We start from the raw sequence: 122,466 nt of genomic DNA, 5'->3' as shown, positions 1-122,466 counted from the left end.
CTACAGTAGTAAATGATCCAAAGTTGGCTGGATCTGTGGATGTAGAACCACACATATGGAGGAGCCAAGTATATGAAGGGCCAACTATAAGTTATAAACAGATTTTTTTTTCTTCAGATCTTTGTTGGAGTATAATTGCTTTAAATGTTGTGCCAGTTTCCGCTGTACAACAAAGTGAATCAGTTGTATTTATACATATATCCCCATATCCCCTCCCTCTTGAGCCTCCCTCCCACCCTCCCTATTCCACCCCTCTAGGTCATTATACACAGATTTTTGACTGCAAAAAGGGTTGGCTCCCCAACCCCTTCATTGTTCAATGGCCAACTGAAAACATCTTTGAGTTGTGAGTAAATTTTTGTAAAAAAATTAACTGTTGTAAAACTCTTCCTGATTCTAATAGGAGGAATAGTGTAGAGATACTTATGAGTTTACAAAAATTTTCCTCTGACTCTAATGTTCAAATAATTTCATCTCTTGTTTGATAACATCAAGGAAATTTTAGAAAAATATGGGTTTTTTTCCCCCCCAGGGGCTAGTGTTTCTATTGGTAGTGAATTGTAGTGTACTTAAAAATATGTATAACTTCATCTTCTTTATTTTCATGATGTTTAGATGGAAATGCCAATGTAGGATCACCAGGATCAATTTCATGGACATATTTCACTTGCTCAAAATTTCTCTGAAGGAAGAATTTTTCTTATAATAGAAGTTTTGTTTACCCAATCACCATTTCCTTATTTCCTTTGAAGATTACAGTGATACGGAGGAATGCTTTGTAAAAAGGACAAACTTTGTTCAATTATAAATTCTAGTGCAGCATATAATTCTGTGCCCATCACAAGACATAATGACTTGGATTTCAGAATATGTATAATACTTAAATAATTGTATTATGTTAACAAAAACCATTTTTGGCTGAATAAAAATTTATGTGATGTTAAGCACTGTAAAGCCAGCCAAGACGTCTCAGTGAGTTATTGAAGTAACACATGGAGAGGAGGATAATACCATATTTGTGAATTCTGGTTATTAGAAATGTGTTTGTCAAGTGTTCCCAGGGCCTTTGAAAGAAAAAACATGTAGAGGAACAATGAATGGGTTTCTACAAGAAAAATGCCACTGGGGATAACTGCCAAAGTGTAGCTAGAGAGATCACTACAGGCCAACAGATGGAGCAGGCAGGGATGAAATGAAGACTTTTGGCATTGTCAAGCCATCTCATCCAACATTTATACTTTGTCTCTCCTCCCCACTCCACCCAGCCACTCAGAGTGCTAGCAACACATCTTCTTCCAAGCATTGTTGAACAACCAGTTCAATAGGTCCTTACAATTTGACAAGCAGTCCACATCTGGAACACACTCTTCTCCCTCATTCTGCCAGTGCCAGGCGATTATTAAATCCCTACTTGCAATGGTTCCCAAATTTTGCATGCATCAGTACCACCTGGCTTGTTAAAACAAAGACTGTTGGACTGCACCCCAAGAGCTTCTGATTCCATCGGTGGGGCCCAAGAATTGGAATTTCTGACAAGTTACCAGGTGACGTACTGCTAGTGGTGTAGGGACCACACTTTGAGAACCAATGAAATATGTCATTCCTCTGACATCATTCCACTTCTCTTCCAGTAAGTGTAAGTTAGTCTTTCAAGAAGATTAGCAGTGAGAAAAATGAAGCTGAGGAAATAATAAACTGTTTTATATCGAGGAACAAATTTGAGTATAAGCAAATCAGTGTAGTGGGAAACAGGCCTTAAATGAGGGGCTTATTGGAATTGAGCCATTTGTAGGAAGAGGGGATAGAAAGAATGATAGCAAGCAATTACAAGCACTCCTAAAAATTAGCAGATAAGTAGAAGGGCCCAGAAATGATGTGTAAAGAAGAATCAGATGGAAATACTAGGACAGAAAAATATTTATAATAACTGAAATATAAAACTCATTGAATGAGCTCAAAAGCATAATAGAGAATAACAGGTAAAATTGAAAATATAGCAATAAAAATTATCTAAGCTGGAAAATAAAGAAAAAAGTATTTAAAACAAATTAACAGAGCCTTAGCAACCTGTGGGAAAATAACAGGGAGACTATAACAGAGACAGAAGAGAGGGGAAAGAGGAATTTATTTATATTTGCCTACTTTGTGTGTCAACTGGCTCAGATCCATTAGCAAAACTAGTTAGTGGTAGCTGTGACAGAACACTTTCAGGGAATTCTCCAGGGCTACATAGGACACTTGTTATCTTTGAACACCACGAGTAAGGAGCCACCAAAGAGAAATTCTGTTTACTTGAGCTTAAGATAGAAAGTAATAAATTTATTTCCTAGCTTGCCAGTATCTCCAGTGGGGATAAATTAGCAGATAGTTAATTTGTTAGGGAGTACATTTTCCATTGTTTAGTTCAACTTGGAAATGTTTTCTGTGAAACTTACATGCCTGTGGGAAATCATAAAATATTGCTTTCATTATCTTGCTGGTGTTCTAATTAATTAATATAGGAAAGTAGTTATCAGGCAGTGCCCCCACCCCCACCAAAACTCAGCGAGTCTGCCCTTTGAACTCAGAGCGAAACTAGACACAGCAATTACAACGTAAAAGGCATTAATGTCATTTAATGACATAGTGACTGAGTATTGGGCACTGATTGGGGAAGAAGGAAAATGAGTCACGATCAGAAGTATTCAGAAATTGGCAAGTCAGGATTGGATGTAGGTGATATGCAGAAATAAAAAGTCAACAAATAATTGTAGGAATCAGTTCCAGGTAAGTTGGAGGAAACATGTTTTACCCTGTCTCTACCACCGAACGCAGCTCTGAAACAGAATGGATGGGAACAGCTATTAGAGGACTCCTCAGCGTGAACAGTAGCAAGGAGGATTGGAAAGAAGACCAGAATTTAAAGTACTGCCAAATCATTGGTGAGTTTACCCTGTTTTTTATGCTCTGGTCCTCTTGCCTCTTAGTCTAGGACACAGGTGAAGTCACAAAAGTGAGCAGCAGAGAAGAGTAACTAAGGCCCCATGTTTCTGGATATGGAACCTAAAAGAAGCACTTCAGGGAAATGAAATGTGCTGAGGCGATTATGATGGGGGGGAGCCTCAGGAAAGAAATCCCATTAAACTGTTAAATAATTCCAAGATTTACCCCCAAACTGTGCGTGACTAATATGATCCTAATCAGTATAATAAAGATTTTGAAAACTGAATCTCTAGAAAGATTTACGGCTAGAACCCAGACTGCCATTGGATATGCACATGTGAGACAGATTTGAATAGCTCTGCAAAGGTTTTGAAACTGAACTGACATTGAAACCACAGCCTATAGAAGATGGGATGGAACTTATGGCTTGAATTTAGTCAGGTCCGTTTCTTGGCAAAATGAAATATATCAACATTTTTCAAAGGATTAAAAAAAAACCCTCAAGAGTCTGAAAACATGATATTCCAGTCCAAAATTACTCAGCATATGAAGAAACTAGAAAATTTCATTTATTATGGGAAACAACAATCAACAGACATCAATACGGACATGACACAGATATTAGAATTATCTGACAAATATTTTAAATTGGTTATTTAGAATATTTTATCAAGCAAATGCAAGCACTCCTAAAATTAATAGATAAGTAGAAATGACGTGTAAAGAAGAATCAAATGGAGATATTGGTACTGAAAAATATTTATAATAACTGAAATATAAAACTCATTGAATGAACTCAAAAGGATAATAGAGATAACAGGTGAAATTGAAAATATATCAGTAGAAATTATCTAACATGGAAAATAAAGAGAAAAAATATTTAAAACAAATTAACAGAGCCTCAGAAACCTGTGGGAAAACAACAAAAGGTATAACATTCTTGTCATCAGAGTCCCAGGACATCAGAAAGAGTTCAGTGCTGAAAAATGTATTTCAAGATATAATGCCTGAAAACTTCCTAAGTTTGGCAAACCACATAAAACCTATAGATTCAAGAAGCTGAACAAACCCTAAACAGGATAAGCCCAAAGAAATTCCACACTCAGATCAATCATAATAAACTGTTGAAACTAAAGACAAAGAAAAATCTTGAAATCACAGAAGAAGAAAAAATGGCACATTACCTGTAGGGGAAGAACAATTTGAATGACTGAATTTCTAACCAGAAACTATAGAAGGGAGTGGCATGATACTTTTCAACTGCTGAAAGAAAACTGTCAGCTTGAAAATTTATATTTAATAAGAAGGACCTTAGGAATGAAAGTGAAATGAAGGTGTTCTCAGATGAAGGAAAGCTAACAGAACTTGTTGCCAGCAGATCTGCTGTAAAGGAATTGTTAAATGAATTCTTCACATAGAAGGATAATGATACCATAAAAAAAATAGTACATCAGGGATAATAAACAAGAGAAATGGTAAATATCATGGTACATATAATAGGCTATTCTATTCTTGAGTTCTTTAAAATATACTTGATTGAAAGCAAAAAACCAAAAAACAAAAAAACCATCTGCAGGTTCTAAAAAAATATTTAGATATATAAGAAAACTATAACATAAAGGGGGGTAAAGGGATCCATACGATTGTAAGACAAAATTCCATTTAAGTGGTAAAGTATTAATTCTAATTAGACTGTGAAAAGTTAAATACGTAAAATGTAATTTTCAAAGTAATCACCAAAACCAATCTATACAAAGAAATATACTGAAAAACACACTTGGTCAATTAAAGTAGGTTAATAAAAATATTCAAATAATTCAAATAAAGGCGGGATTTGGGGAAACAAAGAAAGGAAAAACAGAGGAAAACCACATAAATCACATAATAAAATGGTAGACCCAAATCCGCACATATCAATAATTACATTAAATTGAAGTGACCTATACTCACCAGTTAAAAGATAGATTGTCACAACAAATACTGTAAGATTCTACTTATATGAGGAATCTAGAGCAGTCACTCTCTTAGGAAAAGAAAGTAGAAGGTGGTTGCCAGGAGCTGGAAGGAAGGGAGTTTTTTTAATGGAGTTTGAGTTTCATAAGATGAAAAAATTCTAGAGATCTGTTACACAACAGTGTACACATAGTTAACACTTTTGTACTGCACACTTAAAATGGTTAAGATGGTAAATTTTAGGTGCTTTTTACCACAATAAAAAGACTGAAAGTGTCAGATTAATTAAAAAAACATACAAATAAACAAATAAAACATGACCAAACTATGTGTAGTTTACAAGAAACTAATTTCAAATATGATATTGGTGGTTATAAGCAAAAGAACAGAAAATAGTATAGCATATGAACACTCATCAAAATAATACTGGAGTGGACATATTAATATCACAAAAAAGATACTACAAGGCCAAGAAAATTACCAAGAATAAAGAGGAATGTTGCATAATGATAAACATTAATTCACCAAGAAGATGCAAAATTCCTAAATGTGTGTGTACCTAACAAAGAACTTCAAAATGCATAGCACAGAAAGGGCAGAATTAAGGAGAAATAAACAAATCCACAAATATAATTGGAGACTTCAACACACCTGTATTAGTAATGGATTCAACTAGGACAAAGTCAGCAAGTACACGGAAGAACTGAACACCACCATTAACTGGATAGAAACAATTGACAATTATAGAATGCTTTACTAAACAGCATATACATTATATATATTGTAACCAAAATACACAGAATATACATTATATTGGGTATATATAATATCCAAAATACAGCAGAATATACATTATATATATATTGTATCCAAAATACACAAAGAACTGTTAAAACTCAACAATAATAATCAGATTAAAAATGGACAACAGATCTGAACAGGTATCTCACCGAAGATTTTCAGAGCAAATAAGCATGTGAAAAGATGTTCAACACCATTTGTCATTAGGGGACTGAAAATTAACACAACAGTGAGTTAAAATGTTAAATGACTAAACCATAAACTAATAATACCAATTGCTGGTGGGGATGCAGAGTAACAGGAACTCTCTCATTCAATGCTGCTGGAAATGGAAAATGGTAGAGCCACTTTGGAACATAATTTGGGAGTGTCTTACAAAGTTTGTAGTACTACCATAAAATTCAGCAATTGTACTTCTGGGTATTTAATGCTTTGAAGGCTATATCCACACAAAATCCAGCATGTAAATGTTTATAGCAACTTTATTCAATATTGCCAAAAACTAAAAGCAACCAAGATGTCCTTGAGTACATGAATGCATAAACAAACTGTGGTACATCCATACAATGGAATACTACCCAACAATAAAAAAGAATGAGGCATCAAGCCACGAAAATACATGGATAAATCTTAAATGCATATTACTAAGTTAAAAAAAACCCATCTGAAAAGGCTACATATTGTGTGATTCCTGTTATATGGCCTTCTGAATAAGGCAAAACTATAAATATTGTAAACAGACCAGTGGTTGCAAAGAGTTCAGGGGACAAGTGGGAGGGATCAGTTTACTAGGTGAAGCTCAGAGGATTTCTTAGCATGGTAAAACTATTCTGTTTGATACCGTACAGGCAGGTACATAACATGCATATGTCAAAACCCATACAATTTTACAGCATAAAGAACAAATCTTGATGTATGCAAGTTAAAAATCATAAGGAGGTCATGGTATCCCAGAATGGAATGTAGAATGGGACTAAAGAATCTAACTGTACACAAATGTATGTAAAAACCTCACTGAAGGGAAAAAGTTGCTGACCTAAGAAACTTTGATTATGAGTGGAATCTGTGAGAATAAAGGCTAAAGAAACTACATAGCACTATGCTCTAGTTGACAAAGCTGTTTCCCGCAGGGGTACGGGTTAACAATTCTGAGAGCACTGCATATGCATAGTAGGCTTGAACAGCTGAGTAAACGACTGGTAGATGGCAGGAGCCAGGTTTTCTGTTGCTGGAGTTGGAGATGACTGATAATCAAGGGAAGGAGGCTAGAATGATCCGTGTGGTCGTGGATGAGTTGGAGACGTCAGTATGAAATGAATTTTAGTTTAATACAGATACATATGGTTACATATAGAAATGTTTATTTATTTATTGCATATCAAACACACATATATTTCCTTGATCTGTCTGCTGAGAAGGCTTAGAAGCAATGACACCCCAGGGTCGCCCCCAGACCTAGCACCCCCAGATCACTGTGACCTAGTGAACAGACCTAGCATCCCCAGATCATTGTTCCTACTATTGTTCTCCAATAGAAGTCACCAGGGCTTCTTGGAGAAATGGCTGATTATAAGACTGGTACAGGGAACATACAAGATGAGCACAGAGCATCTTGTAGTGTAAGAAAAAAAGTGCTAAAAAAAAAAAATCCCCAAATGACAGGGATATGGCAAAGTGAAAAAGGAGCCAACTGCCAACTGAAAGAGCTCTCAAAGGCGAACACTGGAGCAATTTCAGCAATGAAATAAGTGAAATAGTGTTGGATAATAACCTTTGCTTGAGGTGGAAAGCATGTATGAGAAATGTCCACTACAGCTGAGCATAAACTCAGAACTGGGATGAGAATCTCCAACAGTAAAGAGCTAAAGGCAAAATGGTAAGGCATGCAGCTAAAGAGGTAAGCCTATCATTGCTCACCAGTATTTCCTTCTGTGACTGCAGTAGTTCTCATGGCCAGAGCCATAGAGTATATGAACTACCGAGGATGGCTATATATAAAATAAGTTGTGAGAACCTTTTGGATGTTCTTGCATTTGGGAGGTGAGGAGAGATTGCTGAGATTACTCATTTATTTTGTTTTCCTAGGATTGGTGGTGTGTAAGTCCTTATGAACTCCCCCTTGCTTTGATTATTTAGTCTTTGAAGATTACAAATAAATAGAAAGTTTGTGATAGAAACTCTCCTCCTTGGAAAAATACTGCCCTTTCAAACTGTCTTTTTCTTTCACTATTATTAACCAAGTTCTGAGGTTATCTCTTCTTTTCCTTATCTGTTTTGTTTGACCCTAAATCGAATGTTAAAAGGGAAGATTCTTAATGACACGGGAGTGATATAGATGTTCTTAGTCACACTTTAACTGACTTTGGGAATTAAGAGGTATGGAGCTGCTGTTAGGTCAGCTTTGCTTGCTGGAACAATAAACTCTTCCCCTAAAAAACACTCATTGAGAAGATTCTCTCATGTCTGTTTAAAAGAGAAACCACTTTAACATAGGAGGCCTTCATTGTTAATTTTCCTACTCCAGAGCTAATAATTTCCAGGCTATTAGTCTTACAGTTTTATAATCAAAAGCTTGAAACACCATTTCACAAGCACCACTAGATGCTGGCTATCAAGATTTGCTCTTTTTGTGTGTCACAGGGGGTCTCTGTGCCATGCCAAGCCTTCTCCAAGCAGAACTCATGTGTATTTTCACTATAGTCATAATTCTTATGCTTATATTCTAAAATAGCACAATTTCAATAAACATAATTTAGAATTGCTAAGTCCATTATGGGGAACTTTTGAAATAGCAAGGATCTTGAAGTAGTTTCTGGAAAGAAGGAAACACACTAAATATTCAGAAGGCAGCCATTTTGACTGGTATGCTGAAGGATCAAAACAAAATTTTGACTTTATTATAGCTTCCCTCAAAGATTTTCTGGCAAAGGCTAAAGTTAAAACACACTTTATTCAAATCATCATAAACTTGTCCTCACTGCATCTTCATTATGTTATACCTGCTGTGACTTCACAACATTCTTTGTCTACTCTCCTCAGTATCTTCCCCCAGAGACTGCCGATTTAATGGGTCACTACTCACCCCAAATTGCTATGCCAGACAGTAAATCGAGTGAAAGTGAATATAAGCTGAGTCATATTAGAGCCACAATAAAAGACTTCCAAAGTACAGCAAAAACAAAACATTGCTTATGGAGTTTTGAATTCTATTAGGTCAGGGATTCTGGATCTAAACAAATTAATCTTTCTCAGACAAAGAAAAAATTCATTGAAACCTATCATGGGGGAAACTGCAAAAGATTTTTAAAATTCCATCACAGAAAATAACGGACTAGAAACTGTAAGAATAGTAGGTCATTTCTGAAGCTTTTCCTTAAAGAGTAATATCTAAAATTATTTTAAGAAAACCAAATCAGTATAATATTCTAGGATTCTGGGGTTTTTTTTTTAAGCTCTTTATTGGAGTATAATTGCTTTACACTGTTGTGCCAATTTCTGCTGTACAACAAAGTTAATCAGCTGTATTTATACATATAGCCCCATATTCCCTCCCTCCCGTGACTCCTGAAGAGATTTTAAAATAATGTTCTGGGTAGACTCCAAAACTAATGTAAAAGGATCCCTATTTTCTCTCTGTGTAAATGGGCTAAAACCTGAAATAGGGAACCTGGTCAGAAAATCCTATGGAAAATTGTAGATCTGGGGTCTCTTCAATATTTGGCTGAAAACTTTCAGGTAGACTTAGAAAAATTGATAAGCTGAGGGCCAATAACAAAGTTATGGCTCTTCAGATAAAACAACTGGTTCCTGAAACAGAAACTGAATTAAAAAGCACTCCATAACCTAAGAATTACAGAATTATTAATGAGGAAAAGTTTCCTTAATCATGACTTGTCAGCTGAAGGTAGGTGTTGATTGGAAAAATACTATTGACTATTAAAAATTATCCAAAAGTGTTTTCTAAAAGACAGTTGAGAGAATTTCTTGAATTTACTGTTTATTACAGATGATAGGACCTAGCTTTTCTGAAATAGCAAGGCCTTTACACGAGCTTCTCTTCTGTGGGACTCAGAAGTTAACATCAAAATGCTTTTTCAACAACCACATTTGTTGAGTTTTCCAGATTATCACAAACCTTTCTTGTGTATGTCCAGGAAAGTTTAGGTTATGGTCTAAAGGCATAAATGTAAAATCACCCATCAATGACCCACTGCATATAGCCTGTCCCTTGATCTAGTAGACAAGGCTTATACTTCTTCCCTCTGAGCAATTGCAGCTCTAGTTTTATATATATATATATACACACACACACATATATCACATAGTCACATTATATATATATGTAAAGTACAAAATGATAGATTGGAGGAAAATGTTTATATCATACGTAACAGATAAAGGTTAGTATCCTTAATATACAAATCACTCCTAAGAGAAAGACAAATAATCCAACAGAAAAATCAACAAACAATATAAAGGGACAGCTCTTAGAAGAGGAAGTGTTCAGGTGGAATACACTGGTAATCAAAAAAATGCAAAGTAAAATAATAAATAATAGTGAAATAACATTTTATCTATTATACTGGCCAACACTACAAAGAATTACAACAGTAAGTGAAAGCAAAGGATACTGGAGAAAGGCCCCATTCCTCTGCTGTGGGTGTGTGAATTGCTACAACCTTCATGGATTTCAGGAAATAGAACTTGGCAGTACTCAGTGACATTCAGAACATGATCCAGCAATCACACCTGGGAGATCCATCTTACAGAACTCAAAGCCCAGTACTTAAGAAACTATGTGCAAAGGTCTGTATCCCAAACACAGCCTCCACACTAGTAACTTGTTGATCATGATGTGTACTTGAGGCCATTGCAGGGATGAAAGCTAATATATAGTAAATGCAGCAAATTAGTTATCAATATTAAAATACATGGCAATATGGAAACACTGTGAGATTTCCAAAAGAGGACCTCAGCTTTCCTACTCTGATTCCTCACATACCATCCTCTGTACTTGGTGTTTCCCACAGCACAGCACTTAGCAGAGGCAGCAAGGGAAAAAGCAGACATAAATGTGACAGTCTAGGAGAGAAGCCTGTGCTTTCTCAGCCCAGAATAGAGACACTCTGGAGGCCTACAACCTAGAACTCTGGCTTAGTAGTTTATTGATGTTTCTCTTGAGTATTAATTACTCCCAGAAAGTGTGAAGTAAGGGCAAAAAGAAGCCTCTGGATCTTGGAGGCAGAGACTGAGCCCTGGCCATGTCTTCAGGGATCCTGGGGCTGGCCATTATCTGCCCGTCTCTATGGGCTTTGTTATGTCACAGAAGCAGGTCTCCCAGTGGGTGCTTCCAAGGAGCTCAGAGGCTCTGTGACAACTTTTCAGGGACCATTTCTGGCCATAGATGACTCTAGGAGCCTTTGTTAAACTTCCCCTAGTAGATCAGAGACAGATGGGTTCCATGGGAATTATGATAACTAAGAGAAACGTTTACAGGCTGGAGTGAGTGCATGCCAGGAGAAATGCAGGCCCCAAAGGACTCTTTGCATGGGGAGTTATATGTCTTTGTGCTAATGATGCCCCAAGTAAGTAAGCAGGCTTTTGCAAAAGCCTGATCTGTAGGGTTAGAAAACTTGCTGTTGGTTAACTGGAGATGTTTAGTACTTATAATGGCCTCCTCATCGACCCTCACCTAACATTTATTCCTCTTAGCTCATCTCCCACCTCTCTCCACCACCTCTCTGACTATTAGGATGGCATGGCTCTTTAAAAAGAATAAAAGGCAGAGAAAATGCTATGAAATTAGCGTGATGAGGTGAGGTAAACAGAACTAGGCTGGAGTTAATCTTATAAGACCCTGTGTCTGTACAGAGAGGCAGAAAGATGCAGTCAATGTGGAGTAGGACAACTGAGGACACCTCTCTACCACTTGTCACATGTGTGTCACAAGTGGCTTTGCCTCTGAAATCTCTCTCTTGTGTGAAGTGGCTTGAAACCATAGAGGAACCCAGCACATATTTTTTCCCCTTACCTTTGAAATAAAGGCTGTGCTTTTGAAAGCTGATGTGATGGGCTTTATCATCTGGCTATGGTTTCCAAATAAAATTATTATAATTTAATAGAACAGAAAAATAGGCTCTAAACAAACTCTAAATATTTAATAAATTAATATATAGTAAATATGGCTTCACAAATAAGTGTTGGTGTTTGAAATATTTACAAAAATAGCTACTCAGTTCACAATATAACAAAATTCTAGTTGAATTAAAGAGTTAAACATGGACAATGAAAACATGGGAAAGTATGATGACTATTTAACTCACCTCTTAATGGCAAACTTAAGCACAAAAGTAAAGAAGGAGAAGGAAAAGGAGGAGGAGCAGGAAGAGGAGAAGGAGAACTAGTGAGATAACAGATTTAACTATATAAAATTTTAAACCTCTGTATATTAAAAACTATTTGGACTATATGAGAGAAAGAATATTATTGATATATAAAAAAGATCAAGTCGATAACTAAAATATAAACACTCTAAAAGAAATATGGTCAAAGGATAGGAGTAGATAATAACAGAAGAACAATTTCAAGTGATAATACACAAGTGAAAAATCCAACTCATTCTAAATCATTTAAAAGGGCAAGATCCAGATGTTGCCCAAACAATGGCAAAGCTATTAGCTAGAAAAAATTCTAGCTAATACAATAAGAAAAGAAATTAAAGGTATACAGATTGGGAATAAAGAAACACAAAACATTCTTTGTTCACAGATGACATGATGATCTATGTAGAAAATCCAAAAAAAAAAAAAAAAAAAAAAAGAACCAAAAAGCTCCTGGAACTAATAAGCAATTATAGCAAGGTTGCAGGATACAAGCTTAATATACAAAAGTCAACTGCTTTCCTATGTACCAGCAATGAATAAATGGAATTTGAAATTAAAAACACAGCACCATTAACATTAGCAACCCCCCAAAGACCTAGGTATAAATCTAACAAAATATATACAAAATCTATATAAGGAAAACTACAAAACTCCAATCAAAGACAAATTAAATAGAGAGATATTCCATGTTCATGGATGGAAGACTCAATGTAAATATGTCAGTTATTCCCCAATTTGATTTATAGAGTAAATGCAATCCCAATCAAAATCCCAGCAAGTTATTTTGTAGACACTGACAAACTGATTCTAAAGTTTGTATGGAGAGATTAACGACCCAGAAGAACCAACATAATATTGAAGGAGAAAAATAAACTTGGAGGACTGACATTACCCAATTTCAAGATTTACTATAAAGTTATAGTAATCAAGACAGATGCTTTCATGAAAAATAGACAAATAGATCAGAATAAAAAGCTCAGAAATAGACCCACATAAATATAGTCAACTAATCTTTGAGAAAGAACAAAGGCAAAACAATGGAGCAAAGATTTTCTTTTCAACAAATGGTGCTGGAACAAGTAGACATCCATGTGCAAAAAAAAAAAAAATTAATCTAGACACAGACCTTATATCCTTCACAAAAATTAACCCAAAATGAATCACATAACTAAATGTAAAATGCAAAACTATACAGCTCCTAAAAGGTAACATAGGAGCAAACCTAGTAATATGCATTTTGGGTATGATGGTGACATTAGATACATCACTAAAGGCACAATATGTGAAAGAAGTGATTGATAAGCCAAACTTCATTAAAGTTAAAAATTTCTGTTTTGCAACAGACAAGGTCAAGATAATGAGAAGACAAACCACAGAGTGGGAGAAAATATTTGTAAAAGACACATCTGATAAAGGACTGTTATCCAAAATATACAAAGAACTCTTAAAATTCAACAATACAAAAACAACCCAATTTTAAAAATGGGCCCAACACCTGAATGCAAATTCAAACATCAGTGAGATACATTATATACCTATTATAGAATGGCCAAAATCTGGAACACTTACAGTATCAAGTGCTGACAAGGATGTGGAGTAAAAGGAACTCTCATTCATCGCTGGTAGGAGTGTAAAATGGTACAACCACTTTGGAAGACAGTCTGACAGTTTCTTACAAAACTAAACACTCTTATCATATAATCCAGCAATCATGCTCCTGAGTGTTTACCCAAAGAAACTGAAACTTATGTCTACACAAAAGCTTACACAAAGATATTCATAGCAGCTTTATTTGTAATTGCCAAAACCTGGCAGCAACAAAGATGTCCTTTGGTAGGTGAATAGATAATAAATTGGGATATATCCAGTAGAACATCATTCAGTACTAAAAGAAATGAGCCACCAAGCTATGGAGGAACTTTAAACGAATATTACTAAGTGAAAGAAGCCAATGTGAAAAGGCTACGTACCCCATGATTCCAACTATGTGACATTTTGGAAAAGGCAAAACTATGGAAACAGTAAAAAGATTAGTGGTTTCCAGGGGTTGGCGGTGGGGAAGGATGAACAGGTGAAGCCCAGAGGATTTTTAGGGCAGTGAAAATATGATCCATTTCATTATACACTTCTGCAAAGTCATAGAGTATACAACACCAAGAGTAAAGTGTAATGTGAACTATGAACTTTAGGTGATTTTAATGTGTCAATGTAGGTTCATCAATGGTAACAAATACATCACCTTGGTGTGGGATGTTGATAATAGAATTGGCTATGCATGTGTTGGGGTATATGTGTAATCTCTGTACCTTCCCCTCAGTTTTGCTGTGTGAACCTAAATCTGCTCTAAAGACATAGTCTTAATTTTTAAAATGCAAATAGAAAAATTTAACAAAGCCAAAGTTAACTTTTTAGAGAAATTAATAAAACTGATACATTTCTAGCAACATTGATAGACTGCTAGAAAGAAAGACAGATGCAAAAATAGATTGCAAAGAAAGACTGATATCACAGACTGCAGCCCACTGTCAAGCACATAGGCACCATCACAATCTGAAAGTGGTGGTGGGGAGATTTAATTCTCTGGATGCAGCCCTATCAGAGCCAAAGGATAAAGACCTCTCCTGGTGGCTCTGACAGACAACTGGAAGAGACACTCTATAAGCTCCCTTGAAGGTTCCCATGGGATCAAGTTCTAGCTGCCCTCAATTCTTCCTCCTTCCATCACTCTTGTCTTTAAGTCTGATTAAGCTGCTATAACAAACCACCATAGACTGGGTGGCTTAAATGACGAACATTTATTTCTCATAGTTCTGGAGGCTGAGAAGTCCAAAATCAAGGCGCTGGAAGATTTGGTGTTTGGTGAGGACTCACTTCCTGGTTCATAGATGGTCATCTTTTCTTTGTACCCTCACATGGTGGAAAGGACCAAGAACTATCTTGGGTCTCTTTCATGAGGGGACTAATCCCATTCATGAGGGCTCCACCCTATGACATAATCACCTCCCAAAGGCCCTACCTCCAAATAGATATGATTTATTTACTAGAAGCCCTTAGAAGACCTGACTCAATAAATGTGAAAATTTAGTAGTATTTTTAAGAATGGACACAAATGTAATGCAAAAACGTATACACAAAGATGAATTGTTTCTTTTAAAGTGGTCACATTAGAAAGTTATGTGTTCATTGCAATGTTTGCATTATTTAAACTACTGTTAGTTTGTTAATTTGGAAACTATCTTCAGATATAATTTATGCATTAAGAATATAAGTCCTATTGCTTTATTGTTTTTTCATTTCTTGTCTTTTATTCCTCTCCTTCCTTCTTTCCTACTTCCTATTCTTCCTCCAACCTTCCTTCCCTTTCTTCCTTCTACCTTCCTTCCCTTTCTTCCTTCTTTCTTTCATTGTTGGAAATGGTATTACTCCTTCCCCTTGCAACACACACACATTAAAGACAGGAAGGAACCCTGACATCACAGCTACCAGGCAGATGGTGGCTGGAGCTGAGAATTCCAATAGCAGATCCACCTATGAATCTGAGATCCCTGGGGCTGCCCTGGCTAACCATCCTTCCTAAGGCCTAGTAGTTCAACTCTTTCTTTAACCATCTTTCTTTACTTCTCTTTATTTTTCTTTAGTTGGCCAGTTAGTTTCAGCTGCTTGCAGCCATAGAATCGTAATTAAAACAACTGGTGTAACTGCCAAATTTGACTTCATTTGATAGATGAGCAGATTTAGGACCAAAGAGGAAAAATGAATTGCCTAAGGGCACATGGATATTCCACAGCAGAACTGGGCCTAGAACTCAGGACTAATCACTCCAATTCAGAGATATTTCTCTTTGTTATACTGCCTCCTACATTCAATAACCCCTTCTCCCCTCCTCACCCCACCCAAGATGTACCCAACCACTGAACACAAAGATGTTCCCATATGTAGGCTCTGTGATAGAATTCAGCCTTTCAGAAGTGGAGGAAAATAAAAGCACCAGGAAAAGGATTAGAGGAATAAGTTCCAGATGAGATGGTAAGTTTTTGAGGTGCAATGCTACTTAGGAATTCTCACCCACCAGGCAAAGGTGACAAAGCACCTGGGCCTTGCTCTAGGACCACACTGCCTGTTTCTCAGACTGTTCCCAATCTCTCTCTTGCTATTGGAATGTAATTGGCTTTACATTTTTATTTTAATTGTAAATACAATGCATGCACAGGATAAAAAGTTCAAATAGTTGTACCTGATCAAAAGTTCAAACTATGGAGAGGAAACTGTTCTCCCAATCTAATGCTCTGGCATTAGGTCTCTTCAACTGCATTCCAGCCCCCAAGGGTTCTAGCCTTACCTCTGAACCTTCCTCTTAACAGCCTCTGCCACTGTTCTGAATGAATTTTCATGGAAAATCCTTGGAAACAGTGTTTCTGAGCAGAGGGGTGATGAAAGCCTGATGGACTTTACCATGGAATGGACCGAGGAAAGAATGCCAGGTAAGGAAATGGGGAACTATAGACAAATCAAGGAGGTGCTGTAGAGGAGAGCAAAGAAAGAGCTGAGCACAGAAAATAGCTATGATTTATTTAACAAATACTTTAGATGATTTATCTTCCTACCAGGATAAGAAAGGGACTTGCTTATACCCCTGTGTTTTATAAGTTATTTAATATCTAAGTTGCAGTGGAAATGGAAATGACATCCAGGTAATTTGATTAAAATGTATTCAACTTAAAAAATTATATTTGCATCCTCAAAGACATCTTACTAAATCCCAGCTGACCGTAAAGGGTGGCCTCAAATTTTTCAACATTTTGAGTATGGTATTTTCATAGGAAAATACAAGTTGAATATAGATAAACTACAGTCTGGTTTCCATTTTATTTCCTTTGCTGCCTTCTAGTGACAGTTTTAGGTAATGTGATTAAATGAAGGAGTCCAGAATCCCAGAATAATGAAGACTTGTGCAACTGAGTACATTCTATTCCTTTGCCCAAGCAGTGTCCTCATGAGGCTGGAGTGTTTCTGACTGAGCCTCTGGATATGATCTGCTGATTTGCATCAGTGGTGACACTTAACTCTTCAAGAGCACTTACTAAACATGTTTCTGGGTCCTCTACAAAGTGAGGCAAGCAGACCCCTGAAAATGACAAGTGTGGTCCAACTACAGCTCAAGCAAATAGCCACGAGGACATCATGAAAAATAAGCCCATCATTGAACAGATATATGCATGTTTACACTGCGGCTAAAACTTTTACAGTGACAAGCCAGTATTTTCTATAAAAATGTGCTGCCATGTGTGTACCCTATTTCATATTTTTTGGTATTGTATCTTTGGGACCAATTCCTCAAAGCATAATCTCTAGGCCAAACAGTAAACACATATAAATCTGCCAGATATTGCCAAATTCCCCTCTGTAGTGGTTCCAATATTTTGTACCCCACAAACAAAGTGTGAGTTTGGCTGGTTCTCCTGGCTGGTTCTCTACCAATCTGATTGGTAGGAAATGACAGATCCTTGTACTTTTCGTTTGTTTCTCTTGTTACTATTGTTTCTCCAGTGAGGAAAAAAAAAAAAACTATAGACTATTTTAGTAGAGAAAACTGGATACGGGTAAAAGGTTAAACAGAAATTGGTGGACTAAAAAGGCAAAAAGGAAACATGAGGCAACAGAGAGAGAGAGCAATTTAAATCAACTGTATTAAAACTCTTCATATTTGGAATATATAGAGTGGCTCTGATCTTCTACTGAACCTTGACTTCTCTCCATGACTGTCTGCCCCCAGATCATCATATTGACCCTTCTCTGACTCACCTGCTCAAATTTTGACATTTACCCTTTTAATTTCACTCAATAGAAAGGCTTCTTACATGCCAGAAGCTTGCCTTGAACATAAAGATATGATTGGGAGGGTTCTCTGAGATCTGAGGATGCTCATCTGAGAAGCTTTGTTTAAATCAATGTGTCCAACCCCAATTTCTGAATTCTTAAAAATCTGTGCCTGAGAGGTCTCTTGAAAAACTAGGAGGCAGAATGGCACACTACACAAAAGCCACTACAATCTTGGCCCAGTTTCTGAAAAACTCTATGATGTGGAGTAATCAATAGCAATGTATTTTATGACAAAGATAATACATAAGAAAAAAATTTACAACAAAGTTAATTCATGTATACTGATGCAAAAACTCTGAATAAAATACTATCAGATATTATAATGCTAATAATAAAAGAGCACTAATAATAAAATTCTATTACTTGGTATACTTTCCAGAATTTATTCCAATACATTACCAAGTACATGGGTCAAAAGACAAAAATATAAATTACCATCTGATAAAATAATCATGAAAGATTTAATCCTGCCTATATTTAAAGAAATGTAATGATTTTAAGCAACAATGCTATGTGTAATTGGTTTTTCTCCAAGGAATGCAACCCAAAATTGTATTTCTGTAGTTTTCATCTTTTCTCATCTTTCAGTAGCAAAAGCTATGAATTTCAAACTGGAGTGGATTATCTTGCACTTATTTTGAAAAATGAAACAAAACTGTTTTACCAGATAAGTCCCTGTGCTTTATCTAAAAATGACAGAAAAGAATTTCTGGGTTATGAGTTTTATTACAGAACCCTGAATTTAAGAAGCAGCTCGATACACTTTCCCCTAAAAAAAACTGAAGTTGATAGCCCCTTAGTCACTAGGGTGGTGAAAAAGCCAGTCTCAACCCTATTTTGGAGTCCCCTCAGCACCTCTCAAGTTGCATTACAACCTAGGGCCTTATGTGGTACCTGGACATCAGAGGAAGGTCCTCTGGTCTTCAGTTCATCATGACTGTGGTTGGGATGTTCATTGTCCAAGCTGACTGATCTATTTGAAATCAAGGTGAGGACATGGATCCATTCCCTGTGCAATGAAGGATCTCCCTCTTACAGGTAAGTCCTCCTGGTGCCCACACACCATCCTCTCAGTGGTCCTGTCACACACAGACTCTGCATGGTGGAGGGACGCCCATCCCTTTCTCTCATGTCTGAAGAAAGCATGTCGGTCTCAAGACTCACTTTCTAATTCCAGGGGTGATGTCACAGCATATTCTGGTCTGTACAGATAAGTAGACTTTCACCCAGAGCTACAGATTTGCAGGATATGAATAATACACAAACACCTTTTTTTGTTGCCTTTTAAGGCAGAAAGTAAGGGGAAGGTCCCAAGCCAAAAAAGGAAGTTAAGTTTTAGTATTTTTGCCACTCCTAGAAGGATTTCAGGTGGAAATAGGGAGAAAAAGTAGGAGAGGCAGTGTTTCTCAATTACGGATTTTTGCAAAGCTGTCTTTTCAAGCCACTGAAAAGACATCATTTTCACGACTGGGCGACCAGGTCCTGATAGTAACAAAAATAGCAGGATGGGTGTACGCTGTGGTACCAAATTCACTCTGAAATCTCAGTGGTTTAACTCAACAGAGTATATTTCTCACTCACATATATCCAATGCAGGTTGGCAAGGGGCTCAGAAACTATCTGGAATGTGCTCTTCACTATGGTCTGGGAAGAGGGAGCATGGAGAATCACACAACAGCTTTTAAAAACATCACTTTTGCTTACAGTCAAATGGCCAAAACCAGTCTTGTTCTTACCTGACTGCCAGGGCACCAGGAAATGTGGGTTAGGTCTTTGCTCACCAAACATCCCTTTCTTCCCCGCTTCCTCCAGACAGAACATACTCATCCAGGGAAGATGATCCCAAATCCCATACAGTCACTACAGTAATCTGAAAATCCAAGATCTCTGGATCTCCTCTAGATCAGGCCTGGCCTAGCTCCTCCCGGTCCAGAGCCCACTAGCCAAAAAAGACCCACTATCTGCACGCCCCTCCACACACTCCCAAATGTGGTTCAGGGACAGAGCAAGCAACACCACACACTAGAGAGGAGTAAGAGTGAGAAACGCGTGGGAGACCCTGATCTGTGGCAATTCTGGTGGACTACAGGGCAGGCATCCTGAAAGCCTCCTCCTCAAGGGTGGGGATGTTTCTTTGTTCAGGGTTTGACTCTCTAAGTGCCAGGGCTTGTGAGGAGGGCCAGCCAATAAGGCACAGCAAGTGTTTGTCTTATGCTCACCTTGGGGGTGAATACTGCTTCTACCGCTAAGTGTGCGACCGTAGTCAAAACCAGACCCAATCAGACTTTTGGTCCCACAAAATACTTTCCAACAGAAGACTTTACCATGCTCTTCCCACTTGTCAGCAATTAGAAGGCAGTCCTTTGTCTCTCTCCAGAGCACCATTCATTTTTATTGAGTCTTTAGGAGAAACCATAGATCAAGACTTGTAAAATTGTCCTTGGAGTAACAGAGTTGAACAGTTAAAGTCTAAATGTCAAACAGAACCTAGCTTCTGATCCTTTGGCTCTTCAGAAGCAAATAAATCCAGACTTATAGGAGTCAACACAACCAAGGTAGACTCAGCCAGGGAGTCAGAGGAGAGCCGGAGGCTGTGTGTAGAGTCAACACTCATTCTTATTATCCCTATACTCCAAGTCTCCTCTCTCTTTGAAGTCAAAGAGGATGGGGTTGTTACCTTCGTTTTTGATAGCCATAAAGGTGGATTCACCTCGTGTGGTTTAGGATATGGTAACAAGATTTTAAAAAGAGACATTCAAAAGGACATGACATTTTGATCCTGTTTAACCTTGAGTAAATTACTGCACTTCTCTAAGTCTCGTTATAATAGGAAATATCTGTTGTGGGCTGAACTGTTTTTTCCCCAAAGTCATATGGTAAAGCCCTAACCCCCAATGTAACTGTATTGGTAGACAGACCTTTAAGGAGGGAATTCAGGTTAAATGAGGTCATAAGGGTGGGGTCCTAATCTAATAGGACTAGACTAGTTTCTTTATAAGAAGAGACACTAGAGAATGAAATCTCTCTCTCTTTGCTCCTGTGCATGGAGAGAGGAAAGGCCAAGTGAGGACACAGTGAAAAGGCAGATGTCTGGAAGGTAGGAAGATACTCCTCACAGGAAACCATCTCTGCTGGAACCTTGATTTTGGGTTTCTGGTCTCCAGAACTGTGAGGAAATAAACGTCTGCTGTTTAAGCTACCAAGTCTGATATCTTGTTATGGCAGCCCAAGCAGACTAGTACATATCTAACATGTATAAATAATCTGGCACAGAATAGTGCAAATATTAAGTTCCTTCTTCAATATCTCCTATACATCAGACACAGATATTCAACCTCCTGTTACACTTTTTCACCCAGATACTCCAAGCATCTCAAGATCAGCCTTTCCTAAAGCAAATTAATCATCTTCTCTCCCAAACCTCCTAGTCACCTAGGGTGGAAACCTCCATCGTTTCCTCTCTTCCTTGCACCTCAGATCTGATGTGTCTCCAGGCCTGTCCACTGTTACCACAGTATCTCTTACTTCTGCTGCTCCCTGCACTCCCTACTCCATAGCCCTGCTTTAAACATTTCTTTCAACTTGGACTATTACAAGAGTACTCTTGACTTACGGGACACCAAGCGGTCTCCTTCACCCAAATGTCTACCTTTCAAACCATACAGAAAAGAGTCTCTCTAAATTACCGACTTCACATCTCTTCCCCAAAACTTCACTGACTTTTGGAGGATGTGGAATTGTTTGGTCACAAAAGTTATTTATGTGTGTGTGTGTGTGTGTGTGTGTATGTTTTAAAGTCTGTTAAGTCCTAAAAATGCTCCAGATATGGTTTTAAGGGGAAAAACACAGAGTTTTGGGTAATTTAAAAGTTGAAAGTGACATTAGTTTTCTAAAACCATATAGATTCTAGGTGTATTTTATATTTCAAAGAGCAAAAAAGAATATGGTCATTACAAAATAATCATCCAATTTAGAGGAGGATGAGGTAAGTGGTCTTCCCAGGTTCCTTCAGACCATGAGAATGTGATTGCTTAAAGTATGATAGTATTTTATACATTTGTCCTTTCACTACCTATTTAATTCATTCAACAAATATAAATGTGTGCTATGTGCAAGGCTGAAGAATGAATTATGCAATGAGCAAGGACTTCCAAAAGAATAGAGAAGACTGAAGAAGAGGGAAAGGGATGGCAGACAGGGAAAGAGAAGTTCTACATGGGACTCTCTAGCTAGATTGCCATGGAGGCTGACAGCCAGTCTGGAAACTTTCCAGAACTAACTTCTTACCTCTTTCTCTAACCTTCTTTCTGTACTTCCTTCTTGGCCTTTCTTCATTAAAATTTTCTGTTGAATGACTACTATAAGCCAGGAGTTCACTGCCTAGTAGGTGAGAGGGAGAATGAGAAAGAAATTGAAACATGGATCATTACAATTCAGTTAAAGGAAGAATATCTAAGGAAGGTTCAAAGCCTACTTTCTGGAGGCCTAATTTTTAGAATAGATACTGGTCAAAGCAGAATAAGCAAAGGTACATAGCAGTTTGGAGTTGATGTCATTAAGTGTGGGACAGGGAATGAAAGGAGGTGACTTGTGCCCCAAAGCAGGAGGTGAAGCCTTGTAGGTCCAGTTAGACAAGCGGGTCTCTTCTGGGAGATTTTCCTTCTGGCTGGTTATTATTTCTCATTGGATCATCCATCACCTTCTAACCTATACTCCAGAAATCTTCATGCATCCCATCTTATCAAACCATTTCACCCTTAAGGTTGATATTTAAGGCTCTCCTGGAGGCCCATTCCAGCCTTCTCTCTCAAGTCTCTTAGATGAAACTGGACTGTCAATAAAGCAGCCACTTGCTCTTCCCTGAGCAGATTCTTCTGTGCTATGCAGCTTCTGCTCCATCACGTATTTCTGCCTCACCATACCAGGCTCTCTCCCCCTGCCACACCCTCCTCCAACACAGACAAAGTCACACACAGAGCCTTCAAAACATAGTTTAGGTGTGGCAAACTGGTAAGAAATGTTGTGAATTTTAAAATCTGCATTTCTAGTTTCTCTTCAAAAATCAAAAGACCTGGCATATCTGGACTAGAATCCTTGCATGGTATCAACTGGCTAAAACTGAGTCAGGGTTATCCTTTAAAATGGGCATGTGCTTTTCAGTTTACAGCACTCAGCTCTTCTCATTTCATTTACATTACCTACCTGGCAGCTACAGGCTTTTGGGTTTCTATTTCCTAACCTAATGTAAACATCATCCCTTTCAAGATCCCTTCCTTCTTCCCTGTAGCAGATGTAAATTCTCTCATTTTGAATGGCAATCATACTGTATAGTCTGACCTGTTTTTCCAGTATTAATTTAAAAGACTACCTTTTCTACCAGTCTTTTACACATGGCCAGCATTCAACAAATATTTACTTTCTCAACAGAATGACAGCACTTTACTTCCCTAACATGGGGGATAAATACTGTTTGTGGCTATGCATTTCTATTTTGAAGATGTACTCCCACTACCTGTCAAAAAATTCACATAAATACTTAAGTTTCCTTTAGGAACTTATTAGAAGGTTCTTGCCCTTTATAGGTCAATACTCTCAAGAGTATTGACTCAGTCACAATAAAATTGAACTCACCTTTAAATTTGTGGGAGTAATATTTTGCCACTGACAATTGCAGATTTGATCCCAGTTTCCCTGCCTTGGAAGACCTAATAAGCCTATCAGTAAAAACTAAACAATGTCTTTTGTAAAATGTCATTAAATTGTGCGGCATGGAATGAAAGGAGGTGACTTGTGCCCCTAGGCAGGAGGTGAAGCCTTGCAGGTCCAGTGAAGTGTGATTACTTCATAATGCATACCTTGTTTTATTGTGCTTTTGCTTTATTATTTTTTTTTTTAAACAAATTGAAGGTTTGTTGCAACTCTACATCAAGCAAGTCTATCAGTGCCATTTTTCCAACAGTACTTCGTTTTTCTCTCATATTTTGACAATTCTTTAAGTATTTCAAACATTTTCATTATCATTATATATGTTACACGATCTGTGATCCATGATCTTTGATGTTACTGCTACGATGCACTGAAGGTTCAGATGATGGTTAGCATCTTTTAGCAATAAAGTATTTTAAATTAAAGTATTACATTGTTTTTTAGACACAATGCTATTACAGTTAACAGACTACAGTACAGTGTAAACATAACTTCTACATGCACTGGGAAACCAAAAAATTCATGTGACTCACTTCATCATGATGTTTGCTTTATTGCGGTACTCCAAGGCATGCCTGTACTCACAAAACATTTTGTGGATATCCTACTGGATGAAACTGCTGTCAACAAAGCCATTTCTTATGACTCTGCACTCAAATACAAGGCCATGAGAGAGGCAAAGTTCAAGTTTGAGACAATCCAAGTTTGAGACAATCAAAGACAGGCAAAACAAGTGATCTTCCAAAGGCTGTGATTTTAAATGCTGCCTACAATATCAAAACAATTTCCCAGGAGAAAAATAAACAGAAGGTAGTGGTATGCAAGATACTCCATTTTTTTAATTTTTAGGGATAACTGTCATCCGTACAGCAAGAACTGGTATTATGAAAGATACCAAAAAAAAAAAAAAAAAATCAGAAGAATGTTAGTGTTCAATAGAAATTAAAACCTGAGCTGAAGGCTGATCAGTGTTTGGTACTTGCCACTGTTCTGATGAAAGATAAGAAACTTGTTTGGTTTTGTAAATAACTCATACAATTTATAAAAAAGTTAAACTCAAGATTTCAAAGGAGCTACAGTGCACCAACACTCGACCTTAAAAACCTCACTCTGCTACAGGCAAACATTTAAGATAATCAGGGTTATATGAAGCTCTCAAAGGGGATGGCAGGGAGCCAAGTAAACTGTAGATTTTTAATTTGCAAGTTGAGATTGTTTTGGAAAAATAATTTTGGTTTAATTATTTATTCATGTAGATCTAAAAAGCTAGCTCACTTTATCAGAGCACAAGAGAATGCCAAAAGAAGTCAAAGGCATGGGGATAGACAAACATAAATCCATTTCAACTTCTGAAAAACAAGTGACAGTGTAACACCATCACAAAGAATAGTATTAGCAAGAATAGGTCTAATTCAGTCCTCTCTTTGGCTTCTAGAGTATCATTTATTAAGAATTTAGTGAAAAACAGGAAAATTCTACTCCTTTAATCAGTAACTATCTATAAACGGCAGGAAACAAAAGAAAGCTAACAGTGATGCACCTCACTGATTAAAAATTTGTGAACATGAATTCATTTTAATATGTTGAATCTAGTCAAAATTACAAACCAATGGCTAATACACTACAAAAGTTTACAAACATAAAATCTCATCTATTCCAGAACTCCAAAACTAACTGGAATTAATTTCTTCTCCCTTTTAATTATTCCTTCCACAGAAAGTCCTGAAACTGAGTAGTCATTGGAATTTCTCTACTTTTACACGTGGCATCAAAACACAACTGTTTTGTCAAAATGATGCAGGAAGCAATTTCAAATGAGATCAAGGAGCTTATATTCTCTCAAAACACATTTTCAATTCTTTGTACTCCTCCAGGTTACATAAAAAATAAGGAAGGCTGGACTCAATGTAATTTCTCTCAGCCCAATGTCATTAAACTCCCAATGTCTCCATGCTAGGAAAGGATACAGTATTTTAAGTACACTATTAAAAAATATCTCCAGTTCTAAAAGAAATGTTTTTTACTTTTTAAAAGAGGGCTGATGCAGTGCCCTTTACTTAGCGGAGACCAGCCACTGACTTCCTTCCTTTACCAGATTTCCAAGATGATACTAAGTGAGTTTTTGCCCTAATATTTTTGCCCCGGGTTTTACGAGGCTTCTCTTCTTTGTGCACCTTCATGTGCTGCCTAAGATGAGAGCTCTGGCTGAAGCATTTGCCACATTCACTGCACTGGTAGGGTTTCTCCCCTGTGTGGGTTCTCTGATGTTGAATGAGGTGGGAACTCTGGCTGAAACATCGGCCACATTCATCACACTGATAGGGTTTTTCTCCAGTATGAATTCTCTGGTGCTGAATGAGATTTGAGCTCTGTTTAAACCTTTCTCCACACTCATCACATTTATAGGGCTTTTCCCCAGTATGGATCCGTCGATGCTGAATGAGATTAGAACTCTGAAAGAAACTTTTCCCACAATCAGCACATTTATGGGATTTCTTTCCAGTATGGATCTTCTGGTGTTGAAAAAGAGTTGAGCTCTGACTGAAACTCTTTTCACATTCAACACATTTATAAGGCTTCTCATCCAAGCTTCTTCTCAGTCTACTCAAGCTTGAGTCAAATCGAACTGTCACTCCCCATCTCTGCCGCTGCCGGCCTGTCTTGCGCTGGTTCTCATAGACTTTTCCTTGGCTTGAGCTCCGAGATATACCTCCCTTAGGTTTTCCTAACCGCATGGTGAAGAGCCAAATGTATTCTTAAGACAGTCTACGCTCTTCTTCTGAATGAATGTTTCACTTCCTAGAGCTACACAGCTCAGAATTTTCTATGTGTAGAAGAAAAAAATAAAAAACAAATTATAGATGATTTGTTAATTATTCAACTTTAATACCTCTTCATCAGACCATCAAAACTGCATCCATTTTAAAATTAAAAATGTATTCAATGTATATGAAAACAAGGATAATGCTGGGGAAAAATACTTGCAAAATAATTCTAATAATTCCAGAGTCTAAACTTAATAAACATAATCAAATTTTAACCAAATTTACCTTTGGAGTTTTTGTCTGTCAGGATAGGACAAAAAAAAAAGGTGATAATATGACATATAAATTTTTGTTGGGCAGTAACAAATGAGTATACGATTCTGAAGGATTAAAAAGTGAAGACAATGTAATACCTTAATGGGAATAAAAGAACTCCAAAAGACAATCAAAATTTGGGTAATAGATTATTATTGTTTTAATATTTACTCCCGTTAAACTTATACTCAATTACGAGTGCCTAATTAAGGTGTCCAAATGAGAAAGAAATGACAAATCATACTACTTTATTAAATATTTTTGTTTATCCTTATTTGTTTAGCCATTCTACTTTCACAGCTCTACAGAACTTAGTTCTAACTTTGTAGAATAAATTGTTTTGGATGTAAGAACTACTCTATAAGAAAGTATAAGTAATGTTAGAAAGTTTCTGTGAGTCTACTCAGTTAAAAACTGGATGAGGAAAATGTCAATGAAGAGATGTTTCAGAATTATTTCCTCTAGATTCCAATGATCCAAGAAAGAGGACAATTCTCTGAAAACTTGAAACAAGAGGATTTTTTTTTTTTGAGAAAAAAATTTCAAAAGAACTTTTCTTGATAGTGTAATGAAACAATGAAAGGTGATAGGTAAAACACAGGAAGAGAAGTTTACATGTAAAAACTGGATGGAATTTTTAAAATACCTAAATGCCACAAAAATTCTAAATTTCAAATAAATTAATTTAATTTAGTTACTTATAAGGTTATTTAAAATAATGGCCACAAACAAGCACATAGTCCAAGTAGGTGACAGTGTAGGAGAACCTTGGACTGCAAAGGTAATACACTTATTGGAACTAATTTCCACATCTTGTGTCAATAAGTAGACTTTAAAATGGGAATAATTGTGTATAAAAACAGATGATTGAACTTGGTGTACCCCCCCAAAAAAAATAAAAAATAAAAAAATAAAATGGGAATAATTACCCTGGGTCTCTGTATACAAGCATACAATTATTCAAACAAATAATTGAAAACAAAAATCACGCCATCGTTCTTGCCTTTCTGTCATCTTATTGTATAATTGAGACTCCAGGCCTGACAGTACTGAGACTTTGTGTATTTAACAATTATATCTGCTGTAATTATGGTATCAGAAAGAGCAAACTGCATACAACAGAAAATTACAGAGAGAGCACTACTCATTTCTTAACTTTAGTAAATATTTACAGAACATTTATTACAAAGAGACGTCTATTAGATACATGATGCTGGTGTTCAAAGATAGCTATGATGGTAATTACATACTGAAAAAAACACATTTATTTTTCAATACTATAGAAGTCAGTTCTAGCAGGAAACTCAGAGACTATCTAAACCAGCTAGAACAGCACAGATGAGGAAATCATACTAGCAGGTAGCCTGGGTGCCAGTCACTGTGCTCTCTTACTTAATTCTCAGAGCAGGTTTACGGGATTATCTTCATTTTACCTCCATTTCTAAGGAACGGCAGGCATCCTTCGGCCAGGTTCCCACCCCCTAGCAGCCTGACCCGAGCCTGTCCTCTTTGTGGCCGGACTGCAGCCCCAACGTCCAACGCCAAGTCCAGCGCTCCGACCGGTGCTCAGCCTAATTCCACAGCTGATGCGGGTATTAAGGTACACTTGAGTGAATGGTGCCGTTGGCCATGCGAACACGCCTAACTGGAATGTGCTTGCTTTCTGGTCCACAAAAACCGGATGACAATAAAGCCGCTACGTTACCAGGGTGTTAGAAGTGTAAAGGAGTCCATGTCTGTAAGTCGCTCCCAACAGCCCCGTGCTACCCAAGCGTTTGTTCAATCTGTGTAATCCTGACCCGCGCCTGATGGGTGGCGTAAGGAATGCGGCTCACGAGCCCCGGGCCTGTCCTCCTCTGGCCTCAACTCTTCGGGGTTCCCGTTAAGGCCTCCGCCCTCCCCGAGGCCTCCGACTGCCGCTCCTCGCAGGCCGGGCCCACCCCGCTCCCTCCGCCCCCGGCGCGGAGCCCTCGCGGCAGCCCGGGAGCAGAGGCCCGAAGCCGAGCCCGCCAACCCGTTGCCGGTCGACGCCGCCCCGCTGCGGCCAGCACACGCCCCGGCGGCCCAGGCCCACTCACCGCGCCGGCCCGCCACCGCCCTCGCTCGCTTGCCCCGCGCCCTTCGCGCCGCCGGAAGTGTAGGCCGAGCCGTTCGCCAGCTCCGCGCGGTCGCTCTAGGATCCTGGAGGAGTGACCCTCTATGGTCCCGGGCCCACCGGAAAAAAGCAACTCTTCGTTTCTTCCTGTCGTTTTGTTTTCCTCTCCTACCCCTCGGAAGGCGTCCTGTGGCTCCCGGCACCGCGAGACCTGTGGTCGTCTCCCTTTGTGATGGAGGAGCCACCCACAGGGCCGGCGAGCTGCAGCCTTTGTGCCAGGGCTTTTGAAACGCCACACCAGCTTGTCCGACACTGAGACTTCATTCTTTATACAAATATTATTAATTATATGGAGGTACTTTTGGAGAGCCTAAACTGTTCCTGATATATTCCACAGTTTGGGTATAACCTTATTTGATATACCCAAAAGCCCCTACAGAATGGGAACGGTCGTACTCATTTTACAGCTAAGGAAACGAAGGCATAGAATAGAAGTTTGCTCAAGTTCAGGCAGTGTATAAGTGGATGGCCAAGGATTGGAATGGGTTTTTTGGCTCCAAAGTCTCGTGATTTTCAACACAACCGCTTGTTTCTCTTTAGTAATGATCTCTCCTGGTTCTCCTCTCTTACAGCCAACCCCCTCCTCTGCCAGCCTAGCCTGTGCTAGGCCACCTGATCACTTCTCCTCTCTGGGCCACTGTTCCCCTGCAGAACTCCACCAGTCTAATGGCTTCAGATACCATCTGTATGTGCTGAAGACTCCCCAACTGGTAACTCCAGTCAGACCTTGGGATGCAAATATCAATGAACTCTAGACTTGTATATCCATTTAATTACTCAGTGCCATTTGCATGTGTGATGGACCTCCCAAAGCTAACATACCCCCCAATGAACTCATGATATTCACCTAACCTGTTCCTTCAGCAGTCTTCACCCTGACAATTGATGGCAGCTCCAACTTTCCAGTTGCTCAGGTCAAAAATCTTGATGTCGCTATTGTCTTTTTTCACCCCAAACCCAAATCCAAGCCATCTATAATTCTGTTGGCGCAATCTTCAGAATACGTCCAGAATTGAGCCACTTTCAACACCTCCGCTGCTATAAGCTCCACCAAGCTGCTATTGTCTCCTGTCTGGATTATTGCATTGGCTTCCTCACTGGTCTCCCTATGTCTACTCACAACCCCAGAGTGATGGTCTGAAAACCCAAGTCAGATCATGTCATTCATTTTGTTCAGAATCCTCCAAAGGCTTCCCATGTTATTAGAGCAAAAGCTCGTGGCCTCACAGTAGCACACAAAGGTGTCATGATCTGTCTCTTGTTCTTTGTTATATCTGTAGTGCTAAGAACAGTGCTCAGAAGAGAGCAGGCACTCAGCAAGTATTTGTTGAATGAATGAATTTATAAGATGTCTTGATTACAAAGTGCTTTTGCATCTATTCTCTGGTCATTCATCTTTACTATAGTCTTGTGAAGCAGGGATCTTCACATGTCTTAAAAGACCAGTAGAGTAAAGCTGAGAAGGAAACTTGCCTGAAGTACACAGCGAATTAATGGCAGAGGCCAGACAAGTTCAGAGGTTCAGATCTCAAGCTGGAGCTTTCTGCTCTGCAGATGGCAAAGCATGAAATTGACTAGGGCCTGGACAGGGAATGTGAACTCAGTAACCTAAATGATAGCTGGACTGTTGTAAAGATTAAATAAGATAGTGTAAGGCCCTTAGCATAATGCCTAACATATAAGAAATATGAGGTCTTGTTATTTTATTATTAAATTATTATTGCAAGTGGTTGATGCTGGTGGCTGGAGGGGACAGGGGTTGGGGACAATGGCCAAAGATAGTTTAGGAAAAGTTTCAAGAACAAAAATGACTTGCTGGAACTGCTTGGTCCATGTACATTAAAATAATAAAAGTTTATTCAAAAATTTTTATTGTTAAGAGAGTCATTAGCTAAAACTAACTTCACTTCCCACATAAAGGTAGATTATCCCTTTTGCCTGTACCTGAAAACACTTGGGCAAGCTATAGAAGGCCCAAAGATGTGTAGATAAGAGAAGTAGAAAATTGGGTAAAGAAAGATGAATTTTTAAAAGGACAGAGACAAAAGTCAGGAAGTAAAGGGCTGTGGGTGGCCAAGAGTGGACAGAGTAGGAGGTAAGGATGGAGAGGGGCAAGAGATTGAAGAGGATATGGGGTGGGGAGTAGGAGGAAGAATAAAGGGTAAAAGGAAAAAGAGGAGAGCAAACAGGCAGGGTTTTATGCCCTTAATTTATTTGTTAGTATAATTATAGTCAACATTTACTGAGTGCTTATTATGTTCTAGGCATTGTTTGAAGCACTGGCAGTAGCTCATTCAACATTCCTGAGCTATGGTTGTTCCTGAGCATCTGCTCCATCCTTCTTGGGTTTTACGTCCCTGCTTAATCCTGTGTGACTTTCATTGTCTCCTAGTAAATAATAGCCTATCCCACTGATGTTGACTTTACGTGTGAGTAGCATTGGCCAACTGCATGTGTGTGGACACAAAGTATAGCTCATCCCAGAAGAAGCTTTGGGTCACTGTGTTTCTGCCACCACTGTTCTTCCTCTCTGCCTCAAGAATATTTGTCCCAAGTAGGGGCTGCTCCTTCAGGCTTCAGCACAAGATGAGAAGACACGTGGAGCAGAGCCATGCAAGCTCATTTGCCGCCACCTGCAGTCACATGTAACAGGCTAGAGAAATAAACACTCTTGTTGTAGCCACTATTTTTGTTGTTATTTGTTACTACAGCAAAGCTAATATACCTTCCACAATCTTAAGAGATAGGAATTGTTATCCTCATTTTACAGATGAGAAAATGGAGGCAAGTAACTTGCTTAAGGCCACATATTCATAAGTGGCAGACAGTTTGGGTGCAGAGCCTATGCTCTTAACCTCTACCTAGCGGTCTCTCTCAGATAGAATTCCAGGTTCTTTTTAAACAAATTAAATTATTGAAATTGGTCACACTTGATATTTACAAAACAGAAAGTAGAAAGTGGGGAAGGAGAGGGAGGGACATACAGTCAGGGTAGCAAAGATAGGCTATATTCTCCTAATAGCACATCTTTCTGGGAAAACTGGGTCAAGAGAGGCCAGATCCCTTAATGGCTGGGGCTCCTCTGGGAAACTGTTCTCAGCGGGGTCCAGTGTGTCCCTGAGCCCAGTTGTATTTGAAGGGCTCATTCTAGGAAGAAGAGGCTTCTGGGTACCCCAACTCCCTTGCAGACAGACAGAGACACACACCAAAAAGCACTGTCTCAACAGGGAGCACTGCTGCCCTGGGTCTGCCTTTGGCAACAATGCAAAGGAGGCTGGTTACATGTGTGCCCAAGGGCCAAGTGCAATAACAGGCTCTCATGGGTCTATCTCCCATGAAGGGCCCCTGAACAATGGTTCTGTCCACCAAGCCTGAGACTTTGCTCTCTGTTTCCTTTGGGTTCTCTGGGAAAGGAAACTCTGGGAATTCCCATTCCTGAGTTTGCAGAAAACATCGCTGTTAAAAGCACAGCCAGTAGGGAGGAGAGCCCCACCCGACTGCTGGGAATCCAAGGGCGGATGAGCAGCTGACTTTCTCCCAGACAATCACAGCTCCTGGGGCCTAAATACTGCACGTGCACTTGCTGTTTTTACATTTAGAAAGGCTTGAGTCTGACTGCCTTTCCTGGTGGATCACGGCTGAGGGGCAGGGCGGCTGCTGCCCACTAGGGCACCTGACAAAAATATCCCACTGCTGCTTTGCAGCTGCAGGGCACCTGTGTCCCACCCACAGGGCACATTGTGCATTGCCAGCTTCTCCACAAATCACCTGATCTGACAGGATAAGCCTTGTGATTTGTTTCCCTAGGACTAAGGGGCCAGATGTATCCTGGGTGAATAACTGCCTTTATTTTAACTGCGGGAAGCCTTTAATCCATTTTCTGGTAAACATTCTCAGCAGGTAGCATATGGTTATCACTACGGGAAAAACAAGTTGTTTTTTAATTCCTTTTGGTAATTTGCTCTGGGCAAGTCGCCCTGTTTTTCCTGAGTTCAGATCTTCTTTTGCAATCATGTTGATTTTATCCTGCATTTATTATTTTCCCTGGTTCCCGAGGCCTGATCTGGGAAGACCGTCCTGTTTTAAGAGAGGACACTCATCACAGGAATCTTCACTTTATCTTTGGATACATTTACTACCTAAGATACTAGTGAGTAAAGCAACATACGACAAATAACTCTAATCTCTGTGGAGTGAGGCATGTGGAACTCCTTTATAAACCAGCAGGAAACCGCAGAGCCTAACAGAGAAAGGCTGAAGTTGTGGTGAGCTGAATTAGCAGTTTTTCAAATTGCCTCTGAAAAGCAAGTAGTGTCGATAAAAACTTTTTCATCACCCCTCAGATGATTGTAGAAGTGTACAAGCATACTTTGTTCTATTGTGCTCGCTTTATTGTGCCTCACAGATACTGTATTGTTTTTAATTGAAGGTTTGTGGCAACCCTGCATTGAATAAGTCTACTGGTGTCATTTTTCCAATAGCCTTTGCTCACTTTGTGTCTCTGTGTCACATTTTGGTAATTCTCACTGTGGACAAAAAAAAAAGGTTGCCAGCCATTTCAGTAAACAAGAAATATTGCCCAATATAGAGCCATCAGCCACTGCAGCTGCTCCAGGGGTACACCCCTTGGAGAATTCAGGATGGAGAAAACAGGACACTGGACCTAGATAGTTAAGATGCTTTTCTAAGGAATAATTTTAATGAGCCCAGACTTTTGCATCCTTACATTCACAAAAAGGCACTAAAATCATTAACTTGAGATGTCTGTTTTTTGTGATTAGCAGTAATCTTTTTGATGTTCGACTACATTTTTTTTTAAACCCCAAACTCCTGCATATCTTGGTTCCTCCCTCACCTCTTTGGAACAGTTCCTCAGAGCTGTCTGATAGGCTGTCTCATGGGCTATAATACTCAGTAAGGTCCCCAAATAAAACATAACTCACAAATTTTAGGTTGTGTGGTTTTTTTTTTTTTAGTCAACATCACAGTTTTCAAGCCTTTCATTATTATTGTATTGTTATGGTGATCTATGATCAATAATCTTTGATGTTACTATTGCAAAAAGATATGACTCACTGAAGACTCAGATGATAGCATTTTTATCAATATTTCTTAAAATTAAGGTATGTACATTGTTTTTTTAGACATAATGTTATTGTACACTTAAGAGACTACAGTATGGCATAAATGTAACTTTTATAGGCACTGGGAAACCAATTTGTGTATTGCGATATTTGCAGTGGTCTGGAACCAAACCTGCAATATCTCTGAGGTATGTCTATACATTTCCCCCTTTTTGTGCAACTTGTTAGTGATTTCTTAGCTATGTTATTCAGAAGTTAGTTTTGATAATTCTATTTCACAAGTGACACTTATCAGGACAGGCCTTAAATGAAGTAATATTGTAACAACTGAAAAAAAGCTCCCCCCCCCCAAAAAAAAAACCCAAAAAACAAAACTGGGGACTGTTTCCAGAGGGTTTCCTCATCTGATGGCTCCCCACACGCCAGACCCTGTCTGTTCCAGGGCTGGCAGGCGTCTTTAGGATGGAATGTCACACACACTGTCTTAGGCAAGTTGGGCTCAGCCTTGGGCCTCCTTCCAGGGACCTTCACCATCTCTCTGCCCTGCTGGTCCCCTGAGCCTCCAGGGTGTGTGGCCTGCTTCTCCCAATTAGGAGACCCCTGAACACAGGGCACAGCATGGCTCTGTCTTTGTCCCTCCAGGGCTCAGCACAGGTCTGTCACAAAGCAGTCCCTCAGTCATTGCTGAATAATGGACAGCAGTTGTCCTTGACCTGAGCTTATAAATATAGTCTGAAGAGTTACTTCACTATTTTACTGGGTAGCCCTGTTTGAGTAGTTCTCTACCCTCTGTCATGATTTCCCCTGAGCCCTGAAAGATTCCCGAGGTCCTCCTGATGCTGGGACTCTGCAATTTGGGGTGACCCTATCGCTTATTGTCCAGGCTGCCCACAGACCCCCACCAATGACTCCTCCTCTGTACCCTGTAGCTGCCTCTGTCCTCAGGCCCCACACCAATCCCAAGGATATGCATGGAAAGGAAGGAGTCATGTACGTGTCAAGAGCAGCGGGCTGTGGCTCAGCTTTGACTCTTCTGCCAAACTTGGCCACATAAACCGTAGGACAAGAGTTTCAGAGGTTAGAGCAGAGGGTCAGGGTGGACACCCATAAGCAGAATAAAAAAGCTTGGACCTAACTCCTTCAGTTCAATGCAGTACACCTTTATTGAGTACCTAGGCAACTATGCTGCCAAAGGAGAACAGAGACAACAGAAACTATGGTGGACCTCCCCTGGACATCTCTGCACCTGCCTCTGTGAAGACGGCTCTAGGTCAGGGCAATTCTGGTGTGACGTTCACCCTGAACGGGGGGTCAAATGGCATGGCTGCTCCCAAACTCTGTTGTTTATGGGCACCGGTGAAGAGCCGCTGCACAAGGCAGCGATGGAATCTCCCTCACTTTGAATGCCTATATTTGGGAGACTTGATAGTTTTTCCCTTTAAATCCACTATCCATGGGCCCCAGTGGGAGAATTTGGTCTCCAGTTTGCTCTGTTTTGGACAAACACCTCATATGACTGAAGTCAACTGTTGCATAATTTTTGCAAAAGCCTTCTTGTTCATTCCAGAAATTTTTCATCAGCTGACGAACCCAAACTGTTCTGTATCTGGCCCCAGGGAATTCAAAACCCTTTCTCCTCAAGCAGATGTTTTCCCCCATGGCAGCCCGTTGATGGGAAGTATTGAGAGGGGAGGAAAGCACACCCACAGAGGGCAGGAGGCACACAGGTGTCTGAGGAGAGCAGCGATGGGGCAAAGCATGGCCTTCTCAAGCCACTGCTGGCAGTCCCTGGACAGCTCCTGGACTCTCACCCACCCCAGCAGCAACCTTTCAATGCCACATGTGTCAGTGTGATCAAATTGACACGCTTCTTGCAGAGAGCTCCTTATAAGACTCCCTTCAGGTCTTGCTGGGGAAGTTCAGAGCAAGTGCTGCAGAGAGACGATGGGCTGCTGGTGGTCTTATTCCTGGTCTGACCTCTGCCGCCAGGGCGCTGGGCTATGTGATGCTCGTGGAGTGACATCATTGAGGGCCAGGGATGCCATTGTGAAGTGATGGCTGGGAGCATCACATGTCCCATAGCCACTGGCAGCCCTTGCTTTTCCTAGCAGAGATTCTGAATGGCAGCATGAGGTGAGGGCAGATGGGGGTCTAGTGGGTCACATGTTTGATGAGGTTAAGGGCTTGCCGTTCTGCAGTAGCTCTGGGCTGGGCACTGGGGGAGCAGATGGAGCCCACACCCCAGAAGCAAGGTCATGTTCTGCTCTCCTGAGCCGGAGAGGTGTGGAGTGAACAGGACTGGCCATGCCATCCAGCTACATAATGTAGCCAATATCACAGTTTCAGGGCTGCTCTCGGCCCAGGCCAGTCTCACATGCAGACCCCACCCAGAAAGTTCCTGGCTCCTCAGGCTTAGGTCTGGGTCTCGTGAGTGCTCACCTTGGAGCCAAGAGCCAGGGACATGGGGCTCATGCTACCTAGGTAGGTGGACAGGCAGAAGTACGGGTGCTGGATTCTGCAGCTGGTGTGGCCAGTCAGGGCTTGGCCACCAGCACTTAGTGTGTGCTGGCTGCTGGGGGCTTCAGAAGAGGCAGTTGCTTGTGGGCTACTTGGCCTCCACCAGCTGCTCCAGGCGCTGTAGCATTGTCAGACGCAGGGCTTGGAACCTGGAGGGAGACACATCCCAGAGGACTCACTGATACTGGAGGGGACAGGGAGGGGGAGCAGAACAAGGGAGCACACAGATGCTGGGCCCAGAGACCTATGGTTCTGGACAGGCTCATTAGTAGCTACCATCTCTCCTCTGCCAAGGAGAGGGAAGAGCCAGGCCCAAATCCCTGGCTTTGAGGAGCAAACTAACAGGGTTGTAGACCCTGCGAAGCTTCAAAGCAGAATGCTCTTTCTATTCCAAAGATCCTCCAGTACAGCCAGGAGTGTGCTGGAGTGGACAGGGCAGCAGAGTGGGGATCAGGAAGCCCTGGCTCTGCAGTCACGTGGCGCTGCCTCCTTCCTCATCTCGGGCCACTGTTTCCTCTCTGTACACTGAACAGACTGACCAGGTGACCCTCAAGTCCTTTCTAGCTATGGACTTGCATACGGACTGCTGCATATGGACTGTTTCCTCTGACTGAGCTCTCTGCTGACTGCCTGAATGGGGCCTGACTGCACACACAGAAGCCTTGGGGCCTGTGGCTTTCAAGAATCATTCAACCAGAAGCCAGAATCCAAACCAGTCCCCTGACCGCAGACCCTCACAGGGAGTGGCCTCCCTCCTTCCCTTCCTGAGAGGGACTCTGGGACTGAGCTTCCCTTGCAGAGGGAGAGAGAGATCACCGGGATGTGCTGCCTGGCAGACCTCACACAGCTGGGCCCTGACATAGCTTCCCCAGGAGCCAGCAGGTGACACCTGCTCACCTTTCCATGGAACTGGTCCCCCGCACCTGCAGACATCAGCTAGTGCAGGCAGTTCCAATAACTGCTGCTTTGGGGCAGGCCTGGAATTCCGGCTCGTGTGAAAGGCCCAGGCCAGGCTGAGTGTGCACAAGCAGGCCCCCTCCTCCATTGCTCCTCCAGAGCAGTGTCGCCAGAAGAATGCACAACCCTGGTCCAGGGCCCACCTGTGCTCCTGCCTGACTCTCCTGGTCAGTTTTCTGCAGCCTGTGCCCATCCTGTGCTGGTGAGGTTGCCGAGGCCAGATGAGTGGTCTGGGCTGCATCCCCCATTTTGGCAGGCTGTCACCCCAGCTTGGCGTCCGTATCGAGCAAGGGGCCAGAGGGCAGTGCTGGGGAGCCAGGGTGAGCAGCTGTCCCCGAGCTGCGTGAGGGCCCCTGGCACACCTAGAGGAGGGAGCTCTCCCAGCCCCGGGCCTGGCTGCTCTGCCCTACAGACTTGCCCTGACCTTCAGGACCCACGACTGGCTCTTTAAGTGCTGCTTACTTCATGGTCAGTTTGATTATTTCTCTTTCCTCCTCTTCTTTTAATTTTTCAACAAAACTGTCCAGCACCGGCATTTCAAACTTAATGTACTGAGCGACCTAGAAAATCCAAGAACATTTTAATGTGCTTTAAATGAGAAGCCGAAAGGGTGTTTTCTTTTCCTCGTGGCTTCCATGGTGGCCGATTCAGCAAGGTCTCGTATCCAAGGAAGAGTCTGCCCCACTTTCCTCCCACCCACAGCACTGCTCTGTGTATACCAGGATGGGAGGATGAAGCCCATTCTTACCTCAAAGGCAACTATGATCCCTGGGAGGAGAGATTAAGCTGAATTTTAGGAAGAGTGTGGGAAGACATTCGGGAACCTTTCTGAAACCTTGAAAATGTTTAAGTATGTGGGCCGAGCAATGGGATTCAGAATGTCCTGCTTGAGCAGTAGAGGAGCTAAGGGTGCAGGGCATGGAGACTAATATCACCCTGTTTGGCCCTGGAGGATGACTGGTTAGCCAGAGACGGGTAAGATTCCTCAACAACCTAAGACAGGCACAGTCGTAGAGGGGCCAACAGGGGTGGGGCACAGACCCCCAATATCTGAGAGAGGTCTCCTGCCCCCAGGGCTGTTTTGCTCTCCACCCCCAGCTCAAATCCACACCTGCTCAACTCGGACCCAGGAAGCAAACAAAGATAATTGCCTCAGTCATGTGAGGCCTTTGATTGTTTATGGGTGTAACCTGAGAATGTTAGCGGAAGAACTCAATAAAAGCAACCTGGGATGAGTCAGCAGGGCTCTTGATCAGAGAGGTCTTGAGCCCCCCGTCCCACTTTTCTCTTCAGTCTGTGTCTGTGTCTTCTTCAAGCTTGCGGCACCCGTCACTCGCCTCGAGTCGCCGAGCTGGTCTCGGCAGAAGAGACTTCAATAGTGACGGGAGTCACACTGGGTGTTCTCTGGAGGTGGGGGTGGAGATGGTGGGAATGCCATTGCTTCCAACAATGGAATGAAACTACGCTAGTCTGTGAATGGGCCAAGGGACATAGGGTCACTGGGCCTTCTCCTTGGGGTCCACACCCTATAGGCCTTTTCTGTGCAGGGGAGTTTGGGAATGTGTTCATCACCCAGCCAGGACTCAGGCTGTCCTGGCACACAGACCTCCATAGGGTCCCTTCCATAAACCTTAGGTCCTAGTTGAGGAGCTCTTGTTCTGAGTCTTTAACGTAATGACAAAAAAACACACTCCAATGGAGGAAAAGATTCTACCTGTCTGAGAGGAAAAGGCCAGGCCATGGTTTTTCCAAGACCCAACTTCTTTTTTCCCCTGAGCCAGCTGATGGATCTTGTGGTGGCTGACAGGAAGAAGAAGTGCTGAAACCAACACTGTGCTGGCCCTTCAGGATGGCTGTGGGGGCCCCGGAAGCACCGCCCAAGAGGGCTCTGCCCAAGGTCACCTTAGGAGCCCTGGGGAGTCCGCCATGCTGTCCCCCAGTCCCTCCCTCAGAAGCAGGCCTCCCCGAGCCTCAGCCCCACTCACATCGTGGGGGACTTCCTCGCCCAAGTCAGCTTCCATCAGGAATATCCTGGCGATCTTCTCACAGGGCCCGTGCAGGATTCTGGAAATCAGTGGGTACTCACAGTCTTTTAATTTTGTCCGCTCTGAAAAAGAAGGTGGTGGACAAAATTCATGGGGCATTAGGGCTGTGTCTCTTTGTTCCAGGACAAGAACGTGATGGAAGACAGATGTCCAGGAGGACTGGCAACACTGCCAGATGTTGGGTGATGGACATTGTCCTGATGATATGTGATCACATCCTTCCGTGAAGGCCCAGCTCAGAGAGGAACAGTGGCTGGAGGAGAGGGGGATGGGGAAGTGGACTTGGGGAGGCTCAGTTATCACATCTGGGTCATGCAGCGCTGGACAGAGGGCTGTGCAGTGCCAGTTCTGCAACAGGAGTTCTCAGTGGGTGAGGGGCTTCAGTCCACCTTGAAGACCCAGAGGTACACTCCTCCCCACTCCACGCTGAATCTATTGGAGAGAGTGGCTTACTGTGTGCTTTCGGTGGGATTCTGAAAGGGATGACCAGTATGCCTGGATTTGGGTCTGGGAGGGGTGCTCATGGTAGAGGCACAGTGTGTCCCAAGGCCAGGAAGAGCCCTCAGAGAAGAAACACAGTCGGTGAGCTTGCCAAATGGACAGGGACTTTTGTTCTTATAATCGGGAAGCAAAGGCAGACACTTACCCCCAGACTCGTGAACAATGTAGAGTGCAAACTCACTGGGACCATTTTCCACCTGCACAGGTAGTGACAGGAAGTCAGACCATGGCTTTTCCAGACAGGAGAGACAGAAAGGGACCCCTGGCAGTAACCACATCCTCAGTGCCACACACGCAAATCCCCAGGGAGCCCTCCTCTCTCTCTGCTTAAACTCCCAGAGAGGCCAGCTCAGCTGAGGAAACCTTGGTCATCCTTCTAGCCAGGAGCCATGGCTTTCCCCAGGCCCCTCCCCCAGCAAAACAGCAAACCACCAGCACCTGGGGCAGGGCCACTCGTGGCCAGACTTACTCGGAACTTGTTCAGCAGCAGGGTGAGCACCTGCAGGGTGGTCATGGCGCTGTTCACTCTCACGTTGGTCATGGACCCATAGGCGGGAGTGAACACGGAGGTCTGTACAGGAAGAGGGAGGCAGTTCAGGGCAAGGCCAGAGGGGCCACAGGGCCGATATCACGCAGGCTCTGGGTATGCTGTCGTCCAGATAGTGCTGAGCAGGCCGGAGCAGCAGAGGAATCTGGGCTCTGGGAGCACCTGCCTCTGTCCATCCACATAGACCCACACACCAGCTGTGCCCAGATCCAGGCATACACAGGGAAGCTGTAACAGCTCCCATCTTAGAGAGGCCTCTAAGAAAGATGCCTACAAAGCTGTAAGGGCCAGCTCTATGGATTCCAGGAACCAGGGCCTTGGAAGTCATTCACAAGGGGTTGGGGGAGGGGGGGACCAGTCTCTCCTTCACTCTTTCTAGCGATCAAATCACTAAGTGTCTGCTGATTCTAAGGCTGGAAGTTCTCAAATCTGTCACTGCTCTCCATTCTCCTAGTGGTGCCTGAGTAGAGGCCCTCTGTTTATACTGCATCAGCTTCCCAACTCTCCCCTTCCAGTCTCAGCCCTTTCAATCCATTTTCCACACTGTTGCCCAAAGAAACAACCTTTCAAAAATTGTGCAGCTCAAAGTATGTTCTGGACCAGCTGGGTCAGCATGCAGTCTCAGGCTCCCTCGGTCCAGACTCCTGGATAAAATCTGCATTTGAGGAAAATGCCCCGTGATGCTATCTGTAGGATACACTTTGAGAAGTGCTGTCTTATACCATGTCCCACAGCCTAGACTGCTATCCATGGCCCCTCTCATATTATGCACATGGGACACATGGTTCCCTCTCATGTACCCTGTGCCTCAGCCACATGGCTCCTGCACAGGTATGGGGGCCCGTGACGTTCTCACAGGTATCTTGCCTTTGTTTATGGGACACCATACATAAAGGTCAACCAGGGCATCGCCTGAGGCTTATTAAGTCCTCAGTGATCACTAGCCAGGTAGTAAACCTGCTAAGCGCTTTATATATAATCTTTGATGTAATCCTCATAACAGCCCTTAGAAGTACCTGTCTCTCGTCCCCTTATCTTAGGGAAGACACGGAAGCTTGGACAGGTTAAGCAGCTTGTCAGCATCACCCATCTAGAAAGGGCAGAGCTGCCCCAAACCCCTTGCTTCACCACCGTGGCACAGGACCTCCCTGCATCTGACTTCCCTGTGGGCAAGCTCCTCCTTGCTTTCTTTTCTTTTTTTTAAAAATTAATTAATTAATTAATTTAATTGGCTGTGTTGGGTCTTTTTTGGCTGTGCGCAGGCCTTCTTTGGTTGCGCTGAGTGGGGGCTACTCTTCATTGCGGTGCACGGGCTCCTCATTGCCGTGGCTACTCTTGTTGCGGAGCACGGGCTCTAGGCGCGTGGGCTTCAGCAGTTGCAGCACATGGGCTCAATAGTTGTGGCTCTCGGGCTCTGAAGTGCAGGCTCAATAGTTGTGGTGCATGGGCTTAGTTGCTCCATGGCATGTGGGATCTTCCTGGAGCATGTGGGATCTTCCTAGAGCAGGGATTGAACCTGTGTCCCCTGCATTGGCAGGCGGATTCTTAACCACTACGCCACCTAGGAAGCCCCTCCTCCTTGCTTTCTGAAACCAAATTCCAATTCACACATTCCTCCTGAATGGTCCTAGCTCTGCCTTTCCCAGGAGGGGCTTGGGGTGTGTAAGGGATTTGTTCAGTGTCCCTAGCTGGTCCCTGAGTACCAGAGCCAGACTTAAACCCGGATGTGCCTTCTCCACAGTTGAGATGTGGAATGACTCTGGGTGATACAGAAAGCCAGAGTAGGCTTTCAGTTTCTAAGAAATATGGAATAGAGGAGTCAGGCTATTTCTAGGAGAAGAAAGGTCATGTCAACAAGACATCGTTAGCGTTTCTTCTGCCTGAAGTCTTTTCTCAAGAAGATACCAACCGGCTCCAAGTAAGAACAAAGGTCCCCAGGCTGTTTTCCCATCTCTAACCACTCTGGTTTTCCCCTCATAGAACACATTTGAATCTTACAGGCCAGGGCAAAGCAGTGAACACACGTGCTAGGTTTTACCCTGTCTGGAAATCAAGCCAAAATTACTGTGAATAAGAATAGTTTTGGAAAATAATTGAGTGAAGCAATAGTGTACAGTTCTAAGAGATAAAACCTGGAATAACAAACCCAGGAAGTTAATTCTAGGAATTTTTTAAAATTGTTGCCTGTGACTCAAATACTCTATTGCCTGATTTCTAAGGACACTGATTCTGAATGCATGTAGAGCAAGGCGAAAATGGGGGATCCCTTTACTCAACCAGGAGACGTGAATCAACTGTCCAACATGCCTAAGGCCCTAGTTCATGTCCTGGAAGGTCCTCAATTTGCCCAGAAGAATGGGTCCACATTTCACAGTTAAATACATGACTGGTGGAAAATCTGCTCTGACTGGGGCCTGACTGGGTAGTGTATTCAGTGTCAGGCTGGCTAAGAAGCCCTTCTTGGCAGGATGGCTCCAATGCACATGAAAGGCTGTGATGAGCGCCCTCACTGTTCATTTCTGCTCACTTGAAAGGCTACAGAGTGCTCAGACATCTCCATGTCCCTGTGACATTTGCAATGACTGAGTAAGGTGTAATGTGGCAAAGACACCTCTTAGAGATGACTGGCTCCCTTAGAGGAGAGGTGAATGTACTGAAGATAACCCTGCTATTTGGTACCTTGAGTCATGGAGCCAAAAGCTCCTTTTTTAGGAACGTAGAACTAGAAAGAGTCTAAACCTATGCAAATAGCCTTTCTAAATTGTTGAATGATCCCTTAAAATAGCATATCAATATTTATTCAAATACTAGCAAATGGTGCTCAACACTTTGCAGACCAAACCCCTTTGGGACAAGATTTAAAGAACACTCAAGTCAGATAGAGGGTCAGGTTAATTTCATAATCTCTGTTTAACTTCAGCCATGCCTTCCCTCCACCACCCCACCCCCAACTCGCCCCAGGAAACTACTCTCAAATAGTCCTGGGTTGGGACTTCCTAGGTGGTGCAGTGGTTAAGAATGCGCCTGACAGCGCAGGGGACACAGGTTCGATTCCTGCTCCAGGAAGATCCCACATGCCTCAGAGCAACTAAGCTCATGAGCCATAATGACTGAGCCTGTGTGCCTCAACTACTGAAGCCTGTGCACCTAGAGCCTGTGCCCTGCAACAAAAGAAGCCACCGCAATGAGGAGCCTGTGCACCACAATGTAGCCTCACCACCCCCTGCCCCGCTCATTGCAACTAGAGAAAGCTCACGTGCAGCAACGAAGACCCGATGCAGCCAATAAATAAATAAATAAATAAATAAATAAATAAATAAATGTATTGTAAAAAGAAAATAGTCCTGGGTTTTCCTGGGTTTAGCGAAGATAGCCTATTGTCCATCATCAACCTGGCAGGGGGTGGAGGGAGGTCCTGATGGTGAAGCGGGGTCCCTTCAGCCTGCCTTGCTGGATTTTTCATCCTGAAGTGCAGGGCGCCCCAAGAGCGGCTTGAATGGCTCCTGGCAGACCTTGCCTGTGTGACTGTTCTTCAGATCTGACCTTGACCCTTTGCCCAGGCCCCCACTCCTCCTTCCATGAGTCATCACCTATCAAGAAGGGCAGCTGCTTAACCTGGAAACCTCGGCTTCCAAGTTCCCAGTGCTGCAGGATGTGGCTCTGTTACAGGACACTCCATCCAGGGCCTCACCCAAACTGCCACTCGGCCCATTTATAGTAACAATCAACTTCTCCTTTTACAGTTTCATTTGTTTACGGAATGATGTCATCTGGGGAAGGAGATCTTTTTCCTGAGGTCCGTACAGTACATGCTTGGACAAAAGGCTAAGTGCTGGGAATCAGGAGCAGTGCGGGTTCTCTGGGACACAGACACAAGTGCTGCTGGGCACACCTCGACCTAGTTGGCTTAATCTACCAAGTGAAAATGATCACAGGGGACATGACGTTCCCATAAAATTATCAACCAAGCTTGGGTGGAAACCTCATAGAAAATTGCCTTATTAAAGATGAATTTGGCATTACTTTCCAAATATCCATGCAACTTGTGAGAATGAATTGGCAGTGAGTGTGTGATGGAAAAAATATAGGCTTTGGGGCCGTGAAATGGAACGTTATTTTGATGTGACTTTGGGCAAGAGAGCTCCTCCTGAGCCCGTGTCTCCATCAAGACATGGGCACGACCACATCTGCACACAGGGCCGTGGTGAGGGTGAATTCTGGCTTGACCCCCGCGGGGCCTGGCCTATAGAAGGCCCAGTGGTTACACCCATGCGTGGGGCTGTTCCTTTGGGCCTCAGCTTCAGGACCCAGGGGAGAGGCCAGGCTGGGACATCACCTTGTGGTTGTAAAAGTGCCCGTTGATGGAGAACCGATGTCGCCGGATCCTCTGGGCCTCACCAGGTGCGCGGCACCTGGGCCGCCTCTGGATCACGCAGGATGCATCGCTCTTGGTCCGCATCAGCTGCGGGGTCTCCTCGTCCTCCTCCATGGGCTCTGGGGCAAGAAATGGATGAGGGGGTCAGGCTGGGGGGAGGGCAGTGGTGACAGAACTGCTCCCGCGGTGGTGCCACGTGCGGCGCGTGGCTCCCTGTCACCCTGGGCCTTGTGACTGCTGTCCCTGTGATGGAGGCCGGGGTCCAGCCTGCATCATGCCCACTTTGCAGATGGGAAAGGTGACCCCCAGACAGGATAACCTGTGTCACCATGCCACATGGCCATAAGCCTCTGGGCCTCCACCCCTAGGGACGCAGAGCAGGACTTTGAGAGCCTCAGCCCTGTCCTCTGGGACAGGCCCTTCACTGAGTGTGAGGGGAGGGCGCAGACAGGACAGACATGCAGCTATGAATCCTGGCGGGTGGGGAAGAGGTCCCAGAGGCCTGTAAAGCCAGGAGGGAGCCACGCCCTGTGCTGATCTCTCTCCTTTCTATAAGGCAGCACGTTGCAGGGACTCAGGCAAACTACGTCACCTCTGCAAGCCTCTGCTTCCTTCTCCCTAGGTGAGGAGTCGATAAGAATGCCTTGGGTTGAGGAGAGATTTAGCAGGGGCTGCTCCTGAAGGCAAACGAAGCCACTCTTTGCTACTCCACAAGCTGATCTTCAGAGACAGTGGTCATGAGCCAACCCCTCCCTTCCCTCCTACCCCAGATGAGCAGGACAGGGTCCTGGGCAGCTCGAGGCCCCACTGACCTGTGCTATCTCTGGAACTCTCCTCCCTGGGCCCAGCCTGAGCGCTTGGTTCCTGGGCAGTGAGTCTGCCATCCTGAAGAGGCGGCTCCTGCCTGAAAAGAGGTAACGGTGGTGCTCAGAGGGCTGCTGGCAGAGAAAAGTAGCTCAGGTCAAAGAGAAGAGGCCGGCTGCCTCTGTGGACAGGAAACAGGCAAGAATCAGGGCAGGCAGAGAGGAGGCCAGGATTTCACCCTAAGTCAACGTAAAGATTAAAAGAAAAGCAGAGGATCGCCACAGTGTCTGCTGGACCTGAGTGGCCTAGGTTGGGCCCCGTTGCACAGACATAGGGACACACACGGTGCCCAGGTGCTTCTGGTGCTGGGCTGAGGCAGCTGGCATCTGTGGCCACGTGCCAAGTGGGCTCTCTGCGCTGCCCTCAGGCCTGGGGGACTCGGGCAGCAGCAACCTTGAGGGGGGCCAACCTCAAGGCCTCTGAGCAGGGTGGTCTCCAAACCAGGGTAGCCGGTGCTGGGCTGGAGAAGGAATGGGTGTGATGGGAAGTAGCCCCACAGAGATGGAGCCTGAAAGGAGAGGACAGAGCAGCCAAGCCAATGCTGAGAGGCCTCTAAGGGTCCTTGTCTGAGACTGCTCGTGTGACCACTTTTCCCCTCCTTTCTAAAGAGCCCATCTGAACCTTAAGCTCTGAGTCTGTGTGGCTCAAAATTTGCTATGAGTGACCAGGGACACCTGGGATGCACCAGGGACATCAACATGCTAAGGGACCTCAGAGAAGCCATTTTACTTGAATTTTTGAAGGGGAAAATGTCTTGAATTTCTGACTCTTAGAAGGACTTATTACATGCAGACGCAAACTCAGCAGCTAATTGCCCATCTTTGGGTTGGGGTGGGAAGAGGCCATTAAATGATAAGACAGAAGAAAACCATTTCATCCTGATGGAAACATTCTTTTGGTATTTAAATAAATCTGATATTAAACTCCGATACATTTATAAAAATAAATTGTGATATTGAAATAAAAGCAGAACAGTAGGAGGCGACAGTTGTGTGCATTTTTGAGATAGAACAGGAGATGCTAAGTTGGTTAGATTGCAGAGGGTGTCGGGAGGCCCCCACCTAGAGCCCTCTCTCTCTCATAGACAAAGAATGTTTGAAAAGTACAACCAGAGGTGAGGGGAGCCTGGAACATTCACGAGGAGGGAGGTGACTTCGTTGTCATGGGGAAGGACCCCCGGGGTGAGGCTGCAGGTTGGCAGATGAGGTCATGGGCTGAGGCAGCCACTGGGTGGCAGGGGTGAGGCTGGGTCATCCTCCCATGCTCCTGCCCCAAACAGGAATGGGGTGAGGGTTGCGCTCCCCCTGAGGCTGAGGTCAACTCCCCCACCCTGACACCCCAAACGATACTTTCGGGTTGAACAGGCGTCACGGAGCCCAGCCGGCCCCGCCCCACCCCGCCCGGCACTCACGGGTGTCCGGGGGTCCAGGAGGCCGAGGAGAGGGGCACGCGCTCCCTGTCGTCCTGTATCTGGAGCCGGATGGGCCGCCTCAGGCCCCAGGAGATGCTGAGGAGCCCCTCGACGATCAGAGCTCCTTCTTCCTGTGGAGACGCACACGGGTCGGCCCCTCCCCCCAGAGCAGCCGCGCTCACGGGTCACTGCCCACCCTCCCCCACCCCCCTCGGGACTCAGCCCCCGCCCCACGGGACTCCCCGCGCACTCGGGCCCCGAAACACACCCTCTCCTCCCCCGAAACACACCCTCTCCTCCCCCGAAACACACCCTCTCCTCCCCGAGGTCCTGTCCTCCTCTGGCGGAAAGCCCGTGAACTTCTGTGTGCCCTAAGGCATGAGGTCCCGGCCCGAGAGGAAGCCTGAGGCGTGCCCTTCCACCGCTCGGGCGCAGGGTCTGGCACGGGGCGGCTGAGTCAGGTGTCCCACAGGAACGCAGCTGCTGTCGGGCAGGCACGTCCACACAGCGGCAAGGAAACACGTTCCAGGGAAGCACGGCCGTGCAGACACCAGTGCAACGCGGGGCGCTCTCCACCCACCACTGCGCCCGGGCAGGGGGCCCACGGTCACCTGGTCCTACTGGGGATGTGCCAAGGGCGCCGGATCCTATGCCCACTAGAGCAGAGGTGGACTAGAACAGTCCCCACACGGTTCCCAGCAGTGGGCTGAACCCCCCAGCCCCAGGCTTCCAAGCTGGTTTCTTTCCTGAGGGCCAGTCTCATTTTCCTCACCACCTGGGACATGGCCAACTCCACGTCCCACCACTAGCACACACACTTGGAATATCTGCAACAGCTCCCAGCCCATGTGCCCAACCAGCCTTAATTTCCCAAGGTCTGCAGATGGCATGGCCGTTTCCCCGCCACCAAAGGCTGAGGTCCTAATCGACAGAGTCCTCTAGAGGCACCCTCAGCCAGCTCCCACTTGCTCCCCTTGCATCCTTGATTCTGTTTCTCTGACCTGTTTCGGGCTCCTGTCTATGCACAACCCCCTCCAGGCTCGCTGCGCCCAGCCTAATCACTCCCATGTGTGTGCCTGGCCAGGCTGCTTTGTCTGCACCCTCAGAGCACCTGCCAGAAACCTTCTCAGCCTCACCCTTCAGCAGACCCTAGGTCCTCCCAGCTATGTGCTCCTAATCCACTTTGATACTAGTGTTTTGTCAATGAACTTAGAACATCATTCTTCCAATGCTATCTCAGGCACCGTTTTAGATTCACCAGTGCTGTTTCTTTCTCTTTGCTGGCATCGAAAGCTCTGTGAGAACAGGGACCTTGTGGAAACCTGCATATCCCTGGTGACACTTACAGAGGTGTCCTGCAGGGTCGATTTCATGGTTAGTAATAATTTAAAACATCCAGCCAGCCACAGAGAAAATAGTTCTCCTTTGTTCAAGGTTATCAAAAATACACATAGCTTTCTGGAACGGCCTTGTACTATTTGCTAAAAAAGAAAACAAACGACAACAAAAAACCCCGGAGTTGTTTTTGATAACCACTGACGCTACACAGGCACAGATATGTAACTAACCCTCCCTGTAAAGGAAAGATTAGATGGATCCACTGGAGTTAAAGGTCCTATGGAGATAGTAAGAAAACCCAAAGTGGGGTTCAGGACTTTGTGTTCAGACTTGGCTTCAGATGCCTCTGTTAGATGTCGATACATTGCTGGAGAGAGCCTCCACCCCGCCAGGAACAACTTGGCATGTTCATTCAGGGACATGAATATTCGTGGACTCCAGCCCCAAAGTGGACCCTGGCTGGAGGAGATGAAGCAGACACAGCCCAGACCATCTGATGGCACCGTTGGGGCAGGGGCAGCAAGGCTGGACTTGCTGAGGTCAGGCCTTTAAAGATACTGTATGAAGGTTCTGGGGACCTTGCCGTGAAGGAGGCAGGGGAACTTGTTCTGGGGAAGTGAAGGGCTAAAGCAGAGCTGCTGCCTCTGAGGTCAAGGCTATGCTGTTCTGGGGACCGGCTGGCCTGATGTGACTCAGGCCTGGTGTCCCTGCACAGGCAGCATGGGTGCCCCCAATCCGAGCCCCCTACCACTGCTCAGCTGCCCCTTAGCCTGGGCCCTGGCAGCCTGCAGCTTTCTCTGATCCAAATCAGAGACGCCCAAGGTAGAGGAGAGGAACCTCCAAGGCAGCCCTCACTATGCAGGTAGGGAAGTAAGTGACAGCAGAGGCAAGATGAGAACACAGGTCCTGGGGCCTGGACTTTCCACAAGTTGGAAAATCACCCTGGACCCTCTGATTCTGTCCCAGTCAATACTTCCCTCCTCAAGTCAGCCTATTGGCTTATTTGCTAATTGCTAATGAATTCAGAGAGAGCCAGAGAAACAGACAAAGGCTCTCTACAGAAGCATCCAGATGGAGGAGCCACTGAGGTGGAAACGGCCATGTTTAACTGAAATCCTGATCACGGGCTGGCCCCACGCCCTGGTCCATCAGGAATACACTAGCCAGAATGCACGAACTTGGGCTGCCACCCCACCTGCTTGCCTCTGTATCTGGGGTCTGTCCAATAGTCAGACCTCAGGCTTGGGCTGCAGCCTCAGTGACGGCTTTCTGTCCCCTGCCTGCGGGCACAAGACAGGTGTCTTCCAGGTGGGCCCATGGCTGGGCGCATGATGTCAGGCCTGTGTGAGAAGTGCATGGAGCTGGCTGTCTACAAGAGCTTTCTCAGGGTCACCTGCCTTGTCCTCAGCCACCTCCTGTGCTGACACACTCACCCCTGGACACGGGCAGTGGCCTCCCAACACTGCCCAGGTGCAGTCTCCCCGTTAGCTGCCCCTTTAGCCCATGTGCAGCGGCTAAGTCACTCTTTCCAAGCAGCAGCCAGACTCTTGAACCCTTGACGAAAGCCTGCAGTGTCCGTCCATCCACTTTGGAGGGAAACCCAGTGTCCTCGCCAAGACCCACTGGCTTCTCCCCACATGGGCCAGTCATGTGGGCCCTTGGCTGTCCTCTGAGCGTGCCCAGCAGACTTTCATCACAGGGGCTTTGCACATGCTACTCCTCAACTGGGAACCACCACCCTCATTTGTTCAGCTCTCTGCTCAGTGCCCCCTCTAAGAGACGACTCTCCTGGCCTCTCTACTACAGCACAGCCAGCCTTTTCTTTGCAGCTGTAATCAGTACCCAACATCACAGTACCCATCCACGGAGTACTTAATTCTCTCCCCCACTAACAGCTAAGCTCTAGGATGCAATGACTTGTTCACTGCTTACATCCTCTGTACCTAGAACAGTCCCCAGTGCACAGGAGTACTAATGAGATACCTGAGGAGCAAATAAAGCAGTTCTCATTTGAAAGCACCACATCTGGGAAGCAGCAAGACCAGGACCCCGCAGGCTGCCCCTGGTCCCAGAAGAAGGTGGGCACATCCCAAAACCCAGCAGGCCCAGGGAGCCCGGCCTTGGCCGCCTCCAGGCAGAGCCCTGCATCTCTGTGTCTGGCAGGGTTCCTCGCAGGTGCAGGCCTAGGGCTCTGGCAGAGCCAGCACCGAGCCAGAGTGTCCTGGGGCTGCAGGGTGCTGGTGTAATATGTAGCGGGGAACGCTTCCAGGTGGAGGTGGCAGAACCTAGGGCTGCCTGTGGGAGCCCAGTGGAGCCCCCTGCCTCTCCCAGTGGCCTGAGGTGGCCAGGAGTTGTGGCCACCCCACCTCCGCCCTGCAGAGTAAACATTCCCAGAACCTCCCACAGGCGCAAACACTTGCTCCAAGCTGGCAGCTGGGCCAGGCCCCGCCCACCAAGCTGTTTTCCTCTGAGAGCCTTCCTGAGCACTGCTATTTTTGGCGCGCGTGACAGTAATTGATTGCTGGTGGAAAGGTATAAAAGCAGCTGCCGGGCCACGAGGTTCGCCAGACAGTGCAGGGAGGATTCCACTCTGGACAGCGGCACAGCGGACGGAGGCCGTGGCACCTCATCCTCGTCGTCCTCCTCCCGGCAATTGGACGCCGGACACAGGGCTCCAGCTCCTGGACCCCAATCCCTTTGCCCTGAGCTCCCTGGGGGCTTTCTGTGGACTTCCTTGCTCACCCAGCTCCCCTGCTACCCCAGACCTCCTCAGCTACAGGTAAGAGAGATCGCCTGCTGTCTGGTTTGAGGTAAAACAAAAAGGCGTTGGGCCTCTTTGAGGCAGCTCTTAGCCTGGGACATGGACAGCCTCACTGCGGGTTAGAGACCAGGATGCAGCTAACAGCTGTGACAGCATCTGCAGGGGACTTTATGTTCATAATGGAATTTCCCATGAGGTGTCATTCCATCTGTTTTTGCCAACACCCTTGAGAGCTGTATTTATAACCCCATTTTATGGATAAGTGGAAGCTTGGAGAGGTGACTTTGCCAAAGGACCCCGGGTCAGGAAGTGCTAAGTTTGGTTTTAAAGCCAGGTTTCCTCTGACTCCAGTCCGTGAGGTTGGATTCTCTGGTTGGTACAGGGTCTTGACCAACAATAACCATAGCGTCTTAAATAATGTTAGCAGGAAGAGCCCAGGAGTTCGAGCCTGGTCTTGGATCTGCAGGCTTTAAACCGCTCTCAGGCATGTGCTTCACCCAGGCAGCCCAGATGGGGGAGGGGACACAGGAAGGGTGTCAGGATGGCACATCAGTCCCTCATCCCCGGTCCTCTGTCAACCAACAGGTGGCTGGTTCCCTGCCGCCGGCAGCCATGAAGTCCCGGCTTTTGCTTTCTGTGGCCCACCTGCCCACGATTCGGGAGGCCTCGGAGGAGATGCTGCCTGGTGGGTCTGGAGAGGAACCCCCGGCCTCCCCCAGCCTGGATGACTACGTGAAGTCCATCTGTCAGCTGGCACAACCCACCTCAATGCTGGACGAGGCTGCAGCCAGGGTCCAACCCAGCAGACCCCACCGGCCGGCCCGTTCCCGCGAGAAGAGCTGCTCCACGGGGTCCCTACAGGACATCACCACCCGCTTCAGCGGCCAGCAGCCTGCACTGCCTGGCACCGGCACTGTGGACCCCCTGGACTGGCTCTTTGGGAAGTCTCAGGAAAAGCAGCCAAGCAGCAGGGACTTGCCAAGGAGGACTGGACCCTCTGCTGACCCCCGAGCTTCATGCAGACAGATGGACAGTGGCAAGACCCGGGGAGCCCCCAGAGGGAGGTTGAGTGATGCCAGGGCTCCAGGGCACTCTCTACCGAGACCATTGAGGGACTGGCACCAGTGCTCCCAGATTTCCATGAAACCTGGCCAGGATGCAGCCTCCTCTACAAGCCCCCGCCCCAGCAGCATCCTCAGAACTCTCTATTTGCACCTCCCAGTGATCCATGAACTCTGACCCTTCCTCAATAAAGGCTTCTGTAAATAGCACAGAGGTCTGTGTCATGTCCCTACCCTCCCCCTCCTCCCCTGACCCCCAAGGTGGCTACTGCCCCTGGAGGGTCTCTGGGAGGAAGCTGCCTCTCTGCAGGGGCTCCCTGCTTTGGCAACTCATAGTGAGACCCATGCTCTGAATAACAGCCTATCTCACACGACGTGGTGACTGTTACTCCTCCTGTTTGCACAGCACCTTACCAGCTGCGCACCTTGGGCAAGTTCTTTAACATCTCTGTTCCTCGGTTTTCTCACGGGTGAAATAGTGGTAATTGATGAGTAAATGGGCTAAAACCTACACACATCCTGGGGTGCATATTACGAGCGCACACATGGAGCAGCTGTTGTCTATGTGGTTGCCTCACAGGAGGGGGAACAGGGAAGGTTGCGAGGAGAGGAGAAGCGAAGGTCTTGCCCCAGTGGTTTCAGTGCCAGGCCCTGGGCACTCCCAAGTCCCCACAAGGCCCATGAGCAAATAGGAGGTCTCAGCAAATGCACCTGCTATGTTTTGGGGGGACTTTCACAGGGGCACCCGGGGGGACCTCAGTGACTCCACCTCACAAGTCCTGTTGTGTCATCGGGCGCATTTTCCCTACACTGAGGGCCAAGACAGAACCTGCACCAGCTCAACCTGCAGGGCACCAAACGACTGGACCAGGTGGCCCTGTCCCCCACCCCCCACCCCCACCTGCCTCCGCCCAGAGACCGCTCATGGGTGGGGCGAAGTGCAGGGTGTTGTCCAGGTGCCCTGCTCTTGGGCAAGTTCAGGGGCCAGGGTCTCACGCCACATGTCCATGGGTCCCCCACAGCCCTGGGTCCCCACATCCTGGCAAACCCCATTCCCAGAGGCATCTGGCAAGCAAGGAGGTGCGGGTGAGGGATGGGGCGGGGGCAGACTGAGGCAACAGAGAGCTCAAAAGAGACAGGCCTCAGACCTGTTGCCCTCTTCTCTGGGGCCACGCTGGAGCTGGCTGCCCTGGTCGGGGTGGCAGGGACAGGGGAGGGGAGCAGAATGGAGCTGGGGCCACGGGCAAGCTCACAGCCTGCTTCTGTTTCCTCCACCTCCTTGCCCTGTGGACTAGCAAACCACTTTTCCTTCCTCCCCTCCCTCCCTCCATCCATCTCTCTCTCACCCTCGTTTCTTTTCTTTTCTTTTCCCTTTCTTCCTTTCTTCCGTCCTTTCTTTCTTTCCCTTTCTTTCTTTCTTTCTTTCTTTCTTTCTTTCTTTCTTTCTTTCTTTCTTTCTTTCTTTCTTTCTTTCTTTCTTTCTTTCTTTTTCTTTCTTTCTTTCTTTCTTTCTTTCTTTCTTTCTTTCTTTCTTTCTTTCTTCTTTTTCTATTTCTTTCTGATTTTAAAATATTTTAAAAATTGCTTTGGACATTTCCAGTGTGTATCTGTCCTCTTTTATGTGTTTTGTGAGGAGGCAGAATATAAACCATACATTTAAAAGACAAAGTTTCAGACAAGCAATTTACTTAGTTTCCTGATGTGTAAAATGGGGACAGCAATTCCTGTCCTTCATACTCTACAGTGGTTGGGGAAACTGGACAAATGAACTTGGAGATGGAATTATAAGCACTGTATACAAATTTTCCAACTGTTACAACCTGCTGTGCCTCTGGTTGACTCAAATCTCTGGGTCCCTGGTCTTCTCCAGCAAACATGTGTGGGGCAGGCTTTGGCCAGGATGTCCTTAGGAGGTGGTGAGGAAGGCTGACTTACTGAGCAGATGCCTGGCTGGTGACTGCATGGGTCAGGCTTACTGGGCCAGACTCACAGGGAAGCAGCGTGAAACTAGAATGACGCTGGCTAATTCTCCCTGAGTTCAGAAATCACACTGCTGCGTTTGGGGAGATCAAACAGGGTCAAGGAGATCCCTGGGTTCTGGGCTCCTCTGCTAATACTCCTGATGTATAAGAAGCTAATGACACCTTCAGAAGTTGCTAAAAAAAAAATTAAAAAATTAGAAAATTAAAAAATAAAAAAATAAAAAATAAAGGGCTGGGGGAAGGGGCTTTGGGCAGTGTCCCAAGCTCCCGAGGACGGAGCAGTCTAATAGAAAGTCCTATGGAACAGCCTTCTACTCCTCCCACCCACCAATGAGACAGGGAAGGGACACAAATGCCCCGTCCACCTGGAAAGACAGACTGGAAAGCACTCAGGAACTCCCTGGGAACGTGTCCAAGGGCCTAGCACTCATCAAGATCTGGTAGTCTGTCAACCCCGTCATTCCTGCCTTCAGGCCTTAGAAGAAGAGGGATCATTATAAGAGGGAAGGCGACCCCTGGCGGAGGGAAGGTCCTTCCAGAGGTCCCATGCTGGGTGTGGTGTGTGCTCAGGCCACCAGGGGGAGCTTTAAGCCCACTGTGAGCCGAGTGCTGGGTGGGGTGGGAGGCTGGCTTTGGGAGGGGTCACACACCACATACCAGGACACCAGGGCCCTACTGCCTCTAGCTCACACAGTCAGCCGTGACATATTTACCCACGGGCATTTCCAGGTGGTCCATTATTCTCTAGGGGCACCAACCAGCCTAGTTAAAATGCTTTGCTATCTTCCAAAGGCACGGATTGCTCCCAGTTGATCACACTTTTCATTGTAAAACAAGCAAAATTATCCCAAAGGCAGAGTTTACAATGAAGGAAGTTAGTGCTTGGGCCTCCAGAGCAGGGAATCCTTTGTTCCTAGCCCTTTAGAGGCTGGGGGGACGTTCACACGGAAACGCTTGCCCCAGGGTGTGGCCCCTGCCAGTGACACGTTTCATCTCTCCAAGTTCTATGGACCCCGGATGAGACAGTGGATAAGAAGGTCCCCGAACTGTAGCAGCCAGGCTGTGGCTGCTCTGGGGCAGGCCCCGTGACAACCAGTGGAGGGGGGCAGGGCGTGTCTTGCAGGGCCCCTTGTGGCTCTGGGAGGGCGTACCCGACGCTGAGCTCCCCATGCTTAGCTTGGGGATTGAGCTTGGGGATCAGGACTGATGGACAGCTCTCTGAGTCCCTGAGGCCTGGTGAGTCAGACTCAGCTGAGACATTCAAAGACCTCCAGAGCTTAATGCTGGCGAGGGAATCACTGTATTATACACTTCTCTGCTCAGGCCTTAGAGGCATGCCAGCATCGTTGACTTCCTTCAGTGTCATCTTGGGCCAGAGACTCTAAGGGTCTCAGTTTCTTTGTTTGGAAAATGGTCACTCCTGCCTCACAAAGCTCTTGTACTACAATAAATAAAATAGAGGCAAGCTCCTCCTGTCTGCCCTGCCCTCAGGGTCTGCAGTGCCTGGAGAGGCCAATCTCAGGTGGCCCTGCAGCAAGTTCTGGGAACTATGAGTCTCTGAGGCCCAGAAGGTCCCAGGTCAGCAACCTGAGGAACTGCAGAGGCCCGGGCACTGGGTGGTGGGTGGATCACCCAGAGACGTGGTGCCCCAGGAACCAGTCATGCATTTCGGCCTTAGAACTCCCTGCCTCCCAAGCCGGTGGCCTGCCTCTGTGGTGGCAGTCACCTCCCGAAGACACACACTCCCTCAGGCTGGCACGTCTTGGCTGTTAAAACTGCAGAAGTTTCCTGAAAGGTACTTTCCGGCTCCAAGGAGATCAAGTCAGGCCCTCACACCTTCTTTAAGGTTACAAATATGAAAATCCCTGCCTGTGAGATATTAACTTCCTGCTTCTGGAGGCCGTTGGGAGCACCCCTTCCCTGCTGCAGGGTCCTCCACTCCTCCATGGGGACTGTCCCGTCACACAAACAGGTTTGGGGCTTCCCAGTCCCTCTCCCCACTCAGCTGTTCCTACAGAGGGGATTGTTTTGGGGAATCCCAAATGCCAAGGTCAAGCTCTTAGACTATCTGTTCTCAAACTTGGCCTTCATCAGAATCCCCTGGAGGACTTGTCAAAACACAGCTGGGAGAGTGATGAGTTTCTGATTCAGCGGGCAGGCCTGGGGAAGGAGAGTGATAAGAATTTGCAGTTCTAACCAGTTCCCAGATGATGCCAAAGCTGCTGGTGTGGGGACCACATATTGAGACCACCATGGTCTTAGGGCAATCCCTGGATGGCCCAGAGCTGAGGAACAGGGTCCAGCCAAAAGACCTCACCCTATGCCTTCAGCACAAGAACTGAAATGAGCCCAACTCCTCACTTAGTGGCACAGATCAAAACTGCCCAGCACATAGGGGCTCAGGACTCATCCCAACTTGCTCCAGGCCTGCATCTGCTGGTTAGTTATCTAACACCTATGCACAGATACCGCACTATGCCTGGCTGAGGGGATGTGGCACCAGGAAGGGGCATGTGGCACCAGAAAGGGGCATGTGGGACCAGGAAGGCATTTGGCCTGACTCTAGGGGCTTATCGCTCAAGTAAGAAAAGAGAGCGAAACCAGAGATAGCAGGATGCTAGGATCAGAGCTCTGTGGGCAGCAGTAAGGAGCTGGGCCAGGGTTGGCTGCTAAGACAGAGGCTACTCTGTGCGTGAGCAAAGAAGCTTGCAGAAATTCAGGCCGTGGGAGGTGGGGAACAAGTTGCCAGGGCTGGTCCCAAGGCCCCACACGGGGTGGGGTGGGCCAAGGGGAGGCAGAGCGTGAGGTCTGTGTCCTTCCAGGTTGTCACAGGGAGCCCAGCACTGTGTGGCCAGGAGCCAGCAGCCTCCTTTCCGTCCAGCCCCCTGAACTGTGTGCTGCTGGCCTGGCCTGGCTGATGGACGTCACGTCCCTGCCAGTGACTGGCAATCCGCCCTGCTGCCCAGAGCTGCCTGAAGCTCGGGACTTACCCTGTGTCCTGGTAATTACAGAAGGATGTGTGGCTGTTTGAAGAACTAATGGAATGGAGATTAGTGACCAGTGGCCTCCACCTGCATGAGGCCTCTGTGGGCTGCCAGGGCTTGAAATGTCCAAGAGCCAACCTGATCTCAACCATGGAAACCCCCCCAAAATAAAGCCTGATCACAGTCACAGTGACTCCCCATTTGGCTTTTCAAATGCCCCAGTATCCTGACCAGGGTTCCCATGTGAAAGATCTGGAAGTTCTGGATGGTGACAAGACCAGGCCTCCACGTGATCTGCCTGGTGAGCGACTCCTGAGCCTGGGCCCTGCTGGCCACTCCCTGGAGTCCAGCTGGTGCCAATGGGTTTGTATTTGGCTTTTGTTTTGTTTAGCCCACATAGTGTTTCGCGGTTTGGGAATTCCACATGAAATTCCAGCTTCTTTTGAAAAATCAGGCCGGTCTGTGTGTACCAAGTCCACATCCCTGGGTTTGATCTGACAGGCAGTGGTGGCCTGCAGATGGAACTCATGCTCTCTGATGTCCTCCACTCCCCATGCCCACCCTGCCTCTCATGTGTGGACGTGCCTGGCCCTGTCAACATCTTTTGGGGAGCTCTCCTCTATTGCAAGGCTTTCCTCTTGGTTGACAAACACAGAGACTCTGCTTTCGCTCCTGCATTGCCCCGCGAACTTGGGCAAGTCAGGGTCATGTGCTGAATTCCTTATCTGTGCTGTGGGATGAGCAGAGGAAGGTCTGGGCTATGCGGTCTTAAAGATTTCAAACTCCAATGCCCCAGCCTTCACCAAGACAAAAGTCCCAGGTGGAAGAAGAAGGCCCACAGGTGATTTCCATTGGCTCTGCTTTCTCATGGGGATGGTCCGACTCTCAGCACCCCTTGCAGGGACCTCAAAGGAGATAACCTGGCCCCCTACTCAGGGGATGAGTGACCTTGCAATTCATTATCCAAACTGGACTCTTAGGGTGAAGGAAATGGTCTTAAGAATTACCCTTGATTAACAGGTATAAAGCAGGAATATTTTCGGCAAGCCAGCATAAATGGTGACCCTATGAAAAAGAAGAGAAATAGGCCTTACCTCTCTGTGTCTCAGCTGAAAGCTTCTGCCCTCGTGGTAGCAATTGTAGGTTTTCAGCAGGCTTAAGAGCTCTGACCTAAAATGGTAAAGACACATATATGCACTTGGAATGTGGTGGGGCCTTAGATAAGGCATTTGGCTTCACTGGCCTCAGTTTCCTCATTTTTAAAATGGGCATAATGTACATGTTTTGCCAACAATATATAATCCATTGAGAGACTAGACTTTGCCATCAGACACATGCCCTTTAGTCTTCTAGGGAGTTTCACAAATTGACTCTCTTGGAAAGCCCAGGGGTGGGCTGAGAAGGAAGCAAAACTCACAGAGGGGCCCAGGTCATGTTGTTGTACATCTAGGGTGTTTGCACAATTTCAGTACTGTAGATAAGAGTTCCTGATAATCTCCCTGTACTTTACTTCGGAGTCACCTCCTCAAAATAAATCACATGGTCTTGGATAATTGGCATTTTAAAGGCCTGCTTTTTCCCCCCCCATATTACTTCCTACAAGGGTCTAGGGTAGCTGCTGTGGCGGTACCACCAGAGATGCCTGCCTCTTCCCCATCCTGACTTTATGGACATGTGATCAAGGGAAGAAGGTGACAGCCCTCAGAGTAAGATCCTGAAGGTCCTAAGGTAGCTACTTTGTCCAAATGCCTTCTCCCCAGAATAAAGGGAAAGCTACAGCTTGTGCCTTGTCTGAGGTGTGGCAGAGAGAAGATAAGGACAGTTCCCGTGCATCCAGGTTGGGTTCTGCAGGGCAGTGCAGTTCAATAGACATGAAATGCAAGCTACACACATCATTTTAAATCTTCTAGTAGCCATGTTACCAAGGAAAATAAAACGGGAAATTAGTTTTAGTAACACATTTTATTGAACCCAATGTACCTAAAATATTGTCATGTCAACGTGAAGTCTATGTAAAAATTATTGAGATTTTATTCACTATTTTATTTTGTAAAAAATGTTTGCCACCTGGAGCATCTTTTATGTTCACTACATCTCTCCAGCCACAGGAAACATGCTCACAGCCACACGTGTCTGTTGGCTCCCCTACTGGACAGAGATGCTCTAGAACCTCTCAGGCAATGCTATCACCTATACTGGAGCAACCCAGGGACTGGATGAGAAAAACATGCTCTCGTGGTCTGTTTTGCAGCCCTGTGTGATGTGCGGTGTTGGTAACTGACAAGGGAAGCCATTTATAACTTAATGGCATTAACAATGCAGGATTCCATATTGCATGTTCGCTGTGCTTATAAGTGTGTAAACACTGAATATAAAATTGTTAGGAGATATATATGTATAACATATAATTAATCAGTATGGTTATTATTTTTTTTCAAAATGATATTTAATATTGTTCCATTGTTCTTATTATCAAATCTAAATAAGGAAAATGATGGTGTGGGCAACATTGTCTGTTTTCTCAGGATCTCTAGGAGGAGGACTGGGGGCAGGTCCTCAGCAAATCTAGTCCGTTTCAAGGAGGCTTGGTTTGCCTTCGGGTTGGCAGATAGGAGCTGCCCAAATTTAGAAAATATTGGGACTCAAGACTTGAAAAGCAAGATGAAAGGAAAAAATACACTTTTCTTTAGTTCAGCAATGAATTTGGAAAAGTATCCCAACCAGTTTTTTTATGATGAGACAGGGAGTAAATAAAATAAAAATAAGCAGAATTAAAAATCATTATGTCAGGACTTCCCTGGTGGTGCAGTGGTTAAGAATCCGCCTGCCAATGCAGGGGACATGGGTTCAATCCCTGCTCCAGGAAGATCCCACATTCCACAGAGCAACTAAGCCCGTGCCCACAACTATTGAGCCTGCACTCTAGAGCCCCTGAGCCACAACTATTGAGCCCATGTGCCGCAACTACTGAAGCACATGCGCCTAGAGCCCGTGCTCTGCAACAAGAGAAGCCACTGCAACAAGGAACACTTGCACCACAACGAAGAGTAGCCCCCACTCACCACAACTACAGAAAGCCAGTGTGCAGCAACGAAGACCCAACACAGCCAATAAATTAATTAATTAATTTAAAAAATCGTTATGTCAATAAAATACACTTTTTCAATAAAAACTCAAACCAGGTTTTGAGGGTTCTTTTTTTTTCTTGAACTGTTTAGTGCAATAAGAGTGTTAGTATTGCTCTAGTTTTAAAATAAATTAAATGCCATCTCTACAAATTCACAGCACGCACTGTCACACTTTCTTGCTTTTACAGGCCCAAGGAGGTGGGGGTCAAACGCATACCTTGATCCTTGGTCTCCAAAGAGAAAGGCTTCAAAAAGAAGCGCTCCCATCACTATCCCTGGGCCAAGCACCCCATCATATCTACAAAACGTGCCCAGAATCCCTCCACCCAAAGGCTCCCCACGGCAGGGGAGTGGCCACGGGGGATGGCAGGCATGGAGACCCTCTCTACACACAATGGCTTACTTCAGGATGGACTTGCTGTCGCTGATGGGCACGTGAGAACTGGGTGGACAATCTTCCTTCATCTTCTCCTCCTGTCTGCAGACTCGGAAGTTACCTGCTGGTGGATGAGGAAGGGCCCAGAGACAGGTAAGCCGGGAGGAGCGACGGCCGGTGCGGCGCCAGAGCCCTGGTGCAGAGGCTGGAACCTCACCTCCCACCTCCCCACCCTCTCATGCCCGCGCACCCCACCCCCTACCTCACTCTCACCCCACCCCCATCCCCACCCCCAGGTACAGGGTGAGACGAGAGGACTTAAGGGGACCCCACACCCACACGTGTCAGCCCTGGCAGGGTGAGGTCAGAATGGCCCTATCAGCCCCCTTCCCAAACCTCTTCATGATCCCTAGGAATCAGTCTCCTAAATATTTCAGATTATGTGCTTTTTTCTTGATAGGACACCCTGAATGATGGTTTCTACCTTGATTGTTCCCTCAAACCTCTAAGTCACCCCAGGCCTTTCTCCTCCATTTCCGTGGAGCCTGAGGTGGTCCCCCCGTCGCTGCCTTTGGAGTCAGCACACCTGGGCCAGCTCTCCTAGTGCCGGGCTAATCAGTACCATGTTCACTACGTGCTGGAGACTGTTGAGCATATTCTATGAATTATCTTATTTATCCCTTACAACACCATTATGAGCTAAGTACCATCCTATTTCCATTTCACAGATGAGAAAACAGGGACAGAAGTTAAGTACTTCACCCTAGATTCCCAGTGTGTAAATGGCAAAGTCACTGAACACAAGCATCTAGACCCTAGATTCTGGTCTCTTAGCCCCATCTTTATACTGATCTTGGACAGGAACTTAAACCCCCAGGCCCTTTATTTTCTCATCTGTGCAATGGAGCAATCTCTATCCTATAGGGTTGTTCATGGATTCATCCATGAAACTTTCTCTCTTGCTTCTCATTGGAAAGGTTTGTGGAGCTTCCCAAGCTTTCCTGGGTTTCTTTCAAGGAGGGTAAATCCACTAGAGCTTTCTCTATCCTGCTGGCATTCTCCGTACAGATTCCTAATTCTCTGTCTCTGAATTATTCTGGCCAAGCACTTTCCTTATCAAGGCTCCCTGTGCGTCAGGCACTGAGCCACAGCTACACACACACACACACACACACACACACACACACACGCACACTCTAACCTTGACCCTGCCTCCACCTTCCTTCTCCCAAGTTGCAGCTAGGAATCTGAGGGTTTAGTTACCCTGGGAGGTGGTACCGACAGGGTACCGCGGAGCTCACTTAGCTCCTTCACAAAAAACCCCAACATCTGTTCACACAGACCTGGGTCAGTCGTGTCTTCCTGACCTGTGTGTGTACCATTGCTACTAGGTGGTGGAGGTCAGGTCCAACTGCTGTGATATCGGTGACCTCAGAGCGGAGCCTGTAGCTGCAGAGCGCCTCAGGTGCTGACTCCAACTAGCCCAGCACTCTCTTCCTGCTGGCTTGATCCACCCACAAACAAGACGAGCCAGCCTTCTTGTGGCCACATCAGCCCTGAATGATCATTTGATTCCAGAGGCAGGGGACACACAGTTGGCATGGAGAAGGGGAATGATTTGAGGGAGGTGGGCTTCCCAGTGAGATCAGAATCATCCCCTAAATTCCTCCCCTCTGCCTTGGTCTACAGTGAGGCAAACTGGCCTGCAGAGAGGGCAGGCCCCAGCTGTGGCCAGCAGCTGGCCCTACCTCCGCAGGGCACAGGGCATTAGCACCATGGGGGCCTGGAGCCGGGGACCTCCAGCTGCATTCTGCTTGGCCTGTTTTAAAATAGGGTTTCAGTTCCTCTGTACCTCAGCTCTCCTTTGGAAAAAAGTGATCTGCCAGGGTCCTTCTTTGGGTACTTCCTCAAATGCTTCCGATGCAGAAGCTGGCTTCAGCCCAGGGCAAGGCTGGGTCTCTCAGTCAACCCATGACACAACTGTCTTGCTTTAAACAAGCTCATGATGGGAAGGGCTGGATTACCCAGAAATAACAAGAGATGGTTTTTTCTCTTGCCTTCCTCTGTAGCCAGCTTTCCTCTCACTCCTCCCCACTTCCCGCTCTGAGCGTCAGCCTTCCTGAGCTACTTGTTCCCGTAATGGGTTCGATGCCTTTTCCTCCCCCTGGGCTTTTACAGCCATCGTCTGCTCAGAACCCAGCATCGTCCTCTTCCTGTACCCTAACTTTAGCTCCTCCAGGAAGCCCTGCCGAGCAGCCCCCTCCTCCAGTAGCAGTGGCTGCGGCGGCGGCAGCGGCAGCTCCTCTCTGGCCCAGCAGCTGCTGCCTCCTCTCCCCTGCAGGGCCTGCCTTTTGTTTAGGCTCTCCCCAGCAGAGGAGGAGCGTGGTGTGGCAGGGATGTTGCTTTTCTACCTCACCACTTGTTTCCAGCACGGAGAGCAAGCCTGGGACGCTGCAGGAGGTCCATAAATGGCTGTTAAATTATTGGATGAATACAGAAAGCCTCAAAGTCAGCTTTCCCAGAGCTGTGCCTTCACAGCTGGACTAAATCATGTAAACGTCTCCAGGGGCCAGGGAAGTGACTCGGCTGAGTGACACTGGTCAATGGAGTCTATGGGGACTTGGGGACACATTCCTCTTCCAGAAGGGCAGCTCTTCTGGTGTTTCATAAGAAGCCAGAAATCTAGATTTTCATGAGCTGTATTTTGCTGTTTAAAGTTGGGTGACTATGGTGGAAACAATTACTGCCCCTGGAATGACCATGTGATAGGTCCCGTTTCCCAGCTCCCTGAAGCTACAGGGCCATGTGACTAGCTCTGCCAACAGAAGTGTTGTGTGTCACTCCCACACCAGTGCATCTGAGCCAGTGCATGACCCTGTGGCTCTCCTGTTCCCTGCCATGGTGACCCAGAAAGCCACATGTCCCAGTTAGTACAGCTTCTTGATGGTCAGCCTGGGTCCCAGAGTGCCTCTGCAGACCGGAGCCCTCCGCCAATCACAATGAATGTGGACTAGGAAAGAAAAATAAACCTCTGCTGTGTTTCAGGGATTTGTTACTGCAGCATAACCTAAGCTATCCTGACTAATTCAGTAAATAAGTCAATTAAAATGAATATATATGTGTATACATACATAAATGTGTGTGTGTATATATATATATATATATGAAACTGCTGATGCATGACATGACTCAGTTTATAACACTTTCATTCTCCCACAGCAGGTGGGGAATATGCCCATTTTGCTCTATTTAGTAGGGACACATAAGTGGAATTCTCTATAATCAAGCAGTGATTAGTTATTAACAGAAGATGCTTCTTAAAGTGCTTTGGGCTGAGAGCTGCTAAAGACCCGTGTAGCTTCAGTTGCATGGTTTTCTCCTCTCTAGCCTTGATTTTCCCATCTGTACAATGAGAATATTGATCTCCAGTGAGATCCAATACTGATCCCCAATAAAACCCTAGAAATTTTCTCAACTCCCATTCATCTGTTCCAATGGAATATTTATGCAAGTCAGATTACAGGGGGCCGCTCTGGTTGAAGGTGAGGTGGGTGGCGGGGAGTCCCATCCATGGCTTTGCCGAGGGCTCTGGATGATACTGTGCTGGGTAACACGGGAGATGCTCCCCGCACTGGCCTTCTGGAATGCTTTACCCTCAAGAGCCTGCTTATTTAAAGGACGGGACCAACATGCCGAGTGTCTCTAGCCGGAGTTGGGTGACATCAATGGGGGAGGCAGATCAGAGGGAATCAGGAGGAAAGTACAGAAGGGTCCTGGACTGCAGAGAGCAAAGTGAAAGGAGAATGTGGCTTATTGGGTAAACAGCTTATGTGGCAGGGAGAGAGAATGGGATACAGCATCCCAGGTGAGGGAAGGAGGTAAGTGAGCCAGGCTGAGGGAAGGCAAAAAATGAGGGCTCTTTCAAATTGCTGGGTGGGGTCTGAGCCTTACAGGGTGGGAAACTTTGCCCCATAGAAAAACAACTCTTCTTTGAGAGAACCACATACTGCTGTGTCCTCTGATATCCATCATGTGCGTGGCCCAAAGCCAGTCTCGTGGCCTCTGGTTCTCACATGTCCCACCCCAACTCAGCAACAGCTCCATCTCCTTGTATTCCAGACTTGAGCTCTGGGGTCATTCTCATAATTCCACTCCAAGTGCCAACACTGCATTTGCATGTCCTTTACCTTACTGGTGGTTGAGGTGGTTTTCTTTGCTTTTGATACTCCCAGTGCCTTGTCCAGTTCTCAAGTGAGCTGCACATGTACCTAAGAGGCATCCTAGGGATAACTTGAGTGAGAGAGCTTCGAGGGAGAGCGGGCACACAAACCCCAGGAAGAAAGCCAATGGAGATGTCTCTCCATTTGGAGCGTGTTCCTGAAACCGCCCCTTAAACACTCACTGTCCTCATGCATTGGGCAGGACTTAATGAATCTCCAATGGAGTGTTTTTCTACCTTTTGTAAAGGGACATTCTTATCTTCAAAAACAAAAACAAAAACAAAAACAAAAACACCCTAGGGGCAGCTTAATACACAAATGGATTAAAGCGGGGCTGCTTTGGTTGAAGCCTGAGTTGGGGAGACGATGGGCTGGCCAGCCACCCAGGCACAGGCTGCAAAGCACAAAGTGACGGATGCAGCTGGGCAGCCCAAGCCCTGTGGCTCTGGGGAGCCCAGCCTTCTCTGTCCCAGACTGCTCCCTTCCCCCAGGCCCCAGGGCACACCGGTTAGTCCCACCCTCCCTTCCCTTCTCTGTCCCTACCCCGGGGACTCCGGCTGCGCCAGGGCTCCCTGTTCCCAGAGGAGGGGCCCCAGGGTGGCAAGCCAGCCCCCGTTACAGGGGGGTTACAGCCCCAGTGAACAGGCAGTGAACTGTTCTCGCTTTCCACTTGGGCGGCTGCTCTACCAGCCGTGAGGCGGGGCTGCCGAGGACAGTGGGTGCGCTGCCTGCCCGCGCTATTGTCCTCAGCCTTTGGCTGGGGACAAAGGACACTGAAGCCTTTAGAGCTGCCTGGCTTGGCCCGTCTTTCCTCTTTGGGGGTCATGGAGCTGGTTATCATGGGAGAAGGCGGCTCTGTGGCTCTGCAGGCCATCACTACAGCCCACTGCCTACTGGCCTACTTCCTTCTTCCTACTGGCAGAAGCAGAAAAAGAAAGCTAACGCAGTGGTGTTTTCATGAAGCTAAATCCACGGCATTTTGAAAGCCTTTTATTTCAAGACTATGGGCTGCCTATTCTTTAGTCCTACTATTAGGGGAAACACAGATTGTAACTGCCCACCCCGGCCAGGCAGACCACAACAATTTGCATGAGTTATTTTATGACAGGTCACCACCAACTGGAAGAACATGGGAAAGGTTGAAAGGAAATGCCAGTCCACACGTCCTACCCACCTCCCAGAATTCTCCTCACCTGAGTTCATCTTGGTGGAGAGATGCGCACGCCACTGGAAAGGACCCTAAGTCAGAGTGACTGGCCAGAGACGACCCAGAAACCCGCCCCATCACCATAAAACCCGAGACTGTGAGCCACATGGCAGAGCAGCCCTCGTGGGTTCCCTTACCCTCCCGCTCTCCACCCGGGCACCCCTTCCCAATAAAGTCCCTTCCTTTGTCAGCACATGTGTCTCCTCGGACAGTTCATTTCCGAGTGTTAGACAAGACCCCATTCTTGGGCCCTGAAAGGGGTCTTCCTTCCTGCAACACTACAACGCCCTCTCTTTCATAAAATAGTGGCAACGATAGATGGAGGTGGTTGTCCTCACTTGGCAAAATGGAAAATATATCGGTATCCCAATTAAAATGTTCTGGGGATGTCTGTGAAATCTGAGCGCTTGGTAACCTCTGTTCTAACATCTTACAAAATTATGACTCTGATGTTCTTCTTTAGGCAGGATTAAAATCAAATATGTAAAGACCATGACATGTCTAGTCAAAGAAAGAGGAGAGAGCATTTGGGGCACAGCAGGGAGTCTCTCAGTCCAGGCTGCTCAGACCAGAAGGAGGTAGGAGGTTCCTGGGGAGAGGGCAGGTGCTGGTGACACTGCCATGCATTCCTGGGAAGCCTGAGAACCCTGCTCTGAAGCCCATGGCTACAACTTTCAAATGCCAGCCAGGGCCAGCAGGAAAGTGGTGCAGAAAACAATGAACTTTTAAATGCGCCCTCCCTAGCACCTGTCAGCTGGCAAATGGCAGGAGGTTGGCCAGGGAAGAAGCTGCAGTGCCTGATGGTACCAGCTGCCTCTGAGAGAGAGTCTGGCCAGACACAGGCCACCCCTTGGCAACACATTTTTGCCAAGAAAGCCAGCTGTTGGGATGTGGATGACGGGCAGGGGCCCAGCAGCTGCAGCTCCCACCTCCTTCCACACTGCTGTCCTTGACCTTCCTCCTCCACCTCCCTCACTCCTCGGGCTTGGCCACACCCTCGGGTGGCCTGAAGCCCAGGGAGACATTGTGTACAGTCCAGCTGGAGTCAAGGGAGAGCAGGAGAGGCAGCTGCAGAGCCACTCGGCACCTCCACTGCCACCTTCCCCTGGGCCCACCCCCTGACCCCAGCTCACCTTTACTGTATCCTTCCCACCCTCGAGGTCCTGGGCTTCCACCACCACTCTCCCTGAGCCCATCCCAGCACCCAGGCCCCCTGATATCATTGCTTTCCCTCTGAAGAGCCCAGCCCTCTGCATTCATGCAGGCTGGCCCTCTTCACAAGCTTTCTGACAGCCCCCACCTAGAGGCGGTGCTGCACCCAGACCCCTGCAGCCAGATCCCTGATTTCTACCCTTGCTTTCAGGGCATGGTGCCCTGGGGCAAGAAACCACTTCCAATCCTCTTGCTTCCCCTTACCCACACAGGCCCTGGCCCTGGGGGGCTCTCCTTCCCCAAACTGGGCTCAACTCTTGCCTAAGGAAAAAGAGATCTAGGGAAATGGCATCCTTTCAGCCATGCTTTTTGGGCCAAACAGGTACTCAGAATGACCACTGGCCAATATCCCGATGGCCTGGGGCCAGAGGTGCAGGCCCGCTGAGTGCTAAGTGCCAGCTGCTGCAGGGCTGCACTGGGTGCTCCCAATGGCTGTCCCTTCCTCTCCCCCACTTCCTCCCATCCCCCCAGCCAGTGCTACCCACTGCCCTAGACCTGTGTGCCACATGCAACTGCCCGGGAGATGGTTTCCTGTGAGACACGGTTTGGCTTAGAACATTCAGGGTCATGGAGCCCTTTGGAGTCTCTTGAAAGCTTAACACACTGGCCCCAGAAAACATGCACACGCTGAATTTGCACACCACTGCAGGAGGGCCAGTAAGCCCCTGCTCGTGTGCTCTTGGATCTGTAGGTCCCAGGTGAGGAACCTCTGCTGAACTGTGTCATGGCACAGGAGAGCAGGCAAAGGGGCATGCTAGAGAGAAGGCTGGGTGTGAGCTTTGCTGGGGTATCAGCTTGGCACGTGACTTCAACACATTGTGGCATCTCTCGGGCCTCGGTTTAGCCAGGATTGTACTGGTGGCTGGACCAGAGTGTCTTCAGGTCTCTTCCCAGCTCTTTGGCTATGGGGCTGTATGACACCCGCACCTCCACCCACTAAGGTCAGGCAAGGCAAGGGGAGAGTGTTCCAAATCTCTCTCAGCAATGCATCCTGGGGAAGGAGGTCAGCCAGCCAGAAAAGGAGACTGAGCAAGCTGCAAGTTCCCCTTTAACAAGAGTGACAAAACTGCAGACGCTTTGGGAAGTGCAGCCACTTCCTATTTGATTTTGATTTACTTTAAAACAATTTGAAAATATTTTCTTCTCTGTACTCCGTGATAGGATAACCACCAGCCTTTGCAAGGATCTCAGTTTAAAGCTCTGTTCTGGGATTCTTTAGCTCTGTGACCTTAGGCAAGTCCCTTTCCCTCTCTGAACCACAGGTTCCTCATTAGTTGAATCATTGACTGCTGTGAAGGTGAATGAAGAAACAGGTAAGATGGGCCTCATATGGGGTTCACCCATGATAAACAGAAGTTCCCAGTAGAGGTCACGATGGGAGTCAGGGGCTCCAGAGAGACAGCGAGGCTCTGGAGATGGGAACCTGGGACTCAGAGAAGATGACAGTCCTCAGCAGGAGCATCCATGACATCTGGTTAAGTTCACTGTCAAAATCAGGGTCAAGTCCAGAGTGCTTTCTGGTAGCCCCTGTAGTCAGAATCTCCCCTTTGAGCCTTTGCATTTACAGGATCTGAACTGTATATAACACATGTCCCAGTTATGTTCCTGTTCTATCATCATGGGTTATTGTCCAGCTGACACTGACCCAGGGGGACTCTGGACTTGCACTCTGTTCTTGACCTCCAGGCCACTCTCTGGAATCCCACTTCCTGGTTTTCACACTGACACTTTAATCTGCGGCCTCAATCTCACTTTCCCTGTAAAGTCTTGAACCACTGGCACTACACACAGAGGGAGCAATGAAAAAAGCTAATGAAAATGTATGGACAGTGTTGAAACACATCCCCTTACAACTTCTTAGCCAGCAGTTTTCGGACTTGGGTTTAAGGCATTCATCTTCTCTCCCTGCCCCTTCTGCTCCTCTCCTTCCCCAGTACCCCTCTTCCTCCCCCTCTCTCCCTAGCACCTCCCACCCTGCTGGCAGCAGCTCAGGGGAGTTGGAGGCAGGCAGATGGGCATTTTAGCTGTTGTTATTGTTTACTCATGGCTTCTGGCAACAAATCTTGATTGTGCCATAAGCAGTTAAACTAGAGAGAAGTCAGTGAGGGTCCATCTTACAAGTGCAAGTACATGGCTTTGGAGTCCAAACTGCTTGGGCTCAAATTCCAGAATCCCAGCCCTCACCTGTTCTGACCCTCTCTAATTCCTCCGTGAAGTGGGGTTACTCACAGGGCTCTTCTCGGTGTTTTAAGAAAACACTGGCGCTGGCCTGGCACTGGTCCTGGTGTGAGAGAAGCTCCTCACTCCCCCAGGGTGGTGCCAGGTTGATGAAAACAAAGGCATCTGCCCAAAGTGGGAAGTGCAGGGCAGAGTCAGGAGCACGAGGACAAGCAGAGGAACCGACAGGGGGAGCTCCGAAGTCAGTGGGTGGAATAAATGAGACCTGGCACAGCAGACCCCGGGTTGAAATCCTCATTCCTCTGGGTAAAAGTGGACAATTCCATAACTCTTTAAGCCTCAGTTTTCTCATCTGAAAATGGGAATAATGAAAGTACCGAGGCTGTGAGAAGTAGGTGGCATATTGGGCTAAAGTTCTTAGCACAGCTCTAGGAACAAGGCAAATCCTCTAGAAATAGCAATTGTGAGGCCCTGCTTCTGCCATTATCTTGGTGTTCATGGCCTTCCATCCATGAAATCTGAGAATTGTGCCAGAGGCACTTCGAGCCTCTCCTCTCAATTCTAAGATCAATGCTTCTATGATACTGGCCAAGATGAGAGACAAGGTGGGCAAAGATGTAGCCTGTGGCCATGCACACCTGCCGTGCTCAGGTTTTAGCTCCTAAAGTGCCCTCTCCTTGGAGGAGGTGCCTGGCGCAGTGCCCACTATCAGCTTTGGGCCTGAGGCCCGGAATGCGCCAGGCTGGCAGAGGGAGGGGACTTTGCACGCGGCAGCCAAGGGGCACCAGTGCCCAGACTCCAGAGCCCCTGGCTGAGGAAGCTCCTTGGTTAGGGCGGTGGGGGGAGGTTGGTGCTCCGTAGACGCCCCGAACTCTCTCGCCCATGCATCACTCACCGTCCACTCATCGCGGTGTCCAGAAGCCGCTGCCGGTGCCCTGCCCTCGCAGTCACCCGAGATGCATCTGCAGCGCCTACTACCCTGTCCTCCGGGGCTTGGAGCTTCAGGCCCGCCTCTCCCCGCCCCTCGCCCAGCGCCGGCCAATGGCACCGCCCTGTTACTCCCTGCCGCCCCGCCCCTTCCCTCCTCTCGCCCAGCTCTGCCAATGGCGTCACGTCACCTAGTCCGGCCCGCCCAGCCCCTGGCACCCCGGGAAGGGTCCGCCCGGGCGGTGTCAGAGGGGCGCGAGGAAGGTTTGGGGCGTCGGCTTTGCGGGGTGTCCCCGGACCACCCCAGGGCACCTGGAGACTCTCGGAGGAAGTAGCCCCGACTCGTTTGGGAGGGTCCGGTATGCGGGCCGAGACCAGGGACGCTGGGGGAAAGGACACCCTTGGATTTCCAACACAGGTCGCTGTGCGGGCCCTGGAATTACTAGTGTGCCTGTCACGAAGGAGGAGGTTATCAGTAGAACCAGAGCGATGTTAGTTTTTGTTCAAGGGCCACCTGCGTGCAGGCCAGCTGTTTGCTTGGCGTGGCCTCTCAGAGCTCCACTGCATTTAGGAAATCAGATCCTTCGATGATTAAGAGGAGATAAACTTCTCTGCCAGTTACTGCCTGCTGGAGGAGGACTTGACTGTGCGGAGGCAGAGGGGACAGAAGAGCACAGGCCTTTTGGGGAACTCGGAGCAGTTCAGTGCTTCTGGGATGTGGGGGTGGCAGGGAAGGGGAAGGGATTGATGGAAGCAATAGCAATTTCTGTTTTATATCACTATCCCAGCCCTGACCTCGAGACTTCCCCTGCCCAACCCCCAACGTGAATCATTTCACTTTCGTTCAATCTGTGGCTCCTAATCTTTTCAGTCACATGGCCATTTTAGAATCTGATATGGACCTTTTAGAAAAATGCAGGTGAAAATCAGCCTGAGATTTGAGTCTATGAGCCCCTGGACCCCACTGGAGAGAGGCGTGCTAATCATTGTTGTCAGGGCTGCTGAGTCTGGGGTAAAGAGATTGGGCTCTACCACCTACTTCCTGCATGACCTTGCCATGTTGCAATCACTCTGGGCCACAGTTTTCCCACCTGAAAAAATGAAGGAGCTAAAAATGACCAGGCCCGGTAGGGATCTTTCAGCTCTGCCCTTATGTGAATTTGTGAAGAGTGGCCCATCCTCTGCCAGCTCAGGGCATCCCGTGGCTGGGGACCTCCACTCCTGCAGGGCCCAAAGGTCTGATCATCAAAGCTGAGGACAATAACTGGGTGCTTCAAAAAGTTGTTGTTGTTGTTGTTTTTAAATAGTAAGTAAAATTCAACATAACCCTCAACCTCTGAGCATTCATTCATGCCTAGTAGGATAAGTAAACATAGCACCCAGGTAAGATACAATTTCCCTGGGGCTCCTCTAGCACTTGAAAGTGCTGATCAAGCTGATGTTATCATCAGGGCCAGGACTGGCCTGGAGGGATGACTGGCTTTGAGAAAGCAAACTGATGTGTCCTGCACTCCCACTGTGTGTCAGGCACTCTGCTAGGTGCTTTACAGCAGGGATCTCACACAATTCCCTCAACATTCCTGGCAAGTGGGTGTTACTACCCGCATTTTACATGGACCACAAGGGTCCATCGTCAAGTACCTTCAGAAGGAGAATCATCTTTTCCTTCAGTGTTCAATGGAACTGTATCTGGCCCCAGTTGACTTATGTATACTGTTAGTTGCCAATCCAGTGCCCATTCCCTTCTTCGGGAAAAAGAGAAGGAAGGAAAGGAAAGGAAAAGAAAGGAAAGTTGATGCAGCCACTATGGAGAACAGTATGGAGGTTCCTTAAAAAACTAAAAATAGAGTTGCCATATGATCCAGCAATCCCACTCCTGGGTATATATTTGGAGAAAACTATAAATCGAAAAGATACATGAACCCCAATATTCATAGCAGCACTATTTATAATAGCCAAGACATGGAAACAACCTAAATGTCCATTGACGGATGAATGGATAAAGAAGATGTGGTAAATATATACAATGGAATACTAGCCATTAAAAAAGAATGAAATAATGCCATTTGTAGCTACATGGATGGATTTAGAGATTATCATACTAAGTGATATGTCAGAAAGAGAAAGATAAATACCACATGATATCACTTATATGTGAAATCTAAAATTTGACACAAATGAACTTATCAATGAAACAGAAACAGACTCACAGACATAGAGAACAGACTTGTGGTTGCCAAGGAGAAGAAGGCAAAGGGGAGAGATGGATTGGGAGTTTGGGATTAGCAGATGCAAACTATTACATATAGAATGGATAAAAAACAAGGTCCTATAATATAGCACAGGGAACTATATTCAATATCCTGTGATAAACCATAATGGAAAAGAATATGAAAAAGAATACATATATATGTATGTATCTGAATCACTTTGCTGTACACCAGAAATTAACACAACATTGTGAATCAACAATATTTTTTTAAAAATGTTGAGAGGGAGACAGAGAGAGGGAGAGAGCAGGAGTGAGCAACTTGTTTGTAGCAACGACCTGCCACTCCCTAGTGATGGATCATGACAACTTGTATTTTTCATACTGTACTTACAATCCAGCAGTACATCATGAAATTAAGTTAGTAGGTGATTTGATTAGCATTGAAAAAAAATAGAAAATATCAGTGTATAGCACACATAGTAAATGTAAGTTGTGTCTTATGAAATTTTGTTTGCATTATGTTTCATTTCTGTGTATTAGGTTGTCATGTAAAATGTAGAAAAGATTGAAAGCTACTGTCTCAGTCGATCTTGACAATCTTTTTCATGGCTTCTTCAGCTGCCTTTGAAGCTATAAGTGGTCACATGACCCACTTCTGGGCCAAAAGATAGGGAAAAGTGTGCTGGGAGAGGGTGAAGACAACTTTTGCTTTCCTTGATAGAAGGAACAGATAGATACCTTCTCTCCCTGCCTTTCTGTTTCAAATGTGGATAATGTGTAATGTCTGGAGCATTGGCAGCCATTTTAAGGTTATGATACAACATGTCCACATACTAAAGCTGGTGGAGCACAGGATAAAAGGAATCTGGGTCTTTATTAACAATGTGAAGTTGCTGTACAATGCCTTCACTGCCTACTCTGGACTTCCAGCCATGGTGAAAAATAAACCACTATTTGTTTAAGCCAGAGGCTGGTTAAGTCTTTTCTGTAAAGGGCCAGATAGTAAATATTTTCGGCTTTGTGAGCTAAGTGCTCTGTGTTACTACTTAGCTCTGCTGTTGTGGTTCAAAAGCATCCATAGAAAACATGCAAATCAAAGGGCATGGCTGAGGTTCCAATAAAACTATTAACAAAATACGTGGCAGGACACATGTGAGCCGTGGGCTGTAGTTAACTTTCCCTAGATGATCTTGCCCCTTTTATTTTCTCTCTGACCTCAACTCCTGCCACTTCCCCTCCCTCTCTTTGTTCTGACCACACTCCTCTTCTCACATACCAGGCCCACTCCCACCTCAGGGCCTTTGCACATGCTGCTCCCTCAACCTGGAAGACCCTTCCTCCAGATGTCTGCATGGACTCACTCCTTTACCTCCTTCAGGTTTTACACACAAATTGCTTTTCTTTGAAGTCTTCCCTGGCCCACTATCTAAAATGCCCATCCCTGGCCCACACATACTACTCTCTGACACACTTTGTATTTCATTTCTTTATCATGAGCTCCTTGGGGGAGGGAAATTATATCTGTTTCCTTAGATCTTGACTCTGCCTGGAACGTCAAGGTGTTTAATCAATATTTGATATAGGATTGATTTTTTTTTCCCTTTCTTCAAGATTCAGGTATGAAAACAGACGTCGGGAGCCTCATTACCCCATCCAAAGGGACAAAGAGAGTAAAGTCATAGGATTTGGGTTTGCCCCCTGGTGGCCCTGGTGGTCATGATTGTGCCACAAGTGAATGCGAGTAGAACAATATCTACCTTTATTGGAAGATCAGGCCTCAGGGAAGCTGGGGCCACAGAATTTCCTGCAAGACTTCTTCCCCCAGGGCATCACCCCAATGAAGGGGGCCTTTGGGAGTCTGTTAAGAAAACAGAGCATTATCCTGTTATCTTAGGCAGTCTCATTTTTTATAGCATTCCTGTGTCAGAAAGTCTTTAGAAAAGTCATTATTTGTGAATAGTCCAGACTGACTTGTAAGATCCATAAAAAGCTGAATGGAAGCACTCACAATCCAACATTTTTAGCCAAGAAAGAGCCACAGAGAATAAACTTATATTTGATTTGTAAGTGTGGAAACGTAAAGGAGCCTGAGTCTCATCAAACACGTGTGACTTCTTGCATCAGGTAAGGCTGCCCTTGGGGCAGGGTGCACTGCCTGGCTTTTGCTTGTAGCTTCTTGGCAAGAGGGCACGGTTCCAAGAAGACTGAGAAATTGCCTTCTTCCCTCTGGTGCTTTGAGACACAAGTCATGAAAATGCCTGGGTATGATCACATGCTCTTGAGATGCAATTTAGATTTCTCTGAGTCTTGAAGGAAATATAGGCTTACATATTTTAACATAAATAAAGTTAATAATGAAGATTATTTTCAAGGCCATTCCCTTAAAAGAGTAAAGGGGAGTTTGAATTTAAAATTACTGGTTAATTGCCTAAGGCCTTTTATGGATGACTTTGTGTGATTTTTCCCCTTTACTCTCTCCAACATAAGATTCTGAACAAGTGGGCCTTTAAAGCAATATTTCAAAAAGCCTGCAGATTCTGAATGTATATTCTTTAGAAAACAAATGGATGGTTGCACTTGATTGAGTTCTGTAAGATCCAGTTTAAGCCAAGCAGCTTTTCTTTATCTTTAATGGGCTCTGTTTTATTAAACCCATCAGGAGGAAGAGGCCACTTATAGGATGCTTCTTGCACCATTTGCTTTGGTGGAATCCTTGAGTAGTGAGGTCATCCCATTGCATGATCTTAACATGGAGCAGCGTTTGCCATCAGTTTTCAGGTGATTTCTCAAGTTATTTGCATGCCATCTACCTTTCTTTCCTATGTGAAATGGTTTTCATTAACTCCATTTGTTAGCATAAATATAATAACGTCAGGTTAACATAAGGAATTCTGCCACCCATTCCAGAGGCAGGCTGGGAATGAGAATTTATTCTCCAAAAGGACATACATTTCGATGATGTATGCCACATAAGTGGCTTCTCACTAAATGGGCACACGCGCGCGTGCGTGCACACGTACACACACACACACACTTTATTTGTCCTTTATATTATGCTTTGGAAAAGCTTTTGTAACCCATGCTGCAGAACAAATAAGTGCTTAGGCACTGGGTTTCCTAGGAGGAAGAGAGTTTGCTTTAAAAAGTGATAGAGCTAAAGATTGCCTCTGAAACTTCCTTTAGGGGAAAAATAACGGCTTATCTCAAGCCCTTTCTCCATTTGGCCCTGAGAAAAGGATGTTCCTGTCCCCAGATCTGCTCCAAAAAAATATGTGAGGACAAGGCTGGCATGAACAGCTATAGGCAGAGAGCATAAACAGATCTGGTTTGCTGACGAGTCACAGGCCTTTCTCTCCACCCCCTCCTCCCTACCTTCCTGACATTGGAGATACTTTTTTTTTTTTTTTGGTTCATCCAACAGTACAAATCAGAAGACTAGGGAAAGTACATCTCTCCACTTCCTTGGATTTTCCCTGCCTTCCTGCGCCTCCCCCAGACCTGTGTTACCTCCCTACTCATCTACGTTTCATATGTTCTTCCACCTTCCATGTGGCTGTGCCCCTGGAGAATGTTGATACCGTGGGGCTGCTAAAAAGTCGATTATTATGAATGGATGTTGTAATGGCCGTGAGTTAATAACGTCTTAAAAATAAGATGAAAATGACTCTGGCAATGCAAAACTCCTGAACAGCTGCGTTTTTGTTGCAACTATGATTTTAATAATAGAAAATGACTATGTTGTTTAATATTTTGACTCATTTAGCAAAGAGCAAGACTGTTTACTGGACACAGTGGCTGGTCATGAAATACAAGGGCAGTGGGATTTACAGGACAATGCTCTCAAAGGAGAACGTCTTAAGTAAGGCTTTCTCTCCACACGGAGTTTGGTGTTGCTTGGGAACCAGAATTACCATGAATAGCAAGATACTTACTGATACTCAAGGCTGAGCACTAAGAAGCCTTAGGACCGTCCCTCAAGCCAGGATGTTAAACAGCCAAAGGAAGCGGAGACCTTCCCGATGGAAAAGAAAGGAACTTTGAGAGAGCACAGAGCATTTGATAAACAAGGGCCGCTTGTCCAGCTCCTGGGCTTGTGAATTTCAACATAACCTTCCTCAGGCACTTTGGGGAGACACACCAGCTGGAGAATGTAGCTGCTACTGTGGGCCGGAGGGAAGAGCAGCCTCCTCTACCTCTTCTAAGTGTGCAGCTTCCCGAGGAATGTAAACCATCCCCAGTGGGGAAGGGGCAAGCTGGCCAGACTTGACCTGTTAACCCTGGGTTTAAAAAGATGTTTCAGCTGAGCTGACCTTACCTCTGAACCTGCCATCAAAGCCACCTCTGTTTAGCCCCTGGTGTGACAGAGGCTGCCCATTCCCAAGTTTCCTTCCCAAACTTTGTAACTATAAACTAAGGTCCTGGGTGTTTAAGAAAGGATAGCACCACATAATTACTAAACTTCTTACATTTTGTGTCCATTGGGGATTATTTCTGGCTTTTCACTTTGAAAACTCTCTCTTATTATAATAATTAAGATGTCAACCTTACAGCTGGGACATAATTAGAATGACCAGTGTAAATGGGTTCTTAAGAGAAACAGACCAATATATAATATAAAATATGTAATATGAAGTATATATATTATATAAGAAATATATATATTATATAGGAAATTTATATTATATAGGAAATTTATATTATATAGGAAATTTATATTATATAGGAAATTCATATTATATAGGAAATTTATGTTATATTGTATTATATATATCTTATTATGATAGGTAGAGGTGAGAGTTTTATTTATTTATTTATTTAAAGGAATTGGCTCATGTGGTTGTGGGGTGCTGACAGGTCCAAAATCTTTTGGATACGCCAGCTGGCTGGAGATTGAGGTAGGAGCTAATGTAGCAGTCTTGAGTCTGAAATCTGCAGACCAGCAGGCGGGAAACTCAGTCAGGGTTTCTATGTTGCAGTCTAGAAGCAGGATTGTTTCTTCATTGGGAAACCTCAGTCTTTGCTCTTAAGGCCTCCTTAAAGCTTTACGATTGCATGAGACCCACCCACATTAAGGAGGGAAATCTGCTTTACTCAAAGTCTACTGATTTAAATGTTAATCAGATGTAACAAAATACCTTCACAGCAACATCTAGACTGGTGTTTGACCAGACAGTTGGGCACCACGGCTTAGCCAAGTGGATCCAGAAAGTTAACCATCACAACCAGTGAGTTTGTCCAACAGCTTGTACCCCTTCATGTCCCCCTCAAGACAGACTTTGTTGCAAAGTATGGCCTGATGCTTAGCATTTGAAACACTTTAGGATGCGACAGTGCCTCCTTTCCCAGGGATTTCATGTTTTAATGCACCTATATAATCTGGGACAATTTTTGAGGAACTTTTGCTTCTCTGTTGGGCTACTGAGTCTAAATTAGGAGTTGGCCAGGTAGTAAATATTTTCTTATTTGTAGCCCATGCCATCCCTCTTGCTACTACTCAAGCAGAAGCAGCCATAGACAATCTGTAAATGAATGGCATGGCTGTGTCCCAATAAAACTTTGTTTACCGAAATAGGAAGAGGGCCTGATTTGGTCCATGGGTAAAGGAAGAGTTGGGGTTGATACAGGGCATTTTCTTTATGCACAACCTGGCAAAGGGTGTGGGTACGTTACACTGTAACATGGGATGCTTTCATCTGTGAGGAATAAAAAACTGAAACAAAGGGGATTTTATTAGCTCACACAATAAAAAGCCCCAAGAATGGGTAGTTCCATGGTTGGTTAAGTCAGTGTCTGAAAGACATTTTCAAGGACCCTGGTTCTTTCCACCTCTGCACTCATTCTCGGCAGACTGGTTATGTTCCCTCCCATATTTGCAAAGAGTTCCTGTATTTCTCAGCAGTCATGACCACATTCAGTGGAAGGAGAGGAAGGTGTGATCCAGTGAGGCTCATTTTAATAGCAAGGAAACGTTTTCCAGAAGGTCCTGGGCCGTTCCCCTCTCACTTCCCATTGTCCAGAAGCGGGGTATGGGTGTGTTGCGGAGGATAGACCCATGTGGCTGGCAGGGTGAAGCACGTGGCTGGCCGAGAGGAAGAAGGTAGATGAGCTGTGAAAACTCAGGCTCTACCAGCAAGCAAGGCATCAACGGTGCCCCTAGGAGGAAGCCCGGCAATACCTATCCTACCTGCAGAGTCCCAGCAGACAAGGCCAGCCCATTCCAGGGACAAAGTCACTGCCATGTGATGAGTGAGCCCGGTCTGAAGGGGGAGGGGGAGAACAACAGATGGAGAGAAGTTCAGAGCAGCTGTGTCCTCTGTTAAGCACCAAGTAGACGGGGTGGAGGCTCTGGGTAACTGGAAGAGGACCCTGGCTAGAGAAAAGTGGCCTGGCTGTGAGCACAGGGAGCTGCCCAAGCCCGAGAAACGGGAACTGAAAAGGCCCGTGGAGAAATGAAGAGCGGCCGTGGGGTCCTGAGGTCAGAAAGGCTCCCACTAGCTGCTGGGGGGACCTGAGCCAGGGGGCTCTGGGCTCAGGGGAGCAAGAGGCCTTTGGGAGGCTGTGCTGGCTGGTGTCTCTCTGCTAACCCTTTTTTATAAGGCCCAGGGACTGGAGCACAGCAAGCTGGAGCAGCAGGAGACCCGGGCCTCTGGAGAGAAAGCAGAGGGTGGCCTGGGTGTGAAAGAGATGTTTCCTTAGCCACTTCTCACCTGCACGGGGCCGGGGAGACCCTGCTGAGGCTGGGCTTTTTGTCCTGGGCTTGGAGGTGGGCCCTGTGGCAGGGCTTGGGACAGCTCCCAGGCTTTGCTCAGGCCCATCAGCCACCAGGGAGAATCCCAAAGGTGCCAGGCCTCTGGCAGGGTGAGCGGCACAGCACTGATTGTGCCAGGGGCAGGGGGCAGGCACTGCTCAGGCTCTCTGTGTGTTGGGGTGGGAGAGTTTAATGCTCAGAACAGAAACTGCTCATGGGCAGGCAAACACATGGTGGAAAATGAGGTAAACACAGTCACAGCCTCGGTGTGGAGCTGGTTGTCTGCCTTGTCCCACCTAAGCTAGCTCCCCACACTTTCTTTATCCCTCCCTGTTCCTTTCCTCCTCTCCATTCACCCCTGAAAAAAATTAGTCTCAGATGACTTAGATGCAAGGGACCTTACAGTTTTCTGGACAACACCCTTCTCATTCAAAACGCGAAGAGAGGAAGGCCCAGGGGAAGGGGCGTGGTCAAGGCCTTGGGCTGATGAGGTCTGTGGCCAGTCTAAGACTTTGTTCTCCTGCTGGCATTAGGAATTTCAGTTCCGGAACCTGGAATGAATACTGGCTCTATTGCTTTTTAGCTGCAGTGTGGAAGTTACTAAATTCTGGAAGTCAGTGTGGAAGGTACTAAATTCTCTGTGCTATGATTTCCTATTTGCGACATGCAATTGTAAAAGACCCTGCCTCATAGGTGTGAGGATTAGTGGAGATGCACTTGCAAAGCACTGAATGCCCCGCACACACTCAGGTCTCAATTCAGTCCATTGTTATTGTTGATAGAGCTCTCTGCCTTATGCTCTTTCTATGGCACAGAACTCTTCTTTGATCTGTATGGAGAACCTATTTGCTGGCTTCAGATTCTGATGGACTTTTCCATGCTTCCCTTCTCCCAGGATAGACAATTATGTACCTGGTAGTATCCTAGTCCTTCTTTTGAAGCTCAACACAAACCTGCTTTCTTGGGTCTCCCTCTGAATTCACTTCTCATGGCACATTGTCTGCAATCACATTGTAATGCTTCTATCTGCCTTACGGCCACACTTCCATCTAGGGAGTCAGACAGTAAGCCCGACACACCCCTTTAGCCCAGGACGTTGCATGGTGCCTGGAACAGCAGGAGGTGCTTAATGAATATTTGTTGAGTTAAATGAACTCTTGTGCCTAACAATCTGTTCTCTAAGTTTATACCTGTGCTGCTGGTCAGAAAGAAAGAGATGTGTTCCACTTTGGAAAGAGGAAACCGAGACTCAGGACCTGCAAACATCTCACCGAGTTTCTTGGAAACTGAAGCGATAGAGGGCTTGTGGCACCCTCACCCCCACTCTGGACCATGTGCAATCCCTGAAGCAGCTGTTCAGGGGACAAATGAATCATCACAGGCATTGCTTATTTACTTGTCATTTTCTCTTTAAAGGGGAATTTGATTTGAGACTCACAAAGGCTTTCAGTAGCCATTAGGTGGTAAACATTTCATTGGATACGCTCCTGCACTTGCCCCAGTACACATCTGTGTACTTCTGCAGTTCTAATGCTCCCAGCTGCCCCAGATCTCCGTCTTATGAGACTGTACAAATTCCCGGAAGATCATGCTGTAAAAAAAAAACAAAAACAAACAAAAAAAAAACAGCAACAACAACAAAAAACCACATGGCCTGTCTTTAGACTCAGTATTGGATTTTCCTTGGACCTGCTCTGAAGTGTGGGTGGTACTCCCTGTTAATGTGCCCAGCTGGGCATCCCCGAGGCTTGGAGCTGGTAGGACCTTTACAGATGACCTCATTCTCTCACAATGCATATGAGGAATGACTCAAGGCCCCAAATTTCAGCAGAGCCCAGTGGGACCATACTCCTGGCCTCCTGGAAACTTCTTTTTATAAAGCTGTTTCCACACTTATAATGTGAAACTCACAGCATAATGTTCTGCTTAAGTGAGACTTGACTTCTCTGAATTCCACTTCTGTCCTGTGCAAAGGTCTTGACTTATCAGTTCTTCCTTCTTCTCCAGACAATGATAAAATAACCAGCCAGGCAGATCTCATGAGACCGGCCCCAATGCAGCCAATGGGGACAGTCCCTCTTTGTCTCCCAAGAACATTAGTTTTTCCTGCCCTCTCCAGGTGGCCAAATGGCTGGCTTTCTGTTGGCAGGATAGCAGCTCTAATCTCCAGCTGATGCCAGGGCTTTGAGGGGAAGTTGCAGGCTGGATGACTGACCAGTTTGCAGAGAAAGCTTAAAATTTTGTGCAGGCAGGGGATGGTGTAAGAGGTTCTCCCATTTGGATATATTAAATAGTATGTTTCCTTTGAGAGATCAGTGAGGCGTGGAGTAAGGTAGAACACCAGGAAAAGAAGTTCAAGTTTGTTCCCAGGACATGCATGCCATTGGCAAGTTTTGGGCTCCAGGCTGAGCTGAAAGGGGTAGGTGGGACTTCAAGACAGTAACATGCAGCCTATAGAAAGAGAGCTGCATCTCAGCAGAGCTGACCAGGGAGTGGGCAAAAGATTCCAGAATGGCTGTAGGCACCCGCATTCCAGAAAAGGAACATTGAAGGACCAGGAGGGCTGGGGGGCTGATGTTTATTGAGTCCCTGCCAGCAACCAGGTGCTTTACTTCACTTACATCATCATATTTAACTCTCAGTCAATTCCGGGAGGTAGGTACTTTTATCATTTCCTCTTTACAAATGGCGAAGTGAAGGCTCAGAGGGTTACGTGAGTTCTGGACACATAGCTGGTGAAAAGCAGGTCTAGGGCTCCAGCCTACATCTTGTGCACTTGATGGTCAAAGTTCTCATCAGTGCACCCCGTTTCTTCATGGTCATGGCACAAGAAATTTGGAGCAAGACTTCTGGACTGGCAGTGCAAGGAGCTCAGGCAACACTCTCCCTACAAACCAACTATTTAACTGGAGGAAATTAAAACTATCAATTATTAAAAATCTTTGGAAATTGTCCTAAGGACATATAGCAAATGGTGAAACATTCTATTCAAGAAAATCTACTAAATCTTGGTGAGAACAGGGAGGGTAAATGGCATTTGAACCACTACTCATTCCTTTACTCCCTCTCAGCTCTATCTCTTGGAAGTTATTCCAGGCACTCCACTCTGGGCAGGGGTGGCTAGTAACACAGGGCTTCACTCTCCCTCCAGCATTCACTTTATATTACAGTTTTGCCCCGAGCATTTGACAAATCCAATAACCTTTCATGATAAAATCGCTTAACAACTTGGAAATACTGAATAGAAAGAAACTTCCTCAACCTCATTAAGATAGCTACAAAAAACCTAGCTAACATCATACTCAGTGATGAAAGAGTGCTTTCCCCAGGAATTAGGAACACGATAAGAATGTCTGCTCTTTTTCTTTTCAATGTTGTACTGGTGGTGGTAGCTAGGGAAATCAGTGAAGAAAGAGAAATAAAAGGCTTCAAAGGAATCAATCAAGAAAGTAAAAAGGCAACCTACAGAACAGTAGAAAAAATGTGCAAATCATATATCTGCTAAAAGTCTAGTATCCAGAATATATTAAAAACACTTACAATTCGAAATAAAAGGACAAACCAATTTTTAAAAAGGGCAAAGCATTCAAATGGACATTTCTTAAAGAAGATATATAAATGGTCAATAATTATATGAAAAGTTACTCAAAGCAAGTAGTCATTAGGGAAATGCATATCAAAATCATAATTAATGAATGAGTATAACAAAAAAGCCAGACAATAACAAATGTTGGTGAGGATGTAGAGAAATCAGAACCCTCTTACGCTGCTGATGGTAAGGTACAATAGTGTATCCCCTTGGGAGGGCAGTTTGGCAGTTTCTCAAGAAGTTAAACGTTGATTTACCACTTGACCAAGCAATTCCACCCCTAGGTATATACCGGGGAAAAGAAAATATATGTTCACCCGATAATGTGTACATGAAAATATTCCTAGCAGCATTATTCATGACAGGCACAAAACAGAAACAACCCAAACATCCATCTACAGATGAATAGGCAAACACAAGTAGTGTACCCATATAAGTGAGTATTATTCGGCCATGGAAAGGAATAAAGATACATGTTGCAACATGGATGAACCTTGAGAACACCGTGTTAAGTGAATAAAGCAAGTCACAAAAGACCACATATTGTATGATTCAATTTACTTGACATGTCCAGAGTAGGAAAATCTATAAAGACAGAAAGTAGGTTAGTGGTTGCTTAGGGTAGGAGTGGAGTGGGGTGGGGAAAAATTGCTAATGGGTAACAGGCTTTTCCTAGGGTTGATGAAAATGCTGTGATCTTAGAGTGTGGTGAACTCGATTATGAGTATAATAAAGAACATTCAATTATACACTTTGGTGAACTTTATGGTACTTGACCTGTATCTCAATAAAGATATTTTAAAAACTTAAAAAATAAAAAATCCTTTAGGACTGACGGCAGAGAAATTGGAACACTGGGTGACCCCAGAGCATGGCTCCTCACGGTTGGGGGTCTGCTATGGCTTTCTGTCTAAGCTGGAGGGTAGCGTCTACACCATCTCCAGGCCCAAGCTCTGGAGTCTGGAGTTGAAACCTGCATTGGCCCTGCCCTGGAGATAAGCCTTGGTGATGTTTTCTCAGCATTTTCTTATTTTGGGGGTCTTCACTGAGAGGCCCCCTTGGTAATAGGAACATGCACTCACAGAGACTTGGGTGATTTGTAATCTGGAAAGCACTTTCCCCATCCTTCTTGGAAGACTCATCACACCCATTCTGAGAGAAGTGCTGTCATTCCCACTTAATAGGGGAACCTGAAAGCAGAGAGGTGAAGGGACTTGGCTGAGGTCAGTCAACGTCTCAAGGGCAGATGTGACGACCCCAGCCCAGTGCTCCACTTCAGACAGCTCTGTTCCACATCTTCACAACGTCTGCTCTGCCTTCTGCTGAGAAAGGGAGGCGGGCTACAACAAGGTCAGCCCTTCTAGTCTTTGTTTCTCAGCAAGGATGGGCGTCATGACATCTTTGCAGGGATAGCGGTAGAGAAGGATGTGATTGTAGTGTCTCGGGCTGAGAATCATATGGAGACATGTGGTGGTCGCCTGCTTTTGAGGAATGCGACACTTTCTTGCCTGGTCCACTGACAGAGATGAGGGCTCTGGTCTATTGAATGATTTCATCCTAGCCTTTTTTGGGGGTGGGGGGGTGGGGTCAGCATTAAGAGTGTTGAAGAGCTTTACTTTGCTAACCTAGGTAGGTTCATAATCTCCTAAGCCTCTAGTAGTGCATACTCAGTAGACTCCCTTAACTGATGACAGATGCCAGGAAGCCTAGATGTCTCAGAATCCCATGCATATCACCCAGAACTCCCGATGCCCGCCTTACCTCCAAGACACACCCCAAATAATGCTATAGCACTTGGGTTAACAGAGGTGTTTATTAAATGGGGTCTGAAATCTCTGACATAATGCTTCCCAGTTTGCTTCTTTCAACCTTGTCACCCATCCAGCTTTGCTGACTTGGGCTGAGAATCAGGCAGGACCATCGGGTCCCCCAGGGGCCTGTGCCACGAGGGTGTCTTTGCCCATTGTATCCTCCTCCCCACGTGACAGGTGGGGACCCTGGCTCTTCCCCACTTGGGGCTCCTTCTGTTCGCAGCAGGCCAGCCTGGGACACCTGGCCCATTCGGAATCAGGCGCAAACCCCGCCAACCCATATCCATGTTCCTTATTACTCATTCTCCCCCAACTGTGACTCGCAGATCCTGAAGTTCCTCCTCGGTGGCAGCTAAAGAAACAACTCTAGTGCTTCAACCTTTGAAGGCTTATGAGAATGTCTTTTCTCTTGGTTTTACAGAACTGGGTTATCGCAGGGAGGAGTCGGCTTGTTTGGGACACCTGCTGCAGTTAGCCACCAGACTGATACTAGCTTCTGTTTGGCTATTTCCACACATTTGCAAAATAACCTGTGGGAGTATTGAAAAGTGTACAAGAATGAGCACACGTTTCTTACCTAGACCTTAAAGCATGTGCTATAAGTTTTCCTCCACACAACCCTGGTGTTTGCGCACATGCACAAACAAGGAAGCATTATAATTTCTCATTTATTAAGACTGCCTATGAAGAATGAGGTGTCTGCTCTGCCTTGCAACAATCCCATGGACCAAAGACACTTTTTTGTAGTATATATTGCAAATCCTTAATTGAACACCTGATTCAACTTTCTTTGTTCATTCTGGGTTAACTGTCACTTCCGTGGCCCTGTGGCACAGAGCTAGCCTGCTGCCCGCCCACTTTCCTGTCTTCCCTCCTTCTCCCCCCCTTCCTTCCTTCTCTCTCATTTTGAACAAACATACATTTCTCACCTATTCTGCTACCAGTCACCAAGCTGGGCAGGGCCATGTCTCTGTGCTGCGTGAGTCTTCAGGGCACCACCTCTGGTCCCTGCGCACAGCAGGCGCCTTGTTCTGTGTGTTGGCGTTGACGGCTGAAGATCGTCCGCTTTCAGTTCCTTTTAGTTTACATCATCTACTTGGAATCTTGAGAGCCCATGTGGTGGGGATGCAGGGAATCCTCAGCGATGCTTCTGGAATGAGCATCACTCATCTGGCCTGGCTCTCCCTGCGGGGAGCACAGAGCCGCATTGTTTACCCGAGTCTCTCTGTGACTCCTGCTGCCTGGCGCCAGCCCCAGAGCACAGAGTATGCGGCCCACGGCTCAACACTGCTCCCACCCTGAGGGCAGCCTTGACTTTCTCCCTGCTCCCCATCCTGGCACCCATGGCTGTCGTCAACACCTGCCTGTGAGATGCATAAGCTGCCAACCGCATCTCTGGGCTTTCAGAGCTGAAATGTTACATCAGAGATGAGATGTACTGTGAAACGTTGCTGAGTGCTGGGTCCTGTGTCAGGAGCAAGAGAAGCCCCAGGGATTCTGGGCTGACACAGCCTTGTGTGAAGTGGGACTGCTGGCCTCCTGCAGGGAAAACACAAGGATTTCTCCACTCTGTGTCTGGGAGGGAGGAACCTGTGAGGGCTTGAGGCAGTGCGAGCTTCATTTGTGCCGCTCTCGAGGTCTCCGCAGGAACTGTCATGCCGCTCGATGGCCCCAGAGGCCCAGCTACCACGGGTATGTCTGGTCACCCCTTGAAGAATTAACCAGTAAAGACCCCAAGCTGCCAGGAGGGCCTTGGGACATCAGGAAATTCCAGGCAGGACCATCTATCTATGCAGACCCCTTGCTGAGCATCCTGCAGCCTGGAACAAGCAGCTCAGAAGAGGCTGGTGCCCGTGAGGGAGGATAGGAAGAGCGGGGCCTCAGGGGGAGGGATGATGGGGGTGGTGTCAGAGGCGGTCTCCTCTGGCTCGCTGTCCCCATCGTCCAGGCCTTCAGCCAGGGCCGGGATGATTCTCACCACACTGTCCTCAAAGTGCACCTGCTTCTTCTTGGCCAGCGAGTCAGCCGGCACCAGAGTCAGCTCCGTCAGAGCGTCTGGGTGCTGGAGGGCGTTGGGCTTCCTAGTTCCCTTCAGGATGCTCTTCACGTGGACGAAGAGGGAGCCAGGCCCCTCCTTGAGGGCCCCATGGAAGGTATACGTTTGCTCGGTGTCCCCAGAGCCGGTGGTACTCACGGCGCTGCCGGAGGGGTCCGTGTATTGCTCTGGGAGGGCCAGCACCTCTGCGGCAGCTTTGTTCTTTTCCCGCTTGCTCAGCAGGAAGTAAGCCAGGCCAGTGGTAACGAGCATAGAGCCTGGAAGAGATGCGGGAGGTCAGGATGCTGGACGTGTCCTGGAGAAAGTCCAGAGGCTGCCCACACCCACCGCCCCAAAGAGCCACTGTGGCACACCTGTGTGGCCACACTCAGGCCCCCAGAGCTCCAGTCTGCACACCTAACTTGTCCTCACACACACACACACACACACATCAGACTCATGTGGCAGGCCTGATGCCTGGCCAGGGGATGTCAGTGGGGCCAGTGCTTGCTGTGGCCCTCACCCTGATGGTTAGCCAGGAGACCCTGTGCCCAAAGCCCCCTTCTTGCTGACAGCCGATCCAGGCGCTGCCCGCCTGTCCTCCCATCACCAAGCTCAGCCCCTGAGAGGGACTCAGGAATGGCTTGTTGGGGCTGGACCTGCAATGCCTTCAACAGACCTGAACCCTATGCTGGATACTGGGCCCCAGCTGCTGAACTGGGCTTACTTCCATTTCCAGGAGTGGGGAGATCCTCCTTTACTGCTGCCTGCCCAGCAAACACAGAGGAAATTGCAAGTCCCTTTGGGCACAGTGTTGGCTTCCCTCCTGGCCCCTCATGCAGCCTCCTGGCCTGAGGGCCCTCTGTCTCCTGCTGGGAGCCCCGCCCTGTCCAGAGGAAGGTGTGAGGGTGGCTGTCCTGCCTGCCAGGGCCAGAGCCTCCCATGCATCTCATGCTCTCTAAGGACTGGGAGGTCATGGCTCACTCTGGCCTTGGCAGTGCCCAGTCCTGCTCAGGAGTCCACTGAAGGCTGCGCAGAGCATCCCTGGAAGGCTGAGACAGGTACTTTAAGAGAAACTGCAGAAAGGAAGAAGAGGCTCATCTCCCCTGGTGGTCAGCTCCCTGGCATTTTAGATGGGTGGTGAGGAGGGGCGCAGTTGTCACAGCGAGGGAGGAGGGAGAAGCGTCTTAGCAGAAGAAGTCATTGTCAAAACCCAGGAGGTGGAAGCATCAAGTCTGGCTTCTGAGACCAGAAACTGGGTGACTAGCAGGGTGAGTGGAGTAGAAGAAGACGGGGTTGCCCCGGTCCTTCAGGATCCCATTTGGTGTACCTTCAGACCAGGCTGAGGAGTTTGGGCCTGAATGGGTAGGTGCTAAGGAGACACAGAAGGGTTTGGACAGAGAAGTGATCATCTTGCCCTCTCTGAGAGCTCAGACCACACATAGGCATTGTATAAAATGTCAGTTTGCTTTTGTGGGTATAGCCTCTGAACACCTATAGGAAAAATGCCTTTTGGGGGACTTTCCTGCCATTTGATCAGTTCCTCATCCCTATGATCTATGCCAGAAAGGGCAGAGAGGCCAGTGGGGCCCTGGAGCCCGCATCCCTGCTGGCCCATGGAGAGGGGCATTCAGCGCCCCCTGCTCAGGGCCTACCTGCAGTGGGGACTGCCTGCCTCCACTATCTCCTGGAGCTCCTACCTGGGATGGTCACGTGCCAGACCAGGACAGGGTGGAGGAAGCAGGCCACGGACAGCAGCATGTAGGCCAGGAACCTCTGGAAGCAGCCCAGCCAGTGGGCCTTCTCCCATGCTCTGTAGGCCAGGGACCCTGGCTGACACCTGCAGGGAGGAAGTCCAGGATTGGCAGGAAGTAGGAAGCGACCCAGAAAAGCCCCAGCAATATATAAAGCCATCGGAGTCTGCAGTTGGGTCCTATTATGGCCATGTTCTCTGCAGTAGCCTCTGGTTGAACGCCCCCAGGGGCTGAAGTCCTCACTGTGGGTCCCACTATGAGCTCGGGGGCCTTGCCTGAGCCTCTCCAGAGGGTCTCCAACACTTTTTCTGAAAGGCTGCACAGCTATGCCTGTTTGGTCTGGGGGTGGGGGTGGGGGGCAGGATGGAAGGCAAATGCTCTCAGGACACTGCAAAGGCAGTGGGAAGGAAAGTAGGAGACTCAGGGCATACTGGGAAGTCCACAGTACAGTGGAGAAGGGATGTAGTACAGGAGACACCTGGCTAGGACAGTTGTGAGGGTTGTACACGGTACACAGGGACTGGCCACATAGGCAAGAGAGCTGGAATCCAGCTGTACCCTGTTCAAAGGAGCCTTGCCTAGACATGAGATGGCTTCTCTGTTAACTGGCATGCAAGGACCACACATGGGCCTGGCAGAGGCCTGATGCTGAGTGGGTTTCCTTAGGGAAACTGCCTCCAGGTTGCAAAGGAGGAAAGTGTTTGCCTTTAAGTCCATCTCCTTCATCCTCTGAATTGGCCTGGAGAGGGGCTCTGCACGCTGCCTCCTGCCCAGGCTCGCTTTGTGAAGAGGGGTGTGGGCTGGCCGATAAAGTGTTAGATCAGAGCACAGCCCTCCTCCCACGTCCTGCTGCCATGGCTCCTTGCTGCCTCCTGGTGGTTGTTATTTTGTGACAAACCCTGGCTGGGAGTGAAGGGAGTCCAGAGAGGGTAAATGCCCCTTCGGCTCAGGACATCTCCCTCCCCTGCCCTGAGAAGTTGCAAGGGTCCCTTCGCAATGGCATTCAGCAGAAATGGGGGCTGCCTGCTGCCTCAGGGCTGGTGACCCTGGGTGGCCTGTGGCTTTGCAAGGTGCCAGGACCGCTAGGTTTGAAGCCTGACTCATGCTGACCACCTAGAGGCCCAACTGTGTAGGTTCTGAGATCTGTGGTCCAGGACCAGTCCTTGGCCACACTGATGACAGCTTCCATGAACTGAACATGACTAGGCAGAGGTATAGGCCTCTGTAGGCACGTGGCCTCCCAAGACCCTGAAAGGTCTGTACTCCTGCCCCACAAACGGGAATAAAGGCTACGGCCCTAACTTGTCCCTGGGTCCCAGCAGGAGGCAAAGTCAGTTCTCAAACCCAGCTCTGTGTGCTCCCAGCTGGCCTTCCATGGGGTCCTCGCCCTGTGGTGGATGACTTGGATGGCGGGTACGGTGACTGGCTGTTTCCAGAGGATGGTGATGGACTCTGCAGGGGGACTCTGGGTGGGGTCAGGCTCTGAGTGGATGTGTCAGTCCACTCCCTGGTTGGGAGAAGGGAAAAGGGGACCACGGAGCCCCACAGGCCTGAGCCCACGTCCAGACTGGGGCTCACTGCAGGGCCAGGAGGGAACCCGTCCATAGCTGCTTCGGGAGCCGGGCATCTCCGGGGTCGTGGTATCACGGGTGGAGGCATCTGGGAGTGTCTCAGGCTGGGGGTGAGGGTGGGGCTGCTTGGAGGCTACTTACTGGAAGCAGATGGCCAGCAGCTGAGCCACAAAGTAGGCGCCTTCGCTCACGGAGACGGCGGCTCCTGTAAACCTGTGGTGGAGACAGGTGGGGGAGGCCGGGCGCTCTCTGACCCTCCCTTCGCTTTCCTCAGGTGTCTTCTCACAATGCCTTGGCCTCCTGGGCTTCTATGTGTATCCGAACAACTGACCAGGAGTTTCTTGACCTAATCTTGTCACCCAGCCAACATCTACCAGTCGCTGCCTGGGCATCAGGGCCTGTGCTGGGCTGCGCCGGGCCTTGGTGGTGGGGTGGGGGTGGGGGCTGGGACCCAGAGACAGGTGAGGGAGCTGTAGGCCAGCAGGGGAGACCGTCTTGAGCCCCAGACCCTTGCATGGACACTGGTAGTCATATCATTCTACCCAGTGTCACCAGGGCTGACACCCACTGCCTGGTTGCCTGAGTCTTAAAGCTGGATCCCTTGCGGACCCCTTGCCTTCTCATCATTGCAAACAGCCACCAGCAGGGGCTGACTGTGTTCCTTAGACACACGCCCATTCTTTCTGGTCTCACCTGTATTGCCTGAGTTGGGCACTGACCCCTGAGGCCTTACACCAGCTTCCCCTTTTGGCTTCCCTGACTCCCTGGCCCTTACCTCCTCACCTCCCGCTCCTCCAATCTGTCACCACCAGGCTGGCCCAGGGCTCCTTCTGAATCTGACCCTATTCCTCCCCATCCAGACTGCTTCAAAGGCTCCTCTGCCCCAAGTGTGGTCCAGAGACCCTCCAATCAGAATCTCCTGGCGAATATGTAAACTCCGAGATTCCTGGGCCAGTCCCACACCATATATATCAGAATCTCCGGGAATGCAAGGTACTTTTTCATCGGAGGGTCTCACTGGCCTATAGAATTGAAATTTCTTAGCATGTCTTTTAAAGCCCCACATGAAGGTATTAGGTGCCGCAATGCCTTTGCACAGGCTCGTGCCTCTTAGCGGTCTCCCCCTTTCTTCTCTTGTCCATGTGACAGTGTCAGTTATTTCTCTCTTTCTCTTTCTGACCGTTTAGTACTTAATCTCTACTTTCTCCCATTTTCTCTATGCCTCCCAGTATCTGCCTAGCTCTTACGCCTCAGCTTTTAAACGGTAATAATGAATTTAAATGATGAATATATGCCAGACATGTTCTAAGGGCTTTACAAATACCAATTCATTGAATGATTTTTGTTAAATCACTATGAGTACCCTCGGTTTACAGCTGGGAGAGCTAAGGCCCAGGGAGGTCAAGCCACTTGCTTATGGTCACACAGCGGATCAGTAGTGGGGCAAGATTTGAACCCAGTGCTCAGGCTACAGAGCCTGTATACCTAACAAGCACACCAGAGCACATGCTTTGATAAACAAGTGGCACTGCCTTTTTCTATGTCCTGGGGCAGAGGGGGAAACTGAGGCTTCAGGAATAGACTTCCTGACTGGTGCTAAAGAGGCTGTACCTCTTGAGGCCAGGGAAGCTGGGTCACTGAAACGAGGCAGTGAATCCAAGCAGAGAGCCCTGCCTGTGTAGCCACATCTTACACACAAAGGTCTCTGCCCAGGGCTCCATGCCAGCTATGTGGACCCTTCAGCCACTGTTTGTGGGTAAGTGTGAGGAAGGTGGTGAGGGCCTCCTTGGAAGAAGGAAGATAGGAGAGGCAGCAGGAGCAGAGGAGAAGTGGAGAAAAGCAAGGAGCAAACCAATGACAGATCAGCTCCTACTGGTGTCTGCTCGTGGCCATGGCCCCTGGGGACACAGAGCAGGAAGTGACAGTCACATGGGGAGATGCTACAGTAGACTGAAGGAACACAGTGGCAGGAGTCTGAGATCTGCAGGGGGAGATGCTTGTTTGTGTAGGGGAAGGAAGGGTGGAGGAAGGAGTGTGAGTGGCAGGAGGTAAGGGCTGCATGGGCAGTGGGCGCCCATCCCAAGGGGTGAGAGCAGGGCAGGGGTGGAGAACATGGACTAGTTCACAGTGAGGGGCAGGGGTCCTGAGGCTAGAAGGAACATCTTCCAGGAGTGGACCACAGAGTGACCAGATGGGCACAGTGTGCCCTCAGGACAGGGACAGAGCAGTCAGGAAGAGGCAGGATTCTGGGGAGAAAACCGTCTGCATTAACCAGCCACGAATCTGGATCACGACACAGGATAATAATACCCTCCACCTCTTCTCTGCTGAGATACCACTGCACAGCCATCTTTTTCCCACTAGAGGGCGTCTGCAGAGGCATCTGGCAGAGGAGAAAAGACAGGCTGAGAAACTGAAGTGACCCAGGTGGATGAATCTGGGCCCAGCTGCTTATAGATTTGGTGATGTGGGTTGAGCAGCTTACTCCATTTGAATTTTGTTTTTTAATCTGCAAAACGGACTATATGCACTTCTCCTGTAATGCTGTCAAAGGTAAAGGACATAGTGTAAATAAAACATTTAACTGAGCTTGGCATGTAGAGGAGTTCATGTAGATAGCCCTTTGAACTGATTCCCCTCTCTCTAAAACAAGGGCTTGGTTAACGTTTGCTGAATAAAGAAATGATTGCAGAGATGGATGGTTAGATGGATGGATGGATGGATGGATGGGTGGATGGATGGATGGGTGGATGGATAGGGCATGGGTGGATGGAAAAGTGAGTTGGTGGATGGATGGACGGATGGGTGGATGGACAGATGGAATGCTAATTTGTTGATTTATGGGATGATCTGAGTAAAGGCCTTCCCAAACAAGGGGATATTCCAGAAGCCCCCTCTACTCCTTTCACCTTTGGGGTGGAATAGAGCTCACGGGATGGGGGGCAGGATACTGTGGGTGAGTCTCAGCAGATGGCCTTGGGGTGAGCTGGATCTGAACATACAGGCAGGGAGGGCGCATGTGCACATACTCACAGCAGATAGAAAGCCAGGCTTTTGAACCGTCCCTGGAGGAAGGTCTCGGTGCCCACGCCGATCAACACTAAGGGGGGAAGGAGAGGAGGGAAGGATAGGCCCAGGGGCTCCAGCACGGCACCACCTTGAGGCAGCTCCTTGGCCATGGCGCGAGCCCTCTCCAGGGGACTGGCAGCCAGGGTAGGTAGGCTCTCCTGACGTGGCACAGGGAGCTGTGGCTGGGAAGGTGCAAGAGAGCCAGGAACCTTCCAGGTTGGTCTCTGGTGTGGGAAAACATTCGGAAGTCTTTCTGAAGCCTTGAAAATGTTACAGAAAATATGGCTAAAAGTAATTAAAGTGTGTGGGCCAAGTAACTGGGTGCAGGATGTCCTGCTTCAGCAGTGGAGGAGCTAAGGGTGAGGGCTTAGGAAAACCGGGTCAGCGCGAGGCAGAGAACTGACCCTCTCTGGGGGCGCTGCCCCTCCCTCACTTGCACACCTCGCATCACGCTGCTTGGCCCCGGAGGATGGCTGGTTAGCCAGAGACGGGTAAGATTCCTCAGGGAAGGAACAGCCTAAGACAGGCACAGTGGCAGAGGGGCCAACAGGGGTGGGGCACAGACCCTCAGCCCTTCTAAGGGAGGTCTCTTGCCCCCAGGGCTGCTTTGCTTCCCATGCCCAGCTCAGATCGGGACCCAGGAGGCAAACAGAGACCTGGCCAATAGCAGCTGCCCTCTCACCACAGCAAGGATCTGTGCAAGTGCACGCACTGATGGTTCTTCTGCTGTTCTTGCAAAAGACCACTGCCCCCAATCATGTGAGGCCCTTTGTGCAAAAAGATATACAAAAAGAAATGTGGTTACTGCAAAGAAAACCTTGATTGTGGGACGGAACTGGGAGTGTGAGAACCTTATGCTATCTTGCTTCCTGAACGCCGAGAGCTCATTAAAAGCAACGTGGGATGAATCAGCGGAGCTCTTGATCCGAGAGGTCTTGAGTCCCCTGGTTCCATCTTTCTCTTAAATCTGTGTCTGTGTTTCTTTAAGCTTGTGGCACCCGTCATTCGCCCCGAGTTGCGAGCTGGTCTCAGCACTCTGGAAACCAGAGGGGTTTCATGCGGAACTCCAGAGACCTTTTAATCCAGTCTCCCCGGAGCAGCTGCCTTTCTCTGTCCACACTGGTCGTGCTGCTACCCCCTTAGTGCCCCTGAAACAGCCCACTGAGCCCTGGGCTCCACAAGTGTCCTCCACACGGAGGGGCATCAGGGTCCCTCACCGTCCTACAGGCCCATGTGTGCCGTGTGTCTGGGCCCCAGTGTTTGGCCTTGGGGTTCCCTTGCCCAGATCACTGTTCTTGCTCTTTCCATGACCTCGTTTTCACTTGCTGGCTTGGTGGCTGCATCGTACACCTCTGGCTCATCGCTTTGGACCTGGTTCTGATTAAGCCCCTGGGGTTTCACTGGGACATGAGATGCAGCTCAGCCTCCTCTCGCCTCCTGTCTTTTCTTGGCAGTTGGTGTTTGTGCTCAAATACCTGATCTTCCATTTGTCCAGGGTGAATCCATCTTGGACCCACCTTTGTGGACCTGCTGGCTTCTAGGTCTCCTTACTCTCACGACTTCACTCAACCAGCCGTGGCTCCAACCCATCTACCCGTTGATGGCAACATTCCACAGGCAGCATGCAGGTATCTCGAGATATTCCTCCCGTTGTGGCAACCCACAAACCAGACCTCTTTGTGGCCCTAACTGATTACAGCCCGTGCACCCTACATTTCTCTCTCTGGGCTCCGACCACCAATGCTGGTATTTGCCAAATTGTGACTTCACCTTGTCTCCCTCCCACACAGTCCAAGATGATGGGGCTGGGCTGTTGTTCTCGGCAGCCCGTGTATGGCCCTTCATTTCTGCTGTGCGGGGGGCTACTTCCCCGGGCTTGATGCCTCCTCTTTTCCCTGGCGGATTCACTGTGTGAGCGCGCATGCTCAGGTGACCTGAGCCCTTTGTCCACTGGGGAAATGCTGTTTCCTGTAATGCAGTGTGGAACTGTTCACTTAGGTGCCGGCATCTCCTCCCCTCACTTCATGCGGGGATGCGGAAGAACTTCAGGGAGAAGGGGACAGAGCTCTTCCGTCTAGGAAGGGGGGGGCCTATATTCTTAGTGATGGGGGTTCCAGTGCTGCCTGTGCTTGAGGGTCAGGGTGGTGGAGGACACCATGGCTCTGTCCTCCCCCGGTTCTAGCCACTTGGTGTCTCATTCCAGGTGAGGAGTCAGGGCTGCCACACAGCCTCACACCCTCTGCGGTGTTAACATAACCCGTAGAGCATTCAATGGCTTATACACAATGGTCACATGTGTCTTGGTTCCTCAAAGCAGCCCCAAGACATAGGGAGGGGCTGTACTCCCCATTTCACAGGGATGGAAATGAGGCTCAGTGACCTTGTGTAGTTCTCCCAAGGACACATCTAGAAAGCAAAGGACCTACAGACCAAACTTGAGACTTCTGGCTCCAGAAGATGGGCCATTTCCTGGTTTCCACTGTCGACCTGTGTGTGTGTGTGTGTGTGTGCGTGCGCGCGCGTGCGCGCACGTGTTATGCAGACAGATATTCATGTATTTAGTTTTCACTGTATATCCTGTCCTGTTCTCAGCACTTAGCTTTTATTAACTTATTTAATCATCACAACAGTCCTATGTGAAAGTATTGTTACCCTCATCTTACAGAAGAAGAAACTGAGGCACAGAGAGTATAAGTAAAACAAAGAAACAAACAAACCAATCACGGATCTAGGGCAGATCCTGCATTTCAGTCTCGCATTTGCTAGCTACTAGCTGAGCCAGTCTCTCTAAGGATTCAGTAAGTTAATTAATGCCAAGCGTGTCACAGGTGCTCAGGGAAATTACCAACTTCTTGTACAAGAATCCAGTCCAGCCCAGGGAAGGGTCTTCCCACCCAACGCCTGGGAAAGGGGTCTCTGCTCAAGGCTCATGCTTGTGATTGTTTACTTCTGGGGTGAGGCAGGGACTTCATTCATCTCAGGAATCTTTGTAGATTCTGGCAGATGACCAGCAGATGGCAGGAAAGGGTCTTGGGAACTCAGCCCCCTCCCTGATTTGCACCTCTTTTGCATATGGAGAGCCAATATGCTGTCTTTAGATGGAAACAGGGTCAGTAGTCACAGGGGAATTTCAGGAACCCTCTAGAAGCAGTGATGGTTTGCAGTTAAAATTATGAGAATAACAATAGGGAAAAGAGAGAGCTGGGTTGGAATCCCAGTTCTGTGTGGGTAACTGTGGATAAGTACTTCACTCATCTGAGCTGGGTTTGCCATCTGTGGAATGGGGAGAATGAGTTACATCTCCCAGAGTTGCTGCTTGGATTGGAGAAAATGCATCTGAAACACTGGGCTTGGTGCTGATAGATGTCAGGTGGCCCATACACACATGCTCCTTCCTCCCTCTAACTCTGGCCTGGGCAGCTTTCCCAGCCTCCAGGTAACCCATTTTGCATCAAAGGAAAGTGGGGTCATCCTTCCAAAAGCTCTCAACCAACAGTGAATATGCTGGATACTGCAAGCCCCGGAGCAGAAGGATGCCCTTTGGTTGGAGGAGGTGAGCAGGGGGTGGAGTCAGGAGCATGACCGCTCAGGCCAGGAGATCCATAGGGGATTCTCAAGGGAGGCCATAAGGCCTTTTGACAGCAGGGCCAAGGGGTCCCCCGCTTGATCCTCCCAGGTCTGGGGCTCATGTTCTCAGAGGCAGAGCATGTGAGGTTGAGGCAATGCTGGCCAACGTGAAGTCCTTCCTTCTGTCCCCCGCATCCGTCTGTCTGCTTGTGGCCTTGACCCAGCTTCTGCCAGGCAGCCACCTGCCCAGGCTCCGTGGTGTCTCCTGGCAGCTGTTCCTATACTGTGCTTCCATCTCGTCTTCTGTGGTTCCACAGGGCTCTAGCTCTGAGTGAAATGGGCCAACCTACATTAGCCACTGACCTCAACAAATGACACTGTGGCCCTTGCCCTGAGCTGGGCATGAGGACAGAGGAGTTGACAGTTTGAGAATGGAGGTGGGGGACAAATGCCATACATGTCCCCAGAATCAAGGCCTCATTGTAACAACTTCTCCCTAAGAAAGAATTGCCCCAGAACAGCCTTGATCCTGAACTGTGTTGTTCTTTGCATTGCAGGCGGTGGGAGGTGCTGGGCGGAGCCACATGTGCTACTTTTACACCCCCCTTTGGGGCCTTAGACTCCTTCCATCCCTCCCTGTCATCCGTCCCTTAGGATCCTTTTGCCCATCATCCCAGCTCAACAGAACCACATTACAAGGCCACCCTGGCACACTCCGGCCCACCCTTCCGTCTCACTTCCCCTCACAGTCTCCAGCGAGGCATCTTTTCTGGAGTCTGGTGAGAATCGGCACATGTGGACAAGCCTGGCCTCTGCTTCTCATTCCCTGGCCTCTAGTTTCCATCCCTCCTGTCTGGACTGCATCCAGTCATAACACAGTATTTTCTTCTCCCAGAGGCCAGAGCTTTCTTCTGAGTTGTCTTCCTGAGTTGTTTGCTCTAGTTCAGGCTTAGCAGGGATCAGAGGTTCTGAACCTGTGATGGAGGCCTGGGCCAAACACACACCGGAGCATCTTTCCGGGCATCCCGAAGCTCTGGCCCTAGAGTGTGGGGGGACAGAAGCTATGGGCGTGCTGTGCTGCGACAGAGAGAACGTGCAGTTTGATCAGGAAAGCAGAGTCCTGGCTCCTTAAGCAAACGGTAACGCCCTTGCCTGCTTCCTATTCTAGATAATGGGGATCATAAAACATGCATGACTGGCTATGAGCCTCAGTCTTAGCAAATTATAGAGTGTTGTACAAATGTAGATGATGGCTAATAGAATTATTAGGAGAGGCAGGTTGCTCCCATCAGTAGTCTCGGGGGAAGGGGAGGGTTTATTCTTAACCTTTCCTTCCATTAATACATGTTTTTATTGTGCCTCAGGAGCTCTTTTCTATGTACTGATGTTACTCATTGATTTTCCTGTCTCAGTTCCCTTGTGCAGGCCTGATTGATATAAGTGGTCCAAAGCCCCATCTACCTCTACATCTCATGGGTAAGCCCCTCTGTGCAGGCTGCTAAGGGCCCATGTGCTCCTGAGGATGGGGCCCATCTGTAGTGCTAATGACTAAAAGGCTATCTCCAAGGCTTCTGGCCTCGTGCTGCCTTTGCCTCAGGGCTGACGTCATTGTTGGCTGTAGCTTATCTGTAGCTGATCTGACTCCATCACTGGATTGAGTTTTGACACCTGTCTTTCATTCAGTGCAGTGTCCTAGTGGCAACATAGGAGACTCCACAGAGGTCACTAGAGGCCACACTAACTGGCTTTCCATGCCAGGAAGTGGTCTTGGCCCTGAATGCCTGGGGAGCTGGGGGAGGATGTCATATTCACTACCGCTGAGGGCACCTCATAACTCCCCACGTCATACGCTCTTCTTCGTCTTCAGCTATGGCATATCTCATGCTGGTCTTAGTGTCTGTAGGGACATCTCAGGTAAACGACACACTGATCTGATGACAATGGCCGGGGTTGGTTCAGAAGGGGTCACAGCTGACGGTAGATGTGAAGGCTAGATTTGCACCATTTCTAAGAACACAGAGATGTTGGAACCAGTTGCTAACATTCCAAGGAGACAATAAGGTAGTAGCCGCAGGCTTCTTAACTCAGGAGTTGTGGCAGATTCTAAGCATGGGCAGGGAAGTTTACCCATGTGTCGAGAGCCGTTCAGCTGACACCTGTGAGCCAGGGTTCAAAGATGTTATGAGAAAAGGCCAAGATTTTATAGAAGAAAATTCTAGATATTCAGTTAGAAGAGATTTTAGAGTATAGGGTGGCCCTTAGTGCCCTCCAACCTACCCAGAAGCCTGCTTAGGGAGAATTTCCTGAAGGTGAGAGAGTCCTCATCCTCTATTGGATTCTCTTCTGTAGACTACAGTAGACCATCTAAGAGTTCTATTTGGTTTGGCCTTGTAGGTTGGCCAAAGTGCCTGTGGTAGATTGCAGTGATGCTCCCCGCACCCCCGCCCCGCCCAAGGCCTTCACCCCCTTGGTACCCACACCCTTTGTTATATGACTTTGCAGGCCCTTGCACTAAAGGGAAGTCTGTTTCCCCACCCCTTGAATCTGGGATCAGCCATGTGACTTGCTTTGGAAAACAGGATGCCATCAGGTACCAGGCAAGCACAGATGGGAAATGGGCTTGTGACCTGGACCTGCTCTCTTGTGCCTCTGCCATTATGAGCACATGGCCAGGCCAGCCTGCTGGAGCACGAGGGACCTTATCATCTCAGCCGAGGCCAGTCTAGACAAACCAATCGCTGTCTGACCCTCAGATAGGTGAGTACACCCTACGTTAGCAGAGCTGCCTAATCTACTCCCCCAGATATGTGAACAATAAAAGTTTATTGCTACATGCCACTAAGGTTTTGCAGTAGTTACACAGCATTATTTTGGCAGTAGATAACTGACACATCCACTATTAAAAACAGTTTTATTGAGGTATAATTGACATGCAACAAACTGCACATATTTAAAATGTACAATTTGGTAAGTATTGACATATGTGTATAGCAGGGAAACCATCACTTCAATCAAGATAATGAACACATTTATCTCCCCCAAAGCTTCCTTGTATCCTTGTAGTCCTACCTTCCAACCTTTCATCCACTCCCAGGGAAACACTGTATCTATTTAGATAATAATATAGCTTTTCTGGGACTTCGTATGTGGTGCAGTGGTTGGGAATCCGCCTGCCAATGTAGGGAACACGGGTTCAATCCCTCCTCCAGGAAGACCCCACATGCCACGGAGCAACTAAGCCCGTGCGCCACACTATTGAGCCTGCCCTCTAGAGCCTGTGAGCCACAACTATTGAGCCCATGTGCCACAAGTACTGAAGTCTCTGCAACAAAAGAAGCCACTGCAATGAGGAGCTCACGCACCACAATGAAGAGTAGCCCCCGCAGGCTGCAGCTAGAGAAAGCAACGAAGACCCAACACAGCCAATAAATAAATAAATTAAAAAAATAATAATAATATAGCTTTTCTTTTTTATTTTGTTAATATGGTCAATTACATAAATCAATCTTCAAATATTAAAGCAACCATACATTTCTGGGATAAACTGTACTTGGTTATGTATATTATATTTTTTTAATATATTTTAATTTGATTTGCCAGAACTTTTAGAATTTTTACATTTATGTTGATGAAGGATATTAGTCTATAATTTTCTTTTCTTATGATGCCTTAGTCACAAGGCTTGTTGCATGTCAATTTTGGTATTACTATAATGATAGTTCGTGGAATGAATTGAGAAATATTCCCTCCTTTTCAAATTTCTAGAAGGGCCGTGTGGCATAGATATCATTTCTTCCTTTAAGCTTATAAGATTCAAGGTTATGAAACCATCTGGGCCAATACACCATATTTTACTGATGACATCGTTCACACAGAGGGACTCCACAGAACTTCACTGATACTATTGAGGATATTGGCCCTCAGGCAGAATGGCATCCTTCTTGTAGAGACCCACAGGGGAAATTTCTTCTAGGTCTTGATTTCAGGTCAAGGTATTTGGCCTTATTCTTTCTTGTATTCAAAGAGAATGCATCTGCTCAGTCTTCCACATGGCAGCTTTTCTGGCACTAGAAAACAATGACCATGCCTCCAAATGTTCTCTATCCATGCTACACACACCATGTTTCTTTATCTGACCTTTACCTGGCCTATGGAAAGCCAGGAAGGCTCAGGGGAAAGCCCCAGGAGGGCTCCATCTCCCCAGCATCAACCATTGGTTTCTGACTACATTCCTTTTTGATAACAGTCCTCTTCAGATGGTTGCATGGAACTAAAGAAAAATCTTAAAAGAACTGTCATCCCATGAAAAATAAAATGAGGCTACCATCTTTAGCCAATGTGCTGTGGGATGATCTTAATGACCCAAGAGCAAAATGTGAAGAAAAATGTTACCCAGTGTAAGACCTTTCACATACTAGCCCCTTCCTCCCCTTCCACCCTCAAGGTCGTGTGTTACCTTGTTCCTTTCCTCTGATCTTTCTTCTTTTTCTATCCTGCAAGGAGGTCCCATCACTCACACGGTGCAGTCCCTGTGTCCTGCATGTTCCTCTAAAATTAACCGGCGCTGAGTGAGAATCTATGTGCCACGAAGTTTGCTGCTTTAGTCATTGTTTCATTGAATGCTTACGACCCCAGAGGGTAGATTCACTTGTTATTCCCATTTCATAGATAAGAAGACTGACATTTAAAGTGATTAGGTGACATGCCCAAGGTCACACATCTACTAAGTGGTAGAGAAGGACACAAATTCATCCTCCCAAACACTATGCTGCAGTGCTTGGCACTGGGATACGTACATGTATTTACTAGCTTGTCTCCCTGGTCAGTTTATGCGCTTCTCTAGGTTAGAGATCATAACATCCTAATATGTGTCTACTTTGCACAAAGTGGGGACTCAGCCAATGTTTGCCAAGTAAATGAATCCTAGGTGGAGTTCCAGATTTTTTGTTCTAAATCTGAGAAGGAGAACACAGGCACAAATAAATAAAGAGAGAAATGCTTGGACCAAATCATATTATCTTCCAGTGGTAGAAGGGTGGAACTAAAGCAGGGACATTTCATTTACTCATTGGGGCAATCAGACTGGAAAACAGTCAACATCCACTTACAGGATCTGAAAGCAGTATGTTCTTGCCTGAGTAATAAATTCACCTGCAGGTATGTTGGAGTGCATGAAGCTTCCTTAGATGGCAGGAGGTCGTCACAGTGATATGCATTTAAGAAGGGTGGAAATTAGCAAGGAAGGCCCAAGATGATTGCCCCAGAAGCATTAGTTTTTTTTTTCTTTTTCTTTAGAAGGCTTCGAATAGGTCTAAAGTCAAACTATGCATTTGCTGCATTCTTTAAAAAATAATGAGAACATTTGGGTTTAAATGCTTCTTTTATCCTAGTCTATATTAACAAGCCAAGTCTCCATTTGAACGGAGCACGGCAAGGAATGGAGCTGTCAGGAATGTGACTCTGTCCTTTATGTAGAGAAGAGGTTAATGGGTCAAAAACTTGGAAAAAAACAAGACTCCTAAGTGATCCCAGGTCGATCGAAAGTAATTGATTTGTGACAAGCAGGGCTTGCTTAAAATAGCTTTGCCTCATGCCCGGCTCACGTCCTTGCTGGCTGTGCGGCGCCCTCCTCTTGGGAGCTGTGTTTTGATAGCACCCAGATGTCCCACTGCGTCCCTGCCCCGTGAGTGGGCAGCCTGGGGCTGCAACACCGGACCTGCTGTTTACTGGCTGTGGAAGCTCTCCCAAGCTACCGAAACAGTCTGAGCCTCCGTTTCCTCATCTGTAAAATGGGATTCGGCTCAGCACTCGGCTCTCACAGACACTGGCAGGGCTGCCACAAGATAATGACTTTACAGCATGTTGTCAGTCATGTGCCTTTGGACCCATACGTGGACGGTCCTGCTGTGACAATTCCCGCTGCAAATGTGTGCAGATTTGTCTGTCCCCAGATGAGGTCCAGGAGTGGGTTTGGCTGGAGATGGTCATGGTGGTGCCTGTCAAAGCGTGCTTGGCAATCATTCAAAGACAGAGAATGAGAAGTTGGATCAAATATCAGTGACTTTACAGATTTAGAGAACAAACGAGTGGTTACCAGTGGGGAGGGGGAGGGGCAGTATAGGAGTAGGGGAAAAGAAATAAAAAGGGTTATTATGGGATTATATGAAATCTTGTGTGTGAGACTTTTGAAAGTTGTAAAGCACTATAGAATTTAAAGACTTCCATTCAATAAAAAAAGATCATATGATAGTGCAGATAAAAAGAATATCAGTGTCTTTAGATTTAGCAAGAGTTTGGTTATCCTTCCTTTGCCTCAGTGTAACTGTGTCTACTCTCACCGTGACCCCACCTGCCTGAGGCTGTGCAGGGTCAGGACTGACTGATGGTGGGGGCACTAGGCTGATGCGGTGACCTCAACCAGCTTCTTTGGTACCCTCTGTGTTTTGCCTTCTGCATCCCGTGATCGCCAAGACGTAGAAAGACATGCCCTTTAGCCTGATTTGGGTGGAAGGCATGTTGACGAAGAGTAGTGTCTTAGGAGTAGACGGTCATCAATGGGAATCTTGCCTCTTTGCTGCCCGGGTGTGAGACCTTGAACCGGGTACCTCACCCACCAACCCCCAGCTCCTCCTCAAGTGCAGTGGGGATGGGGATGAGCATGGTGGTGCTGCAGAGGGTGGCTATGAGGATGAAACGAAACACTGCATTTAAAGCACGTAGCACTGAGCTAGGGGCCCGACAGATGCTCAAGTAATAATGTCCATTATCAGCTGTTACACCAAGAGCAGAGGCTGGAAGAGTGAAAAGACGGTCCCAGGTTGGCAGGGAGACGCCTCCAGCTTGGGCGAGTTTGCTCTGAGGAGAGTTGAGAGGCTCCCCCCAGGGCCCACAGACATTCCCTCAGCAATTCCCCTTCGCGGGAGGCCCAGGCCCACCCACGTGCAAGAACACAGCTGTGAGGAGAGGGCCTTCTCCCTGGGGTCAGGGCCTAGGGAAGTCAGTCTCCCCACTTCCCTCTGCACCCCAAGCTGGATCTGGAAGGCCTTCGAGGTGCATCGTCTACCCTGACACGGGGAGCTCTTCCCATTCTCTCCCCAAAGGCTTGGGGCAGAGGCTGAGGAGTGGGGAGGCAGTTCATGGGGATTCTCCCTTGGGGATAAGGAGGACAGCAGAGGTGCGAAGGGAAGCCAGTCCTGCCGTCCAAGCACAGGATGGGGGCCAGTCTCACTGGACAGGCCCCTCTCTCATTTTATGGGGGAGGTGCGCCCTGGGCCTCAGTGCTCCCATCTCGGTTAAAACCCACTTTCCCAGGTCCCTCTCTCCTGACAGTGAGAACAAACCACAGGGCTGAGCCTCCGCTGGGGCCTGGGTCTCTGGCTCGGGGTGGACACAGTGAGACCCTGCCGGAGGGATGGGTGGGTGGGAATCTGGCATCTATACCGGGAGGTGGGAGCGTTCTCGGTCTGTGTGCAGGTCCCCAGCTATGCCTTTTCTTTGGGTGACCGCTGGTGCCACATCTCAGCAACAGAGGGACACCCAATGCCCTCCCTCTGGGGGCTAGCTGCAAGGCCTGTTTTCCCTTGTTTGGCAGTGGCAATGCTCTGTCTGTGTCTGCTCGTGGTGAAGAGCTGGTCACGGGGGTGGGACAGCAATGGCCTGTGGGACTGCTGGACAGCCTAATGAAACTTCATTTAAGGAGGCTGATGGGGAGGAAGAGATGAGCTGAGCCATGCAACACCCATGCAGGACATGCTCTGGCCACAGCCACTGGGCCTTGATATCCTGGTGCATGTCCCCAGGGCCTGGTGACTTCAGAGCTGCTGACAGCCTCAGATCCATCTGCAGAGGGAAAGGGAAACCGGGGAGGGGGCTGCTGGCTCAGGAGCTGTGTGGTCCCTGCAGGTGACACACTGGGCAACCTTATGTCACATGCTTTTCCTAGTTTCTAGGAAACCCACACTCCTCCACACAAGGGGACCAGGGCTATCTTAGGTCTCCCAGGGTTTCCTCACAGTGACAGCCTCTGTCTCAAGTCTGATTTCCTCTCTAGCAGCAATGCCCCTATAAATGAGGTCTGGATTTCTCAACAGAGGTTTTCAGCAAAAAAAAAGAGGCTTAAGGGAATAAGGAATTTGCAAATCTTGCACATTGGAAATAGGCCAGCGGTTCAGTGATGCTGAAAGAAACTTGAGATTTTCCGAAGATGACTAAAGCCCCTCTTTCTTGCTTCCCACCTGCTCCCAGCACTCTAGAAAGCCCGAACATGATTATTGGAAAGCCTGGCCATTAGAAGGCAATATAGTGGCCTATATTTAGCCGGATCCTATATCAAAACCAAGCAGGAGGCTCATCCACTGCATTAACAGTGGCCCTCTGCACAGAGAGAAGGGCTGTGGTTCAGAGGAGCAGTTTGTGTGTGTAGTGTGTGTATGTAGTGTGTTTGTGCGAGTATGCCTGTGGTGTGTGTAGTATATGTGTGTGGCTGCAGACCCTTCCACTGGCTGAGATAAATTAGACTTTTAAACTGTCTGCAGTTAACCCATTAGAAGTTTATATACCTCTTAAAACAGCTTTCCAACAGGAGCCAGGACTTCCCTCCGGGCAGAGTGTGGCAGGGGAAATGTCACGGTGATTTTTGACAGAGGAGAGGGGTGCATTTTACATATTTGGAAACCAGGGCTTAGGGGAGGGCAGGGTAGAGTCAAGATCAACAGTGGTAGATGAGGACTCAAACTCCAGACACAGAAGCCCTACTTAGGGTTAACGTCCCTTCCCCAGGATGGGCGGTTAAGGGCCTTGGAGTTCACTGCCCTAGGTGTAGGTGAGAAGGTGGTTCTGATGGAGGCTGGAGCTGGCTCTCCCATCTGTTCCTTTACTCAGGGCCCTCAGCAGAGCAATTTCAGACCCTTTCTCGTGCCCACTGGGTGGGGCTTCCTACCCTGGGAAAAGGGAGCTCTTTGGCCAGAGTTCTGGCCTTTTCAAAAATGGAGGGAGCAGGGTTTCAGGCTGGCTGTCCCTCAGACCTATAGCATGACCTTGGGCAAGGTCACGGCCCCTATTTGAACTTAGGTGCTCCATCTTGTAACAGGAGGGGTGGGATTAGGCCATTGACAACAGCCCTCCCTGTGCCAACTTAGGGCGAAATGCTAGAAGAGCCCACTGGCCAGCATATCAGTGAGGCTGGCCCTGCACCCTGGGAATGACACAGATCCCCACTGAGCTCTGAAGTATGTCCCGGGGCTTCTCCCAAGAGGTTCACATCCTCAGCTCCACTCAGACATGCTCAGGTCATGCTTTCTCCATCTTCCAAAACACCTGGCCAGCAGGTCTAGTTATCTCTATCATAAAGATCAGATAGCATGACCCCAGAGGGTCCAGGTGGCTCTCCCAAGGTCACACCTTGGTAAGTGACAGGGCTGGGGTGGGGACCAGCACTCTGGGTCTGAGCTGGGGACCATTTCCAAGACCCATTCTTAAGAGTGTGTGTAATGGTGGACAAGGATTTGATCAGTAGTAGGTGTCTCTTCCTTGTCCCCAAGGGACAAGGGGGGCCAGAGCTAAGGGCTCAGAACGCTGCCTGCTCACTTTCCCAACACAGATCCTGGCCACTTAGTGGGCATGCGGCTAAGGTCCGGGTCCGACTTGGGGAAGTGGGCAGGCAGAGCTCAGGGTCACAGCTGCACAGGTTCTACTGTAACCATCTATCTTTCCGGCAAGTTGAGCAGCCCCCCGATCAGGCCGGGTGAGGAAGAGCAGCCCAGCACAGGGAACCATTTCTCCTCCCAAACCCATGGTGCTTTAAGGGAAGCCTGGGATCTCCATGTCCAGCCTTCTATCAGCCTGCCCCATGTGCTGGGAATTCTCTCTCCATGAAGTGGGGCTGTGGTTTGAGTAAAACATGATGCGCTCCATTGATCATTTCCATGACTGCACAGTGAGGCATCCGATTCTCACATGTGCCCAGCCCTTTACTCCTTTACCTTCAGCTCCCACCTCCACCTCACAACAGCCCCCAAGGAGGTGGGGCACACCCCCTCAACTCATTTCACAGATGACGATGCTGAGGGTTCCCAACGTCACATGGATGGTGGGTTGCCAAGCAGAGATTCTGTACCAGGCCCCTGGATCTCAGCCCTAGGCTCACCCCACGGCCCCTGCTGCTGCCTTAAAGAGCAGTGTTTCTGGGGTTTGGGGAAAAGAAAGTGAAGAATACATGGCCAGGTGTTTCTGCCCATCCCTCACTGGCCGGCTCCCACCCCTTGGGCAATCCTGTCTGCTGTGCCCAGTACACAGAAGACTGAAGCTAAGAGGCGGGGTCTTACCTGCAGCAGTGGTGATGCCCAGGAGCCGACAGGTGTATTCCAGCCCCGTCCAGAATGCCTGCAGCTTCATGGTGCTAGGGACGAAGGCAGGGTGGCAGCAGGGCAGGCAGCAGAAGCTCTGGCCCAAGATGCTCCTGGTCGCCCCTGTGCAGTGGGAGGCTGTGGCTACCGGCTCCGGGCTCCTGCACCCTGGGGCCCTGCCTTCCCAAACCAGTCCAGGCCACCTCAGCCTGGCAGAGGTGTGAATAGGGCTCTCTTTCCCGGCTTGCCAGGTGCTCAGCTTAATCATTACCTTGGAAGAATGCCGCCACCGCTCTGCGCAGCCAGGGCCTGGTCTGGAGCCGCTGCGGCCCAGCCCCAGCGTGGCCGCCTGCGATCAGGCCGATTAGGGCTGGGCTGGAGGCAGCATGGAGCTGGCAATTAACTGTTTCTGGCTGGGAGGAGGGAGCCAGCCGAGGAGCCAGCCCAGGCCGTTCCTTACTGCACCGCAGAAAGGCCCAGAGAAAGTCACACCTGAACCTAAGGCATCAGGGTCTGAGAGCCCGGGTCCTCAGGTGACAGTGTACGTGCAGATTTGTGTTTGTGCGTGTACGGAGAGAGGGATGTGTCTTTAAATCACCAGCAGAAACAACTTTTGAAATGAGTTCCAAGCTTCTATTCTGCTGTGTATAGGTGGATTAGAAAGCTTTCAAGTCTGCGGCAGATTTGGACTCTGACCAGACATGCTTAGCTCAGGCCCATGCCGCCCATGGACCTTTCTTTATCCCCGACCTGCATCCCCGACATGTGACGTGGGAAATTACTATGATTCTTTGGGAAGTTACTATGTCAATAATTAACTGGGTGACCTTGGGGAAACCCAAAGATATGCGTGAGCCTTAGTAACTTTTGCAGAAAACAAATGAGCAGGTTTGGCTGGATTGGTTGTTCTCAAAGTACATTCTGAAAGCTGTTCCAAGAAGCCCATCCTCTAAAATTGGACAATGGTGGGCTTTGACTAATTCTAACTTTACGAATTGACATAAAGGATTGAATTATATCAAGTTTTAGTTTTCCCCCTAGGCATTTTTTTCTGAAATTTTTTATGCCTCTGCCCATATGGGGTAGACAACAAAAACAACCAAAGTAGGAGAAAAAAATCCCAAACTAAATTCTAATAATAGTAGAAAACTCAGGCATAGTCTGTTTTGCTTTTTTCTTTGTTGAATGTGAATGCACCCTTATAAAATAAACGTTCTTTGCTATTATGTTATTTTAATTTGATTGATTAATTTGATCAAGATTTCATAGCATTCCATAAAGACTGCTAATTCCCCACTTTGAATGAGTTTAAGAACCTCTGTGTTCATGTGATCTTTTTTTTTTTTTAGTGCTGTAACATTTTATTTATTTCTTTTTTTTATTGGAGTATAATTGCTTTACAGTATTGTGTTAGTTTCTGCTGTACAACATAGTGAATCAGCTATATGTATACATATATCCCCATATTCCTTCCCTCTTGAGCCTCCCTCCGCTTGTCCCTATCCCACCCCTTTAGGTCTTCACAAAGCATCGAGCTGATCTCCCTGTGCTCTGTAGTAGCTTCCCACTGGCTATATGTTTTACATTAGGTAGTGTGTATATGTCAATGCTACTCTTTGACTATGTCCAAGCTTCCCTTTCCCCCCAACCCCGTGTCCTCAAGTCCATTCTCTGCATCTTTATCTCTATTCCTGCCCTGCCACTAGGTTCATCAGTACTATTTTTCTAGATTCCATATATATGTGTTAGCATACTGTATTTGTTTTTCTCTTTCTGATTTACTTCACTCTGTATGACACACTCTAGGTCCATCTACCTCACTACAAATAGCTCAATTTCGTTCCTTTTTATGGCTGAGTAATAGTCTATTGTATATATGTGCCACATCTTCTTTATCTATTCATCTGTCAAGTTTAAAAATGTATGCTTTGGCCTTTGTATTTATGTCTCTGGTTAGCTGACTGAGTTTAATAGCAGACGACGTTCATCAACTTCAAGCTTCCCAGTTTCGACAGGTCTTGACACAGCGCGCCCCTCCGCCAGTGCTGGCACCCGGGTGGCTGTGGCACAGGCCCAACTGCACCGGTGGAGGTGCTGGGGGCTGGGGTCAGCAGCCTGCGGCTCTCAGCCTTGAGGAGCCTGTTCTCCCTGAGCTCCTTGGGAAGCTCTGGGTGCCCCGCAGCACGCCTTGCTCCTTCCCTGCTAACAGCAGCTGATTTTGTTGTAAATCTGGCCCCTCCGTGCTCAGAAAACATGGTGTCCTTTCAGGCCTTGGTTGGCGGGGTCTGTTCAGCCCCCTGTTCCTGGTGACAGCCTCCCCTTCCTAGTGCTTTGGTTTAGGAATGCGTGTGTAACCCAATTCTGGTCAAACAGCCTGAAAGGGGCAGGTACTGATGTGCTGCTGGGAAAGCGTCCCTCGTTTTTAACACGGGGCCCGAGGGCGGGCTGCACTCTCTCCCTTTGGATACGCCTGTGTTGGGATGGGCAGCTATCTGGTGATGAGGGGATGAGGCGAAGGGCACCACCAGCAGCACTGGACGCTGGGTGTCCTTATGGAGCTGCTACACGTACCTGTTCCTTGCTGGTGAGCCGGTTGACTTAGGTTTCCTTTCTCTCCACAGCCTTTTTTTCTCAGGAAGCTCTATGTGTGCACTGGGCCTAGGTTGGGAGAGACTGAGAACTACAGGGACGGAGCATTAGGAATGTTCTTCCATCCCGGAGGGTCCCCTTGCTTCACCGGGGCTGCCCCCTGAGAAGGATGGAAGGGGGGGTGATGGGCTGATGATGGAGGGGGCGTAGGGCCCGTCACAAGAGCAAAGGGTGGAGGAACCCCAGCGAGGGCCCTTTTTCAAGAAACCACAAAGAAGACTCTGGCAGAGTTTATGACCCCTCTTATTACGATTCAGTGATCTGTGGAGCTCCACAGGGAAAGGAGAAATCTGGTTGGGCCAGATTAGCTCTCTCAGAATTCAGAGAAAAGATTTCCAGGAGCCAGGGGTCAGAGACCCTAAAATAGAAGCTGGCTGAGAAGGCAGAGAAGCTCCCAGACATCCAAGTCTGACCTTGCAGTATGAATGGGCCCAGAGGAAAAAGAGAAGGGGCGTTTCCCGGGGAAATCAGGGGACTTCCCAGGGAGCTCGTGAAAGGCCAAGAAGGGGGCAGGACAGAAGGAAGGACCTAGCACTGTGCAGGACTGAAAAACCTGCAAAAAGTGTGTGGAAAAGCACTCTGAGCAACAGAAAGGAAATCCCAGATTCCAGAGGTCTAAGGAGCAGAGTGCTGGGGACCCTGCTGCTCCTGACAATGGTGTGACCTGGGTCTCACACAGAGAGAGCATCCTTTCTGTTTCTGTCGCCTCCTAAGAAGTCCAAACTTGCACCAGTGGCTGGAAGTTATGGGGGGGAAGCTTTCAGCTCCAAGCAGGGAAAGGTGTTCCAGCCATTGCCCCCACCCCCCACTGGTAGGACGAACCGCTGAGGGAGGTAATGAGCTCCCTGGAGCCCACGTGAGTACCTGGTGGGGGGACGTGACATACTGGGCAGTGCTTAGGCACTGGTTGGATGATTCAGACCCGGGAGTCTGTGATTCTAGATGGCTGTGATTCCTGAAAGGATCCGGACGAGCACTGTGAGATGTGCCAGGGATGCCACCTAGGATTCGAAGGAAGAGAGCTGGGGTTTCCTACCTTGCCTGATTCCTCTTCTGCCCACCAGCCTGTGGACGCTGGCTGCCCAGCCAGGGAAGGGAAGCCGTGTGGTGACTGGTGGGCATGGATTCCAAACTCATTTCTGTCATTAACAGCTGTGTGGCCTGCGATACTCCTTACTCTCTTTTAGCCTCAACGTCCTTATCTGTAAAATGGATCTACAGGCCATCTTACTGGGCGAGAGGTGCCATGTCAAAAGTCCCTGTCCAGGGCAGATGCCAGGAAATGGGAGCTGATACACACGTGAACAAATGGCCTGCGCCGTGGCCCACCCTCTGCAGGTTTGTTAACATAGGATTCCACCACCGCACCAAGGATACCGCAACCTGGGGCACAGTTTGGCCCAGGAATCATGAGAACCAGGGTAAAGGGGGCAGCTCTTCCTTGAGATGGCAGGGCTCATCCAGAGCCTTACTTACTATATCTCATTTCATGCTACACCAACCAGAGCCCCTGTGTGCTGCAGCTATAGGAAGGCAAGTTGACCCAAGGAACTTACAATAATCCAAGCCCTGACTCCAGGGCTGTGAAAACCAGGGATGACGTCAGTGATGACGGTTATGGCTAGTGTCTGCTCAACAGTAACTGCATTCCAGGTGCTGTGCTAAGTGCTATACACACAACCTTATTCGTATTCGTATTCACATTTTATAGACCAGGAAGCAGAGTCCTGTTTGATTAGGTGCGTTTGCTCAAGCTCACACAGAACAGAAATGAAGGGACTTTGAGTTCAGTAGTCTTGGCCGGGCCCCCTCTTGCCCTCTCTGGTTTTACGGGTGCCCCTGTCACAAAGCTGCCCTGTGGGAGGAGACCATTCCAGTCCCCTTGGGCAGATCATTCAGGAGGCTTTGGGTGGAAGCTGGGTGTTGATTCCCTCACTGCTCCTGGATCCCATGTGGCAGCGGTGGGCTTGGTGAAGCTCTCCACTCTGTTCTCCCAACGGTGATCCACGGCAACGAATGCCTCCAGGGGCGGGCCGCAGCTCTCCTCGGGCCTTGTCTAGAGCTTCTGTGTGTTGCTACAAAAGGATGCTTCACAGTTACTCCCCACCACATGGGATAGCCGTAAATTGTGCACCATTAATAGCAGCACGAAAATTCCAGATGCTTGGGATGGCCCTGGGGAGCATGAGAGGTCAGGAAAAGATGAAATGTGGGTGTATACAAATCTTCATTTGTTGGGGGGCGAGGAGGCTTCAGCAAAATAGTAGGAAGCTCATAGGCATAACTCAAGCAAGTGCCTGGCCCTGGAGACGAATCCCTGGGGCTGGTCTAAGCCTTTGACCTCTTCAGACGCCCTGTCACCTCACCCCTCATTTCAGTGTCTGTGGAATAAAACAGATCCTCAGACCTGCACCCCCCCTGTCAAACCTCTTGCATTCTGCTTAACTGCATTCCCCCCCTCACCTGTCTTTTTCTTCCAGTGGAGGCCCAGGGGTTAATCCTCACACTTGTGCTTTCAATCGCTGTGCTTGTATGTCCCCTTGACACTGTTAACTCTTCCTTCCTTCTGGAAAAGTTCCCTATGAATTTATCCTTTGGCAACCATCCTACATGTGCTAGGGCTCGCTTTCTTCCTTTTTCCTATGCGCCTTTTACTGAGTCCTCTTTCTTGGCTGTTTCCCTGGTGGTAATCTGTGGTTGGCAGCCTCCAAATGGTCCCAGTGATCTCCCCTCCTGGTATTCACACCTTTGTGTGGTGTCCTCCTGCATTGGGAGGGTTGGTCTGTGTGACTGAATATGGCAGAAGTGGGAGTATGTCAGTCTGAGGTTAGGTTATAAGAGTCACTACCTTGGCTACTTTCTCTGTCTTAGGGGAAGCCAGTTGCCACGTCTTGAGGAGCCCTATTGGGAGGCCACATATTGGGCAACTGACACCTCCTGCCAACAGCAGCCACGTGAGTGAGCTTCAAAGCAGATCCCCTGCCCCAGTTGAACCTTCAGATGACTATGGCCCCACCAGACACACACTTTCATATTGCCTTTCCTCACATTGTTCTCTCTGTAATATCTTGTTTTTAGCAATAGTCTCTCCTCCTCATCACCGCTGAACTCATCACTGAAAGTCCAGGTGAGTAGCAGCTCCTTGACAAATGGATTGTTTTTGATTTCCACAGTCACTTGCTTCTCCTCCCAGGACCCCAGGACCGGTCACGTTGTGTTTGAATTATTCCCTGATTCTTAGTGCTGGCCTCTGCCTCCAGTTGATGACATCTATGGACTCAGGGATGGTAGATGCTTGAATGATTGGAGGATGCTTGTTCAAGGGGATCCTTTAGTTATATTTGAGTTCTTTAGGATCAGTTTAACCAAAAAACAGGAAGTAGGCAAAGCTACACACTCAGCTGTGTGAGGGTGTGCAGCAGATACTTTTTCAGGTAAACTCATCTTTACTCCTTGTCTCTCCCTCCTTCTCTAAATTTGGTGCAATCTGCGTTTGCTCCCCTGTGGGAAGACATTCGGGAACCTTTCTGAAACCTTGAAAATGTTGAAGTATGTGGGCCGAGCGATGGGATTCAGAATGTCCTGCTTGAGCAGTGGAGGAGCTGAGGGTGCGGGGCGTGGAGACTAATATCACCCTGTTTGGTCCTGAGGGATGGCTGGTTAGCCAAAGACGGGTAAGATTCCTCAGAGGAGGAACAACCTAAGACAGGCACAGCCGCAGAGGGGCCAACAGGGGTGGTGCATAGAACCTTCCTTATATCACCGTGTTTGGCCCTGGAGGATGACTGGTTAGCCAGAGACGGGTAAGATTCCTCAAGGGAGGAACAACCTAAGACAGGCACAGTCACAGAGGGGCCAACACGGGTGGGGCACAGACCCTTAATCCTTCTGAGAGAGGTCTCCTTCCCCCAGGGCTGCTTTGCTCTCCACACCCAGCTCAAACCCATGCCACGCCCAGCTCAAATCCACACCCAGCTCAAATCAGGACCCAGGAGGCAAACAAAGATCATTGCCCCCAGTCATGTGAGGCCTTTGATTGTTTATGGGATTAACCTGGGAGTGTCAGACCCTTAGGCTATGCCAAGAACTCAATAAAAGCAATGTGGGATCAATCAGCGAGGCTCTTGATCCTAGAGGTCTTGAGTCCCCCGGTCCCATCTTTCTCTTCAGTCTGTGTCTGTGTCTTCTTCAAGCTTGCGGCACCCGTCACTTACCTCGAGTCGCCGAGTTGATCCCGGCACTCCCCGACTGTGCAGGGGGTACCCAGAATCTGCACACGGCCTGCATACAGGGTTGTGTTAGCAAATTTCCCGCAAGTCTTGAGCTCCCTGGGGGTAGAGCTGTCCAGGTTTCACCAGGGGTTGGTCTTTGCAGGGTGAGGTGCGATATTTGCTTTGAAATGGGGTGGGGAGGGGCTCCCCGAGCTGCATGGGTCTGTTCCCACTGCAGCTCAGGTAAGGGCCTTGGCAGCTATCATTTTGACACCCTGTTTCTGGCAGAGTGATGGTACAGTTCACCTGGGGGCCAGGCCAGTTTCAGGCCAGGTTACCTGGGGGCAAATTCCAACCTGCCACTAAAGGTCAGTGTGAGCTTGGTCAGGTCACACGTCTTGGGCATTGGTTTTTCCGTCTTTATAATGAGGCAGTTGGACTCTTCACATCCTTCTGAGTCGCTGAGGCTGAGGTCTTTATAGACTGAAGTCCATTTCAAGGAAGACATCTTACAAGAGAGGACTGACAGGGTGAGGGATTGCCATTCCTGGCGGGGGTCTGACCCCGGGGACCACCTGCTTTGCTGAGCAAGTCTCATCAGACATGGTCAGATGGCCCTGCCAGTGCAGCTCGGGCTCCTGGGACCATCTGTCGAGACTCAGATTTATGGTGTGTGGCCGTGGGAGGTTTTAAACATTCCATGGGCTTGGCCTTCTTGATGACCACAGATTTCTGGAAATTGTTCTGTGACATCAGTGCTCCCAGGGGACACGGTGAGACTAAATACCTGTCCAGGTTTGTAGCATTTAGGAGGTTAAATGCCCAATGCTCCCAGGAGTGGGCCCCAACATAAGGAGGAAACAATGTTTTAGTCAATGGCGTAGAGTTGCTTCAGACAGGGTCTCCCTCTGCTGTTGCTGTGAGGGAGGGATTTCCCTCATCAATCAGAGCCCCAGGCGTGGCTCAGGAGAAAGAACACAGGCTCCTTCATGAGAGTCCTGGCTGTGCTCTCCCAGAAAACCGCACCCGCCCTGCAATGTAAGTGCTGGAGTGAAATTAGGAGGAGGGAGCTACAATTTCCATTCTGTGTCAGTGCTTCTAATGATAGTGTCTCTGAACATTTTGATTTTGTGGCTTAAATTATAAAAAGATGTTCGAGGCTCTGTCGGGAAAAATGAGAATTCTGTTCATAAGTCAACCAAAGTCATTTATAACTTCCCTAAGTACTAAATGATGTTTTGTTCGTTTGTTTCTGTTCCTTCACCCAACGTCATCCAATTGGTCATCCACACACCAAAAATATGTATTTTCTGATATAACTAAAAAAAGTTTATTTTTGAAAACACAGGGGCTTCCAGATGAATGTGGCTATTTAGTGGTAAACATTTGGCTCCCCTCCTCCCGCCCCCATCAAAGCCCAGTGTGGGAATTTAAAAAGTGTCCACTCCAAGGACCCAAAGTAAGAGCAGAGATGGGGAGTCAAGTGAAGGATGGAAGCATGGCAACTGATTTTTCAGAACATGGGAAGATTCGAGCTACTTGCCTGCAGTGGGTTTTTCCTGTCAGCAGTGTGCCTTTCATCCTGCAAACCCCTGAGGGGTTTAGCACTCAGGGACACCAAGAACCAAAGAGCAGTGGTCAGGCATGGGGCTAAAAATGAGTGGAGAGTTGAAAGTCTGTAAATAGAGCAGTTGTAAATAGAGCACCACAGCAGCTGGACCTTCGGGTACCCTCCATCGCACACCATCATCCCACATCATCTGAACCCCCATCCCTCCTCTCTGCCCTGCCCTTCTCCTGCTTCCCCATCCAATGGAGACCAGAGGCTTATTCTTCACTTGAACTGAACGGTGGTGATAGGTCAGGCCTTGGAAGCCTAGGCAAAGCAGAGGACAGAAGACAGGCATTAAAATCAGACTTGTGCTGAACTGTGGGCTCTTCAGCCCTTTCCTCCTCCCTGACTCTAGAATGGCAGCAGGCAGATCTATATCCCCAGGCAGGCAGCTGGAGGACTCTTTCTGGAGAGTATTAATAGCCTCCGGGAGGACCCGGGCATTAACTTACGGGGAACCAAAAGCCTAATGACCTTCTGGTGAAACACACAAGTCCTTGAAATATCCACAGAATACTTCCAGTTAGTGTTGTAGTATATTGTCCTAGGTATAAGGACAGTGCAAGGCCATGAGATATTAGAGGAAGCCTCCAATGTGGCAGAGAGGGCCCAAAATAAACAAAAAAAGAGGGCTCACTGCGCTCCTGGGCTGGACTGTTTCTGTGTTGTGCTTGGCCAGTGAGGGTTTCTTAGGCTGCCAGTGCTTCCCAGTCACTCTGGGGCCTCCCTGGAGGACTGGGAACTTGATTTCCTCAGAAGTCAGGCTGCTAATGCCTTATAAAGGTAACATAACCCAGAAAATCGACCAGAAGGAACTGAAAAGCCTCTGGCAGGGTATTCTGGGAAGCCAGCTCACAACTCAGACAGGGATGCAGGAAATCAGGATGCAGGAGAAGAAATTTAGAGGCCAGCCCGAGCCCTGCAGTGCCCTCTGCAGGGTTCTCTGTGTGGGAGGGTGTTTGAGGAGCAGGTGCAACCAGAGATTTTGACCATGGAGAATGGGGTTAAGCACCCAGAAGATGGAATCCTTGGACTTTTCTGAGAAACCCAGACTCTCTTTCCCTAAGTGACACCTAAGACATCAGGTCTCATACTTGACCGCACAGAGGAATCATCTTGGGAGCTTTTATACATCCTGATGCCCAGGTTGAACCTCAGGCTAATTCAATCAGAATGTCAGTTGGGGGCATGTGGGGTGCTGGTGGTGGTGGATTCAGGCTCAGTACCTTTTTTAAAGCTCCTCAGGTCACTTTAATGTGCAGGTAATGTTGAGGACCGCGGGTCTAACAGTGGCTCTCAATCGTGGCTGCACATTAAAATCAATTGGGAAACAAAAGAACAACAACAACAAATGAGCCGGCAGCCTCAGTGCCCAAAACCTGAGGAGCTCAGTTTGGGCCTCGTAGGTGTTAGAACTCAGCTAGGGTGGGGGCCGGGGTCGAAGGGGCGCGGAGCTCTTTCTGCCGGGCTGTGTGTGGTCTCGAGGTTCAGCTCCGCCCTCCATCTGTGGGGGTTGGGGGGTGGGGCTCATCTTTTAATTTCAAGGTGTGACGTCCCTTGCCCAGCCCTGAGCAAGTGGCAGTGCTCAGTGACTATTCCTTTGTCCTCTGGTACACTGGCTCTTACTTTTGTCCAGTAAAGAAACCTGCAGCAGAAGAAAGGCTCGGGTCCCCCCGTCTGAGACCTGGGAGGGACCCTGAGCACAGGAGACTCATGGAGCAGAGGTGCAGCTGCTACTCAGGATGGCTGTGGGCCTCCCCCATGGGGTCGCTCCATCTCTCTGGTCCCAAGAGTTTGCGGTGTGTGTGTGCTTCCCCGGAGCTGGCCTTGTCTTCTTCCAAGGAAGTTTCTCCTGCCTCGCAGGGGGAGTTCAGTTTCTAGTCACTTTATGATCAGTGTTTGGCTTTTCTCCTTCTGAGCCCACCATGCCCTAATGATGTATTTCATACTTGCACTGAAGGGGGTCTCAGTTTGAGCCCACCCATCGTCGTGTGAATGTTTCGTTCTTGCTAAAGGAATCTGCTGGGATTCAAATGTCAGTTTTTAAAAAAACCAAAACCCAAACAGATTTGTCAACAATGATCTCAAAGTCTCCCATCTGAGGAAGGGCAGCCGCCGCCCTTAATAGATTTTGGTGGGTGTGTCGGGGCCCGAGGGGCTGGCCTGGGAGTGACAGGCTTGGGCTGCTTACCTCATAGAAACCTTGGTCCTAGATGATCTCATCTGTATGATGAGGTGAGAGGGCCTGAGAGTCATCAACATCCCCCTGGCTCTGATACCCTGAGACTGTGAAACGAGGTGAAAACTTGCTGAGTGGGAAGACAATCTGTAGCCAAGAACATGGACATCTTTCCTCCAATCTCTGCCTAGCTCTCGCTGAAGCCTCTGGAAGTGCTTCTCCCTGGGAGTTCAAGACCTCGCTGTGTGTAACTCGTACCCAGGCAAGCACCTTCTTGCTCATTGTTTTTTTTTCTGTCCATGGAATGTCAGCATATGAATGAGCTGGGATTTATATCTGTAGGCTGGGCTGCTGTTTGGAGCTTGCTTGGATTTGGAGATATAAATTACACCTGTGAGTGTGTCCTGCTCCAGGACATCTGTTATTTATTGGTTGAGCTTGAAGATCACAGAGGATCAGCTCTGGGAGACTAGGCGCGTCTGGCCAGGGACTGTTTAAAGGCTCTATATTTCCCCTGTTCTTTATCCACTCACATTGGTTACAGTTGTTTTGAAAAAGAGCAATGGCCCATAAATATGAATGTGAAGCCTGGGTGAGTTGCCCTTGGCCTCGCCCTCCCCTAGGGCGCAGGGTTTAGCGTACACAGGAGTGGCAGGGGGAGGAGGGGAGGAGAGAGCTGGGACTGGCTTTTACATGTCCTAGGTCTGAAAGTGACACAGTACTAAGCTCTCTACACAGGCTGCCAGTCCCCTGACACTTACCTTTCTATGGAAAGAAACACAGAGACAGTCATACATTTGGGAGTACCTTTGACAGTGCTTTAAATTGCCTGTGAGGTAGGGAGCGGAGGCTGGTATATAAAACCCTGGACAAGAATGTGTACTGTAAATGAATAAGGCACAGAGCAATGCAGGCATGTCATGAACATGTATGCAGGAAGCATTCTGACAATAGCTATTGTGATTATATAAAAGAGAGAAGGACTTCCCTGGTTCCAGTGGCTAGGATTCTGTGCTTCCAATGCAGGGGTCCCAGGTTCGATCCCTTGCTCAGGGAACTAGATCCCACATAGTGCAACTAAGAGTTCGCATGCTGCAGCTAAAGATCCTGCATGCTACAACTGAAAGTCCAACATGCCGCAACAAAGTTCCCACATGCTGCAACTAAGACCCAGTGCAGCCAAATAACTAACTAACCAAATAAATTTTTTTTAAAAGAGAGAGCAAAAGACTACTTCACACCCACTTGAATGGCTATTACTAAAAAAAAAAAAAAGGAAAATAATAGGTGTGGCCAGGATGTGGAGAAATTGGAACTCTTGTGCACTGCTGGTGGGAATGGAAAATGGTACAGTCCCTGAAAAACAGCAGTTCCTCAAAAAAGCTAAACACAAAATTACTGCATGATCAGTGATTCCTCTTCTAGGTGAAGCTAAGTGAAGTGTAGATATGAAAGGACAAATTCTGTGATTCCACTTTTACAAGGTCGTAGAACAGGCAAATTCTTAAAGACAGAGTGTAACATAGAGGTTGCCAGGGGCCGGGGGCAGGAGTCGTATGGAGTTACTATTTAATGGGTACAGTTTCTGCTGGGATGATGAAAAAGTTCTGCGGATGGCTGGTGGTGATGGTTGCACAACATTGTGAATGTGCTTAATGCCACTTAAAAATGTTTAAAATGGTAAATTTTATGTAAATCGACCACAATAAAAAGAGCAAAAGCACCAGTGGCTGAATTCGGCTCACTAACCCTCCCTCCAGGGTGGCGGCGGGCTCCAGCAGTCCCGCCTGTGCTTCAACATGGTCTTGTTGGGGGGGACATCTGTCCCATCGCATAGGCGAGTAAACAGGGAACAGGGAATTTGTCCAGAGACTGTATTCTCCTTCAGTTTCTTCCTAACACACACGTGTGTTCTCACTTGGAGGCCTGCTCACTGTTTGTCTCGCCTCTACTGGCGTATGCATTCTCTCAGGGCAGGGACTTTGTGGGGTCACTCACCCCAGTATTCCCAGTGCCTGGAACACTGCGTGGCACATGATAGATGTTTATACCAAATGAAGATGCAAATTATACTGAGTAACTCTGTCTTGTTTTTTAAATGTAGTTCACGCCATACCAGCAATTTTCATTATTTCCCAGAGGTGGAGATGTTTCCATGGTGGTGCTGGGAATGGTGCAGGTACCTTCAACTCTGACCTACTTAAGGGACTTGTTGGTGGGGGCTCTATCCTGGGGCCAATGAGTCGGAAGCAGGAGTCGTAACCTCTACTTCTATCTTTTCCCCGCACTTTAGTGCAGAAGAAAGTCAGAGAAAGCAGAAGTGAGGTGAATGGAGAAGGACCCCATGTAGCTTTTTATCCCCTAATAAATCACTTCGCTAAATGCTTATATGATTGTTCTAATCAGCATAGCCACACGCCGGAAGTTCTTGCAGAGAGAGAAGAACAAGAACATCCCTGCTCCATCGCTCTGCTTCCCTTGGAACACAGCTTCTGAGTGAGGGGCTGCGTTTGTTGTCTCTTTGGTGTGTGGAATAAGGAGAAAGCTATCCCACCCCCACCACTTTGATTTGTAGAAATTGTATGAGGGTGAGTCAAAAATTATCCGCATTCTGGCTGTAAAATTTATAGAAGTTTTAATATAACTGGAGGGCACATAATTTTTGACTCACCCTTGTATAATTATATGATTAATATAGTCAATGAATGTTGACAAAATGGATACTTTGGTACCTAAGATTGGGTTTTCTGAGTCATCCACAGCTGACTTTGGTATTTAGCAATTTAGTGTAATTAAGAATTTGTAGATACATGCACCCCAATGCTCATTGCAGCACTGTTTACAACAGCCAGAACAAGGAAGCAACCTAAATGTCCATCAACAGAGGAATGGACAAAGAAGATGTGGTACATGTATACAATGGAATATTACTCAGCCATAAAAAGGAATGAAATTGAGTTATTTGCAGAGACGTGGATGGACCTAGAGACTGTCATACAGAGTGAAGTAAGTCAGAAAGAGAAAAACAAATAACATGTAATATTGCTTATATGTGGAATCTAGAAAAATGTTACAGATGAACTTATTTGCAAAGCAGACATGGAGACACAGACTTAGAGAACGGATGTATGGATACTGGGAGTAGGGGGGTGGGATGGATTGGGAGATTGGGATTGACATGTATACACTACTATGTATAAAATAGATAACTAATGAGAACCTACTGTATAGGGAATTCTACTCAATGCTCTGTGGTGACCTAAATGGGAAGGAAATCCAAAAAAGAGGGGAGATATGTATATGTATAGCTGATTCACTTTGCTGTACAACAGAAACTAACACAACATTGTCAAGCAATTATACTCCAATAAAAATTAATGAAAAAAAAAAGAATTTATAGAATACCTGTGGTGTGCCTGCCCCCAGCCAGGTACTGGGGATGCAGAGATGAGTGACATTCCTTGTTGTGTCCCAAGCATTTGTGGTTTGGGAGCTCAGAACTGGGGAAGGCAGGCAAGGATCCTGATTCAGTGAATGCATTTCAGAGATGTTTACTCTGCAAGCAAGTTTAGTGTCCACGTCTGCATGGGAACCCTTCCTTAGCAAGTCCCTGGCAATGAATTCAACTCTGGAATTAAGGATTGGGGCTGTAGGATTAGCCACGGACCCCACCTTGTCCTTTAGAGCCCAGGGCCCCCACTTCCCCCAGACAGACCTCCATTCAGTTCCTAGATCCATAATCCTCATGGAGAGAACTTTAAAAGATTTTTTTTAAATTGAGGCACAATCAATATACTGTAAAATAGAAGACATGCTTTCAGTTTGGAGAATTTTGGTAATCATATATATCTATGTAACCACCACTCAAAACAAAAGATAGAACACTTTCAATCTCCAAGTGAGCTCCTCGTACGCACCTCCAACCACTGTGTTCTTACTTTTGTCTGTTAGAGATTAGTTTTGATTATTCTAGATTTAATATCAATGGAATCATAAGGTATGTATCCTTTTATATCTGGCTTCTTAAAAATTTAAGATTCATCCATTTGGGTTTTTATCTCAGTTTTTATTATACCATAATTCATTTATCCATTCATCTGTTATTTCCAGGTTTTTTCCAACTGTTAGGAAGAAAGTTGCTACGAACACTCAAGTACAGTTCTCTTTTGTAGATGCAGGTATTTATTTCTTGTGGTAAATACCTATGAGTGGAATTGCTGAGTCACAGGGTAGATGTATGTTTAACTTTATGGACACTAACAAGCAATTCTCTTTAGTAGGAGTGGCAATCTACACTTAGAGCTGTGGAGGAGAACTCCGGCTGGGTCTGATTTCACTGGGTGTGAAATAGAATGTCATCGCGGACAGTTTGACCTCACACTCATTTGGCATTTTCACACTATCCTCCTGAAGCTCACAGCCTGCCCCACCTTCAGGTGTGAGGGTGTCTTGGGGGTGTTTACAGACCAGGAATCCTGTGCTCACAGAGAGTGAGTACCTTGCCCAGTCAGCCAGGTGATACCTGGCAGCTCTGGCATTCCAAGCTGGCTCTGGCTGTGCG

General features: G+C 47.2%; 3 protein-coding genes across 7 annotated transcripts; 1 reads left to right on the top strand and 2 right to left on the bottom strand.

Moving 5' to 3' along the window:
• Window positions 1-34,829: 34,829 nt before the first annotated feature.
• Window positions 34,830-70,585, bottom strand: RASSF4 (Ras association domain family member 4). Of its 5 annotated transcripts, none has more exons than XM_057737355.1 (11): window positions 70,524-70,585; window positions 60,839-60,935; window positions 58,402-58,477; window positions 47,182-47,312; window positions 45,719-45,810; window positions 44,868-45,025; window positions 40,454-40,555; window positions 40,130-40,181; window positions 39,424-39,545; window positions 37,901-37,998; window positions 34,830-36,630 (listed from the first exon to the last, which is right to left on the bottom strand). In XM_057737355.1, exons 2-11 carry the CDS (start codon window positions 60,898-60,900, stop codon window positions 36,570-36,572), a joined length of 954 nt encoding a protein of 317 aa, XP_057593338.1. In that variant the 5' UTR covers window positions 60,901-60,935; window positions 70,524-70,585; the 3' UTR covers window positions 34,830-36,569. The 5 variants fall into 5 exon arrangements, 4 of the variants coding, with proteins under 4 accessions (XP_057593338.1, XP_057593339.1, XP_057593336.1 ...); XM_057737356.1 differs by having other exon boundaries at window positions 60,839-60,932; window positions 70,524-70,584; XM_057737353.1 differs by lacking the exon at window positions 70,524-70,585 and adding an exon at window positions 69,680-69,800.
• On the top strand, window positions 51,151-52,551 carry DEPP1 (DEPP autophagy regulator 1). The gene is made up of 2 exons (XM_057737358.1): window positions 51,151-51,298; window positions 51,866-52,551. Exon 2 carries the CDS (start codon window positions 51,893-51,895, stop codon window positions 52,517-52,519), a length of 627 nt encoding a protein of 208 aa, XP_057593341.1. The 5' UTR covers window positions 51,151-51,298; window positions 51,866-51,892; the 3' UTR covers window positions 52,520-52,551.
• Window positions 70,586-86,749: 16,164 nt separating the features above from the next.
• Window positions 86,750-107,303, bottom strand: TMEM72 (transmembrane protein 72). The gene is made up of 5 exons (XM_057734197.1): window positions 107,234-107,303; window positions 93,309-93,375; window positions 90,417-90,488; window positions 88,651-88,790; window positions 86,750-87,228 (listed from the first exon to the last, which is right to left on the bottom strand). The coding sequence occupies exons 1-5, from the start codon at window positions 107,301-107,303 to the stop codon at window positions 86,750-86,752; spliced, it is 828 nt and encodes a 275-aa protein (XP_057590180.1).
• Window positions 107,304-122,466: the final 15,163 nt, after the last annotated feature.

This window comes from Hippopotamus amphibius, chromosome 5 (assembly GCF_030028045.1).
Source record: "Hippopotamus amphibius kiboko isolate mHipAmp2 chromosome 5, mHipAmp2.hap2, whole genome shotgun sequence".
Classification (NCBI taxonomy): domain Eukaryota; kingdom Metazoa; phylum Chordata; class Mammalia; order Artiodactyla; family Hippopotamidae; genus Hippopotamus; species Hippopotamus amphibius.
The sequence above is the reverse complement of the archived record's forward strand: the minus strand, read 5'-3'. Positions and strand labels throughout refer to the sequence as shown.

What these genes read in the sequence shown, in the direction of transcription:
- DEPP1 (XM_057737358.1), top strand. Translation starts at nt 51,893, where the DNA reads ATGAAGTCCCGGCTTTTGCTTTCTGTGGCCCACCTGCCCACGATTCGG.
- RASSF4 (XM_057737355.1), bottom strand. Translation starts at nt 60,900, where the DNA reads ATGAAGGAAGATTGTCCACCCAGTTCTCACGTGCCCATCAGCGACAGC. An exon ending in GCGAGGAAGTCCCCCACGAT is followed by an intron (nt 37,999 to 39,423) that starts GTGAGTGGGGCT and finishes TGGATTTTCTAG; the next exon opens with GTCGCTCAGTACATTAAGTT. An exon ending in ATAATCAAACTGACCATGAA is followed by an intron (nt 36,631 to 37,900) that starts GTAAGCAGCACT and finishes GTCTCCCTCCAG; the next exon opens with GTTCCAAGCCCTGCGTCTGA.
- TMEM72 (XM_057734197.1), bottom strand. Translation starts at nt 107,303, where the DNA reads ATGAAGCTGCAGGCATTCTGGACGGGGCTGGAATACACCTGTCGGCTC. An exon ending in AGCCTGGCTTTCTATCTGCT is followed by an intron (nt 90,489 to 93,308) that starts GTGAGTATGTGC and finishes TCTCCACCACAG; the next exon opens with GTTTACAGGAGCCGCCGTCT. An exon ending in CTGCTGGCCATCTGCTTCCA is followed by an intron (nt 88,791 to 90,416) that starts GTAAGTAGCCTC and finishes TCCTCCCTGCAG; the next exon opens with GTGTCAGCCAGGGTCCCTGG.